At 36.2% G+C, this 144,179-nt stretch overlaps 1 long non-coding RNA gene across 11 annotated transcripts; it reads right to left on the bottom strand.

Annotated features, from left to right (window-relative positions):
* Window positions 1-44,153: 44,153 nt before the first annotated feature.
* On the bottom strand, window positions 44,154-120,263 carry LOC105498387 (uncharacterized). Of its 11 annotated transcripts, XR_011612654.1 has the most exons (10): window positions 120,144-120,263; window positions 119,689-119,890; window positions 112,742-112,826; window positions 110,086-110,258; window positions 98,871-99,072; window positions 54,469-54,703; window positions 52,924-53,092; window positions 45,908-46,052; window positions 44,940-45,035; window positions 44,154-44,290 (listed from the first exon to the last, which is right to left on the bottom strand). It is a non-coding gene; the product is annotated as an uncharacterized lncRNA (long non-coding RNA). The 11 variants fall into 11 exon arrangements; XR_011612651.1 differs by lacking the exon at window positions 110,086-110,258; XR_011612652.1 differs by lacking the exon at window positions 110,086-110,258 and having other exon boundaries at window positions 45,981-46,052.
* Between the last annotated feature and the right edge of the window lie 23,916 nt (window positions 120,264-144,179).

The raw sequence follows: 144,179 nt of genomic DNA, 5'->3' as shown, positions 1-144,179 counted from the left end.
TGGAGAGATCACACAAACTTTTTGGGCCTCAATTTCCTCATTTAACAATGGGAGATAATAAGAGTGCTTACTCCATAGGATTATTGTGAGGATTAAATAGCATAATATGTGTGTGTGCTTAGAAATGCATCTTATACATAGGAAGCATTGAGAATATATTAGTTATTATTAGTTATTACTATACAAGTTTCCTAGGTTCTTTCACAGTACTGTGAAAGACTATATGAGTGTTATGACTTAGGAAGCAGTTTCTGACCCAGGGGGGCTGTTAGGTTGCAATGAAAAGAAGTCAAAGAAACAGTCACTTAGGAGACTTTTGTTTAAGTTTAACAATGGTAATTTGAGTTGCAATTACCAAATTTCCATGGGTTCAACTGCTAGCAAAATAAAACTATTAATTCTTATAAAAGTATTTAGGATCACTGAGCCTCTCCCTCTTCCTGGGTGGTCTTGAGTAAGGGAATACCCAAGCCTCAACATGCTTACATTTAATAGAGAGTTGACATGGTTTGGCTATGTGTCCCCACCCAAATTTCATGTTCAACTGTAACCCCCAGTGTTGGAGGTGGGTCCTGGTTGGAGGTGATTACATCATGGGGGTGGGTTCCTCATAATGGTTTGGCACCATCCCCTTGATACTGTCCTCACAACAGTGAGTTCTCATGAGATCTCATTTTTTAAAAGTGCAGCACCTCTACTCTCTCTTCCTCCTGCTGTGGCCATTTGAAGTGCCAGTTCCTCCTTCACCTTCCGCCATGATTGTAAGTCTCCTGAGGCCTCCTCAGAAGCTGGGCAGGTTCCAGCATTATGCTTCCTATACGCCTGAGGAACTGTGAGCCAATTAAACATATATATATATATTTTTTATAAATTACCCAGTTTTAGGTATTTCTTTATAGCAGTGTGAGAATAGACTAAAAAGGGGATTGGATGAGTTAATTTCTAAATGTCATGTAGCTCTAAAATTACTGAATTTCTAGCACATACAAGCCTGTATCTCATTATTTGTCATATATTGTGGAAACAATTTTTAAAGCCATAGTTTTGAAAATGTTTTAAAGTAAAAAAGATTAGCCTAGATCCTTGCAAATTAAATATTTATATGTATAAACACATGGTAGATGGGAAAAAAATTGGATCCATTTGTTACTATATTATTATCTCAATTTCTATCATGCAGAGGTATTTATTAATTTCACATTTTAGCCTTGTTTATTCTTTTCTATTTTAAATATTTTTCTCTTTTTTATGCTCTTTTTTCAATGTGAACTCCCTTTCACCTTTTTTCCTTCTCTGTACCTAAAGCAGATGCTCTAATATTCATGTATAAAGCTATGTTGCTTGATGAAAGTGGAGAAGACAGGAAGAAAACAGCAGGAAACCTGAGTTGCCTCACTGTGTTATTAGAAAATTTTGAAGCATTATTTGGGTTGCCTCCTAAAAAGATGGTCCAGATCAAGTACTATTAACTTTCTGCTTTTCTTTGTGAAATTAAAATTCAATCAGATTCTTCAAAAAGGACTCTTGGCTTACTATTTCTGTTTTTGTCTTTGAAAGTTTTTCAAAAGTGACACAACGTCCCTGAAAATCTAAATAGGACAGAGTGAAATTACATATTTTAAAGCCCAGTACTACAATTATGCTAATGTAATTGAGCTTCATGAATATAGTATGAAAATCAAATTGTCAAGAACTATACCAAATAGAATTGTTATTAAAGATAGAACAAATTGGTTCTGAAATTCTTACAAGGATCACTATTTCATTAATTCCTAAGCAGAATATCATTGTTCAATGGTAAAAGTGGTTTAAACATATCTTTCATATTTAGATAATTTGCACATTTTCTTCTTGGAAGTGACACATTTTGACATCAAGAGGTGAGAAGTTAAAATGAAATTCTAAGTCTTCCAACCAACTGCATGGCTCCCCTCTTGGCCAATGGGTCCCAGAGTTACCTTGAAAACTGAGTTCTAGGCCATATACAGGATGGGAGAACAGACATGATTCCTTAAACCTCATTCCTTGCTAACCACCACTGGGCCTGCCTTGGCCCAGAAACCTGTCTAGTTGTTTGCTGTGACCCTCTCTTCTGCTGGTTACCTATTTGACTGTCCAGTGTGTAGCCCTTCAGAGAACTACCCAGAACAGAGTCCTGAAGAAAATAAATATGAACAGAAGGACTGAGGTTTTTCATTTGTGGTGTTTTACATTTTAGGATTGTAAAATTAACATTTAATTATTTGAGAAAAATAGAGAAAACTGAAGGAAATGAGGGAAAAAAAACCCAATCCTATAACTCCATCACCAAGAAATCAACTTGGATAACATTTTAGTATTCTGTTCACATTTTTGTTACTTTTAAAATGCAGTGCAGACATTTCTCTTTATAAAACTTTGTATTTCTCTCTTTTTTAACTGAAAATAATGCCACATGTATTTTCCCATGTTATTCAGCATTATTTTTAACATCGGCATACTATTCCACCATATGGGAGTAGTTTGGTTTATGCAAATACTCCCCCAGTGTTGGACAGAGGGTATGAAATTGGTACTGATGAACTACTCATAGGGTTCAAATTTGTATATGGCAAAGACTAAAGAAGGCAAGTGAGAAATCAACTTAAAACTTTTTTTCCTTTTATTCAACAAAGTGGAATATTCTTTGAGACGACTTCATCCAAAAAAATTTAATGTGAAAGTATATTTTAGGCAGAGCAATAATTGTATTATAATAGATAAAATCTGTGCTTTCTAATAATATTGAACAAAATTCTGAATTTCACTTTGAGAAGAAAAATAAAACTCATTATTAACAAAATTATCTTCTCAACCAAAAGTCATGATTGATTTATGGCAGTGGGCAGTGTTTGAATTAGTTACTCTATATTAGCTTAATTAAATAAATGGATGTGCTGGCACAAAGCTTATATTGATACATTTCTGCCAGATAATCATTGGGTTGCATATATTGGCATCTCTTCCACAACCTTCAGTCTCGTAAAATAAAAAATTGTTTTTAGGATGAGCCACACACTAGCTGGGGGTCTGCACCCATTAATAGTTGTCTAACCTTTGTGTAAGGAGATAATGCTTTAAACAGTGATTCCTTTGTGATGTAGCATCTTTTTTTTTTTTTGTTTTTGAGAAGGAGTTTTGCTCTTGTCACCTAGGCTGGAGTGCAGTGGTGCAATCTTGGCTGACTGCAACCTCCACTTCCCGGGTTCAAGTGATTCTCCTGCCTCAGCCTCCCAAGTAGCTGGGATTACAGGTGCCTGCTACCATGCCCAGCTAATTTTTGTATTTTTAGTAGAGAAGGGGTTTCACCATATTGATCAGGCTGGTCTTGAACTCCTAACCTCAGGTGATCCTCTTGCCTCGACTTCCCAAAGTGCTGACATTACAGGCATGAGCCACTGCACCTGGCTGATGTAGCATCTTTTTTATCATGAGTTCCAAGAGGCCTGTCTTCAATGGTTTCTATTAAAACTTTTACTTTAGTTTAGGCAATTTGTGAATGATAATAATAGAAGAGTTTCTTTTTGAAGGGACTAAGTATAATACTGAGAGCCGTAAATGCTATCAGTGTCATTGTTGTCATAGCCTGCAGATGGGAATGTGGGAGGCAAGTAACCTTAGGCAAATTGTATTTCTTCCTTTGTCTGAGATCTCCATCCCTAGGTTTTACTCCTGGTTACCTGTCTTATACAGCTGATATTGTTTGGCCATGTCCCCACCCAAATCTCATCTTGAATTGTAACTCCCACAATTCCTATGTGTTGTGGGAGGAACCCTGTGAGAGGTGACTGAATTATGGAGTGGGTCTTTCCTGAGCTGTTCTCATGATAGTGAATGAGTCTCACGAGATCTGATAGTTTTAAAAATGGGAGTTTTTCTACAGAAGCTCTCTTTGCTGCCATCCATGTAAGATGTGACTTGCTTCTTCTTCCTTCTGCTATTATTGTGAGGCCCCCTCAGCCATGTGGAACTGTGAGCCCAGTTAAACCTCTTTTTTTTGGAAATTGCCCAGTCTCAGGTATGTCTTTATTAGCAGTGTAAAAATGGACTAATACAGTAAATTGGTACCAGTAGAGTGGGGCACTGCTGAAAAGATACTCGAAAATGTGGAAGTGACTTTGGAACCGTGGAACAGGCAGCGTTTGGAACAGTTTGGAGGGCTCAGAAGAAGACAGAAAAATGTGAGAGAGTTTAAAACTTCCTAGAGACTTGTTGAATGACTTTTCCCAAAATGCTGATAGCAATATGAACAATAAAGTCCAGACTGAGGTGGTCTCATATGAAAATGATGAATTTGTTGGGAACTGGAGCAAAGGTGACTCTTGTTATGTTTTAACAAAGAGACTGGTGACGTTTTGCCCCTGCCCTAGAGATCTGTGGAACTTTGAACTTGAGAAAGATGATTTAGACCATCTGGCAGAAGAAATTTCTAAACAGCAAAGTGTTCAACATGTGACTTGGGTGCTGTTAAAGGCATTCAGTTTTATAAGGGAAGCAGAACATAAATGTTTGGAAAATTTGCAGCCTAATAATGTGATAGAAAAGAAAATCCTATTTTTCTGAGGAGAAATTCAAACCACTGCAGAAATTTGCAAAACTGACAAGGAACTGAATGTTAATCCCCAAGACAATGGGGAAAATGTCTCCAGGGCATGTCAGAGGTCTTCAGGGCAACCCCTCCCATCACAGGCCAGGAGGTTTAGGAGGAAAAAAATGGTTTTGTGGGCTGGGTCCAGAGGCCCTCTGCTGTATCATTCTAGGGACTTGGTGCCCTGCGTTCCAGCCACTCCAGCCATGGGTACAAGCCCCAAGCCTTGGCAGTTTCCTTGTAGCGTTGAACCCGTGGGTGCACAGAAGTCAAGAATTGAGGTTTGGGAACCCTCACCTAGTTTTCAGAAGATGTATGAAAATGCCTGTATGCCCAGGCAGAAGTTTGCTGCAGGGGTGGGGCCCTCATGGAGAACCTCTGCTGGGGATGTGGGGAAGGGAAATGTGGGGTTGGAGCCCCCACACAGAGTCCCTAGTGGGGCACCACTTAGTGGAGCTGTCAGAAGAGGATCACTGTCCTTCAGACTCCCGAATGGTAGATCCACTGACAGCTTGCACCATAAGCCTGGAAAAGCTGCAGACACTTAATGCCAGCCTGTGAAAGCAGCCAGGAGGGAGACTGTACTCTGCAAAACCTCAGGGACAGAGCTGCCCAAGACCATGGGAACCCATCTCTTGTTTCACTGTGACCTGGATGTGAGACATGGAGTCAAAGAAGATCATTTTGGAGCTTTAAGATTTGACTGCCCTACTGGATTTCAGACTTACATGGGGCCTGTAGCCCCTTTGTTTTGGTCAATTTCTCCCATTGTGAATGGCTGTCTTTACCCAATGCCTGTATCCACATTATATCTAGGAAGTAACTAACTTGCTTTTGATTTTACAGGCTCATGGGTGGGAGGAACTTGCCTTATCTCAGATGAGACTTTGGACTGTGGACTTTTGAGTTAATGCTGAAATGAATTAAGACTTTGGGGGACTGTTGGGAAGGCATGATTGGTTTTGAAATATGAGGACATGTGATTTGGGAGGGGAGGGGCCAGAGGTGGATTAAAAAGGTTTGGCTGTGTCCTCACCCAAATCTCATCTTGAATTGTAACTCCACAATTCCCATTTGTCATGGGAGGAACCTGGTGGGAGGTGATTGAATAATGGGGGCAGGTCTTTCCTGGGTTGTTCTCATTATAGTGAATGAGTCTCACAAGATCTGATGGTTTTTAAAACGAGAGATTTTCTGCACAAGGTCTCTTCACCTGCTGCCATCCACGTTAGGTGTGACTTGCTCCTTCTTGCCTTCCACCATGATTGTGAGGCCTCCCCAGCCACATGGAACTGTTAGTCCAATTAAACTTCTTTCTTTTGTAAATTGCCCAGTCTTGGCTATGTCTTTATCAGCAGTGTGAAAATGGACTAATACAATAGCCAATTGCCTGCTGCCCATTTACTCTCTGAAACCTAAAAGCCAGCTATCCCAAACTGAAATGTATCATCATTCTCACCTAAGGCACCTCTTGATTGCTTTATTTAAATCTCAGTTTGTGGTCTCACCATCGTGTCAGTCACCTTGGAGAGAAAGTTGGGTGTCACATAGGTTCCTTCTACTCCCTTACTCCTTATACTTAATCAGTTAGAAAATCCTGACATTTCTATCCCCTACGTTTTTCCCAAGTCTGTGCTCTCTGAATGGTCTATTTCAGACTTGTCTCATCACTGGATTGCATAATTTTAGCAGGTTCCATATTTCTTGGCTTTTCCACGTAAAATCAACAGCCCCACAGTGATTTTCTGAAAAGCAAATCTCATTTCTCTGGATAAACCCCTTCCACCCTGCCCACCATTGTGCCATATTTGTCACAGTGTGGTCTTCCAACCACCTGCTTAATAACCTGGGGGCAGAAGGGGATGGTGCAAAAATGCAGAAGGCTGTACCACAGGCCTCAGAATCAGAATCTAGTTGGGGCAGAGTTCAGGATCTGAATCAATAAACAAGATCTCAAGGTGATATTTTACATGAAAATTTTCAGAACCACTGATCCACCTACAGAATAGAATTCAAATATTTACATCTGGTTCTTGTCTACTTATCTGCCCTTGTAAGAGTGTGCTGCTTTCAGCTCTGTCATGATCTTAGTGGCCCACAGGTGCTTGCCTTTGCTCAGCACTTTCTTATTAAAGTAGCCTTTCCCAGCTTCTTTGCCTGACTCCTCACAAGAAAGTCAGGCATGGTGATCTCTGCTCTCTTTGACATTCAGGATGTGGTCCTCAGGCCAGCAGCTTCCATAGTACATGAGGACTTGTTAGAAATATGGGATCTCAGATCCTACCTTAGATGTACAGAATAATAATGTTCGTATTGACAAGATTCTCAGGTGACCTCTATGCACAAATCTGTCTGAGAAGCACTGCTTTGGGAAAACTTACCAGATATCTACAGTTAGACAAAGGTTGGCTCTTTGCAGAGCGCTCTAAGAACACTCTGTACACGTGTTTTTACCACTAAACTGTGGGCTGCTGGAGGGCAAGAAATCTATCTTATCATCTCCAAATTTTCAGCCCCTCCTGTGGTCCCTGGCACATGGAGCGATTCAACAAATGTTTGTTTATTTAAACTGAACTGACCTACAGGTCAGCCTGGAACTGAAATGCTGCATCCCTGGTGAAATATTCTTTTGCACAGATTGGTCGTACTTTCATTTTTGGATGCTTTTGCTTTTGGCTGAGATGATGCTGTTTTTGCCTCTTCTTTCTAAATTCACAGATGGTCTCGAGCATTTACTCATGGAGAGTGGATTGCTGCCCGATGTGGATTGCTATGGGCCAGGCAGCTGGGCTTCCCTATTGGATACCAGCCAAGTCCTGCAGATTGAAGCTTCCTTCAGGGACTACAGTAAATAAGGCTCCTGGAGCAGCCTTATTTGAGGTCAGATGTGAGTGTGGAGGGGAGGGAGCTTCTTGTTTATCTGGAAGTTGTCTGACACCATACATGTCTTAAAGTTGCTTATGCTCTTTCAATTTAAAACTCTTCAGCGTGAAACTTCCACGACTTTGCTCTAAAATGGCTTGCTAGTCATTCTTCATCCTCTCCCTCATGTGCCATTATACTGCAAACTACATAAAAGCAGTGAGTCTATTTATGCTTCACATTATATTTCCTAACCTCTAGCACAGCACCTGGAATATGTGTGGAAGGAATGAATGAATGACATCTCAAATTGTAATGTGGGGTAGAGTTTCAGGTATTTTCTCCCATATAGTCTTTTCATTATTCTGTATTTATTTACTTATCTGTCTATAAAAAGCATAATCTTTTCGAAGCATATTACACTTTAGAAGAGTCTGATTCTAATATTTTAACACCAGCAAATTTTATAATGTTTTTTAATCTAAGAATTGTTTTTCTTAATTTAGATTTCCCCAAATATTAATTAATTCAGTCACTGACTTAACATGGTTTGAAGCCCTAAAGGAAAATTGTAGTATGCAAATGCTGTGATATGAAAAACTGTGGACTGAATTTGGCTCTCATATGCTTTTTTTTTTTGGTCTTACGTAATTTGTATTTGAATGCTTTGAACAGGGCATGTACTCAATAGTTTGCCACAGGATTCAATATTCCTGATTGTCTTACATGCAGCATATTTCACTCAGTATCTTTTTGTGCTCTTAGTATCTTTTGGGCTGTTTGCAGCTCATGAGGTGGAGGAAAACACATTGGCTTTGGAGTCAGAGCATCTGTGCTCCAACCTTAGCCCTGGCATTTACTAGTTTTAAGCTCTGAGGTAAATCATTGATATGTTTTTTTTGTATGTAAGACAGATATAATATCAGTAATTACCTAATAGGATTAAGAAAATAATGAATTTATCTTATTATCAGCCACATACAACACCTTGACATTCCACAAATAGTTTCTGGGCTCCACTTATTCCTCTGATTTTAAAAAAATGGAATGTATCTACATGAAATGTCATTGTTACCTTTTTTATGAGGCCTTCTTATATTCCCAGAGTCAGAATTTATCAATCATATATCTGTCCTCCCAATGCACAGTGTCTACTTCTTGTCTTAGAAATTGTCATGTTCTAACCCTGACTATAGGTAAGTAAATATCCGTCTGTTTTCTCTGTTGTACTTTGAGCAACATGAGGGCAAATCCTGTGCCTTGCCCATCTATTGCCCCTACAACACCCAAAATGCCTTGCACAAAATCATATATAAAATTTGTATATAGAATTGAAAAACATGTTGGTTAAAAGCTGGGGTTTACTACTGGCTCCCTCACTCATTGGCTGTGGAATGTTGGACATCTTAAGTAATATCTCTAAGTTTAGGTTTTCTATTTGTGAAACTGTGAGGTGGGACCATAATAAAATCCTTCTCTGAAAGAGGTGTGAGCATTAAATAAATTACAAGACTACTATATTTTATATATTCATTTTTATATTCATTTTTATCTTCATATTTTCTCCTTATATGGTTACCAGCTGCCAAATAAGCCACAATTGAGAAACTTGGCATTCCTAATCCTCTCTAACCATTCAATTTCAGTAAAACTCGTAACTGATGCTCAAGAAAAAAAGCTGTTGAAGGCAAAGCTTTAACTCAAAAGCCATAAAAACATTTTTTTGATGGGAAGTTTAAGATGCAGGAGGTAGCTTTACCATCATGGTATTTTGGCTGCAGTTCATGACAAATAAACCTGTAATGGGTAATTTATGTTGAGGCTGTTCATGTCACATGGAAGAGGGCTCAATTTGCAAAGCACATACTTCTTTATTACCAGATGATTCATTGAAAATCCCTATTTGTGATGATCTGCCTAGTGGAAGGGTTGTTGGTCGTAAAAACGTCATAGAAGAAAATTCAACGATGAATATTATTTATGCCAAAGACATACATTTGTATTAGCTACGCATATCCCAATGTGTGTGCATTAAAATTATGTCAGCACTGACAATTCAAATAAGACCTGAGGAAGGGTGAACGTCAGCATTTCTGATAAGCTGTACAAGATAGTAGTTTTTGATACAAAAATGAATTCAGCAACTCATAGGCCGAAAGACGCCTTTCTTAATAAGGCCACATATTCTTAGACACTGTTATTAGCAAGGAAGTAAGAGAGGTAAAAGGAAAGGCAAAAAATAAAGAAACGCTTTCTATACCATATGTCTCCAACTTCCTGAATTATTTCCCTGTAGTTTCACACGCATAGGAAGCAAATTAACTCACTCATGTCCCATGAGTACCATCTAGTGCCTTTAAAAGCGATGGTGTTAAAAAGATTATAATGCTTGTTACTAATAGTGTTTACTTTGCAATTAGGTAGCTTTATAAAATGTCCTCTGTAATTACAAATTTTTCTTTTGTAAATTTGAAAAAATATATTTTATTTTAATATGCAGCATTTTCTCCTTGCTCATTTTACTTTTTTATCATAGTTTCAAGTTCTTCATACATTTGAGCAGAATTAGACCCATCATAACTTTTCTTAATGTGCTGAAGTGGATACTAACGTGGTAGAAGATGAGTTTCGTGAGAGACAAATATATCCCAATTTACTCGATATTACGTATATCTTTATTCATTCATCACTTTGTTTCCTGTAGATACAGTATGAAGTTCTGCCAAAACATTGCAGCTTCATAGTGGCTTAATTGTATATGTTGTCATTATATGGCAATTTTCAATAATTTGTGACATATGTGATTATGTGACTATAAAATAACAAAACATAAACTGAATCAACAATTTTTGTTTATAATATTTAGTATTTGTTTCTTACTGATGTGCTAGTTTAAAGCTTGTTGTCATTATCTCATTTAATCCCCAAAAGAATCCCATAAAACAAACTTCCTTTTCTTTTTTCTCTTTTTTTAAAAAAGTTTTATGTTCAGGAGTACAAGTGCAGGTTTGCTATATAGGTAAACTTGTGTCATGGGGGTTATTGTACAGATTATTTCATCACCCAAGTATTAAGCCTCGTACTCATTAATTATTTTTCCTGATCCTTTCCCTTCTCCCACCGTCCACCCTCTGAGACGCCCCAGTGTGTGTTATTTCCCTCTATGTGTCCATGTGTTCTCATCATTTAGCTCCCACTTATACGTGAGAACATGTGATATTTGGGGTTTTCTTCCTGTGTTAGTTTGCTAAAGATAATGGCCTCCAGCAGCATCCATGTCCCTGCAGAGGACATGATCTCATTCTTTTCTATGGCTGCATAGTATTCCATGGTGTATATGTACCACATTTTCTTTATCCAGTCTGTCATTCAAGGGCATTTAGGTTGACTCCATGTCTTTGCTATTGTGAGTAGTGTTGCAATGAACATACACATGCATGTATCTTTCTAATAGCATAATTTATATTCCTTTGGGTGTATACCCAGTAATGGAATTGTTGGGTCAAATGGTATTTCTGTCTTTAAGTCTTGAGGAATCGACACATTGCCTTCCACAATGGCTGATCTAATTTCAACTCCCACCAACAACAGTACATAAGCATTTTTTTCCCCACAACCTCACCAGCATCTTAAAACAGACTTATGTTTTATATAAGTCTGTTGTATAATATATATTTATATTATATATTATATAATACATAATTGCATATAAATATATGATATATTTATATTATATATAATTATATATAAATATATAATTACATATATAATATATATTATATAAATATATATACGCATGTTTTTCTTTTCCCAAGAACACATTGCAAAAAACAAAAATATAGGCCAGGTGCAGTATCTCATCCTTGTAATCCAAGCCCTTTGGGAAACTGAGGTGGGAGGATTGCTTGAGCCCAGGAATTCAAGACCAGCCTGAGCAACATAGTGAGACCTCATCCCTACAAAAAATTTAAAAATTAGCTGAGCATACTGGTGTGTGCCTGTGGTTCCAGCTACTTAAGAGACTGAGGTGGGTGTTTCACTTGAACCCAAGAGGTTGAGGCTGCTGTGAGCCATGATTGTACCACTGCACTCCAGCCTGGATGACAGAGTGAGACCCTGTCTGAAAAGAAGAAAAATACAAAAACATATAAAGTGTGATTACCTCTCCCTTGATTTCTGTTCTATGATATCTCAGATATAACTAAAACTAACACTTTGGTGTATGAGTGCTTCCAAGCCCTTTTGTTAATGCATAGGTATGAGTTTTCAAATATTAAATGTTCTATGATGTGCCTTTTTATTTAGTAGTAAATCATGGACTTTTGTTTTTGTTTTTTTTTTGTTTGTTTTGAGATGGACTCTCGCTCTGTCGCCCAGGCGGAGTTCAGTGGCGCGATCTCTGCTCACTGCAAGCTCCGCCTCCCGGGTTCACGCCGTTCTCCTGCCTCAGCCTCCAGAGTCGCTGGGACTATAGGTGCCTGCCGCCACGCCCGGCTAATTTTTTTTGTAGTTTTAGTAGAGACGTGGTTTCACCCTGTTAGCCAGGATGGTGTCGATCTCCTGACCTTGTGATCCGCCTGCCTCTGCCTCCCAAAGTGCTGGGATTACAGGCGTGAGCCACCGCGCCTGGCCCATGGACATCTTTCTATGCTGGAATACACATATATGTTATATACCTTTAGTATTATTCCAGTCTTACAGATAGAAAACTGATGCTTTAAAAGAATAAGTAAATTTTTCAGTAAATAGTTTAGCTGAAATTTTAGCTTTCACAAGTCTTAGTTTAGAGCCTATAGTTATACTTTAATGAGAAATTTTACTGAATTAAAAAATAAGAAAAGAAATAATAATTTACTGTAAACCTCTTCTGAGCAAATTCTAGACATCCAAAGAGAGGAATAGGTAAGTGTGCACAAAACTATTCAAGATACTGATTTTTTTCCTTTTTTTCATACTTGTAATAATTATACATCTGCTTCTCTAAATATATTGTGAACATTTAATTGCAGATATTCTGAGAACTAAAAAATTATTTTTCAAAATTTTGTGTGATTTCATGTTTCCTGCCCTCTTAAATTCAAGAAAGTTATCTGTGGTTCAAAATATACAACTTCAGTCTAAATTATTTATAGCGCTCTAATGAACTTCTTAAAAAATGACGTTAATGTCCTCAGGACAGAACAAACATGCTTTATCCATCTTAAGAACTGCTTCTCTTTTGGAAAAACTTTTTCATAACAGCTTGTTTTATAATCAAAATTATGGTGCTTATGCAATAGGAACATTCCATTAGGTGAAACAGTTCTAGTCTTTTTTAATACTTTGTCTCAATTGGATGGAGAGGAAGTTGACATAGAAGCCTTTAGAGGATTTTGCTAAGCCTAATGGAATATTCATTCATTCAATGGTATTCATTGAACATTTTCCTGTTTTTTAGGCACTGACCTAGTCTTAAGCAATTAATCTGAGAACAGTAAGGACAGTCCTGGAGCCCACATTCTATTTGACAATTAAATTCTAATGGGAATAGTTGGAGATTGGCTAAAAGTTTTTTCCAGCTCATTCTGAAAAGGGATTGCTATAAAATTACAATTAAATTATGTAAATACAAACTTTGTCTGGCATAAACTATTTTTTTTTCCAAATTTATTTATTTATTTATTTTGCCAGCTACTAAAAGTCTTCAGGGGTATCTTTCTCTAATAGATCAAATACATTTTTAAATACCCTGAACAGTTTCTCTTTCTTTGTGCCAGTGAAGTAACTAAAGCTCTCCACTAACCTGATTCTTAATTTGGTATCACTATCGTTCTAAGAAAGACCAGTCTTTTTGGCTTAATTTCCAAAAGGAACGCCAGCAAAGCTTCATTATTATTCTTGTTCCTTTTAAGGTTCCACTTTGGAAACAAAGTGATTGAGAGGCACATTATAAGAGAAACTCATCAGTGTGAGCTCAGCCTCTTTGATGATGATTTGAAAGTTGATGTTATTTTTTTGGGTCAGATTAAAAGCTGGCATTTTGCTGAGCCAATTCCTCTGTTTAATTATAGAGGTGAGATAACTGCCAGGGGAGTAGTTCAGTTAATAATTATAGAAATCCCAATTTAGCTAGAAAAACAGGATAGAACAAAAGCTGATTTCAGCCAAACTGACTGTAAAAAATGTGGGCATTAAAATTATTTATCTATTGGAATCAAATCGAGTTGCCCAATATTAATGGCAATGCTACTAAGAAAATTCCTCTTTCGATCTTTCCTTTTATATTAAGACTGAGTTTGATTTTTAAAGTAGCTGTAAAAATCTGGACAGGAGCAAAACTATAATGTTTTCTTTATAATAAGTTTTTTTTAATAATAAGGGTGGGCCATTTTTACTGATTAAAAAACCTGAAATAATAATTTAGTATAAATGTCTTCTGAGCAAATTCTAGACACCCGAAGAGAGAAAAAGGAAAGTGTGCACAAATCTATTTAAGATATTGATTTTCTTTTTCCTTTTTTCCATCAAATTAAACAGTTGATTAGTGTACAGGCTTTATTTGAGGAATGCACAGCTTTAGCTAACTTATACTATAATTAGTCAGTAATACCATGAGGATTGTTATTAATATCACCACTATCGCATGCAATTTGTTTTAGAAAAACTTTGTGATTTAAATCAGTTAATTCTTTGTAGAGCTGACCAAATTACTTTTCAGGGTTCATGTTTTTATTTCAATAGTTAATACTCTTAAACTCTTTGCAATTATATTACATGACAGTACATTTGTTAAGCTCCATTAAACCTAAATTCTCTGTCTAGTGCAATGGTTACTAAATGTATAGCTTTAAAAAATAACACAATTGCATTTAAATACAAATATACTCATTTGTACTTACAATATTTTTAAGAAATGTGTTACTGACTGTTCTCTTTAAAAAGTTAAAACTTCTTAAAAAATAAAAAAAAAAAATATGTTTCTCTTATTTTTAGGTACCAATTAATTGTAGCAAGTTTCCCTCCAACTTCCCAATTAGGAAAGACACTATATGGCTTTAAATTTTTGTTACTTTATTTGAATATTTTTGAAAGTTCCAAGTCATATTAAAAGAATTGTATTACATAACTGCCTATGATGCAGACAAAGAAGTATCCATTTTGAAAAGATGTTAAAGCTGAAGCCAGAAGAAGAGATATTTTTTTTCTAAAATATTGTTTGAAATATTGAGGATGGGATATGAAGGAAAGAATGCAGTTTTGCTAATACTTAGTTTGATTTTATGGTAATAATTTTTTCCTCCTATCCTAAAATACAAACCTCTCCCTGCCATTCCTCTTCAAAATTCTCCAAGAGCTACACATTTCCTTAGGATATTGGAAATGCTTATAATATGCCTTAGGACACTTTTATGATGAACCCTATGTGACTTGCCCACAACCACTTCCTAATGTATCATTTTAATGTATGACATTTCAGTTGTTGAATATATCTTGCTTTTTCCCATTTTCAAATGGTCAGATCATCTGGCTGAAATGCCTATTTTTATGGAAAACTAATTTCTACATATTCTTCAGTGGTGTGCATTATTCACTTTGTTGGTACTTTGTATCCTTTTCTGAAATCATATCCTCCTCTTTTCTGCCACTTTGCACAAAGGAATAAAATAGCAATTAAAAATGGATACTATCCAAAGAAACACATTGTTCAACAGCAGAAAAAGAAATAACCCGATTTTTTTAAAATTGGCAAAAGACAGGAATAAATATTTTTCTAATGATGACATAAAAATAGCCAACTGCTATATTAAAAAATGCTCAACATCACTAATCATCAGGATGATACAAATTAACACCACAGTGACATGTGACTTCACACCTGTTAGAATAGCTATTGTCAAAAAACCATGTGATAAGTGTTGGCAGAGCATAGAGAAAAGGAGACCCTTGTATACTGTTGATGAGAATGTAAGATAGTGCAACCATTAGGAAAGTCGTATGGAGGTTCCTCAAAAAATTAAAGGTAGAACTACCATGTGATTCAATAATCACTATGTAGGTTACTTACATACCCAAAGGAAATAAAACCAGCACCTCATAGAGATATCTACACTACCATGTTCATTGTAGTATTATCTATAACAGCTAAAAATATAAAAACAACCTTAGTGTCAAATGACAGATGAATGGATAAAAATTGTGAGATATATAGGTATAGCCATATATACATATATAAGTGTGTGTATATGTATATAGGTATAGCCATATATACATATATAAGTGTGTGTATATGTGTGTATATATATATACACACACACACAAATATAATGGAATATTATTAAGCCTTCAAAAGTGAGATATTGCTATTTATAGCAACATGGATGAACATCATGCTAAATGAAATAGGACAGACAGAAAAATACTGTATGATTTAAGTTATATGCAGAATCTAAAAAACAATGTCAAATAAATAGAAACAGAGTAGAACGGTGGCTGACAGGGATAGGGAGGGTGAGGAAATGGGGAAAAGTAAGTCAAAGCTGGCAAATTTGCAGTTAGATAGGATGAATAAGCCTAGATATCTAATGTAAAGCATAAAGACTATAGCTACTAATATTTTATTGTACATTGAAAATCTTCTAAACAAAGATTTTAGGTGCTCTCAACACCTAAAATAACACACAAAGGTAACGATAGAGGGTGATGGATATGTAAATTTAACTAAAGTGATTATTTCTCATATATATATATATATATCCTGTATACTTTATACAATAAAATAAATTTTTAAAAACTAGTTAGGCAATCTTATTTGGAACTATCATTTCATGCGGTACTTATTAATATAGACTCGTTAAAATTTTCAGTAATTTTTCCTTTAATGACCTACCTTCCTTGGTATAGACAATCATTATAATTTATAATTCTGAAGAGAGTCAATACCTATTTGGCTTTCAGTGTATCTTGAATGCCTTGCACAGTGCCTGACATGTAATGGGTGGTCAAAAATATTTTGTAAATGGTGTTGACTAGGTCTTGTTCATAAATATATAATAATTGGAGGGAATAATGCTTACCTCAAAGACTACTTTGAAGAGTAAAATAAACGATGTCTGTTACACCATCTAACATTCAAAAATGCAATTTTTATAGTTTTTCATTTCTTCATGGAAAAAAATTGTTCAGATATTTCAAGTCCAGAGATCAGTCAGCTAAGTTGGCCAACATAGGTCTCTGACAAATGTCATATGCCTTCTATGAAAAAAATGGAATGTTTAACTTTTGCTTTAAGCATAATTAGAACGTTGGATCTTGGTAGCTAAAAGCAGATGATAGGGCCTTCACAGCAAAAAAAGAGGATGTCTCAGGCAAGTTTTACACATTACTGTGTACTGGAAGCTCTAGCCATGCAATAAGATATGAAAAACATTTTAAAAAGGCATTTCAAATTGGAAGGGATCAAATTAAATTGTCTATTTACAGATGACATCCTATGTAGAAAATCCCCAGGGAATAAAAAAAATAAAAATACCTAAAAGTAGTGAGTCCAGCAAAGGCAAAGGATACAAGATCAAATACAAACAGCAATTGCATAGTCATAAAAGGACAGCACAAGGGATCTTTGTAATATTGTTATTATTTCTTATGTATTGCTTCCTCTGGTTCTCATTATTGTCTCTCTCCTTGCTTTTTTGTGAGTTACTTGAATTTTTTTAATATCGGATCTTGATTTATTTACAGCATGTTTGATTGTATCATGAATTGCTTTGTGTAGGTTTGGTTATGGTGGCTATGGGCATTTATATATATATGACTTTTACAGTCTACCAATATTAACATTTTAAAAATTTGTGTGCAGTGTAGAAAACTAACTTTAATTTACTATTATCTGCCTTCATCACTTGTAAGTACCTTTGTCTTCAGTATTGTACTGCTAAAACTCATGAAGAAACAATAATCAATTGTATGTAGCCACAGTTCTTTCTATTGTTTTATATTTTTCCTGATAATGCAAGATTCTTTATATCATTTTCTTACTTTCTCACAAAATTATTTTAGCCAATTTTTAAGAATAGACCTGCCAGCCACAATTTTGTTAGATTTTCTTTCTCTGAAAATATTTATTTTTTATTGCTTTCTAGAAGATAGTTTTGCCAGATATAAAATTTACAGTTTTTATATGTAAAATTTAACATTTTTTTCCTGTTAGCACTTGCAAATTATTATTTTTATTATTTTGAGATGGGGTCTTACTCTCTCACCCAGGCTGGAGTGCAGTGGCACAATCTCTACTCACCGCAACCACTGCTTTCCAGGCTTAAGCAGTACTCCCACCTCAGTAGTTGGAACCACAGACACAAGCCACTATGCCTGGCTAACTTTTTGTATTTTTGGTAGCGATGGGTTTTCACCATGTTGCCCAGGCTGTTCTTAAACTCCTGAGCTCAAGTGATCTACCACTTTTGGCCTTTCAAAGTGCTGGGATTATAGGTGTGAGCCACTGCATGTGACCAGCAATTGTAAAACATTTTAACACTTCCTTTGGACCTCCATGATTTCAGATGAGAAATCTATTATTTGGTGTTCCTTAAAGATAATGCACTGTTTCTCTCTGGATGCTTTCCATGTTTTTTCTTATCTTTCTTTTCCAGAAATGTAATTATGATGTGTCTAGTATATGTTTGGGGTGGGGCGGGGGGTTTATCTTGTTTTGAGGTTGATGAGCTTCTTGAATCTGTAGGTTTGTGTCTTTCGTCGGATTTGGAAGTCTATTGCATTAATTTTTTGATTACACTTTCATTCTGTTTTTTCTTCTGTCCTTCTGAGATTATAATAATATGACTGTTGGATCTCTTCTTACTGTCACACAGATATCGGAGACACTGTTACTATCACACAGATAACTAAGGCTCTGATTATTTAATTTCATTTCAATTTTCTTTCCATTATTCAGATTGTATCAATTCTATTTACTTTTCTCAAGTTAACCAATCTGTTCTCTTTCATCTTCACTCTACTGTTGAGTATACCAAGGAATTTTTTATTTCTCTATTTCAATTATCTAATATCTATTTGGTTTTTTAATAACTTCTTTTTTTTTTACTGAAAGTTTCCTCTATTGTCCTTTGTATGGGAATTTATAATTGATTGTTGAAGCATTTCTATGACAGCTTCTCTAAAATCCTTGTCAGATAATTAGAACATCTGGTGCATCTCAGTGTTCATGTCAATCGATTGTCTTTTTATAATGCAAGTTGTGATTTTCTTGGTTCTTTGTATGACAGGTGATTTTCTATTGTATCCTAGATATTTTGTCTATTATGTTAGGAAATTTTGAGATGTATTTACATCTTTTATTTTAGCAAGTGTTTATTCTTTTTGTTTGTTTGTTTTGTTTGTTTGTTTTTTGAGATGGAGCTCTGTAGCTCAGACTGGATTGCAGTGATACAATCTTGGCTCACTGCAAACTCCGCCTCCCAGGTTCAAGCAATTCTCCTGCCTCAGCCTCCCAAGTAGCTGGGACTTCAGGCATATGTCACCACACCCAGCTAATTTTTGTATTTTTAATAGAGACAGGGTTTCACCATGTTGGTAAGGCTGGTCTCAAACTCCTGACCTCACGTGACCCACCCGCCTCAACCTCCCAAATTGCTGAGATTATAGGCATGAGCCACCACGTCCGGCCCACATACTCTATTTAGTTTTAGCAAACAGGTTTTGGCCTACGTCCATAGGCTCTGGTTCCAATGACATTTTAATTTTTTGAGAATTTGTATTATTATTTTGGTCTAGTTGTTTTCTCTGGTGCCACAGGAATTTTCACTGGTCCCTACTGATATAGCCTGAGTGATAAAAGTGATTTCCCCAGGAAGGGCCACAGATTTCTTTCTCAGGAAAGTCTCAGGCCTGTGGGGACATGTAGCTTTCTGGGACTGGCTGCCTGTTGTGGCCGGGTTTCTCCTGATGGTTCGGCCTGCCAGCCTCTGTATCTCTCTGGGAGGGTGGAATGTTTTAGGCTTTGACCATTTATCATTGACTGGGCTCCACATTCATCCCCTTTACGAGTGGTGACAGGCTAGCCTGATGTCAGAGGAGCTTCCATTCCATCCAGGAGAGGAATAAGCCTACCTGGGATGACTTCTCTTGCTGGGTTGGAGGCCAGAGAAGGTTGCTAGATCTGGGTCCCCTTCTTCTGTTGGGTTGGGAACTTAATACACTCTGATGCTGTGTTGTTCTTTTAGCTAGGCTCAAAACAGTTTGGCCTTTTCTTAACACCTCTCATAGTTCTCCTTTGGTTGTCTCTTGCTCTGTTTCCAGGGTTTATAGTTCTCAGAAGGAAGGAGAAAAGATAAATGAGCCTACACTATCTTGTCCTGGCTGCAAGTTTTGCCCTTTATTTTTAATTTTTACTTGCTAAATACAGCAACCCTAACTAGGCCGCAAGTAATTTGTGGCATGAATAGTCAACTGCAGTATGTAATTTTCTTACAGTTTTTTAAACTTGTGCTTCCCGATGAAGAGTTTTAGTGGACTGAAGACAACCAATAGTGCAGGGAAGAAGTAGGAAAACTATGCCCCATTCCCCTTCCCTAATCCCCGACCTGAGCCAAATGTACTTCATAGTCTCTTTTAATATGACCCTCGAGCTAAGAGGGGCTTTACATTTTTAAAGAGCTTAAAGGAAAACAAAGAGTATGTGACAGAAACCATATGCATCCAGCTAGGCCTAAACCATTTACTATCAAACCCTATACAGAAATAGTTAGCTGATCTGTGGTCTAGGGACATGAAAACAAAAAACAAAAACAAAACTAAAAAACCCCACTAAACTTGAGTTTAGAAAAGGAAGCTTTGATTCTTAGCTTTAAAACTTAAAAGCTGTGTGATTTGGGGCAAATCACAAAACTTCTTATGCTATATTTTACTCTTTGTAAAATAAAGCTTTCAATCAAATAATACCTGAAATTTCTCCAGTCTGAAATTCTAGATCAGCCTATCATAAAACTGCAGTAGTTGAATCTCTTTTTAAATGAGGCATATTTCTGACCCCCTGCCACCCCATCAACTTTGTATTTTAAAGAAAAATAGGCTGAGTGCGGTGGCTTATGTCTGTAATCCCAGCACTTTGGGAAGCCAAAGTGGGCGATTCACGATGTCAGGAGATCAAGACCATCCTGGCCAACACGGTGAAACCCCGTCTCTACTAAAATAAAAAAAAAAAATTAGCCGGGCCTGGTGGCACGTGCCTGTAGTCCCTGCTACTCGGGAGGCTGAGGCAGGGGAATCGCTTGAACCCAGGAGGTGAAGGTTGCAGTGAACCAAGATCACGCCACTGCATTCCAGCCTAGTGACAGAGCAAGACACCATCTCAAAAAAAAAAAGGAAAATCTACAGAAAAGTTGAACAAATAGTATAATAAATAAATATCCATGTAGCCTTTACAAATAATCACTGATTGTTAATATTTTGCCACATTTGTTTTATCCTATTTTTGTGTGTATATGTGTGTATCTATTCATATATAATTTTTTTCTGAAACATTTAAAGGTACATCATAGCCATCATAACATTTTGCTCCCAAATACTTCAATATGAATCACCTTACAGCAACTGGAAAGGAGGAGGCATCTTTTGAAGGCTTAGTAGTATAAGGAGAGAAGAAAGCAGGTTTTAACTTATAGTCCTATAGAAATAAAGAGCATCAGAATGCAAAGAATATAAAGCAACATCCAAGGAAATTTTCTAGAATTAAGAATGGAATCTAGATACTGAAATTTACAAAATACCATACATAGAGAAAACTGACATAGAATTGACAACTCCAAGATATATCCTAGCTAAACGATTAGACTTTAAAGGTAAACAAAAAAGCTTCAAGACTTCTATCCAAAAAGACTAAACCCATTACAACATAAAGGAAATTTTAACATTTCAAATTGCTCAACAACCACATACAGAGCCAAACAACAGTGAAGCAACATTTTTTTTTCCTAAGTCAAGGAAAGAATGTGGTTGAAGATTTTATATCCAGTCAAGCTATCTTTCAAGTATCTATTGAGACTATGAAGAAAAAACAGACAAATAATTTTAAACATATACACATTTGGGGTTGGTGTATTATTTATTTACTTCATTATTTTACATTTCTTTGTAGATAAAATTTTAAGGGGCTTTGATAAGAGAGGAAAATGCTAATATTTATTGAGTGTTTTTTATGAGCTAGAGGCACATGACAGTTTTGAATTAGGCCTCATTATCTTTGTTTTACAGTACAGAAAGTGCTGCTCAGAGAAATTGTTTGACCAATGTTACTCAGTATGTATCAAAGTCAGAATTCATATCCTATTTTCTTTCACTCTAAAACTTTGATCTCTCTTCTCTATCATGCTCACTGTGGATTCTCCATATTCATTGCTTGCTCTATAAATGCAACTGTAGTTTTGTGTTGTTGTTTTTAATTAACAGAGATAAATGATGCTCCTTACTACTTTATTTAATACTGTTTTGCTAACTAGTAGGGCTATTTATAATCCTGCTCAGCTGATGAGTCGTTCCACTATTTTTGCGGTAGTTTGAGCTCAGAACATTACAAAAAAACATACTGATTTAATTAAAGGGTTGAAAACAATCAATTTGAAAATACGATGGTTTTGCATGCTCAAATTTCCTCCCTCAAAACCGATCAGATCTGATAGTAAAGATAAGAACCGAAAATCTTAAAACTTAGCTTGCAAGCATTCATTGCGTCTGTTTTTGAATACATGTAAAATAAACAACTCTTTTAATATGAGTACTATCCCCAAGAGGAAATTAGCAGAGCATATTAGATTACAAATTTTAATAAACTGGTATTAGCATTATCACTTTTGAGCAGGGGACAGAGAGATCACTTGGTGTTATTTCTGAGCCTCTATACTGTCTTATCAGCTTCTGGGACAAACTATTCTCTGGTATCTCCTGCCCATGCTAATTAGTTTATAGGCTACCAGCCATGCATCTACACAGAAGACAACAGAGTTATTCAAAAATATTTCTCTTTCTCATAAAAGTCAAATATGTGCAATTCTCATTTAATGTAGTTGCGAATGCAGAGAAACATAATGGTGTCTGGCTTCTAGAAGACAAGGGAAATATATTACCTAATTAAATCCTACACATTGTTTGAAAATATGTATAAATCTTTGTGCCTATCTTCAGAGTTTCCAAAACACAGCCTCATCTTACAAATCAAACAAATGGGGGAAAACAATTTCTGAGTGTAGAATTGAAATGCTTCAAAATGTTTCAGTCAGTTGCAGTTTCTGCACCAGTAACACCATAGCATCACCTAGATTCATCAATATATATTTTAGCTGAACTGCTATTTCCATTACTGGACCAAATTTTTTGAGCAGTTTTTAATTTAGGACATTTTAATTTTCACCATCCTGAAACTTGACAGAAATTGTCAGGCCAAATGTATTTTGAAAAAAACAACAGATCCACTTTGACTCATGGAAGATCTTAAAATACAACGGTTGCTAGGTTTTTTTTTTTTTTTTTTTTTTTGGTTTTGTCTTGTTTACCAAATCTCTACTCCAAAAACAAAGGCAAGGGTTTTATATGATTTAAGTAATATATTTACTTCTTTAATCTGAGTTCCACTATTTATTGTATCACTTTCTTCTTTAATTTTGGCACAACATCAAACTTGCCTTGGTAAAATGAAGTAATTTGAAAAGATTGTGATGCCAACTTCATAGTTTTGTTTTAAAAATAAATTGAGATAACATAGGGCAGGTACCCAGAACAGGGTCTGGCAATTCCTAAGCACTTCATTCATATGAGCTTTTTATTTCTGCCTGTGAAAAATGTAATGCCATTGCCAATTTTTATTTTTTTCTAAGCAAAAGGCAACAAATTAAACTCATATTTCAAAGGAACCCAAATTTAATGTAGTGTCTGGTGAAGGTACTGTCACATTTTAGTTAAACTAGAAAAAATATAGAATAATTTAAAGAGGAGAAAATCCTAATGGAGCAGACAGTAACTTTTAGTTATTCCTTTAATAAAATTACTAATTTTATTTAAATAAATAATAACATTACTAAAATTACTCGGTATGGTTTGCTTCCTGTGAAATAACCAGCCAAAGATAGGGAATAGTTAACAAAAGCAATCACAAAGTAAAAACAAATGTAATAAAAAGGCGCCATAATTTCCTAGGATATAAATATGTCGAGTGCTCTAAGGGATGTGGATTAACTCTTTTGCCTCATTATGGTATAGCTCTACCTGGTATAGTAGCAAAATAATAGATAGTATCCTGCCCAATAATGGTGTATGTACCTTGCAGACATGAGTCTATAAGTAGTAAATAATATAGGCTCTGAGAGATCCTGATCTAATGTTCATAGACAGACAAATGCACAGAATGAAAAGACCCATTTACTAGATATAGAAAGAAAGATACACTATTTATAGTTCTAGCTAGAACAATCAGACAAGAGAAAGAAATAAAAACCATCCAAATTGGAAAGGAATGAGTCAAATTATCCTTGTTTGCAGGTAATATGATCTTATATTTGGTAAAACCTAAAAACTGTACCAAAAAAAAAAAAAAAAAAAAAAACTACTAGAACTGATAAACAAATTCAGTAAACAAAATCAACATACAAAAATCAGTAGTATTTCTATATGCCAACAGTAGATAATCTGAAAAAGAAATAAAAAGTAATCCCATTTATAATCACCACACATAAAATAGCTAGGAAATAATGAAGAAACAAAATATTTTACAATAAAAACTATAAACCATTGATGAAAGAAATGAGGAGGACACCAAGGAATGGAAAGATGTTCCATGTTCATGGATTGAAAGAATCAGTACTGTCGAAACATTCATACTACACAAGGCAGTCTGCAGATCCAGTGCAATCCCTATCAAAAGACCAATGACATTCTTTACAGAAATAGAAAAAATAATCCTAAAATTTATATGAAACCACAAAAGACCCAGAATAGCCAAAGCTGTACTTAGTAAAAAAAAAACAAAACTGAAGCAATCACAATAACTGATTTCAAATTATACTACAGAGCTATAATAACCCAAACAACATGGTACTGGCATAAAAACAGACACATGGACCAATGGACCAGAATAGAGAACCCAGAAACAAATCCACACATCTATAGTGAACTCATCTTTGACAGACGTGCCAAGAAAATACACTGAGGAAAAGACAGTCTTTTCAATAAATAGTGCTAGGATATTTGCAATTACAAAGATATGGTATCAACCTAAGTGTCCATAAATCAATGAGTGAATAAAGAAAATGTGGTATAAACACACCATGGAATACCACTCAGCCATAAAAAGAAATGAAATAATGTCTTTTGCAGCAACTTGGATGGAACTGAAGGCCATTATTCTAAGTGAAGTAACTCAGTAATTGAAAATCAAATATTATATGTTCTCACTTATAAGTGGGATCTAAACTCTGATGATGCAAAGGCACAATAATGACGTAATGGACTTTAGGGACTTGTGGGGGAATAGTGGGAGGAGGATGAGGGATAAAAGACTACATATTGGGTACAGTGTACACTGCTCTTGTGATGGGTATACTAAAATCTCAGAAATCATCACTAAAAATGTATCCGTGTAATCAAAAACCACCTGCACACCAAAAAACTATTAACATAAAAATAAAATAAGATAAATAAATTATGCTGGGAAAACTGGATACCCATTTGCAGTAGACTGAAACAAGACCCCTCTCTCTCAACATATACAAACATAAAATTAAAATGGATTAAAGACTTAAATCTCATACCTCCAACTATGAAACTACCACAAGAAAATGCTGTGGAAACTCTTCAGGATATTAGTCTGAGCAAAAATGTCTTGAGTAATACCGCAGGCAACCAAAGCAAAAATGAACAAATGGGATTACATCAAGTTAAAAATCCTCTGCACAGAAAACAGTAAATAATGTTGAGAGATAACCCACAGAATGAGTGAAAATATTTGTAAACTACCAATCTGACAAAGGATTAATAACCAGAATGTATAAGGAGCTCAAAGAACTCTATAAAAAATAACAATCTGATTTAAAAATGGGAAAAAGATTTGAATAGACATTTCTCAAAAGAATACTTACAAATGGTAAACACGTATATGTAAAGGTGCTCAACATCATTAAAAATCAGAGAAATGCAAATCAAAATTACAATGATATATATCATTCTAATCCCAGTTAAAATGGCTTATATCCAAAGATAAGCATAAGATAAAGATAAATATCCAAAGATAAGATAAATGCTGGTGAGGATGTGGAGGAAAGTGAATACTTGTACACTGTTGGTAGGAATGTAAATTAGTATAACCAGTACAGAGAGCAGTTTGGAGGTTCCTCAAAAAACTAAAAATAGAACTAGCATATGATCCAGCAATCCCACTGCTGGGTATACACCTCAAAGAAAGGAAATCAGTATATTAAAGAGATATCTGCACTCCCATGTTTCTTATAGCACTGTTTACAATAGCTAAGACTTGGAAGTAACCTAAGTGTTCACTAACAGATGAATGGATAAGGAAAATGTGATGCATACACACAATAGGGTTTTATTTAACCATAAAAAAGAATGGTATCCTATTACATGCAGTAACATGGATGGAACTGGAGGGCATTATGCTAAGCTAAATAAGCCAGGCACAGAAAGACAAATACTGCATGTTCTCACTTATTTGTGGGATCTAAAAATCAAAAGGATGGAACTCATGGAGATGGAGAGTAGAAGGATGGTTACCAGAGGATGGGAAGGGTAGTGGGGATGGGGAGGAAGGGAGAGGCATAGATGGTTAATGGACATAAAAAATATTTAGAAAGAATGAATAAGACCTAGTATTTGATAGCACAATAGGGTGACTATGGTCAATAATAATTTAATTTTATTTTATATTTTAAAATAACTGAAAGGGTGTAATTGGATTATCATATATATATATATATATATATATATATATATATATATATATATATATATAAAGATAAATGCTTGAAGGAATGAATATCCCATTTTTCATGATGTGATTATTACACATTGCATGCCTGTATCAAAATACCTCAGGTGCCTCATAAATATACAAACCTACTATATACCCACAAAAATTAAAAATTTTTTAAAAAGAGGGAATAGGAGAGAATCAGGAGAGGCAGCGATAAGAAGAGGTTTTAAAAATTCGAATATTACTAATAAAGGGAATATTTAACCATGGATATCATTTCTGTTTACTTTTATGGCCTTTGAAATGCTGTGATTTTATTAGCCAAATTTCAAGAGTTTGGAGGGGAAAGGGTTGGAAGTGTTTTGAGACACAGAGAGGGCAGAACAGCTAGAGAGAGTCTAAGGACAGGATCAAATTGATTTTTTCTTCACCCCTACCATTTCACTACCATTTCACTAACACAGGGTTGCAAATCTAGTCACATTGTAGCAAATGGAGGCTTGGGTATGCATTAGAGTGGCAGGTCTGAATAAAGTTTTCCATAGCTGTAAAAACAACAAAAAAAAGACAACAACAATAAAATAGATATTGGTACAGATGCGGTGAAAAGGGAATGGTAATATACCGCTGATGGGAATGTAAATTAGTCCAACCTTTATGAAAAACAGTGTGGTAATTTCTCAAAGAACTGAAAGCAGGTATACCATTTGATCCAGCAATCCCAATACTGGCTATCTACCCAAAAGAAAAGAAACCATATAAAAAGATTCATGCAGGTGTATATCTATTGCAGCACAATTTATAATTGTAAATATATGGAAATAACCTACCTGTCCATCAACCAGAAAGTGGATAAAGAAAATGTGGTATATGTTTGTGTGTATATATATATATACACACACACAACGGAATATTACTCAGCTGTAAAATAGGAAAAATAATGTTTTTATTTATTTATTTTTTTGCAGCAACTTTGACGGAACCAAAAGCCATTATTCTAAGTAAATCAGGACACAAACCACAAATTAACATATTCTTATTTATAAGTGGAAGCTAAGTTATGGGTACGTGATATGGTTTGGCTCTGTGTTTCCACTCAAGTCTCATGTCAAATTGTAATTCCAGTGTTGGAGGATGGGCCTGGTGGGAGATGATCAATTCAAGGAGTAAGACTTCCTCTTGCTGTTCTCATGTCAGAGTTCTCATGATAGCTGGTTCTTTGAAAGTGAGTAGCACTTCCTCCTTCATTCTTTCTCTCTCTTTTGCTGGCCAAGTGAAGATGTGCCTGCTTCCCCTTTGCCTTCCACCATGGTTGTGAGTTTCCTAAAGCATCTCCAGCCATGCTTCCCATATAGCCTGCAGAACTGTGAGTTAATTAAATCTATTTTCTTCATAAATTACCCAGTCTCAGGTATGTCTTCAGGGCAGTGGGAGAACAAAGTAATACAGAAAATTGCTACCAGAGAAGTAGGCATTGCTATAAAGATAACTGAAAAAGTGGAAGCAACTTTAGAACTGGGTAATGGGCAGAGGTTAGAACACTTTGGAGGGCTCAGAAGAAGAAAGGAAGATGTAGGAAAGTTTGGAACTTCATAGAGAATTCTTAAATGGTTTTACCCAAAATGCACATAGTGATATGGAAAATGAAGTCCAGGCTGAGGTGGACTCAGATGGAGATGAATAACTTATTGGGAACTAGAGTAAAGATCACTCTTTCTGTGCTTTAGTAAAGAGACTGGCAGCATTGTTCCCCTGCTCTAGGGATCTGTAGAACTTTGAACTTAACAGAGATGATTTAGGGTATCTGGCAGAAGAAATTTCTAAACATCAAAGTGTTCAAGAATGGCCTGGCTGCTTCTAACAGCATACACTTATATTCATGAGCAAGGAGATTATCTGAAACTGGAACTTATATTTAAATAGGAAACAGAGCATCAAAGTTTGAAACATTTTCAGGTTAGCCATGAGGTAGAAAAAAAATTGTAGCTTGGCCATGTTGTAGAAAAGAAAATTACAAATTTTCTGGGGTGGAATTCAAGCTAGCTGCAGAAATTTGCAAAAGATGATCCGAATATTAATAGCCAAGACAATGGGGAAAATGCCCCTAAGGCATTTCAGAGACCTTTAAGCAACCCCATCACAGGTGTGGAGGTTGAGGAGGGAAAAATGGCTTCCTGAGCAAGACTCAGGGCCCTGCTGCTCTGTGCTGCCTCAGGACATGGTGCCCTGCATTGCAGCCACTCCAGCTCTAGCCATGGCTGAAAGAGGCCAAGGTACAGTTCAGGCTGTTGCTTCAGAGGGTGTAAACTCAAAGTCTTGGTGGCTTCCATGTGTGGTATTAAGCCTGTGGATGTACATAGGGCAAGAGTAGAGGCTCGGGAGCCTCTGCCTAGGTTTCAGAGGATGTATGGAAATGCCTGAATGTCCAGACAGAAGTCTGTCGCAGGGGCAGAGACTTCATGGAGAACCTCTACTAGGGCAACTGGAGAGGAAATGTGGGGTTGGAGCCCCCACACAGTTTCCACTGGGACACTACCTAGTGGAGCTGTGAGAAGAGGGCCACTCTTCTTCAGATCCCAGAATGGTAATTCTACCAACAGCTTGCACCATGTGCCTGGAAAAGCCACAGGCACTCAATATCAGCCTGTGACAGAAGCCACAGGGGCTGTGCTCTACAGATCCACAGAGGCAGAGATGTCCAAGTGCTTTACAGCCCACCTCTTGCATCAGTTTGGCCTGGATATGAGACATGGAGACAAAGATGGTTTTTCTGGAATTTTAAGATATAATGACTGCCCTGCTAGGTTTCAGACTTGCATGGGGCCAGTAGCCCCTTTATTTTGGCTGTTTTCTTCCTCTTGGAGTGGGTCTATTTACCCAATGCCTGTAATTCTATTTTATCTTGGAAGTAACTAACTTGTTTTAGAGTTTACATGATCATAGGCAGAAGGAACTTGCCTTATCTCAGATGACACTTTGAACTTGGACTTTTAAGTTAATGCTGGAATGAGTTAAGACTTTGGGAGACTACTGGGAAGGCATGATTGTGTTTTGAAATATCAGAAGGCTATGAGATTTTGGAGGGGCTATATGCAGAATGATATGGTTTGGTTCTGTATCTGCACCCAAATCTCATGTCAAATTGTAATTCCCAGTGTTGGAGAAGTGCCTGGTGCGAGATGACTAAATCATAGTGGTGGACTTCCTCCTTACTATTCTTGTGATAGAGTTCTCATGATATCTGGTTATTAGAAATTGTGTAATACTTCCTCCTTCACTCTCCTGCCATCCATGTAAAAATATGCCTGCTTCCCCTTCGCCTCCTGCCATAATTGTCAGTTTCCTCAAGCCTCCCCAGCCATGCTTCCTGTATAGCCTGAGTCAATTAAACCTCTTTTCTTCACAAAACACCCAGTCTCAGGTATGTCTTTATAGCAGCGTGAGAACAGACTAATACAAAGGCATACAGAGTGGACTAATGAACAGTGGAGACTCAGAAAGGAGAGTTTGAGGTGAGTGAACTATTACCTCTTGAGTACAATGTACCCTAATGCGGAATGAGTACATTGAAAGCCCAGATTTCACCGCTACACAATTCATGCATGTAACCAAAAATCACTTGTACCACTAAAGCTACTGGAATTAAAAATAAATATATAAACAAAAAGAAAAAAAAATAAAAATAAATAAATCAGATTCTGAAAAGTATAAAAAAGGAAAGGATATATTATTTTTCTGGCGACTCTCAGCAGAAGAAAAGTGAGAAAAATATGACCCTATTAAATTTGGCTGCTACAGCCTAAAGTCAGCCCCATCTTGGCAGAAGGCAAATTTATTTTTTGTGGAAAATCAAGAATTGTACTAATCTTCAATTATCAATGCAGAATTAACCAGAGTTGACTCCATTTTCAGACCTCAAATAGAGCCCAACGTGAAAAAATATCATTTTCTGTGATTGTGCCTGTCATTGTACATAGTACAGTGAAAAACTGAAATGAGTCATGGAATATAAACTCAATACCTTTTTTTGGCCTCAGTTTGTCTATTTTAAATCAAAAGATTAAAGTGTAAAAATCTCATGGATATTAGTGATTCTTCCCTTCTAATTAGATGGAATTTTATATTGAGTAGGGAGAAGAATTGGAATGTAACAGGGACTGCCCTAATTCTGTGTAGTCAAGAAGATACTAATAAAAGCCCCTAAAAAGAGTAAAAAGATCATCCGGGTATGCTGGCTTATGCCTGTAATCCCAGCACTTTGGGAGGCTGAGGTGGGTGGATCCCAAGGTCAGGAGATTGAGACCAACCTGGCTAACATGGTAAAACCCCGTCTCTACTAAAAACACAGCTACTAGGGAGGCTGAGGCAGGAGAATCGCTTGAACTCGGGAGGCAGAGGTTGCAGTGAGCCGAGATCATGCTACTGCACTCCATCCTGGCAACAGAGTGAGACTCCGTCTCAGAAGAAAAAAAAAAAAAAAAAGTAAAAAGATCAATGCATTGGGTATTCTGTCTATATACTTCTAAGCAAGTGATAATGATTGATGATTTAACTGCAGGTCAAGTAGTAATGTTTTTAGCCTATAGCTATAGCCATAGACAAATGGTGTGAATCTTGTAGAGATCAGAAAAGTGAACTGGAAACCCTTCCAAGGATTCTATGAATCAGATCAATCTTTTCCCAATTATGAAAGAAGGATTACAAAAAGGTGGGAATATATCAAAATTAGAGTATGGTTGCTTTAGGAAACAGAAAAAGGAGTTTCATAAATACGCTTACTTTTAAAAATGCATTTAATATCCTCTTAAAACCACCATGCTATATATTAGTATTTTTAAAAATCCTTGAGACTGTCTTTATTCATTTGCAGCTTTCTGTAAAGACTACCTCCATGTGACATAAAATGAAATTTTTTAAAAGACAGAGCTTCATATTTACAGAAATCCAACAAATACAGTTCATGAAATTATAGTGATGGTGGAATTTTATCATTTCCTTTTAAGAAATTTAGATGAGCTGTAAGAAGTTCTAAAAAGAGCATCGAGGAGACATTTAGATATTAAATAACTTATTCTGAATCCGGTCTCCACTTCAGCACACAGACCAACCCTGACAGTTCAGAAGGTGAAGCATTTAATTTTCCTGGCCTTCTGTTTGCTTATTTTTCTTTGTTTGGTATGTGAATATTTTAGTGAGGATTTACCTTAAAAGCAATCATGGTCCTTGTTGTTGCTTTGCAATGTTTGAGAAAATGACTAGAGGAGCTTTAATGCTGTCTTGTTCATCAGTGTGAATCAGATAAAAGATTAAAAACGATACCTGGAGCGTAGTTCTCAACTTGGATTTCTGTCTGCTGAATTTTAATTCCATGGTAAGATTCTTGTTCAGACAGAAGGCAAATAAATAAGTTCATAAATTCTACTGATTTCAGCAGGCTATGTCACTGGGGATGCTTTATTTTTAAGCCAAAATATCATCAGTGTTTTACATGATTATGTTAGAGACTCCAGCCCCCATTATTCCTCTTCCAAGATCAGCACCACCTGTTTACCAAACAAAGGCTTTGAACATGAATAAGAGAAGTAAACGGGAAAGTCATTGAGCAACCACTATAGATAATAGCTAAGAGTATGACATGGCCAGGTTTGCTGTCTCAGGCCTTGCAGACATTTTGCTTGGTACCACTGATTTCCACCTCCTCCTCTTCTATTTTGTTGTCTACTTTGGGAAACAAAACAATGAATGTTAAGATTAAAATGTAGGTCACAGAATGTGAAAACTTATGCAGTCTTTGGTCAATAAGTGCCAACATTTTTGCCTCTAAAGTGTGGAGAAATGTGTGAAGTGACTGCAGTTACTCCTCACCTGGATGTGGAGGAAAAGAGTATAGCACTAACATGTGTCCAGAAAGTCACAGGTGCAAGCAATTATTGGGGTAGGGGGACATTAAGGAGAAACAAGTATTCACATTTTCATTCTAATATAATAATATCCCCAGGTTTCTGGATCCTTGCCAGTTCAATTGCCCGAGTTGGAAAAACTGAGGCACGTGAATTTTAAGAGTAAAGGCACTCTTGTTTCAAGCTTGTTGACTTGCTCAATGCAAAAGGAACACACAGTAAAGAATATAACTTCCTTAGAGGCATATTTCATAAGTTTTACTGCAAAAGCTTAATTTTTAAATGGCAACTATTAACATTTACAGCCTTTAGTTTGTGCTGTCAAAATTTTATTCATATATTCAAGATTTATTTATTCAGTTTACAAAGATACACTGAATGTCTCTTCTCAGTGTCACAGATTCAGCTGTGAATAAAAGGAACGTGACTCCTCTCATGGAGCTTACAGTCTGGAAAGGACTGAATCTATACACCAATGTTACGTGTGAGATAACAGCCATGAAGATGTCATTGGATTAGGCAATTTCAGACATAATTTTGGTTTTAGGGAAAAGTATCAGGAAAATATCTCCTAAAGAAATGGCTTTTCAAAATGAAGACAGGGCAGGTATGCTGGTTCATATCTATAATCTCAGTGCTTTTTCGGGAAGCAGAGGCAAGAGGATAGCTGGAGACCAGGAGGTTGAGACCAGCCTGGATAACATAACAGGATCTCATCTCTATAAAAAACAAACAAAAAACACAGTGAAAATTAAAGCAGAGGCTGGGCGTGGTGGCTCACACCTCTAATCCCTTTAGGAGGCTGAGGCGGGTGGATCATGAGGTCAGGAGATGGAGACCATCCTGGCTAACATGGTTAAACCCCGTCTCTACTAAAAATGCAAAAAATTAGCTGGGCGTGAGGGTGCGTGCCTGTAGTCCCAGCTACTCAGGAGGCTGAGGCAGGAGAGTGGCATGAAGCCGGGAGGCAGAACTTGCAGTGAGCCGAGATGGCGCCACTGCACTCCAGCCTGGGCGATAGAGTGAGACTCAGTCTCAAACAAAAAAAAAAAAAGAAAAAGAAAATTAAAGCCAAGTGAGGTGATATGCACCTGGAGTCCAGCTACTTGAGAGACTGAGGCAGGAGGATCAGTTGAGTCAAGAGTTCAAGGTAAGCCTGAGCAGCATAGCAAGAACCCATCTTTTAAAAAAAATGGGTTGGCCAGGATGTTGATATTATTGATATTGACATTATTGATAAAGGATATTAAGGCTTAGGCAATAGCATATACAAATGACCCCAGATAAGTAGAAACTTGTCACCTAGGAAAAAATAAAGGAAGGTAAATTAGAAATAAAACAAAATAAAGGATAGGGAGGTTGGATGAACAGGAAGCTAGAGATGAGGAGCTGGGCTCCGCACCTCTGGAAGGACAAGGGAGCAAAGATGATAAGAAGCTGGGTTTGATTCTAAGGCAATGGCTAACTGCTCAGAGTTTTAAGCATATAAGTTTTAAAAATAATTTGATGCATTATCAAAACTGAGTGCATACTAGTACCAGTCATTATGCTTGTGATTGGAATATGAGGCACATGTGAAATGCTTTCTATCCTTCGAGGAGCTCACTACCTTAAAAGGGAAACACATAAGAAGATCTCATATGTACAGTAAAAGGATTAAAGCATCTAGGTTTAAACAGAGGCATGGACCAAGTGTTATGAAAGTTAAGAGAAGCAGCCCAGAAAAGGGTCTTTAACTCAGTCTTTGAGTGGATTTCAAGGGTATGTCTAAGGGGAGGTAGTACTGAAGTCAAGTCTGGAAGAACTTGCAGAAGCTGACCCAATGGTCCGATGTTCAGGAAAACCTTCCAGATAATCCAAAAACATGCCCAGAGACATATTTGTCACATTGTGAGGATTGTCTGCAGATTAGAATAGCTAGAGAAAAGGGTATGAGTATGAGAGAGGCAGGAAATGTGGCTGGAAAGATTTATGTACCATACCTTTGTCCTGTTAAGGAATGAGGAATATTAAAGGGTTTGTGTGTTATATCACCTTCTACCTGTTAGTGAATATTCACCAAAGCAAATTCAAAACTTTGCCTTTGTGGAGAAAAAGAGCTATGGAATTGGCCAGTTCTCAGTAATGCAAGTTACTGTCTTAACCATCTCTGTCACTTTTCAAAAGTCCACAAGAATTTACACCTATTCAACAAAATGTTAATTTATGCTTCAGGAAAAAGAACAGAGGAATATATATCTTAAGGTGCTCTTTTTCATTTTGGATTTGAGTTTGCATCAACCTAAAAAATGGAATAAATTTTCAAAAAAGACATCAAATACTCAGCAAAGAGGAAGAAAAAGGTCCCTATTTATCATGTTCCTGCAATAGTGGCTGAGTGATATATTGTGATAACAACTTTTCTTTTAATTGGCAGGTTTCTGGGAGGCTATGGGAATTGGTGACAAGATGATGGATCAGTTTCTCCATATTGGCTGGTTGATCCAACAAACCTAAAGCAGATATTGGCATTTGTCATTCAGCATTGGAGCCTTACAGACTCCTCTGCTGATTAGTCAAACACTTCACCTCCCTTTAATTAATGTTTTAAGAGCAGAGCTTCACAGAGATGCTCAAGGGAGCAAAGTTTTACAATATAATGGAAAAGAAGAGTTATATAGTACTGGTTGAATAAGAAGTGAGCATAGGGGAAATGAAAGAAATCAATAACAATGTTTGAACAGCTTAACCCTGATGGCCCATGTATGTTAATAGATTATTTATGCATCACTTTGCCAGTGAGAAGAAATTAGTATGATTAACATTTTTTGTTTATTGACTGCTCATCACAAATTGGGAATACATGTATTTTTGTTTATTACCTTGAAAAATCCTTGACAAGAAAGGGCAAGACAGGAATTCATCCTCTCATATAAACTCAAAGAATTGTATCTTAAAAATATATAAATGTCTCACTGTTTTGTGAAGAAAAGGGAAACTATTTTATTTCTAGAGAAAAGCTTTTTAAAATAGGTGGTTAGAAAGGAGCTTTGAAGTTTGACATGAGTCTAATCTTGTTCTTTAGCTAATAGCCAAGGATTTTCAAAGAGTTCTTATGATGTTGGCAGAAATTGTTCACCCCTTCTGTGTTTCCCCTGGCCCTGATCATTTCCAAGTTTTCTTCACTATACAACTTCAATTATGCCGTGTTTTGGAAGAGAGCTGCAAGCTAATCCTATAATATAGAATGTGAAACAGAGATGCTTAAGGAAGCATCCAAAAATTGTTTAGATTTCTACTTTAGGTACTCTAAAAATGTACAGATATAGGTTATGTATTAAAATAAATGTTAGGGTCTAAATCTTATGAATAATGGATTCACAAAGATCCATGATATATTTAGCAACTATAGGAGCAGGGACCAAATGCAAGGTCCCAGACCTGGGATGGATTTCGAATTGTCCTTAGTTTTGGCTAGCTGATGAAAATGTAGACTTTGGAGAAAGATATTTCAATTCGAATCTCAGGTCCCTTAATTTCCAGTAAGAAACCTTGGGCACAGCTTAGACAATTAAAGCATCCTAAGATGTTGTAAGTTTTCATTAAAAACGAACACACACACAGAAAAACCTCTCTCTCTCTCTCTCTCTCTCTCTCTCTCTCTCTGTCTTTCACTCTCTCTCTCTCCCTATCTGAACAAATAGTAGTAGCCCTTCCCTTCCCCTTCGTATCCCCTAGTCCTTCTACCTGCCTATTGATTGTTTTAATGAAACTGACAGAAGAGAGGATTATAATACTTCCTATTGTTGCTAATTAAGGCTCTAACTTTTGAGGAATATAATTAAGTTCTTTATTCTTATTGAAACAACCACTGGATTCAATAAAAGATTATGGATTTGGAAGTCACATTGCTGAACAATCAGTGTTTAGGAATCACATGACTTGAATAAAGGCATCATTACCTATAAGGAAAATACGCAGGAAAAGTTCTTGTGATATAAAATTGCATTTGCTTCCTAGGATAAGAACAAAAACCTGTATTTTCTACTTCTAGTATGCTCTTCTGAAATCTAGTTTTGCTCATCAGTAGGAATTCAAACGTTTGACATCTATGGTTCCTGAGCTTAGAGAGGAAAGAGCAAAAACAAAAATTATGCTGCTAAGCCAATTTGGAAAGAAAAGTCAACATGAGCAAAGGTTTACACACAGACCTCATAATTTTAAACATCCTGAAAAGAGCTCTAAAACCAATTATATTTGGTTTATGTAAATTAAATTTTCATTTTATCAAAGAAATATACACTTTATTTTCTTTACTTGTTTTTTTTTTTTTTTTTTTTTTTTTTCCGCGGGGGCAGAGTACAGGGTCTCAGTGACATAACCTTGGCCCACTGTAACCTCCGCCTCTCACGCTGAAGCAATTCTCCCACATCAGCTTCTCAAGAAGCTGGGACTGCAGGTAGGTGTGTGCCACCATGCCTGGCTCAATTTTTGTATTTTTTTGTAGAGATGGGGTTTTGCCGTGTTGCCCAGGTTGGTCCTAAACTCCTGAGCTCAAGCAATTCACCCATCTTGGCCTCCCAAAGTGCTGGGATTATAGGCATGAGCCACTGTGTCCGGCTCACCTATATTTTTAAGTCAGATAATACTACAAAGTTTATATTAAAAATAATTAAAACTAATGCCATTTTCAAAGGCATCTGCTTTCAACTTTAAAAAAATTTTCCCCCATATTGCTAAATAACATCATGATAGTGCTATTTCTTTACATTTATTTTTTAATTTCTATAGTAAATTTAGGGAGTACCAGTATAGGATTGTTACATGGAATTTTGCATAATAGTGAAGTCTAGGTGTTTAGCATACCCATCACCCAAACAGTGTACATTGTACCAAATAGATAATTATTTTATTCCTTACCTTTCCACATTTTAGAATCTAAAATATCCATTATTCTACCCTGTATGTCCATGTGTACTCATTGTTTATCTCCCACTGATAAATGAAAACATATGGTATTTGGCTTTCTGTTTGTTGGTTATTTCACTTAAGATAATAGTCTCCAGTTCCATCTATGTTGCTGAATAATAGTGCTATTTCTAGATTTTCAATTTCAGCCATTATTTTTTGGTTTTCTACTATGGAGGATCATAATTTAGATTTTTCACTGCACCTATACACATGTACATGCATCCCCTTTGCCAGTTCTACCAAAACAAGTGTATCACAATTTATAGTTCAATCAGTATTCAGTATTTGCCTCATTATAACTATGGAAATCTTATATACAGATGACACAATATTATGATTGTATATATAATTTTGTACCACATTTTGTCTTCCTTGAAGTTAACTATTGTCTACACACATACACACATATACAAAAACACACTTAGTTTTCTATATAGTTGCCACTGATCTGGCAACTCTCTTACCTGACTTTCAAGAGCCGTCTAAAATAGAGTAACTAGTTTTTTCTTCATACAGGACCTGGCAGGTGTTGATTAATAAAAACCAAAAGACTCATGCTAGTTTAAACACTATCTGGAAATATATTCTTATATTTAATATTATGTTTCTCAGTGATGGCAGCAAATAGAGTCTTGAGGTCATGTGAGAGCTGTCTTAGACCATTTCCTCATGCTATAAGAGAATGCTTGAGACTGGGTAATTTATAAATAAAAGAGGTTTATTTTGAATCACAATTGTGAAGACTGGGAAGTCCAAGATTGCACAACAGTATCTGACTGGCTTCTGGTGAGAGCCTCATGGTGTGCCATAACATGATGGAGAAGCAGAAGGGAAAGCAGGCAGGTGTCAAAGAAAGAGAACTTGAAGGGTGACCCCACTTTATAACAAGCTGCTGTCACAGTAACTAATCCAGTCTAGCAAGTGTGAAAACCCACTCACTCTTGAGAGACTGCATTAATCCTTTTATGAAGGTGGATTCTTCATGACTCAAATGCTTCTTGAAAGTACCACCACCTTTCAACACCATTACATTGGGGACCAAGCTTCAATATGAGTTTTGGTGGGGACCATCCACATTCAAGCCATAACAAGAGCTTCTTCCAATCTTGACCAATTCCTTGCCTGTTCCTTGACATAGAAAACTTATAATGTTCTTCCTTTTAGTATCAATGTAGAAATCTATGGAATGTACTTATCAACACTGTCCTTCATTGATCCACATCCTCAAAACAGATGGTTATTCTTAAGTTCTGACTATAAAGAAACTCCAAAACTCCCACTGATACTTCATGGTTTGAATGCAGCCTATTTCTTTTTGCTATCTTTCTAGCTCTTGAGACTTGTGTATTTCACAGTAATTTTCTGTGGCAACGTAAAGATAGAAAAAAAAAAAAGAGAGAGAAAGATCCATTTGCTTTTTGTTAGTCTTTTGATTAAAAAGATTGTTATTTATTTACAAAGCCACACAGAATAACATTTAAAATTAAATGAACATCCTGCAAATGTAAGTGCAGAGTAATAATGTACACTCTCCAATGCGTGTTTCTCAGGTTCGGTCAATGTTGCTTTTATAATTGTAATTACAGAGACTTAACTTACCAAATAATGATAACTTTATGTTTTATGTTCTATGCACCAAGGGAGGGTCAAAAGATTTTGGTTACAGCTTAGTTTCATTAATAAACCAAGTTTCTCATTGAATTTAACAGTCATGTTCCTGGAATACTGCATATATAAATTTTATAAAAAATACTTTTAAGCTTATGTCCCAGTCTTATTCAATAAAATTACTTGTGTTGTTATTATTGTTGTGATTGTTGTTGAGAATTACAGAAGGCTGGGAGGTGGCATGCAGGCTTTGAAATAACTAGCCAATTTTCTCTTTACTACAGTTGGAAAGATACCGGAAAATGAAAGTCCACTACAAGGTTAATTAACTGATTAGTCTTATGAAAGAATAGGACATATTTACTGAACATGTATTACCAACAAGATACTCTAATTATGTTACTTTATTTAATCCCCTTGACAATGTTATGAAATGAATATTTCCACCCCTGTTTTCTAGAAGTGAAATGAATACTTAGAAGTTAAGCAACTTGCCCCATATTATGGTTGACAAGCCCTAGAGCCCAGGATTCAAATTCAGAACTGCAAAAGCCCAGAATTTTAAAATGAGATGATATACTTTTCATGATTTTTTTCCATTCACATCTCACACCGCCATCTCATATCTGTACGATTTTCTAAGGACACATGAGCCTATGATACAAACTAGGCTGAAACTGATGATGCTAGGAAGATTGTACAGATGTCAGATCATGGCTCTTCTCTTCATTTCACAGTATAAATAAGCAGATAGGGCAAGAGTTTGTCCTATACATGATAGTAAATATTTTAGACTTTATGGTACATATGGTCTCTGTGCAATTAATTAACTCTGTCATTGTGCTATGAATGCAGGCATAGACCATACATGTGTGCATGTGTGTGCGTTTGTGTGTGTGCATGTGCATACACAACTACGTTCCAATATGTTTCAACAGAACATTATTTACAAAAAGAGAAAGCAGCCTGGATTTGGCTCATCCACTCCAATTTGTGGACCTCTCACATAGGGGATTTACAGTGACTTTGGGGTATGCCTACTTTGTTTTTCTCCTATAATTTCAAGTTTGGTTCAACATACAGTTCAGTCCAATCGTCAATTATCTAACACCAATTTTGTTCCTTGCTGAACTAAAATATGTGTGAAAAAATATAATACCTGCTCTCAAGAAGCTCAAATTTATTTCTTTTTCATATTCCTTCCAGAGTATACTTTCTCTGCATTCTTTTCCTTTGCAATTTTGATGCGAGGCTGTATTTAGCTGCATTGTTTTGTCTTTTATTAATAGTTATATACTAATAGCTTTTATTTTTACATATAGTATCTTTTGTACACACTCTTTAAATATTACATATCATTAAATAAAAATATGTATTAAAGAAAATAGCATGTTTTAATGAAGACAAAGTAACTGCAGAGATTACTTCCCTTTGCTCTAGTTTTAATTGTGCCTTGTGAATTATGATAAAATGAACTGAACTGAATTATTTCTATACATGAATTCATCTACAATTCAACCTGGTGGTTTGCTATTATCAAAGTCTTCTTTAAAAGTCTTAGTTAATACGTATGTATGATCTCTCCAAGGACAATTCTATTTGATTAATCCTGCAACCAACTCCTCTTCCATATGTAACTTCAATAAGCTTCAGAGGATATTGAAGTGGTGTGGTCCACTGGGCAGAGCAATTACTGAGCTTCATGAACTTGCTAATTCTTTCAGAAGTTCCAGGAAAATTCTCCCCGGGTCTATGGGTATGGATGACAGTGTTGTGCCATCCTCTAGTATTCAGTAAATTGGAACTCCATGGTGATTCCCTAGTATGTAGCCAGGGCCTGGCTCAAAGCCTTTGCAGAATTCTGGAGGTGGTCTACCTGCAAAGCCCTTTAAAGATTTTTGCTTTTAATGTGTCCCTCAAACTATTTCTAAAAGCAAAGACAAATAATAAAGGTATCCATTTCCATTTTGTATTTCTGCTCCTTTGCTTCTTGTTAGTCTTTTGATTAAAACATATGAATCAAAAACCACAAAGCTTTTTTTATTTTTTCTGGAGTTTTATTTTTTATAGGATTCACAACAATAAATACCACCAAGTGGTATCCGTAGTCTCATAAATGATAAGGCTTTGGTCATGCAATAAGGAGTTTGCACCACAAACCAATGTAAAGTTGAATAATCTGCTATCACTTTTGTTCATCCATGTAAGTGAGACTTTCTTTAATGTGTGGGAATTGATAAAATGGTGCTGCATTTGGCTAATTAAAAATGTGATTTTTGAACTGTTTAAGAAAGATGGACATTTTTAAGAAGTGGTTGAAGAAAGACAAATGAGAGATAGCTGAATATGTTTTAAAGACATGCATATCTGGTTCAGAGTAAGTGTTACATTAGCATAACCTGCTATCAATAGATATTGATTTTTAATTATATCACTAATAAAAGTCCTAAAAATTTATTCATTATTTAACGTTTGCTAATGAAGTTATTAGTATTACTAAAATCTGTGCTGCAGCTGTTTTGCTATAGCAATAATGTAAGTAAATTTTCTGCCACGTAGAATTTTAAATTTTAGTGAGGGAGACAGACATATAAATATGATACGAAATACCTGCAAAAATGTTCGATACAGGAGTTGCACAGGGTTTTCAAGTAAGGGCATGGGGAGAATGTTTAATCTAGATGTGGGTAGGAGTTAAAAGAAGCTTGCAGGAAGTGGTCACATCTAAATTGAGAACAGAAGTATGGCTAGAAAGTAACGTGATGAGGTAAGGGAAGAAATAACTTCTAGGCAAAAGGAACTGCATATGTTGGGGGAATTTTGCTCATTCTAGCAAAGCAAATATTTCATCTTGACCAGATGAAGAGTGGGAGGAGGGGGCTGATTCTAGCTGTATCCAGAGGGGAACACAGAAAAACATCAAGGTTCTTGATGCCGAACTGAGAAGTGTATATTATCTTGAGAGCAGTGGAAGTTTCAACCAAGGGAACTCTGTACTGTAAGGTATACCCATTTTTACAGGTGAGAAAACCAAAGTTCAGAGATGATAGATAATATTATAAAGTTAACAGAGGATTTTATTCTATCATTTGTGTCATGATTCTACCTGAAAGCCTGTTTTCTGCATCTATGGTAATTTAGAAAGGGCAGAATATAGGCAAGCTAGAGTTGTACTGTTTATTTGATAAGAACACAGTCCAGAAGAATAAGTGACCTTAAGATAATTATGGCAGATGGTTTCTCCTATGTGAATCTTTTTCCAAATTATCGTTTCTTTTCTAGACCAGAAATAGTCCATGCAAAATCAAAGTCTCAAACAACCTTGCATACAATTCACTTACCTTAGCTCGTCACCAGTTTATCTGCTATGGAAGGCAGTATAAAAAATGTTTGCACACTATCTTTTCCACATTGTTAGGATGTATTTTGGGGATTTTTGTTTGTCTTTCACTCTAGGGGAAGATAAAAAATGTAGAAATGTCTAAGATTTCATGCAAGTTTCTAGTGAATGCAAAAAGAACCTGATCAACAAAACTCTACATTCTACAATGGCTTTTCCTGGCTTTATTTACAGTAAAGAAAAAACATCATTCATGGAAGAAGCTGGTCGAATGCTTACAATGTTTCTGGTTACATGTCGGTGTTTTATGTATTGTAGTTATCTCATTTAAACCTACCATTAATGTTGCTCTTTAAGAGATATTCAGAAAAAAATAAATGATAAAGCAAACACTTATAGGAGTACATCTTTTTGCGGCCTAGTGGTGTCCCAGCCTTCTGATAGGTAAATTAAAAAAGCAAAAGTGATGGGGATTTGCTGGCACATAGATTACTAGCCATGAGGAACAGTGAAATTGTTTTTTAATCCCACATCGTAGTAACTGGATGACTCCAAATGATCTCGTTTCTTTCGCATCTACATCAAAGACAATTCAAGAGAGAATGGCTCTGGTACTTAGGCAGGCACCCAGCCCTGAGTTCTCATCCATAAATAAGGGATATTACCAATGGCAGTATGGCCATTTTCACAATATTGATTCTTCCTATCCATAAGCATGGAATGTTTTTCCGTTTGTTTGTGTCCTCTCTTATTTCCGTGAGCAGTGGTTTGTAGTTCTCCTTGAAGAGGTCCTTCACTTCCCTTATAAGTTGTATTCCTAGTTATTTTATTCTCTTTGTAGCAAATGTGAATGGGTGTTCACTCATCCATCATTCTCAGCAAACTAACCCAGGAACAGAAAACCAAACACTGAATGTTCTTACTCATAAGTGGGAGTTGAACAATGAAAACACAGGGACATAGGGAGGGGAATCACACACTGGGGCCTGTCGGGTGGGGGGCTAGGGGAGTGATAGCATTAGGAAAAATACATAATGTAGATGATGGGTTGATGGATGCACCAAACCACCATGGTACATGTATACCTATGTATACAAACCTACACATACTGCACATGTATCCCAGAACTTAAAGTATAATAAAAAAATTACAAAAACCTTTTGATGTTAACTTGGAAAATTTTTATTGTTCTTATATCAAGAAACTTCTCCTTGGAGGAAAACAAATGTAATTTTATTGAGCTCACCTCAAAAGAGCACCGTGGATCTACATGTACACAGATTACAGAAATTTACCTTCTATTATTGTTGAGGTATCATTTTACGGTCTGTCTTTTCTCTTTGGTGAATAGACAGAGTCTGTCTATTCTCTTTGGTGAATTTTAAAATCTCTTTATCTTTGGTGATCTACAGGTTCAAGTCTGCATGTATTTATTTGTATTTATCCCATTTGAAATTTGCAAGGCCGGGTACTGTGGCTCATGCCTGTAATGCCAGCACTTTTAAGGGTCGAGGCAGGAAAACTGCTTGAGCTCAAGAGTTTGAGACCAGCCTAGGCAACATAATGGGCCTTAGTCTCTACTCTACTAAAATTAAAAAAGAAATAGTAGCTGGGCATGGTAGCATGCTCCTATAGTCCCAGCTCTTTTGGGGGTGGGAGAGGGGCCTGAGGTGAGAGGATTGCTTGAGCCTGGGAGGTCAAGGCTGCACTGAGCACTAATCATGCCACTATACTTCAGCCTGGGCAACAGAGCAAGACCTTGTCGTAAAAAAGAAAACCCAACAAAAACAATAACAAAATACAAATTTTTCTATGTGAGCTGGGTCTGAAGATTAATATATGTTTCATTAATTATGGAAAATTATCACCTGCTATATTTTCTAATATTGTCTCTCCCTGTGCATTCTTCTTTAATTCCAATTAGGTATGTGTTAGATCTTGTTATTCTTCCTTAATGCCTCTTTAATTGTTTTCATCTTATTATATCACAGAGGTACATAGTTTGTGAATTTCTTCTGACCTGTATTGGAGTCCGGTACTTAGCTTTTCAGTTCTATCTGTGAATCCAAAAAAATGAGGCAGGTCTCAGTTAATTTAGAAGGTTTATTTTGTCAAGATTGAGGACACGTGACACAACACAGCCTCAGGAGGTCCTGAAAACATGTGCTCAAGGTGGTCAGAACACAGTTTTGTTTAATGTATTTTAGGGAGATATGAGACATCAATCAACATATGTAAGATGAACATTGGTTTAGTCTGGAAAGGTGAGACAACTGAAAGCAGGGAAAGGGCTTCCAGGTCATAGGTAGATAAGAGACAAATGATTGCATTCTTTTGAGTTTCTGATTACCCTCCAAAGGAGGCAGTCAGATATGCATTTATCTCAGTGAGCAGAGGGGTGACTGAGTAGAATGGGAGGCAGATTTGCCCTAAGCAGTTCCCAGCTTGACTTTTCCTTTAGCTTAGTGATTTGGGGGGCCCAAGATTTTTTTTCCACATTTCCCCCTTTTACTTTCTTAAAATCTTTGGGAGAAAGCATTTTAGAAGAACATGAGCCTCTGGTCTCAGGTTTCATCTGATCTCTCATGGCTAAGGGGAGGAAGGGAGAAAAACAAAAACAAACAAAAGAACAATCCTGGAAAAATCAACATAGCCCACATTACTCTGAGGTCCATGTATCACTAGGCAGGTATGAAACTGACTTACTTGTGTAAATAAGTTGCTGTTATTTTCTTCTGAAGTTTAAGTTGTCTAGCTTCATTTGGCAGGCCATCCAAAAGCATAGCTTAGCTTTCAGTGACTCTAAATTAGGAGAGTTAGGGAAAAAATGAAAACATTATTTTGAAGACTTGTAGCCAAAAAAAATTAGAATCTGGTTCACACTGTAGAAAATAATAAAAATTGAAAAACATTAGGCAAGAGTAGAATCTAACAACAGGTATACTATAATTTTTGAAACATAATTTTTCTCTTTCCAGTTTCCCATTTTTACTAAAGACAAATCATGGTACGACTGGTTTGCTTTATGATACTTGGCCTCATTAGTTGTATATAGTGCAGAAAGAATAATTATTTTTTACATAGGCTTTTAAATTGGCTTTGATGGAACTTTGTTCAGGAATCTCAGATAAGACTTTTTTAAAGCTGAGCCCAGCCATGTATTTGTACCATCAAATACCTATGAGTTGGGTTAATTGTTCTCTTGAGATTCCAAGATAAACTTGGGGCTCCTGGGCCTGTCAGAAAGTGTTACTCTTTATTTACCACAGGTCAGGAACACAGTACAGGGACTGTGTAGAAAAAAGTATGAAGCCAGTTTTTTTCAAGGGGCTTTTATTGGCTCCATATGTCAAGTTTCATTCCTTAAAGGAAAACACACCATTCCAATCAAAGCCTTGGTAAAATAACCAGTTTCTCCAGTTGTATACTGCTACAAATGAAAACAAATTCTTACTGTACTTATGCAAATAACTGTATTGTCATAAGTTAAGAATACTCATAATTTCCAAATTTTGTAGATATCAGGTAGAAACAAATATGCACCAAATTTTATTCATAGGAGTAATATAATCACTTGTTAAAAGATGTAAATAGATTAAAAGAAAAGTTTTCTTGACTCTGAAAAATGAAACAAAGGATCAGCAACATTTTAAGCAAAAAGTTAAAAAGATTACTTCAGACTTCTATTAGTTTAGTCCATGCAGTTAATTCCTGTTCTGTTTGTTATTCATGAACATTTCAGCTCACATTTCAGTTCTCCAGGAGCCCTGAAAGTTTTTCCTCTATTCTGATGTCACAATCTCCACAGTTATCAGAAACCTGCATTCAAGAGCACCTGTTAGAGTATATAGCTGATTATAAAACCACCTTCTAAAGAGGATTAAAACAAGACAACAATTGTCCGTGAATGACAAAATGTTTTGGGGTAGGCATAGTCAAAGACATGATTAACAAGCAAATTTGTTACCTCTATGACACACAATAATTTAATATAACAATTATTACTAATAACGCATATTGTTATATCAGAATTATAGGAGTTTCTCATAATTTTGGAACACATACCAATAACATATTTATACAAATATAGCTCAAAGAAAACCAAACACCATTTTATATTTGACAATGCTTCCTGTATAATTTTTATACCAAATAAGTCAAATATGTCATTTTTGGACTTTAAGGGGCTTATTAATAATATATTAAAGGATTAATTAGGTCCAAAAAAGACATAATTTGATTTTGAAATGTTTGTCAAATATTAAAGGTTTAGAACACTTGATTTTACAAAATTGGATCACAAGTAATTGTAAAATAAGTCATTCATTTAACCAAAGTGATAACTCAAATATTTAAAAAAGGAAAGATTTAATTTTTCAAACAATAAGCCCTAATAACAACAACATGCAGACAAAAAAAAGTTTTCCAAAATTTTATAAAGCATCTATAAAATTTTCATCTTGATCATAAGATATAACTTCCACAAGCCTTTATAACCATTATAATCTTTATTAAGGAGTCAGTTAATGCTTCAAGAAAACCATGTTCATCTGAAACAGGGGCCCATATGCTGGTCTTGCATCAGTGTGGCTTTGACATTAATGATTAATTTATAGAGAAACTGAATTTATTTTATCTCTCAAAATCAGCTCTTACAATTGCACATGCTTATCTCTTCTGTGATAGTCCCTGGGCCTTGAGGTGTTGAGTGGCTTTAATTTCTGGCCCTGTGTCTCAGGAATGCAGTTTATTTTGATGGCATTTTCTACTGGGCCTGGAGATGAGGCTATAATTGCTGTCTATGTTTAAGATTTAGCAGCACTTAGCATTCTTTTTAGACCCAGAGGTCAAAGGACCTGTAACTTAATGTCAGAAGGACTTTAAAAAGCACATAGAGGAAAGGAGAATACAACACTGTAATAACTTCAATTAAAAGAAATAATCTCAGTTTTTCCTAAAGAAACCAAACTTAATAATAATGGCATAGGAATTATTTTGATAAAATGTAAAATCTGTTAGGCCAGTTACCAAAATGCAAAAGAAAAGACCTGCAGTACCCAGAATATTATGTTGGAAGAAATCATTTCCTTTAGACCTTTAAGAAAACATTGTTAGCATCAGTTGACAAAAAACAGAGCCTGAGAAGAAAAAAAAAAACTTACATGAGCTGAAAATGAGTTGAAAGAGAATGTTACTATTTTGTACCTTTTTAAAGGAGAGAGAAAACTGAAACTGGTGAGATGCAATAAAAGTTGAAGTTTGATTAAAATAAAAAAATTTAAATCTTTTATAGTTTATTAAAAGTAAATCAACCTCATAAGAAAATTTAATTCTTCTAATCTATTCTTTACTGTATAAGTGTTTTATTTTTAATATCAAACCCAATCTCTAAAACGACCATTATAATTTCCTTTAATCATTTCCCTTTAATGATGGACAACTTGGTCATATGAAAATGTTTTTTTCTAAATAGATCTGCTTTTTTGACTTACACAGACCATTCATGGCATGCTTGTACTTTCTGGTTTGGCTTGAACATCTTTCTTTTTTAAATAACCAATCATTTTACTCTAGGACTACCTTTATCATACAAAATTCTTTCTCATATGAAATTATTTATATTTAAGATTTCTTACCAAAAAAAAAAAAAAAATCCCCAAAAACTCTTTATTCTTACAACTTTCTTTATATCTCTTTGTTTCCTGGTTCCTTTTACCTTGTTATACATGACCTTTAAACAAGCTTTGACTTAGAATACTGTTCACCTTTTTTAAAAGGATACTTTTTGTTAGGTAGAATGTTTTCCTACAAATATATTTTTATTAAAAAATACCCAAATTATGAAATATCTATTATTTAATATAACTTTAGATTCTAAATTGTAATGGGTTTGTCTATAATTATTTATTCTATTATATTTACTTATTTATTTTATGTTAATCATTTACCCATATTATTTTAAAAACTGTGATTGTCATTATTTAAAGTTATGGAACCACCATTACAAAATCATAATGAAGACAATGAGAAAGATTTGACCTAACTGACTCTATCATGCTTCTAACCTTCAAGCTCTCCTTGTTCTTTTTTGGCATTGGATGAAGAAACTTTGGGAGGAACTTAGTTTATAGTTTAGCTTTGAAACAAAGATGATAACCATCCTTTCCCAAAACAAAATTTACTGCCTGTAGAGTAGACTGCTTGAAGTCACAAGATTAGAAGTTATGGTAATCTTCCTAAATTCAAGATGTAGCTATTTTTATTAAACCAATATCAATGTCTTCTTTATTAATAATTACATAGGTAAAGATTATTCTATCTTGGGCTGGGTTTGTAGTTTGCAACACCTATGCCAAGTTTTGACACCTTAAAGTATTTAGCAGGGATACATATGAAATTGCTTGATTAATAAATGCAAATCAAAATGTATGCTGGCAATTCTTAAAACACTTCTGGTATTACTTTACAAGTAATTGTAAAGCTAGCTTAAGTATAAAATATTTTACTTAAGTTATGTAAACTTGAAAAAGCATTTGCCTAGTCTTTTCTGTTTTCCTGATGAAGTATTTGATCCAAATGCCTTTATTTTCTTAAGCTAATTAATTAGAATTCTTTATATATGTTCAGTAATGAATCATTGTGTACATAACACATGTATAGATAGACGTATTAGGCATGCCAATAGAAGTACATCTTGTAGATTTATAAAAACATTTTTTTTGCTATCTTAGACTTTCAGATTCTTGATAACCAGTTTTACAACCCTAGGCAGTTGTCAGCTAAATAGCCTTAAATTTGCATATTAACATAGTTGTTTCCTAACAACTGCAGTGAAAATCAAATAGCAAAATTTACATCATAAGGTACAGAGAGAAAAGTCTGGTGGTTCCAAAAGGAGATTAAAGATGGAATGGATTTGAAATCAAACATAAAATTATGTAAATCTTTCATAGGATTGTATAAGGAGACCAATCTTATTTAGATAGGGACTGCCTATCTTTTAAACTGGATCTCGGAGCTCTGGGCGGAGCCCACAATGAATCCTAAATCTCCAAAAATGGAGGATTATTGTGATGTTAGACCATATGATGCTTTTACAGTGCACTTAAAAAATTTTTGTTAAATAAAGACATTTTGAAGTGTCTAAAGCAACTGTTCCTTAAAAACCCAAGAGTATCTTCTGTTGCAATAACTATTTTAGTCAGTTTTTTAAAAAAGAAAAACAGACAATGCAATACAAAAGTAAGCTGTTTAAGAGCTGAGACAAACTTGTCTGTTTACAATTTTGGGGTTCCATAAGGAAAAACAGATTTCTCCCTCAATGGGAGGCTGGCACCTTCTCCATTTTCTTTAAGAAACCCTAGGCTATTAGAAACTATTTTAGGTCCCCTGTGCAGCAGAGAGCACAAGAGAAAGGAGAGACAGAAGAAGTAAATGAAGAGAACAGAATTCAGTCAACTGAGAAGAAAAAAACTTTTCCTCAAAAAAAGACAAGATCCTAGGAGAAAAACAAAAACAAAAACATGAAGGCCTTTTAAATACAAAAACATACATATGCACACATAGACACACACATCTTGGATGTTAGCTTTTAATTAAGGGGACTTTTAACCATTGAGCTCCTTTAAAAAATCTTTTTAAATCTTATTATCATATTTTAGCTAGGATAAATTGCTGCTATTTCAGAAGTACAGCCGTTGCTCTTTCAGTTTGGCCTGGCTAGCAAAAAGGTGGCCTTGTTATGTAAATAACGACCCTTAGTAGTGAAAGTCAAAAATGTTTTCTCTTTTTTTTCCCCCTTTTGCTGGCTTTTTCCCCACACACCACCTCCTTTTTTGTGTGGGGGGCAGAATTTAGCCACTTCAGAGGCCTGTTCCTCATGATTTGGGACTTCTTTTGGATTTGATCAAATCAGATAGAATTGATCACACCTAATGGGAAAAAGACTGAAACAACAACAAAAACAGAAACAAACAACAACAACAACAAAAAAAACAGTTAAGCAAAACAAATGATTGCACAACTTACATGATTACTGAATTCTCTAATGGTAAGGAGAAATTAAGACCAGCTGGTTGTAAATCTTAACTTTAGCCGAGAGAAACCCCAATTCAATTATTTACCTAGGGATGGATCTCAGTCCGAAGACTGCTCTCTACCATCTTAGAAACGGGGAAAAAAAACCAAAAACACTAAAACAAAAAATCATTATCTTTCCTGTTAGAAGCGAGCTCAGACTCCATAAAGGAGTCACCTGCTTTCCATCATTATGGAAGCAGGAAAAACTTGCCCTCCTTATGTTGGAAGCAGGTGAAACTCCAAAAAAAAAAAAAAAAAAAAGAAGTTGTACAGCAAAATAACCTTTAGATCTCAAACAAATGTGGAGAGATCAGGGATTCTCTGGATGGGTTGCTTCCAGGCCTCAGCAAATTGTCCTTTTGGTTTCAGCCATAAAGATAACTCAAGTTGGTACCAAGCATCGAGAGGAGATTCGTCAAAGGTCAGGGGCACCTTTGGCATTTCTGTCAAAGGTAAGAATCCCTCCGTGGTTACCATAATGTGAACCAAAATATCTGAGGCAGGTCTCAGTTACTTTAGAAAGTTTATTTTGCCAAGGTTGAGGACGTGAGCCTATGACACAGCCTCAGGAAGTCCTGATGACATGGACCCAAGGTGGTCAGAGCACAGTATGGTTGTGTACATTTTAGGGCGACATGAGATATCAATCAACATATGTAAGATGAATATTGGTTTGGTCTGGAAAGGCAGGACAGCTGAAAGCAGGGAGGGGGCTTCTAGATCATAGGTAAAAAATGGTTGCATTTTTTGAGTTTCTGACTAGCCTTTCCAAAGAAGGCAATCTTTGAGATATGCATTTATTGCAGTGAGCAGAAGGGTGACTTTGAATAGAATGGAAGGCACTTTTGCCCTAAGCAGTTCCCAGCTTGACTTTTTCCTTTACCTTAGTGATTTTGAGGGCCCCAAATATTTTCTTTTCTCGCATCTAATATATCCAGTAGAATTTTATTTTATGTGTCATATTTTACTCCTACAATTTCAATTTGATTTTCTCCATATTTACATTGTTTTATTTTCAATATTTTATTCCTCTTTCAAGTTTTGATCACTTATTATATTTACCCAAACATTTAAAATATGTGTAGTTTGTAGGCTATAGCTGATTATTTTTTATCTGGATTTCCATAACATGTGATTATAATCTTTATTTTTCTCCTTATCCTACTTGAGGTAGCTTGGTTCTTTTTGTGTTTGTTTGCTTGTTTATTTTGGCGTATTGAAAGTTCATCCATGGTGTAGATTTATCTGTGGGAACCAAGAAAGGTCTAAAATTAGGGTGGGCTCTTTAAAGATAATTTTCATTAGTTTCTTCCAGATACCCTCAAGATACTGCCTACCAATAATTAACCTGTGTTACTTTTCAGTGTCGAGGTTTCCAGGTATATTTAAGCCAGACTTGCATCTGAAAAGTTCTCTAATACTGAATTCTTTTATTTTTCTTAGCAGATTGCAAGCTAGGGTAGATAAGTTTTCTTGTCAACTATTTCCTTTTCTTATGGATGGTTTTCAGTCTACCTTTCAATGAGGGCATAGTGCTTCTCAGTTCCGGCCCTTGTTAAGTAGGCTCTATTCTCCCGCATTATCTTGCTTGGGCTCAAGGTCATGTCTAAGGTTCTAGGCACGGCCACTGAAACCTAAACTTCTTGGATGCGGAAATTGAGACACTCCCCTAGGGCATCCATAGCTTTAGCATCAGCCTGCCATTCTGATTTCTATTACTCTTTTGAATTCTGGCCTCTGGAGACTATCCTTACTTCCTAGTGAGTTTCATTATGCATTAAAAAATATTTGTTATATTTTGCTAACATTTCTTGGTGTTTTGCATTGAGAAGTTTTTAAGAATCTGGTTTAAAACGTTGCCAAAAATAAACTTAGAAAGCAAGAATTGTAGGGTTTTGTTGACCTCTGTTCTGGAATTTGTGGCATTCATAATAAGCAGTACTTCTAGATATTTGCCAACCAGCTCAGATTTGGGGAGCTAGAACTGGTATAGCTCTTTTTAATGTCTCAGTTCATATAAATCTCACAGATCAGAGGGACCACAGGAGGAATAGTGGTCACTGGCAATATTTAATTTATCACAATTACCTAGTTAACCAAAGTCAACCAAAGTAGTAAAATAACTCTAGAGGCAGAACGTGAAGCAATCAACATTTTTTAGCCTTAAGGTAATTATTTCCTTAGAGAAAATGGGGAAGAATTCTAAAGTGTTTCTGCTTGCCCGCATATTTTATCATATTAGATTTTAATATTTTTATAGATTAATATTTATTAATGGTGGGAATATTGATGAGGAAGTTTGCATACTGGGAGAGAAGGGGAAGAGGAAGATGTGAAGAAATGACAGGGCTTCACGTAGTGAAAGTGGTGGTGTTCTCTTGTCTTATTCTCCTCCAATTAGTAATCACAGGCTGTAGTGTGAATATGGCAGAGTCAACATATTTTTACTCCATCAATTAGTATAGTGAACACTATTTTTGTTAATAAGATAATATTAACAAATACAAATGCCTTAAATATTATTACATGTACAATAATTAGTAGCTTATAAAAGTAAGAATGTAAGTGCGGGTTCGTTTGTAAAATAATAATATCTTCACAGAGAACTTACCCAGACTGACAAGCACTGACTATCCAACCAGATTGGACAGTTCTTTGGAATGTTCCCTTCATGACAGCAAAACAAGTTTAATTATGTTGTTTGATTTCACTAAGTGTCTTCTCTATTTCAATATAAGTCATCTGGCCCAAATCAGGCTTCCTCTTTTCTTGGTTAACTTCTGCTAAACCAGAGTATCAGATAGGCAAATAGTAAATTAGGCTGAATCAAAATATGTTAATTCCTATTTAGGTGATTATAGAATACTCAATGTTTTCTCTTTTTACATCTAGATTATAACCAATATGATTAGCTTCTCAAATCAGCATTTGGCTGACATGTTGCACAAACCAATGTGGATTATTCTTATTTGCAAAACCTGTGCAACTGTGTAGTATATGGTGTTCCTGTGTGAGAAAATGGTAAGGTTATGGTTATTACTCACACTTTTTCCATTACAGGAAAACCTCAGAATTCTTCCTTTCATCATTACCCTGAAGAGCTTGCCTGTATTCCTTCCTCCCTCCCTTCCTTTCTTCTCTTCCTTCCTTTTTTCTTTCTTTTTTTTTTTTTTTTTTTTTTGGCCACAATAGACCTAGACAGAGTACTTGTCCATCTGTTGTCAAATTCAAGCTTGTACACTGTGGAATCAGAGATTCAGCCACTACCATCTGAAAGCTGATCACACACTAACAAGATAGAGTGTTGCTGCTGAAGCTTAAGATAGGTACAGCCTGGAATATCAGAGAGCATGCTGGGCCCTCTGAGGCTATTGCAGCTACTACCCTCTCAACTACCACTGCTGGTTCTCCACAGCCTGGTCATGCTCAAGGCAAATCCTCATTGTTCCATGTGGCTTGTTCTGGGTCTCATGTACATCTTCTGGATGCAGAGACCCTCCAGACCCTGCTGAAGCTTAAGGCAGATACAGCCTGGAGTATCAGAGGGCATGCCTGACCCTCTGACGCTGTTGCAGCTACTACCCTCTCAAGTACCACTGCTGGTTCTCCACAGCCTGATCATGCTCATGGCAAATCCTCATTGTTCCACGTGGCTTGTTCTGGGTCTCAAGTACATCTTCTGGGTGCAGAGACCCTCCTGTCACTCTAAGCTGGGAGTTTTTCAGTGTCTGACATATGCAAAGGACCATCCTTAGCCAATGCCTTATGGAGGGAGACTGGCACTACTGCTGCTGCTGTGGCTAATTTAAGGTTTGCTCAACTTTATGCTGCCACTTTTTTTCCTGCAGAAATTATCAAGGAACATTAACATTGCTGCTCAATATTTAAAGTACTTACAAGAATGATAAGTAAATGAATGAATGAGTGAGTGAATGAAAACTCTGACACTATCTTTAGGCTACTGGTACTTCCGAGTGGCTAGAAATCAGGGTTCCTGCAACCTCCTCCTTGGGTTTGACTAATTTGCTAGGACAGCTCACAGAACTCAGGCAAACACATTGCCAGTTTATTATAAAAGATATCATAGGCCGGACGTGGTGGCTCAGGCCTGTAATCAAAGAGCCCTCTCTCCCAGTGTTATTTTAGATACATTCACCTCTTACTTCCATTAGAGTAGGAATCCATGAATGCAAATTTTTCTTTTACTTTTATGTGCTTAGTCACTATTTTCAAAATATGCATAGTGCTAGAGCACTTGGGTTTGAAGTAAAGTCTTGTCTCTGCTGCATATTAAATTAAAGGTGTATGTCCTCACTCTTCTTATGATGAGTACCTTCTTGGAGATACCAGCTTCCCATAGAAATTGTCTCATTTCATCAGAGATATTCATACTACAAAAGAAAAAAAAAATGGACCTTTTTTCCTTTTTCTTCAAGATAATGAGTACAAACTTGACTAATACATTTCAAAGCACTAAAAGAGGAGTTAAGAAACAGTTTGTTTCCAATACTTTTTTACTCACAGCATTGGATATCTACGTGCACTACAGTGTCATAGATTCACTCAGATCAATTTCCACACACACAAAAGAAAGAAAATCTGCTCTAAAGTAATTTATACACAGGACTGCTTGGCATAGATATGGCTGGCAACTTTTGTATAGCACTTTATCTGTGAAAGAAAAAGAGACAGACGACGAAAACAGAAAAAAAGGAATTCTGCCTTACTAAATACCTTGTGGGAGGACAGTATTATAGAAGCTGACCTACTTACTAATTCTGTTTACCAGAGAGATGCTTTCAGGAGAAAGAACACAGGTGATTGGGTCTAATCCCGTTGTCATGTGTACCTCTGAGTAAATAAACTAATACTATTTGCTACAAGAAGGACTCTTATCTATAGAAGGGCCTAGTGGGTGTATATGGTTAAATAGTAACTTATAGTAAATAAACACATATTCTATGACACATGGCTCGCTTGAGAATGTCACTTAAGCTAATAATTCTCTGGGTATGAAATTGAGGGTTTTTTTTTAACTTTTAATTGACAGGTAATAATTGCACATATTTATGGAAATATAGAATGATATTTTGATACACATTCAAGGTATAATAATAAAATTATGGTAATTAGTATATTCATCACTTCAACTATTTACCTCTTTTTTGTATTGGGAACATACAAAATCCTCTCTTCTAGTCTTTTGAAAATATACAATAAATTATTGTTCACTGTATTCACCCCATAATGCTTCAGAACACCAGAACTTATACCTCCTGTCTAGCTATAAGTTTGTATCCATAACCAACCTCTTCTTATCCTTCCTTCCCGCAACCCTTTCTAGTCTCTAATAACTGCAATTCTCTTCTCTAATTTATGAGCTCAACACTTTTTAGCTCCCATATATGAGTGAGAACATGTAGTATTTGCCGTTCTGTGCCTGACTTATTTTGCTTAACAATGTCCTCCAGGTTCATCCATGTTGCCAAGAATGGCAGGATTAAATGGAGATTTTTCATAACTTAAGTGTTCTCTATTGTGGAAGAAACCTCAGAAAACCTCACTAGGAGAACTCAGCCATTATTGTGTGCCCAAGAGTGAGAAAGAAAGGCCCTGGGGAACCACCCTGGATGTCCCCAGACCTCTGCCTGCTTTGTCTGTTCCTCTTGATTACCTGTATCCTTGAGTTTATTACTGAAGTTTATATTTAGTAAAGTCACTGATTGATTTAGCCTGACTTGACAATCTGAATGTTCCTCTATACTCATTAGCTTACTTAGGAACATAAAGAATCAATGAAAACAAAAGAAATTCATGTATAGATAGATAAAGAGACTGTTTTTAGTAGAAGTATGTTATGATCATAAAAGCATTATTCAAATGGCAATGTTTATTTTATACATTTATATATTCTGCTTTATTACTTCTTTATTACAAATTTATATGTACACCAAATAATCTAGAATTCCAGGATAATTTGGCTAGCACAAAATAAATCAAACTTTGGAATGCTAATTAAAATTGGCTTTCAGCTATATGACATTATTTTTAAAGACTCAAAATAAGTATAACATTAATTTTGATTTATAAAATGAAAGAATGTCATATACATGTTTGAAGCAAATATTTTTACTTAATTTGAAATGCTGTTCCAGTAGAACCTAGGTTCCATAAAAGTAAATGATGGTACATACCCATACTATACGGTAGCTTAAAATATTATTTTGACACTTTGATTTGATTAAGTTTGATGTGATGATTCTGAGAAATCACTTAGGTAAGGGTGAAAAAGCTAGATAGATTAAAATAATCTTCCACACTTCATGACCTTTACTGAGTGACCTGAAAAAGATCTCTTTGAATTTCATTCCAGGCATGAGTTCAACACCTGTGTAAATTTGGTAGAAAAGAGAAAATGAATAGTACTTAAAAAACAGTGACTTTGGAGATGGACATTCTTAGTTAAATTCTCAACTCTGGATCTTACTAGCTGGGTACCATTAAAAAAAAAAAAAACACTTTTCTTCACAGTATTTTTTCAGTAAAATTTGGAGATAATAATCTTTCAAAAAGGAATAGAGTGAGATAATATATGCATATAGCTATTTCAGTTGACCTCTAAATTAGTTTAAAAATTAAAGGTAAGAGAAGATGTTAGGTTTTAATCCACTGAACATTCTTCACAGTAATTGGACATTTTAAAATACAATATAATAACAAAAGCCTGTTGATGGGTTGGATACAATCAGCCATCTTCCCAGTAACCACCTCCAAGTCTCTCCTAGTATCTCTTCCAGTCTCAGCACTTTCTCAAGATAGAAAAGCTTTGTCATAGGTATAATGTTACTGACCCCCCTGTGGAATGGAGATGCTGGCAGTGTTATGGAGTACCCCTGTGCATATGCGGGGTACTCAACTCTAGATTAGTGTGATGGTGCTCCCCTAGAGTTATGCACTGCATAATCTGTAGAACATTACATGATGGACCTTGTTGCTAGTTCCCCAACAAACCCATTTGTTTCAAGGAGAGCCAAGACAATAAGTCACATCTCAAGACTTTTTCTGAACATGTAGGACTTCAGTTCTACAGTGCCACCCTCTGATGACAGCTCGGCCTTCCAGCATTTTTCTCTCTGTTCCTATCTCTAGACACTAGACCTATTTCTAACTGGTCTACTTCCATTAAGACTGAGGTACCAGAAGCTGGCATTTAGTGTAATTGATATTTATTTTTCCCTAAGGTCCACTCAGTAGTTGTAGGAGCTTACTTTTATTGACTTTAAGAATTGGGAGTGCAAAGTATAGTCACACTATAAAGAAAACAGTCTTGCTTTCAATGTCTATTTACCAGAATTAGGTAGCTACTTTTGTTTTATTATTATAATCTTAGTGTGAGTGAATGAACTTGGTATTTGTTATTGTCTACTTGTATCTCAGGGTGGAATAATCACAAAGTTTTTTGAAATCCTATAATGCCTGACACATAACATATACTATTATTATATTATTACTATCATGAATAGTCACTGATATAAAAAAGAAACTAGATTCACTAAGATAAAGCTAAAGGATTTGAGTAAAAATGGGTCTAGAGATGTTCTTGAGGAAATTGTTTTTCTAGGAGTTGACTGGGAGTTTGTGGGGGCTTGGGATGGTGGGGATGTAAGCCCTCTGAAATAGGTTTGGATATCAGTACACAGTGGACATTTTCCTCATCCTGAGGCTTGAAGGAAGTCCTATGGCACCTTTTGGAAATATTTAAAAGAAAAATAATTCTAAAATCTCTGAAGATAAAGTTGAGTGAAATAAATATACTTGGAGACCCCCTTTGCCACATCAACTGCTTTAATAGCTTGTGAGTTATAAGTGTAGTGGGACATGAAAATTGTTCTGATGCAATAAATTAATTATAAAAGTATATGATTGATATGAATGGAAACCATCCTAATTAGATGATGATGAGAATTGCATGAAGGATATTGCATAACAAGTATACCATTATGAGGTTGTATTTCTGTTAAGGGAATTAAGTAATTCATGATTGTTATTTATAAGATATTAAAAAGCCCCAAGGTAAAATACAGCTGTATATTCATGCATTTCTCGTGAATTATCTTGTATAACATATTTTGTAGAATTTTTAAGATGGATAACATGTGTTATGTTGAACTCCAATATTTGCCTGGATGAGATAATTACATTAGTTAGTTAGCTGTCAGAAGTGCTCTTTTCAAAATGAGGTAAAATATAGGTTATATAGATAAATAGAGAGATGGTGGATAAATGGCCATGTGATCTATTATTACAGAGCACCTTGATTTCACTGAAATCATTGAATAAAATAACTTTAAATTTCAGAAAATCTAGGGGTCTGAATTTAACTGTTTTATGTTTTATAGGGTTTTAACTTACAGCATATCTTGAAGTTACTAAAATCTTTATTTTATATTTATGATGCTATCACAAATTGGCTATGATCGGGCGATGTCTCCTAGGTAAGATCCACTCATTTCAAGAAAAGTTTATTTTTTACTTCATAAAATAGAACAGTTTTTCTAGCGAGGAATGGCAGCTCAAATCATGAACTCCACACACAATGCATTCAGTAACGGAGTGAATTATAGCAAGATTTCAAGATTAACCCAAAGATGTTGTCTGAATAGTATGACCAGAGACCAGAAAACTTGCATCCTAATCTTCCCTGTGATATTGCTGAAGGAAGGGATCAAGGTAAAAGTTAGCAGCCTGATTTGTAAACCTGACACTAGGTGGTCAAATGCATGGAAACCCATGGAGGGAAACTTCCTCAAGGGTTGGCATTGGGATAGAATACTCAGATTCTGTCTTCTGATCATTAAAATGACACAGAGATTTTCTTCTTGATGAATAAAAACCACCTTGTTCACTAAATTATATTACTAGTCATTGATGGGATAGGACTAGAAAAAAATTGTTCATGCTAAGGTCAAGAATAGAATAAGGCATTACAGCAACAATATATGCGCCAAGGTAGATTGCTGGAGTGGCCCCTACAGGATATTTGTCTCCCTAAAAGACATCCTTAGATGCTGTGACCTCCCAAGGTCTCTTACAAGTCTATTACTCTAAGCATTTTATTTTTCCTTCCACATTAATACTGCCCTAGGTCTGCTTTCCTTCCTAGTTTATTTTCTTCTGCTTTTTTCATTTTCTTAAATGCATCTTGATTTCTATCTTCACTTTCTTTGGGAAATCAATAGCTTGTTAAAGAAGATAGTGGCACCTGAAAGGGCAGACCTAATGGTCCTACTCAAGAAATCATTGTGCTAACTGGGCTTATAAACCGTGTCCAGGCTCAAGTCTCCCTTTCTGAGGTGGCCAAGGATCACAATGAATGATATAAAGAAAAATGCTTTGGTTGGTGGAGGGGGGGGCAGGAGAGGAAAGAAGAAAATACAGCAGTTTAAGAAATACTGGAAGATATTTTTTAGGCAATTTAAAAGTTGATTGTTATTTTTTGGTTTTATTTTTAAGATAGGGAATGGAAACATTATAATATAGTATTATTTAATTAAAAAACACAGCCTTCTAAAATAAGGAACACTGATTGGGATAAAGTTGCTCATGAAGACTTTGAAAATGCCTCCTTTGGAGGCAACTGTATTTCTGAGGAGATGTTGCTTTCAGAACTAGGGGTATAACATTATATGACATGAAAATAACAGTATTATATTTTTTGTTTGATTATTAATCAAGGTAACGGTAGAAAACTAAGGAAAATAATCAGATCAACAGAAGCATCTTTTTTTCTGAGACAACTATTGGAATATTATTTTCCCCTGGCTGAATAACTAACCAGGTAAATAGAAAGATGACAGATATTTTGATCAACTACTTGTATTTCTTTGTAAATTTTTATTTTTTCACTTAATAAATCATGAGTGCTTTCCATATCTTAAATATGATTCCACAAAATGTTTGTAAATTGCTGCATTTTACCTGTGCTGCACTAACATTTATGTGCCCACTTTATTAATTGCAGAAAGAGGGAAATAAAGGTAGGGAAGGAGTGTAGGAGCCAGAATGAATGAAAAAGAGAGTAAGAAGAAGATGAGACCCGTAGATAGTAGAGTGCAAAAGCGGAGAGAATAATGAGACAGTAAGCTCTATGGACTTGGGGTTTGGGTCTCAGTTTAGCTCTCCTGATGCAAACCACCTCCTATTTGTTATCTGATTTCAAATTGTTCATCGTCTACTTGAATCTCTCAATGTACAGATTAAGACCCTAGCAAATTAGAAAATTGTCAGACCTTGAAACCAAAGAGATTGGTATGCAATTTCTCAGTAGTTTTCTGTCTTGGACCACTTTGATCTTTGGCTTTCTCTTAGCAGACTGGAGAAACAAATTTATCTTGTGAGGTGCTTGTAAGTTTTCATTTAATTAGGTAGTGTCTGTAAAGTCTTTAGGACACATGTGTCCTGGGTAAGCACTAGCAAATATTAAATTAAACCATATGACATAGTCATTTTTATAGATCACAAAATGTCATGTATTGGCAATTTTATGTAGTTCAATCAAACTTTAATATTTTCCTTTTCTTTTAATCTGCTGAAGAACCAGAGACTAGCACCCCCAGACACCTGTGCTCGCATACTGCTCTTATTCTATTGCACATGAACAATACCTAGCATTGGACTTCCTCTCCACAATGTGAATTATTGCCTGCTAATTACTGTGGCTGGAGGCCTAAAGGACTTCACCTATATATGTTTCCTTCCAAGATGATGAGGCGTCTCATTGAGCTCTGGGTTTTGGGCAACCTTCATTGAACCCACTATACCATTAATGGAGCTAAGGCTATAAGTTTCCACTTGATGGTTGAATAAATTTCATTTTACTCAAACTTTATTTAAACTGTCATGGGTTAGGAGAATTGTGCTCTCAGGAAACAAATAGTCTAACTCTCACTTTTTTTTTTCTGGTAATAAGCGTAAAATGACCATCGTTTAACTGGAGCTTGTACTTATATCATAGCAAAGATCTTATAGTTCTTTAACTGAGCATGCTGTTTCTAGGCTTTTGCATATGCCCATTCCTGTGCTGACATCTTTTATTTTTTGTTTCCTAGACACTTGCAAACTCCTACTTCTCCTGCAAGAGACAATTCTTATATCCTTTGTCATAAAGCTTTCTCTGACTCCCCTAGTAAGACAAACCTACACTGTCCCCAGGCTTCCACTGCACCCTCTATACACAGGCTATTATCATCCTGTATTTGGACCTATCTGTTCCCCCATTAAATTGTGAACTGCTTGAAACCAGGAACAGTATCTTTACACTGAAGTATTCTCAACATTTTGCATAATAACTGAAACACAGTAGACACCCCCAAATAGTTCCTGAACCAATTAGCAAATGTATGAATCAACCTCCTTTAAGGGCTCAACAACAGATTATCTGCTTTTTTGGTGGGGGAGTGGGTATTAGCTATCTATTTTTATATTCCGTTCCTTCCTCTCTCCTTCAATCCTGTAATTCCTTTCTTTTCAATTGAAGATTTAAAAAATTCTAATTTACCTCCCTGTTTAGAAGTGTATGGGAATTTTGAAGATGCTGATTTGCGTAGGTATGTAGAATGAACAAGTAATCACACATATAAATGAATGCATTCCTTGGCATCTTTCAACTGATTACTATATTATCTCCCTTAATAAGATGCCTTAGAGTCTGCACATTTTCCTGATAAGAATAACTGCTGTCATATTTTTTGTTTTAATTTGAACATTTTAAAGGCATTTGCTATTAGCACTAATTAGATGTGTAAGAGCCTTCCTGAGCAAAGAAGATAGTCACAGCTAATTCATAAAGAATTAATGGTAGTAGCTAAATTGCCTTATAGATGTGCACTTTGGGTAAGGTTAAATTACCAAATAATGTGAAAACAGTTTAAAATTAATTTAATATTTAATATAAGTCGTAGTTTCATTAAATTTGTAATAATTTTGAAATTTGTTCAATACTGCTCCAAATGAGCATCTATATAAAATCACTTTAAAGTAAATAAGCTAATAATATAACACCAGTAGAGGGAATAGTAACCTTAGTCATTTACAGAATACTTTTTATTATTATTGTTATTACTATTATTATTATATTTTTGGTTTTCTGCCATTTGTCTAGGTGTTATATACACAGTTTAAACCAGGTTCCTTACATGCAGATGTTAGACATTTGAGACAATTTAACTTGAGTCATTAGATTTCCTAGTAGCCTTAAGGTGGTTTGCATATGTAAGTATGTATGTATCTGTGTTTCTCAAAAGTTACAGTTTCCCCTTAAAGAAGTTTATACGCTGAGATAATTCTTAATTATGTTGTTAACTCTTGTTAGATAGAAGTTACGTTACTGTCTAATTAGTTTAAAAGAAACATCTGAGAGGTGGTTTTAAAGCAAGAGTGACATCTAGTCAAGCTGCCTACTGAAACAGAACTCAAAGAGAAAGAACAACATTTTAGAAGCTCCTTTGCAAATTCTCAATCTGCACTACAAATGATTTCCTGATTTAAAGAATTCAAACATTGTAGGAAAAAAAAACACACCTAAGTGTATTTTTGCACACTGAGTCTACTTTTCTGCAGATATGTAAAACCAGGGAACAGAATAGAATGGAAGTGAATTCACGTACTTTGTCGACCTACTGTAAGCTAAATTTTGCGCCAGTACTTTATGCATGTTATTGTTCATATCTCAAAATTAGGTACCTATTGAGGGGGTCAAGGGGATATCTAAGAGTACTCTTATTTCCTTCTTTGATTTGTACAATTTTAATAACAAAAGCTCTTTATTCTAGTTGGTTGAATTTTTTTTTTAACCTGCCTTTGGGCCCAGAATATCCCATAGACAGAAGGAAATAAAAAAAAAAATTGCTGCATGGCAATCCACCTGGTCTGAGGATCAGTTTGTGTCTTGTACTCACTGTGTTGAGGCACACAACAGAACCTGGAACACAATTCGTGCTTACCTGTGGTTTGTTGAGTGAAAGAATAAATGAATGTTACCCCATAGAGATTCACTTTCTATGGTTCACCCCAAAAGTCTGATTTCCTTTTTAGCTTGCTGCATTAAATGCTGGTACCTTGCCCTCCTTTGGTACCTCCTCTCATAAATTGGCCTTCTAATCATCAGCAAAGCAGCTTTCCAGACTTGTTTCCTATATACATTGGGTTTTGTTCTAGAAAACTGATTCTCAGTCCAGCTAGCTGTAGTCCTGGCCTCCTGGCTTTTACGTCACTAGTGTTACTCTTTGAGACCAGAAACATTTCATTTAAATGTCAACTGTGTCAACCCAAAATGTTGTTCTGTACCTATTCTCTTCGCATCTTCCAAGAGACTCATTTGTAGATGTTGCTAGGCATGAGCAATAATCTGTGTTGCAATAATTTGAGGTTTGTTTTGTTTCAGTTTTCAGCATTCCCAGATTATATTCTATTAGGAATAATGAATATTGGTTTCTTTGGCTTGAATATGTGGTAATGGGTGGGAGTAAGGAAAATGATGAGGGCAGACATTTAGAGGGCATCTATTTAAATAACATTTAAAGAATGCAAGGAAAAAACTGTCCTTGCTACTAATCTACAATCTCAGGCCATGCCTCCTTATGTCACATAATTACCCATACCTATTGTTCTTAGCACAGTATCTTTTTTCTTCTCTTTCCTTCAAAAACTTGGTAAATATTAACTCTTGCTTTAATTATATGAGCCCCTTCAATAGAAAATAGAAGTTTCTAATAAAAAATAAGCTATTTCTATTTGTTTTTACATTTCAGTAACAATTTGAAATTATTAATAAATTTGGAAAAATTTCCAAATCTATTTCAACTTCATAGATTTATTTAGGCAAATTTTTATGGCGAGAAGAAACTGCCTTGAATAGCCATGTACAAACAGACAAGCATTGAATTAACTGGAAAAGAAGTGGAGTGCTTTTTGTTTTCATTTTTAGGACACCCAATATTCTTATAAAGTAAATCCTGGAAGCTTTGCTAGGGTTGGGAGAAAAGAAGGAGTGAGAATGACTTGCAGGAGGAGAATCTAGCACTATAATTGACTTAGCAAAGGTAGTTTTATCTACTTGGTTAACAACAGGTAGCGACTATATAATTGCTTTATTAAGACACCTGCACACTAGAATGTGAGAGAGAAACAGCTTGAAAAATCAAAGACTGACACTTTAGTAAGTTTCTAGTAGTCTATTGAACAGAGGCTTGTCAATGTCATCTCAAAAATTAAAAAAAAAAAAAATTCTTTCTTTTTATATCATCTACCACCAACATAAAGGCACAAAACCTAGCAGGTCTTTCTGTATTTCGAAGGCAATATATGCTATATTTGGGTTTCTTCCTTCAACCATTTTATAAAATAACTCATAATTCTGTAGTTTTAACTGAAGTCGGTTTTGAGTGGGTCTCAGAACAGAACAAGGCTTTGCAACAAGTCTAATTTGTTATTAAAATTTCCCATTTGGGCAGTATCATCCAATAGATTAAATAGTGCTTGAAGTTCCCTATCCCTGGTACTTGCTTATAAATGCTGATTGGAACTTCTGGTTAGTCCTAATGCAATCACAGCACAGTGCAGTTTCCTAGAGTTTGGGAGAAAAGTTATGTTCTCTTATGCGGAAAAATACTCTCCTTTAGAGAAGCATTTCCTGGCCTGCTACTGAACCCTACTGTGTACTGAATTTCTAAAAATGTGATACATGTGACCCAGTGTGCTTATAATTTAGCAGGTGAATCTAAGCCATAAATTCAGGAATGCAAAGTAGCAATCATCAATTGAAAGTTATATATATGTATGTGTGTGTGTATGTGTATAATATTTATAACTTTATATTGTATATAAAATTTTATAGTTACATATATGGAGAGAGGTGACCCCTGGACAACACAGGTTTGTATTGCATGGGTCAACTTATATGTGAATATTTCTCAACAAATATACTTAAAACTTGTTGGAGGTTTGAGACAATTTCATAAAACTTGCAGATTAACTGCATAGCTGAGAAATACATAAGATTTAGACATGTCACATGTGCATGAAATGTATGTAGTTACTAGTAAATTTGGTAATTTACTACCATGAAATATACATATATCTATTGTAAAAAGTCAAAATTTATCAAAGCTTATAAACACACTTATAGACCATACACGATGCCACTCACAGTCCAGAAAAATACAAACATGAGTATGTCAAACTAAATTATAACTACATAAAATTAACTGTAGTACATATGGTACTACTGTAATAATTTTGTAGCCACATCATGTTGCTATTGTGGTGACCTCAAGTGTTGCAAATATCTGCTTAAAATGCTGTCTGACATTAATCATGCCTGTGTGGAACAGATCCTCTCTCTAGAAAATTGCACATCGCACATTGAAGTAAAAACTAAGATCTCATGGCTATCACATGTTTTTCACTGTGTTTGGTGCAAAATCATAAACCCTGAATAACAATGTGAGACCCTTACAAAAGGCCATTAGTGATGCTAGAAGTGTTCCCAGGAAGCAAAGTCATGGCAGTATTTAAAAATATTGAATTGCGGCCAGGCGCAGTGGCTCACTCCTGTAATCCCAGCACTTTGGGAGGCCAAGGCGGGAGGATCACGAGGTCAGGAGATCGCGACCATCCTGGCTAACATGATGAAACCCCGTCTCTACTAAAAATACAAAAAATTAGCTGGGTGTGGTGGCGGGTGCCTGTAGTCCCAACTACTCGGGAGGCTGAGGCAGGAGAATGCCGTGAACCTGGGAGGTGGAGCTTGCAGTGAGCTGAGATCACGCCACTGCACTCCAGCCTGGGAGACACAGCAAGACTCCATTTCAAAAAAAATAAAAAAATAAAAAATTTAAAATGTTGAATTGCTTAATATGTATTGTAGATTGAAGTTTGCAGCAGGAGTGGCCCACCATTTTAAGATAAATAAATCCAGCCTAAGGACCATTAAAAAGAAAAAAAGAGCATTTATGAATTCATAGCTGTAACTATACCAGCAAGTGCAGAAACCTTGTATATTGTGATTACCCTTTTTATTTTGCATTGGAAATACAACCTTTACGTTGGGGAAAAATTACTATAGGAAAGGCATATCTATAGAATGTTTGAAATGTTTTGAAAAATGTGAAGTCATTATATGACAATTTAAAGCAAAAAGAAAGTAAAGAATCTAAGCTGAAGAATTTAACAACAGCAAAGGATAGTTTGATAATTTTAGAAAGAAATTTAGATTAAAAAAATGTCAAAATAACAGAGAAGCAGTTTCTGCTGACCAAGGGGCAACAGATAACTTCCCAAATGAAAAAAAGTCACTGAAGAGAAAGGAGATCTGCATGGATGGATTTTTAATAAGATGAAAATGTCCTGTTTTGGAAAACAATACCACAAAGGACATTTATTAGTAAGTAAGAGATATAAGCACCAGAATTTAAGGCAGGAAAGGATAGACCAATTCTACTGTTTTGTGCAAATGCAGTTAGGTTTATGACCAGGACTGCCCTTATCTAACACCAGCTACCAATATTTTTATTGTAAAACAAGAAGGCCTGGAAAATAAGACCAATCTATTTCCTGGATTAGTTCTATTGATGCTTTGTCCTTGAAGTCTGGAAGGACCTTACTAGTGAGGGTCTGCATTCTTAAGTTCTTTTCATGTTGAAGAATGCCCCTGACCACCCAGGACTCCGTAAGTTCAGCACTGAAGGTATTAAAGTAATCTACTTTACCCCTTATGTGACATCTTTAATTCAGCCTCCAGATGAGGGATCCATAAGGACCTTTAAGACTCATTACACATGGTACTCTATGGAAAGGATCATCAATGCTCTGGAAGAGATATCTGAGAGAACATCATAAAAGTCTAGAAGGATTGCACCATTGAATTGCCATTCTGGTTAGAGAAAAAGCTGTGAAAATCAGCAAGCCTGACACAATAAATTTCTGCTGAAGGACACTGTGTCCAGATGTTGTGCATGACTTTCCAGGATTTACAACAAAGCAAGTCGAGGAAATCATGAAAGAAATTGTGAAAATGACAACAACAAAAAGAGGGTGGTGAAGAGTTTTAAGACATGAGCCTTGGAGAAAATTCAAGAGCTAATAAAATCCACACCAGAGAAATTAATAGAGGATGACTTGATAGAGATGAGTGCCTCTGAACGAGTGCCAAATGGTGAGGAAGATGTAGAAAAAGGAGTGACAGAAAACAAATTGACATTAGACAATTTGGAAGAAGTATTTTGATTAGTCAAGATTGCTTTAGACTTCTTTTATGGCATGGACCCTTCTATGATACAGGCACTGAAATGAAAGCAAACAGTAGATGAAAGGTTGGTACCATATAGAAACATTTTTACAGAAATGGAAAGGCAAAAGGAAAGAAAAAGCCAGACAGAAATTGTAATGTCTTTCTGTAAAGTTACATCAAGTGTGCCTGTCTTTCCTGCCTCCCCTTCTACCTCCTTCACCTTTTCTACTGTTGTCAGCCCCGGAAAGCAAGAACAACCCCTCCTTTTCCTCCTCCTCTGCAGCCTGCTCAACATGAAGATAAGGATGAAGGCTTTTAAAATGATCCACTTCCACTTAATGAAGTAAATAAATTTTCTCTTTCTTAACAGTTTCTTTTATCTAGCTTACTTTATTGTGAGAACATAGTATATAATGCATGTAACATACAAAATATTTGTTGACTTTGTGTTATTGGTAAAGCTTCCAGTCAACAGTTGGTTATTGGTAAATGTGGGGGGTGTTAAAAGTTACACAGGGATTTTTCAATTGTGTTGGGAGGGTCAGTACCCCTAAACTCCTATTTGTTCAAGGGCCAAGTGTGATGTGTGTGTGTGTAAATGTGGTTCAAGTTGTACATAAGCACATAAGTTTTAAAACACATAGCTTAATCTTCAGTAGCACATACTACTGCATTAACATGTCTCCATCAACCCCCACATTATGGCCTCACCTCCATATCACTATCTGATTGTGAAAGAGAACAAAATGGCCTGGTTGACAGATAGGCGTGAATGATATGCTGAGACAGCATTAAATTAGATAATTGCAGTATAAAAGCTTCACTCAGGTATGCAAAGAACAATGAAATAAAAATTCATTCCTTATATAATCCAACAAATGGCCAAAAATGTTGTCCAAAATCAATTTGTGGCTAAAAAAAGGAAGAAAGCTGGGTGCAGTGGCTCATGCCTTTAAATTGCAGAAATTTGGGAGGCTGAGGAGGGTGAGTCACTTGAGGTCAGGAGTTTGCAGCCAGCCGGGCCAACATGGTTAAACCCCATGTCTACTAAAAACACAAAAGATTAGCTGGGTGTGATGGTGGGTGCCTGTAATCCCAGTGACTCAGGAGGTTGAGGCAGGATAATTGCTTGAACCCATGTAGTGAAGGTCACAGTGAGCTGAGATTGCACCATTGGATCCAACTTGTGTGACAGAATGAGACTCCATCTCAAAAAAAAAAAAAAAAAAAAAAAAAAAGGAAATGAAACAAGTAAATGAAAATATATTCTATGTTCATGGATTGTAAAAATTAATATTGTTAAAATGTTCATACTACCCAAAGTGACCTACATATTTAATGCAATTCCTATGAAATTTTCAGTAACATTTTTCACATAAATAGAAAAATCAATTCAAAAATCTATATAAAACTGTAAAAAACCCCAGATAGCCAAAGAAAGCTGAGCCAAAATAAACCTGGAAGCACCAAACTACTTAATTTTAAAATATAATACAAAGCTGTAATAATAAAAACAGCATGGTATTGGCATAAAAACAGACACATGGACTAACGGAACAGAATGGAAAGCCTGGAAATAAACCTACACATGTACTATTAATTTCACTTTGACAAAGGTGCCAAGAACACACAATGGAAAGGGAACAGTCTTTTCAATAAGTCATGCTGGGGAAGAACAAAATTGGACCATATCTCATACAACATACAAAAATCAACTCAAAATGGTTTAAAGACTTAAATATAAGACCTAAAAGTATAAAACTACTAAAAGAAGACACAAGAAATTGCTTTAATACGTGAGTCTGGGTAAGGGATTTGGGGATATTACTCTAAAAGCACAGTCAAAAAAAAAAATAGGCAATGGGATTGCATCAAACTGAAAAACTTCTACACAGCAAAGGACACAATCAACAGAGGGAAGAGACTACCTACAGGATGAGAGAAAATATTTTCAAAATGTACATCTGATATGGAGGTAATATCCAACATACATAAGAAGCTCAAACAATAGCAAAACAAAAGCCAATTTAAAAAATGGGCATAGGATCTGAATAGAATTTGCTCAAAAGAAGACATTCAAATGGCTAAAAAGTATATTAAAACTGTTCAACATTATTAATCATTAGGAAATGTAAACTAAAACCACAGTGATACATCACCTCACACATGCTAAAATGGCTATTATCAGTAAGACAAAAGATAAGTGTTGGCAAGGATGTGAAGAAAGAGAAACTCTCGTATACTGTTGTTGGAAATGTAAAGGGGTGCTGTCATTATGGAAAACAGGACAGAGGTTCCTCAAAGAATAAAAAATGGGACTACCATATGATTCAAGAAACCCATTTACAGATATATATCCAAAATAAATGAAGTCAGTTTTTCAAAGAGATGTTTGCACTCCCAGGTTTATTGCAGTATTTTTCACAGTAGCCAAGACATGGAATCAACTTAAGTGTCCACTGATGGACACATGGATAAAGAAAATGTGGTTTTATATACATTGAAGGTTTTAAACACAATGGAGGGGTGGAGCAAGCTAGGAGAATAGAAACCTTCACCATTGTATACACCCCTGCACCCCACTGTAGTAACACCAAATTTTAACATCTGTGCACACAGAAAAGCACCATCACAAGAACAAAAAATCAGGCAAGCAATCACAGTACCTCATTTTTTACTTCATATCACTAAAAGAAGCATTGAAGAGGAATGGAAAGACAATCTTGAATCTCCAACACCACCTCTCCCTTATCAGCAGCTGCCATTTGGCATGGAGAGAGAATCTGTACACTTTGGGGAGGGAGAGACCAGTGATTTGGGTACTTTACATTGAACTCAGTGCTGCTCTGTCACAGCAGAGAATAAAGCTGTGCAGAGGTCAGCCAGCACCCATGAACAGAGAAAGCATTTGGACCAGCCCTAGCCACAAGGGAATCGCTCATCCCAATGGTTGGAACTTGAGTTTCTCAGTAAGCCTTGCTACTGTGGATTGAAGTGATCTGGGTTCCTAGGTAAACTTGAAAGGAAGCCTAGGACACATGGATTGCAATTTCTAGGCAATTCCTCATGCTAGACTGGTCTTAGAGCCAGTGGACTAGAGTGACACATGACCTAGTGAGACAGAAGCTGGTAAGGCTTAAGGGAGTATGGGGCCATCACTCTCCCAACCCCAGGCAGTACAGCTTGTAGCAATGAAAGTGACTCCTTACTTCTGCTTAAGGAGAGGGGAGTGAAGAGTAAAGAAGACCTTGACTTGCATCTTGAATACCAGCTCAGCCACAGTGGGATAGGGCACTGGGCTGAGCTGTGAGGCCTCTATTCCAGGCACTAACTCCTATATGACATTTCTAGACACACTCTGGGGAAAAAAAAAAAAAAAATCCACTGCCTTGAAGGGAAGAACCCAGTCCTGGCAGGATTCATCACCTGCTGACTTAAGAGCCCTTGGGCCCTGAATAATTAGCAGCAATTCCCAAGATGTATGCTGTAGGCCTTGGGCTCTGAGACATGCTGGCTTCATGGGTGATCCAGCACATTCCCAGCTGTGGGGGCTATGGTGAAAAACTCTTGCTTAAGAAAAGTGGAGAGAAAAGTAAAGGGAACTTTGTCTTGCACCTTAAGAACCAGCTTAGCCACAGTAAGGTAGAACAATAGTCATGATCTTGGAGTACCCACATTCAGGCTTAGGATCTTGAACATGAATTCTGAACCTTACCTGGGCCAGAGGGGATCCCACTACCTTACAGGTGAGTTCCAGGCCTGGCAGCATTGACCACAGACTGACAGAAGAGCCCTTGGGCTGTAAGCGAACATCATGGTGACCTGGCAAAACCCCCATGGACCAGTGGTGGTGGTGGCCATGGGGAGAGGCATCTCTGCCTGTGGAGAGGAGAGAGAAGAGTAGGAAGGACTTTGTATTGTGGTGTGGGTGCCAGCTTAGCTGCAGTAGAATACAACATCATGTAAACTGCTAAGGTTTTGGGCTCTGTGTCTTTGCTCCCAGACAGCGTCTCTGGACATGCCAAAGGGCCTGGAAGAACTTGCCATCCTGAAGGCGAGGGCCTTGGGCAAGACCCAGTGCTCTTTTGGCTTCAAGTCTGACCCAGCACAGTCCCAGTGGTGGTAACCACAGGAGTGCTTGCATCATAACACTCCCAGCTCTATGTGGATGAGCACAGAGAGAGAGACATCATTTGTTTGGGAAAAAGTAAGGAAAAACCAAAAAATGTAAGGGAAAAAGAAAACGGTAATCTCTGGATTACCAGGATTATCAGGAAGGTAATCCAGAGATTACCATTTTATTTTTCCCTTACATTTTTGGTGTCTGGGCATTGAAGAGTTATATGAAGTGTTACATGAAGGTAATCCAGAGATTATTCTGGATCTTATCTAAGACCACCAAGAGGATACCTCCTTGAGTCTGCAAAAACCACCACATCATTAATGGGCTTGAGGCCCAAGTCTCTTTGAATACCTGCAAAGCCTTCCCAAGAAAGACAGGTACAAATAAGCCCAGACTGTGAAGACTGTAATAAATATATAACTCTTCCAGCCCAGACACCAACAAACATCTACAAGCATCGACACCACCCAGAAAAATATGGCCTCATCAAATGAACTATATAAGACAATAGGGAGTAATCCTGGAGAAAGAGATATATGTCCTTTCAGACGGAGAATTCAAAATAGCCATGTTGAGGGAACTCAAGGAAATTCAAGATAACACAAAGAATTCAGAATTCGATCTGATAGATTTAACAAAAAGACTCAGAAACAAGCAGAAATCCTAGAGTTAGACAATGCAGTGGACATATTGAAGAAAGGGTCAGAGTCTCCTAATAGCAGAATCAATCAAACAGAAGAAGAAATTAGTGAGCTCAAAAACAGGGTATTTAAAAATACACAGTCAGAGGATATAAAAGAAAACAAAATACAATGAATACACTTATAAGAAAAAACCTCAAAAGGGCAAACTAAGAGGAGGTAGATAATGAGGTAGGGGTAGAACTTTTTGTTTTGTTTGTTTGAGTCTTGCTCTGTCACACAGGCTAGAGTGTAATGACACAATCTCGGCTCACTGCAACCTCTGCCTCCTGGGTTCAATTCTACTGCCTCAGCCTCCTGAGTAACTGGGATTACAGGCGCCCACCACTATGCCCAGCTAATGTTTGTATTTTTAGTAGAAACAGGGTTTCACCATGTTGACCAGGCTGGTCTCGAACTCCTGACCTCAGGTGATCCACCCGCCTCAACGTCCCAAAGTGCTGAGATTACAGGTGTGAGCCAGTGTACCTGGCAGAAGTTTTTTTAAAGGAATAATATCAAAGGGCTGCTCAAACCTGTAAAGAAACATCATTATTCAAGAACAAAAGAGTTGTGGAACACCAAGCAAATTTAACCCAAAGTAGACTACCTCAAGACATTTAATAATCAAACTTCCAAAGGCTAGGGACAAAGAAAGGATCCTAAAAGCATCAAGTGAAAATGTAAGAAATAACATACAATGGATCTCCAATACATCTGGCAGCACACTTTTCAGTGGAAATCTTACAGGCCAGGAGAGAGTGACATGACATATTTAAAGTGCTAAAGGGGGAAAAAAAAACTTGAATAGTATATGTAGTAAAAATATGTTCCATTTGTGAAGGAGAAATAAATCTGGACAAACAAAAGCTAAGGGATTTCATCAATACCAGACTTGTCCTACAAGAAATGCTAAAAAGTCTGAAATAAAAAGAGGTTAATGAACAAGAAGAAACCATCTGAAGGTTGAAAACTCACTGATAATAGTAAACATAGAAAAACACAGAATAGTGTAACACTGCAATGATGGTGTGTAAACTACTCTTTTCTTAAGTAGAAAGACTAAATGATGAACCATTCATAAACAATAACTACAATGACTTTTCAAGGCATAGACAATTAGACATAAAGATAAACAGTAAAATGTTAAAAAGCAGGAGATGAAGTTAAAGTTTAGAGTTTTTATTAGTTTTCTTTTTGTGTGTCTGCTTCCTTGTTTCTATATGCAATTGGAGTTAAGTTTTGTCATCACTTTAAAATTACGAGTTTAACATAGTATTTGCAAACCTCTTGGTAACCTCAAATCAAAAAGCATGCAACAGATACACAAAAAAATAAAAATCAAGAAGCTAAAATATTTGAATCAAGAAAATCACCCTCACCCTCACTAAAAGATAGATAGGAAGGAAGAAAGAAGGAAAGAGAAGACTGCAAAACAACCAGAAAGCAAATATCAAAATGGCAGGAGTAAGCCCCTACTTACGAATTTTAACAACATTGAATGTAAGTGGACTAAACTCCCCAATCAAAAGATGTAGAGTAACTGAAGGGATGAAAAACCAAGACCCAGCGATCTGTTACCTACAAGAAACACACATCACCTATAAAGATACATATAGACTAAAAATAAAGGGATGAAAAATATATTTCATGACAACGTCAGCAAAGAAGAGCAAGAGTAGCTACACTTACATCAGACAAAATAGATTTTAAGACAAAAACTGCCAGAAGAGACAAAGAAGGTCATTATAAAATGATATAGGGGTCAACGCAGCAAGAGAATATAATGATTATAAACATATATCACTGAACACTAGAGCACCCAGATAAATAAAGCAAATATTATTAGAGGTAAAGGGAGATATAGACCTCAATACAATTATAGCCAGAGCCTTCAACACCCAACTTTAATCGTTGGACAGATCTCTCAGACAGAAAATCAACAAACGTCAGATTTAATCTACACTACAGATGAAATGGACGTAATCAATATTTACAGAACATTTCATCCAACAGCTGCAGAATACACATTCTTCTCAGCATATGGATCATTCTTAAGGATAGACCATATGTTAGGTCACGAAACACACCCTAAACCTTCAAAAAATTAAAATAATATCAAACATCATCTCTGTAACAATAAAATAAAACTAGAATTCAATAACAAAAGGAATTTTGGAAACCATTAAAAAAATGGAAATTAAACAATGTGCTTCTGAATGACCAGTGGGTCAGCGAAGAAATTAAGAAGAAAATTGAGAAATTTCTTTGCTATTGTGAATAATGCTGCAGTGAACATAGTGTGAATGTGTCTTTATAATAGAATGATTTATATTTCTTTGGGTATATACCTAGTAATGGGATTGCTGGGTTTTAGACACACATATGCATATTTTCACTGCGGCACCATGCACAATAGCAAAGACATAGAATCAGCCTAAATTCTCATCAATGATAGACTGGATAAAGAAAATGTGGTACATATACACCATGGAATACTATGCAGCCATAAAGAAGAACAAGATTATATCCTTCGCAAAGACATGGATGGAGCTGAAGGCCAATATCCTTAGCAAACGAACCCAGGAACAGAAAACCAAATGCCACATATTCTCACCTGTAAGTGGAAGCTAAAAGATCCACATAGAGGGACCAACACACATTGGGGCCTTTTGAAGGACAAAAGATGGGAAGGGGGAGATCATTAAGAAAAATAAGTAATGAGTATTAGGCTTAATACCTGGGTGATGAAATAATCTGTGTAACAAACCTCTATGACACAGGTTTACCTATGTAACAAACCTGCACTTGTACCCCTGAACTTAAAAGTTAAAGAAAGAAATAAATACAATATTTCTTATCTACAAAAGGAAAATTTCTTGAAATAAATGAAACTGGAAACACAACATACCAAAACCTATGAGATACAGTGAAAGCAGCACTAAGAAAAGTTTATAGCTGTAAGTACCCTTGTTGAAAAAAAGAAAATCTTCAAATAAATGATGTGATGCATATCAAAGAACTAGAAAAGAAAGAGCAAACCAAACTTAGAAGAAGAATATAAGTAAGAATCAGAGAAGAGATAAATGAAATTGAAATTAAAAATACAAATTCACATACACCTACAGTGAACTCATTTTCAACAAAAATGCCAAGAACATACAGTGAGGAGAAAACAGTATCTTCAATAAATGGTTCTGGGAAAACTGGATATCCCATATGCAGAGGAATGAAACTAGACTCTTGTCTCTCACCGTACACACACACAAAAACAAAAACGAATTAAAGACTTAAATCTTATACCTCCCACTATGAAATGACTACAGGAAAACAGTGTGGAAACTCTCCAGGACATTGATCTGAGGGAAAAAAAAGTCTTAATACCCCACAAGCACAAGCAACCAAAGCAAAAACTGAGAAATAAGATCACATTCAGTTAAAAAGCTTCTGCACAGCAAAAGAAACAATTATCATTGAAGAGAAAACACACACAATGGGAGAAAAATATTTGCAAACTTCTCATTTGACAAGGGGTTAATAACTAAAATATATAAGGAGCTCAAACAACTCTATAGAAGAAAACTAATAATCTGATTTTTAAAATAGGCAAAATACTTGAATAGATGTTTCTCTAAAGAAGACAGGCAGACAGGCATATGATAAGGTGCTCAACATCACTGAAACTCAGAGAAATGCAAATCAAAACTACAATGAGGTATCATCTCACCCCAGTTAAAATGTTTTATATCCAAAAAGCAGGCAATAACAAATGCTGACAAGGATGTGGAGAAAAGGAAACTATTGTACACTATAACCACTATAGAGAACAGTTTGAAGGTTCCTCAAAAACCTAAAAATAGAGCTACCATATGATCCAGCAATCCCACTGCTTGGTATATACTGATGAAAAAAGGAAATCAGTATTTCAAAGAGATATCTGCATTCCCATGTTTGTTGCAGCACTATTTGTAATAACCAAGATTTGGAAGCAATCTAAATGTTCATGAACAGATAGATGAATGGATATAGAAAATGTGTATATACACAATGGAATACTAGTCAGCCGTAAAAAAGAATGAAATTGTCTCATTTGCAACAACATGGATGGAACTGGAGGTCATTATGTTAAGTGAAATAAGCCATGCACAGAAAGACATAACATTACATGTTCTCACTTATTTGTGGTATCTGAAGAGCAAAATAATTGAACTCATGGAGACAGGGAATGAAAGGATAGTTAACAGAGCTGGGAAGGGTAGTAGAAGGGTTGAGGAGGGGGAGGTGGGGATGGTTATTTGGTATTAAAAAAATGAATAGCACCTAGTATTTGACAGTACAATAGGGAGACTGTAGTCATTAATAGTTTAATTGTACATTTTAAAATGCTAAAAAAAAAGTATAATTGGCTTGCTTGTAACACAAAAAATAAATGAGGGGATGAATACCCAATTACTATGATGTGATTATTATGCATTGAATGTCTATACCAAATTATCTCATGTACCCCATAAATATATATACTGTGTACCCACAAAAATTAAAAATTAAAAAAACACAATGGGATACCATTAAGCCTTAAAAAAAGATAGAAATCCTGTCATCTAGGACAACATGAATAAACCTGGAGGACATTATGCTAAGATATGCACAGAAAGATCAATACCATATGATCTCACTATACGTGGAATTTTTAAAAATTGACCTTATATAAACCAAGAGTCTAATGGTGGTTACAAGGGTATTGGGGAGATGTTGGCCAAAAGATAAAAAGTTTCAATTAAAAGCAGTAAGTTCTGGAGAGCTATTGTACACATGATGACTATAGTTTCTACATTCTTGAAATTATCAAGAGAGTAGACCTTAAATGTTCTCACTACAACAAAATTATAAGTATTAGATGATAGATACATTACTTTTTTCTTTATCATTTCATTTCACAATGTATACTTATATCAAAACATCACACTGTGCACTATAAATATATGCAATTTTTATTTATTAAATGTACCTTAATAAAGCTGGGAAAGAAAATTGATTTTTAAAAACAATAAGGAAGAAGAAAGACCAACCTAAAGTCACAAAAATAAACTTCATTTATTTTTTTATTTATGGGCAATAGTATGCATTTTAAAGAAACATAATTTGAATACTGGTGAAGACAGAAGTCAATGTACCTGTCAGAGGAAGCGAGAATAAAGATACCTGTATCCTATGTGAATTTTTTCCACAAGACATCCTCTGTCAATGTTGAAAAAAACGTCCAGCTTGTGTATGTTTAATGCATTCATGAACAAAGTAACTGTGGTAGCAGGGATGGAGATTTTTTTTTCATAACAAACTTACTTTGACACGAATTTTCTAGCTACCACTACAGTTGCATTGCCCACCTGCCAATAGCAGAAACCGAGGCTAGACTCCTGATATAGAATTAATCCCCATGGCGGTTAAGGACCGACCACATGAGAACAAGTCAATTGCATTGGACCTCTTCAATCACGGACATAGCAGCAGTTCATCCTTACTGGAATGGATTCTTATTCTGTATGTAGATTTGCCTTCTCTGTCTCAAATGCCACTACCAGCATTTACTGAATGCTTTGTTAAAATCAAGGTATTCCGCAAAACACTGCTTTTGAACAATGTACTCATTTAACAACAAAAGAAATAAGATAATGCACTTACACTCCTGGAATTCATTCACTGACTTTATCACATCTAAAGCAGTGGCCTAGTAAAAGCAGGCAAGACAGTGTATTGAAGGTTTAGTTATGGCAATACTTGAGTAACCACATGAGATGAAATGTTCTGCTACAAGATGAGGCATACTTTCTCAACTTCTAATGTTTAGATGGTGACATTTTTCCCACTTTCAGAATACAGAGGATCTGGAACAAAGGTGTAAAACTGGAAGTGGCTTCTCTCTTTATTTCCCCTAATAACCCAGCCACAATATTTTCACTTCTTGTCCCCAAAACTTCAGTTTCTGCCTGTATAAAGTACTTAATAACAATGATGCTTTCATCTGGAGACACAACTATTGTTCCACTGAATTGGAAGCCGAGAATTCCACCCGGTCACTGAATTTTTTCTGCCACCAAACTCATAGGCAAAGTAGTGGATTACTATTCTGACTTGAATAATTGATTCTAATTATCTACAAAACAGAGGCATGGAGGAGATGGTCTGGAGGTCAGAGGTTTCCTCAAGACACTTCATGGTATTGTTATGTGCAGTAATAACATTTAATAGAACATTAAATACAAAAACCCACTTTAGGCAAGAACACTAACACAATCGTGTATTGTTTAACAACAGGGATGCATTCTGAGAAATTCATTATTAGATGTTTTTGTCATTGTGTCAACATCATAGAATGTACTTACACAAACCTAGATGGTATAGCCTACTGTACACCTAGGCTATATGGTATAGCCTATTGCTCTTGGGCTACAAACCTATACAGCATACTGCTGTACTTAATACTGTAGGCAATTGTCATGCAATAGTAGCAATGGTTTGTATTTATGTATCTAATCATAGAAAAGGTACATTAAAATGCAGTATTATAATTTTATGGGACAACCCTCACACATGTGGTCCGTCATTGACAGAAATATCATTATACAGTGCATGACTGTACTTCAGATCTTTCTTGAATGATGATTCAGGTCAACATATAAAGAACCCCAATACACTGAGGTACTAGCTCAGGGCAAAGGGAACATGGAGTGGGCAGTAGAGGAAGAAATTATGACATGTTACCACTTGAAAAATAGGGATTGTGGTGGGAAATAACAGGGTATTTTTCTTGCTTATTTGATTATGTGGATATTTTTACATCAACCATTTTCCCACTTTCTCTTTCCCATACTGTCTATTACAAGGTGTGTTAAAGATGTTAATGGCAATTAATACTGTAAATTTAATCTTCAAGTTACAGGATATCAAAGGGAAATTATGACTGAGATTAAAAAACAGAACATTATCCAAATATGAATACATAATAGGCATCATTGAGAAAAAGGTAGGCATGTTTTTGGTTGATTAAAGCATAATCACACCATGCTGGATAGAATCAGAGTATTGTTTTCATCACTGCAATCCGGAAGCCTACAAACAGCTACAAAGGTAAATATAAATGCCAAGTGGAAAAGGTGCATTGAAGAAGAGAAGTTGAGAACTATATTTCCCAGAATCTACTTTCCTGTGAAATGCAGATTCTGGTCTGTTAAAGAGGGGTATCAGAATCAGATTTAGAAGGAAGAAGAGCAACATCTCCAGGAAGGCGAGATGGATGTTTGGGTAGACCTTGAATGGGTGTGAGGTTCAAAGCAGCTGTATTATACCCAGAATACATAAAATGACTTCTGTTTTCCTGACTGAAGCTTGACTGATTCAGTGAGAAAATAAAAATGTCCTCCTCCCAATTAAGAATAAAATGCTTATTCTTCATCAACTTTCCTCCAGTCTTAACTCTGAAGGCATTTTAGTTTGTGATGCTGGAAAGCAGAGTAGTTTCACGGTGGATGATAAAAATAGCTCTAAACAATTACTTTGCCCTTAAGCAGCTTTGAAAACAGAACATATACATTAAGAGAAAATAAAAATATAAAGTACCATGACCTAAAAGTCAAATGAGGGTATGAAGGAACTCTGTTCAGAATTTCAGAGAATAGCACAGATCTGTCTCTTGCTACGGGACTCTTGCATGCACCTTCTCCACTGCCTGGAAATGTCTCCATGCGGCCAGTTCTTTTGCATTCTTCAGATCTCAGCTTAAATGTTAATTCTTTATAGATTGAGCCTACAATCTAAATTTTAAGTTTAGATTTTTAATTATTTTTCAGAGCACCCAATTTCTTTGTCTTCACTGCATTAATTGCTATTTGAAGTTATTTGTCTCCATATATATGTACTTAGCATCTATCTCCTCTATTATACTGTAAACTCTAAGAGGGCTAAGCCCATGTCTTTCTTTGTAAACTGCTTAATAGGCAGTGCCTAGCAAAGAGTATGGGTTTAATAAATAGCTGTTGAATGAAAAATTAATGAAAAAGTGATTAGTGAAAGCAGAGATAGTAAGAGATGGGTAGAAACATGTTTTTTAAAGAAAGACATTGGTACTGATCCAGAGATATTTCAATAATGTGAACTCATGATAAGAGTTTGGTTCCTTTGTTTGCTGAGTTGCAAAAAAGCAGAATGGTGGCATTCTAAGAGTCACTAAAAGACAGAAGGTGGGAGATGGAGAAGAAAAATGTCTTAACTTCCCATAAATCCTTAGATTTCTATTAAGTTTCAGTTCCAACTGATTGTGTTCACAGTCCTTCATTTTTATATCATAACCATAAAATTAATGTATTTTATATGGCATTTATAAAACAAAAGTTCTTAGATACCATTAAAATAAATATATCTCATGTAGCTACACATGGAATTATTTAGCAACAATTACTGTTCTGCAGAAGATTTTTCAATAGAAATTTTTGCTTGATGAATTTATAAACCACAGTAAAATGGACGTTTTGATAATTTTGAGACATATTATAAACACTATGAAAAGGCCTGCCTCCTTGTTTGAAGCTACACTGATCAATGCATTGACCTCTGTCTGAAACTGCATTAACCTTTTTCTACAGTGAAGAAATTTGAGAGCTCTGCTGTTTTTCTTCTTTAGAAACTTAAACTGAGACACAAAACATTTTTTTTTTTTTTTTGGCAGTTTGCTTTATTTCCAGGCTTGTGCTGAGAAGAGTCATGTCTACATCTGCATGTAATATATAAAGCTACAGTTTGTGTAACCCAAAATATAATGTGAAAGAAGGACCATTTAAAATACTTAGACCCAAAGCAAATTTCCATGATTTTCACAAATAAGGCTTGTGAATTAATAAGGTGTATCATTTCATTGTTGTAGCAAACTGGATACATTTAATATTTAAAGAGGGAAACTTATACTTGCTTTTTATCCCCCAAATGGACTCTCTCAAGAAAATGCATAAATATTTTGATAGAATCAAATTGAAGAATATGAATATGTAAGTTTTGAAGCCCTCTATAATTACTGAATTCCAGTGGTCTTTTCTGTTTAAATCTAGACATTTCTCTTTAAAATAGTGTGATAGTATTTCTATTACCCAAAAAACTGAAGCAATAATAAAGATCAGTTAAATTAGCTATTACATATTTGGTTAACAACATTAAATCTATAGTTTTAAAATTATTTTTATTTACTTTTGTATATTGAATTAAGTTACCTTTCTATTACTGTCATTTAAAGAGCTTAAAGTTTCCATAATTTGGGAGGTGGGTGGATCACCTGAGGTCAGGAGTTCGAGACCAGCCTAGCCAACATGGTGAAACTCTTGTCTCTACTAAAAACACAAAAATTAGCTGGACATGGTGGTGGGTGCCTGTAATCCTAGCTACTCAGGAGGTTGAAGCAGGAGAATTGCTTGAACCCAGGAGGTGGAGATTGCGGTGAGTCACGATGGTACCACTGTACTCCAGCCTGGGCGACAGAGTGACACTCTGTCTCAAAAATAAATAAATAAATAAAATAAAGTTTACATAATTTGAACAGAGAGCAAAACTGGCAATATTATACCAGGAAGAAAATAAGGTCATTTGGATCACTACCATACCACTTCTAATTAATTCCTTCCAAAATGCTGCCTCTATTGTATCTGTCAACTATCGCCAGAAATTTTATGTAACAAGCAAGCAAAATGTTAGAGTCATTTAACAACAAGAATTCATTTCTCTCACTTGTAAGTGTGCTGGGTCTGCTCATGTAGGCTGGATTTGCCTGGGCAGCTAGACTATGGCTGTGGGGCTGACTGGGCTTGCTGAGGCAGCTCTTCTCTGTGTGTGCTCAGTCTGGGGGCCATGATGCAGGCAGAGGAAGTTGTTTTCATGGCAGTGACAGGAGCGCAAGAAGCAGATTGGAAGCAGGTGAGGCCTCTCAAGAGCTAAACTTGGAGGAACTGGCACACTGTCCCTATGCCCACATGCCTTTGACTGAAGCAAGTGTGTGGCTGAGATCAAAGGTCAAGGATGTACAAATTGTATTTTTGTGAGAGGACCACAAAGTTGCATGGAAAAGAAAATGAGAAGGGACAATAATAGCTAGCAGCCACAGTGTCCAAGGCAATTTTCCATTACAATCATGGCTATCCAAGGCTCTTTGGTTACAATGGCAGGAGCAGCAGCAGTGACAAGATGATATAAGGTTTGTTGTATGAAAATAGTTCAAATGTTAAAATTAATAATGGCTTAACTAAAAATTTAGAAATCAGTTAGCAATATGCCTAAGATAGTGTTAAGTATTGTTTGTCAATGGGTGTTTTTCTATTAAATGGAGACCACTGGGCCCAGAAGAAATAAAGCTTACTTTTATTCCCTTGGTCAGCCTGAAATGTCTAGTAACCAGCAAAGTCCTGCAAGAGAAATGCTTCATGCTGGACACTAAAATGTATTCAATTGCACATCAATCTCTAAATCGCGAGTATGGTTTTTATTGTTTTATTTAAAGGTATTTCTAAGTTAATTTCACCTGTTTACAGCTTGTTTATCCTTTCACAGCTATATAATCAGACATAAAATGTTTTTAAGGATATTTTTAATAGTAAGTTAGATCTAATAAAGGTTTTTTAGGATATTATTAATGATGTAGGACTTTCTATTTGCATTATTTAATGAAATACACTGACACAGATTCTCATACTTTTTGCCCCACTAATGGACTCCCCCAAGAAATGGTGTTCATTTGCCTGAGAGTATAGTTTAGTTTCAAAAACTTTTCTCAGTGCATATCACTGCAGACCTTTGGAATATTCTCTCCTTCTTTTTCCTCTTCCCATGTAATTTTCAACTATCTCAAATGCAGCATTATTGCACTACTTGCTTATCAAAAAAGATCATGACAAAGTGACCTGACTTTTGTTGAACTAGCAAAGTAGTATATATTTATTCTCAAAATGTGAAACTCATTTTAAAAGGCCAAATTCTGTTTATTTTAAAAAAATTCTTCAGTGAATATTATCTTTAGAAATACATGTGACATTATCTTTAAAAACACATGCAACATAGGGCAGGGTGGGGTGGCTCCTGCCCGTAATCCCAGCACTTTGGGAGGTCAAGGCAGAAGAATCCCTTAAGCCCAGGAGTTCGAAACCAGCCTAGGCAACATGGTGAAACCCTGTCTCTACGAAAAATCCAAAAATTCTCCTGGTATGCTGGCATATGCCTGTAGTCTCAGCTAATCAGGAGGCTGAGGCAGAGGGATCACTTGAGCCAGTAGGTCGAGGCTGCAGTGAGTCGTGATTGCACTACTGCACTCCAGCCTGGGTGACAGAGTGAGACCCTGTCTCAAAAATAAATAAATAAAAATAAAAATACATGCAACATAAGAAACTAACAATGAAGGCAACTTATTTATAAGTTTCTAGTATCCAATACAGAATTTTTCATCTCTGAGGAATCTGAGGTTATGTAGCTAAAACCACTAGCTGTCTTTTCAGCTGTGTTATATTCTTAGTACTAATATGACCAGTTTCTGTGTGAGAAACTAAATATATATTCCCACACAATGCACAAATTCTTCCACATTTTTTTTCTGATAGGAATTCTGAAGCAAAATGGTTGTTCATAAGGTCAGAAGTCTGTCTTGCTATGATTCATTTGTTCAGGCAGTCAGTGCTTACATTCAGCCATCCTGCACTGATAAGACCACACCCCCTATTAAAATAGAAAAAGACTGTCCTGAGCCCTTGAGAATCCTGCTTTCCTCTCCATGGTTCCCTCAGGACCCTTCAGTTCTGAGACTGAATGTCACCCTGTGGCATTTCAGTGTGTTCTGGCACCTTTTCCCATACTAAGATATAAGGGATCTATGCTGATTTTTCAACGCTTATGCCACACCAATTCTATTTATTTATTTATTTAGAAACGGAGTCTCGCTCTGTCGCCCAGGCTGGAGTGCAGTGGCATGATCTCGGCTCACCGCAAGCTCTGCCTTCTGGGTTCACACCATTCTCCTGCCTCAGCCTCCCGAGTAGCTGGGATTACAGGTGCCTGCCACCACGCCTGGCTAATTTTTTGTCTTTTTAGTAGAGACAGAGTTTCACCCATGCCACACTAATTCTTAAATGTCTTTAATAGCATCTTTGCAGACATAGGGAGAAAATGTTTAGAAATCAATTGGGTCTTAAAAGGAAATAGGAAGAGATAGATTCAATTTCAGGAAGAAGCAAAGTGGTAGTGAGAAAAAACACAGTGAATATGAGAACTCCCATTGAAGTCAGTGTTCAGTTCACATAAGGCTCTGTCACTGGGTAGTTGTGTGGTTTTGGTAAGAATTTAACCACACACTGAGCCTCAATTTTCTCATCTTTGAAACCAGAATGAGAATACCCATTTTGCATAGGGTAATATTTAAAACAGGAGGTAATATTTAACTGTGTCTGGCCCTATCTTAAGCATTTAAGAAATAATACCATCTATAATCATGGCTGTGCTCAATATAATGGAGCAAGTCGAATTAGCATCTCCAGACTTTGTTCACTTATTTTTAGTTAGTACTCTGAATACAGCTGCTGTAATAAGCACTGATAGCATAGGGGGCTCTGGTTCAGTGCTGAAGAACTTAGCATCCAAGGTTGAACATAAAGAATATCCTATTTATTTCTTCTAACTTGCTACAGGGTGTTGGCACTCTAGTTGTCTGTGGATAAACTTAATATCTTGATTAGTTCTCCTGAGAATGCCTCTGGAAACTGTTATGTGAAGTGGAAGGTGGAAGGCTGGCTAATACCTATGGTGGCTTCGAAATAGTCTGCTGAGGTCTCGTAGCTTGGAATTGTCAGACATTTGTTACCTTGACAACCACAGACAGCACAAGCCTGGGTTTTGAGTGACTTTAGATTCCTTTGCAGTTCCTTCTGGGGATGAATGATTTGTATGTCTAATCAATGAATGGCAAAAACATGTTATTTAATAAGATTAATGAAGCTCACATAAAGCATTCTGTACACTAAGTCCAATGGCATGGCTTCCTAAGAAACGTAGTTAACATTCTTTAGAAATGCAGTTAACATTTCTGGAATGTAGGCCTCAGGGAGAACCAGAGCCTCCTTTAATACGAGGTGAAGCTCTAGGCAGGGGTTACAATGCCACTTTCAGTTGACTCTGCTATATAGTCTCAGAATATGTCCTGAGCCTTATGAGGAAGAACTTTTTCCTCCATTTTCCTTTTATTCTCTTAATTGTTGATGATCTGGATAACACTGGGATGATTTCTAGACCTAAAACTTCCTTTAAATAAATCAATCCTGACCGTATATTTTTACAAGAGGCTAGGAAACAATGAAAACAGGTATTTGTTTGTTTGTTTTTGGTATTTTTGTTCTGCTTAAAGAAATTCTGGAATATAATTTTTCTTTCTAGAATGTTTTTCATGTTGTTCTCTGTTCCTGTCACAGTCTGGCCTCATCCTCCAACCTCAGGTTCACCTTCATTCCTTTCGATCGGACTCTAACAAACCTCAGTCTATAAACAGAGATCTACTCTCCATGTTTATTTATCATAGTAATTTATTTCTTGGATGTTGTATTGGCAATTTATTGCTATCTAACACACTATCCCAAAACTTAGCAGCTTAAAACAACTGGGGGTGATTATTTCACACAACTTCTGAGAGTCTGGAATCTGGAGTGTCTTATTGGGTGGTCTGGTTCAGTGTCTCTTATGAAGTTGCAGTCACTATCAGTTGGAGCCACAGGCTATAAGACTTGACCAGGACTAGAAGAACCACTTCTAGTTTCACTCATGAGGTTGTTGGCAGAAGTCAGTTCTTTGTTCCATGGCCCTTTCCATAGGACTGTTTTCTCAATATGGCAGCTGGCTTCCCCTAGAATGAGCTGTGGGAGAGACAGCAAGAAGCTTTCTTTTATAATCTGACCTTAGAAATGACTATTACTAATGCTTTCTTCTGTTCACACAGACCAATCCTGATACAATGTGAGAGGGGACTACATAGGAGTGTAAATACGAAAGATAGGTCATGGAGAGGACACATATATTTTCCCTTCTCAGTTTGCCAAAGTGTGGAAACATAATTACAATGAATGTAAGGTTTTCCTCAACACTTATTCCTGGAGCTGTGTGTGAATCCTTATGTAGTACCAAGTCTAGGTTTGGTTTTTGTTTTCTTGTTTTGTTTTGGAAGAGAGAGGATGTTTAAAAGGGCAGGTATATCTGATTTTTGGCATTATTATATAGCCAACTTGAAAACTGATGATAAGTTATCATGGACATTGTTAGTACATCTCTCACTTAATGTTCAGCAGGAATGCCATCTTTCATTCCCCCAAAGTATTAGGATACTCATAAGCTCCCTATATTCCAAATGGAGAGTGGGATGGATCCAGGTCTTCACTGTCCAGTATGATAGCTACTAGCCTTACATGGCTATTGAGTACTGGAAATGCAGTAGTCAGAATTGACATGCGCTGTGTAATACACATCTATTTTAAAGGCTTTGCCAGAACACAAAGTAAAATATCTGTATTGATTACATACTGAAACAGTGTTTTAGTTATGTTGGCTTAAATAAAATGCAGTATTAAGTTAGTTTAATGTTAGCTGTTTTGTATTTATTTTTTTTTTTAAAAATCTATTGGAAAAAAATTACTTAAATAACTTGCATTGTGGCTTACATTTCTATTGGACAATGTATCTTGGATGGAAGGTAGCAATATAGAGGAAAAGCCTCCCTATCCAATAGAGGAGCATGAAGGGCCCTTCACAATTAGATTGTTCTAATAGCAAGAGTATCTCCAACCCAGGAGGACAGAGGATAAGGGACCTGGATATTATCATCTCAAAGAATAGCCTTTAACTGAAACAAGAGAGGACACAAACAAATGGAAAAACATTTTGTGCTCACGGGTAGGAAAAATCAATATCATGAAAATGGCCATACAGCCCAAAGTAATTCATAGGTTCAATGCTAGTCCCATCAAGCTGCCATTGACTTTCTTCACAGAATTAGAAAAAACTACTTTAAATTTCATATGGAACCAAAAAAGAGCCCATATAGCCAAGACAATCTTAAGAAAAAAAGAACAAAGCTGGAGGCATCACACTACCTGACTTCAAACTGAACTACAAGGCTACAGTAGCCAAAACAGCATGGTACTGGTACCAAACAGATAAATAGACCAGCGAAACAGAGCAGAGGCCTCAGAAATAGCACCACACATCTACAACCATCTGATCTTTGACAAACTTGACAAAAACAAGCAATGGGGAAAGGATACCCTATTTAATAAATGGTATTGGGAAAGCTGGCTAGCCATACGCAGAAAACTGAAACTGGGACCCTTCCTTACACCTTATACAAAAGTCAACTCAAGGATCAGGTGCAGTGGCTCATGCCTGTAATCCCAGCACTTTGGGAGGCCGAGGCAGGCAGATCACAAGGTCAGGAGATCAAGACCATCCTGGCTAACACGGTGAAACCCTGTCTGTACTAAAAATACAAAAAATTAGTTGGGCCTGGTGGTGGGTGCCTGTAGTCCCAGCTACTTGGGAGGCTGAGGCAGGAGAATGGCGTGAACCCTGGATGGGGAGCTTGCAGTGAGCGGAGATATGCATCAAGCCTGGGTGACAGAGCGAGACTCCATCTAAAAAAAAAAAAAATCAACTCAAGATGATTTACAGATTTAAATATAAGACCTAAAACCATAAAAATCCTAGAAGAAAACCTAGGCAATACCATTCAGGACATAGGCATGGGCAAAGACTTCATTACTAAAACACCAAAAGCAATTTCAACAAAAGCCAAAATTGACAAATGGGATCTAATTAAACTAAAGAGCTTCTGCACAGCAAAAGAAACTATCACTAGAGTGAACAAGCAGCCTACAGAATGGGAGAAAATTTTTGCAATCTAACCATCTGAAAAACAGCTAATATCCAGAATCTGTAAGGAACTTAAAAAGATTTAAAAGAAAAAAACAACCCCATTAAAAAGTGGGAGAAGGATATGAACTGACACTTTTCAAAAGAAAGACATTTATGTGGCCAACAAACATATGAACAAAAGCTCATCATCACTGGTCATTAGAGAAATGCAAATCTAAACCACAATGAGATATCATCTCACCCCAGTTAGAATGGTGATTATTAAAAAGTCAGTAAACAACATGCTAGAGAGGATGTGGAGAAATAGGAACGGTTTTACACTGTTGATGGGAGTGTAAATTAGTTCAACCATTGTGGAAGACAGTGTGGTGATTCCTCAAGGATCTAGAACTAGAAATACCATTTGACCCAGCAATCCCATTACTTGATATATACCCAAAGGATTATAAGTCATTCTGTTATAAAGACCCATGCACACGTATGTTTATTGCAGCACTATTCACAATAGCAAAGACTTGGAACCAAGCCAAATGCCCGTCAATGTTAGACTGGATAAAGAAAATGTGGCAAATATACACCATGGAATATTATGCAGCCATAAAAATGAATGACATCATGTCTTTGCAGGGACATGGATGAAGCTGGAAACCATCATTCTCAGCAAACTAACACAGGAACAGAAAACCAAACACTGCATATTCTCTCTCATAAGTGGGAATTGAACAATGAGAACATATGGACACAGGGAGGGGAACATCACACACCAGGGCTTGCTTGGGGGTTGGGGGGCAAGGGGAGGGATAGCATTAGGAGAAATACCTAATGTAGATGATGAGTTGATGTGTGTAGCAAACCACCATGGCACATATATCCCTATGTAACAAATCTTCATGTTCTGCACATGTATCCCAGAACTTAAAGTATAATAAACATGAAAAAGAAAAAAAGAATAGCCTTTAACCAAAGATGAACAGAAATTGCCCCTCATGTGCGATTATATATATGTTTTGCACTTTTGTCCAGAAGTGTGCAAGATATGGAGTCGCTGCCAAAATACAGAGTCCCAGTTGCCTGCAGCAGTGACCAGCTGACAAACATATCTTGATTAGATTTTCTTTTCTTCCTACTCCACTATTGGTAATTTCTAGGACGACTTTCCAGACAAACTTCTTTTACATGATCCTACTTACAGGGCCTCCTTCTAGAGAAATCTAATTTAGGACAGAATGTATGAGTGCATGTGTCTGTAAGCAGGAGTGTGGATGCACAAAGACAGAGAAGTAGCCTTATGTATTTCCAGTTAGCATAAGTATTCATGGGTTAACTTGACATAGTGATTTGACAACCATAATTGTTTTTCTTGTATATCTGCTTTCTTGTCCTCTGGTCCTGCATTTGTGTATCACCATTCTATCCTGGTAATATCTTACCTCCTTCCCTCTAAACAGCATCCTCTGGATGGCTGTGTTCACAAAGTCTTACAGTAGCCAAGTTGGGCCAGGTTCTAGAAATATGGGCCATACGTGACAGCCTAAAAGTTTTCCTTTTGACATTTGTTGAAAGGAAAATCAGTTTTCTTCCTCTGAGGATAGCATGAGAATAGCACTTTACTTTCCAGCCTCCTCCTATTGTGACAGGTTGATAAGCACTCTATTTTCATCCTCCTGTTTTCTTCATCATAAATAGGTCTCAATTTATAACCCACATGTGCAGTTTCATTGAGAAGCAGGGCAGAAGGCGCACTGCCCTATTTTAGCTCAGCAGGGCAAGAGCATTAAGAACAATGAAAGGTCAGAGTTACCTATCACAAATATATCTGAATGATAGCATCAACAAAATCAGAATGAGCTTTTCCAGGAAACAGTGACCTTGTGACATAAAAACTATGCTACCTCAATGTCTAGGTTGCATTAAAACAAGCACAGTAATAATAACAATAGCCCCACTTCTCATAAGTAAAGTGCTTTCTGATTTGTAAAACACTTTCATAGATATCTTCTCCTTTGATTCTTTCAACAACATTATAAGAGAAGCAACAGTTGTTGCGGATATGCTGGCAAATTATTTAGCAATGCAATCCTACCCATCTCTTGCACTAGCTAATTTGTATAATCTAGTTTCATGGCATTAAGGACACATCCAGGCCTAGGGGAATTAATAAAACTGTGTACAAAACTTGTTTGATGCATGAACACTCAGTCTTTGCAACATTAATTTCAAATGGACAGTTGGCCAACTCACATGTATTTATTGTCTCAGCTCACTACACCCCAATCTCTATTTTCTTTATCTTCCTCCCATCCACAAATCATCCATATATGACCCACTTGCTTAATTTCTCCATCGATACATTATTCCTTCCTACTAGCCTGGAGCTTGATTTTAACAGCACTCTTGGTAATGGGCCCATTTGGTTTGGTCCCAGGACTGCCTCCTGGGTATTGTCAATAGTTGGCATCCTTCATAGATTTTTAGTGTAAGCCAAGAACTGATATGCAAATTTCTTTTGTCCCTGTGTTGTTTTACCCATTTCTTTGGAAACAGCATTGATAAAGATGCATTGGGACGGCAGCACTGTCAGAAGATTAAATTTTATGACAGAAAGTGCTAAATAAATGGTCTGTTAAAGATTGAGTAATTAAAAAAATGTAGACACATTGATATGTCAAGCAAGGTAGAAATTAGTATATCATAAAATGATGTCATGCTACCAAGCAGGATGAGCTCATGAATCTTACCAGAGAATCCAGGCATTGGTCAGCATTTCTAGTGGAAGTGTTTGGTTTATGTTTATGGCAGAGAATTATCCTATAATGTAAGCTTCATAAGAGCATGGCTTTGTCCTTGTATCCCACTATGTCACCAGCTCCTAATACAGTGTCTGGTACAAAGAGAGCATACACGCAGTTTTTTAATAAATGGATATCACAATGATTAAATAAATTTGTCTTCTAGTTTATAATAATCTCCTTCCTATTCTAAAGCCGCTGGTATCATAGGGTGTCCTAGAAATAGGCATATTTTAAGGAAGAAATTTGAACAGTCCCTTTAAATTTTCTCAAGCTTCCTTTAATGAAGCAAAGAAAAATTCAGTTGCATTTTGTATTTCTCAGTTAGGAATGGTCTGGCCACAGGGTACAATGATATTTTTAAATACGGGGAAAATAATCCACCAGTTTAATCTGCACAATGTTTAACACAAATATCTTCTCCATTAACAATATGGTGCGAGAGAGAGTCTAGGGGTCATTAGAGGACCTGAAAACACCCTGCAATGTGTTTGTACAAGATTAGCCCTTCATTGAAAAGATGTATTCATTCTCGATATGGCCTTATGTCAGGGTTGCTGGCCTTAATGTGTGGAACTTTTCCAGTTCATCAAGGCAAACGTGCCCAGAGCTATTTTCTGGGTTTGAAATAAAAGAGCAAGCTGTGGTAAGCTTGAAACCTTTGTTACTATTTGTATTCCTCTCTTCTATTTCCTGCTCTCTCTTTTTTTTAATCCACCTGCTTTTTCCTTTGCTTGGTAAACAGAGTTGCCCATCTGACAAATTGTGAAAATATCCCCTCAACCCCTCAGTCACACATTTGGCCTTGGTTTTAATACCAAAGAGTTTAACATACCAAAACATAGGCAGCCATTCTTCTTGGCTTATTATAGGCTCAACTCAGCTATTTCTTCAACAAGCTGAAGGAACCTTTCCTGTCCTGTCCTCTCTCTTCCTGGTCTGGAATTTATTTTCCTATCAATCTAAATCTCTGCCTTTTGTGATAAAAATCTGTGTTTAAATTGAACATTGTTACAGATTTTTGGTTTAGATTTGATGCTGTGTATTTTATAAATGAGTTTGAAGAGAAAGGCAAGGAAATCCTGTACATCCAAGGTATCTAGTCAGTATGGGATATGTTATGCTACAAAGGCAAGTCACACAGACATCTAAAAACATAAGGTTTAGCTCATGCTACATGCCCATTGCTGGTTGGCAGGGAGTCCTGCCTACAAAAGTCACTCAGAGTTCCAGGCCAAGAAATCAGCTACCACCTCAAATATTGCTGGCCATACTACAAGGGAAAGCTAGAACTCTAGGGAAAGGCTTCTCACATTTTAACTTGCATGAGTTCACCTGGGGATCTTATGAAAATGTTGATTCTGAGTCAGTACATCTGGGCAGACCCTGAAAAATCTACATTTCTAAGAAGAGTTCAAGTGATGGTGCTGCTGCTACACTGCCTAGTGTATTTTCAGTAGCGCAGGCCTAACTAAACTAGCAATTAAGTGTTCTGCCCCAGAAGTACAATTTCATCAGACACACTGCTCCTCCCAACAACAAGACAGCTGGGAAGTACAATCCAATCAGATACCCAGAAGACAGAACTGAAAATATTTGGTGAACATCCAGAAACATTAGCATGGCTATTTATGTAGCACAGAAGCAAAATAAATACTTCTTAAATCATTTTTAAGCTAAACTGATCAATGTGTTAAAATGTTAATAAAAACAAATTGGGTAGAGATTCTCAATCCCAGGCTATATATCAGAATCAGCAATGGGGATGTTTTTAATCACAGACACCTGACAATGTAGAGTGGCTCCATGGCAGGGTTTGAGTATATTTTTCTTTTTTTTTTTTTTTTAACTACTTAGGCAATATGTTAGCCAAGATTTAAAAAGCACTGACGTAGGAATTCCTAAGCATTTTATTGAAGGTGTAAAAGTACAATTTAAAGAATACACTTGCAAGAGTAAAAGAAAATACTCTTCTAACCCACTGAAAGTTAAACTTCTGGAATAACAGATGAAGAGGTAAAAAAGCAAACAAATTCATTATGTCAACATGCATGGGCATCCCATAAAATATGAGACTCAAAGACCCAATGACTGAAGATTTTATACCTTTATGCCCTCAAATGACTGAAGTTTTATACCAAAGAGAAAGAATAGGGTCTGGGGGCTTTTCTGGGGGAGATGGTGACAAGCCACAGGAGGGTCAGGGGGGAAACTGCACTGGGAACAAAGGCTGTCTTACTATGCAGATGAAGTTTCTCAGAAGCAGCCCTCAGAGGAATTGATGGTAGCTGTGGTTAAAGTCTTTCAGTGGAGGTGTCAGACTTGTAGTCTCTTTTCCTGATTTAATCTTCCCTGATTGACAATTGTATGTCTTCTGGAGGAACATATCTTAGTCAGTTAAGGGTAGACCACAGAAAGCCCTTTCCCTGCCTTTGCTGCTCTTCAGCTGCTCTGTTTGGAGTCCAAAGTGACAAATTTGGAGGTATTCTTTTCTGAACACCCATATATTTGATTATCAATGCCCTCTACCACAAATTTATGAAATGTACTATGAAAGTAATTGTATTTTAATTGAAATTTAATATAAACTTACACCTGTGGCAGAAAATATTTAAATTTTTTCCATTTATAAAATTTTTTTTTCTCTTTTTAAAATTACTGTAAAAGCCCAAGGGAAGGCCTTACATTTAAGAAGTCAAACATATTACATTATTCACATTGCTCAAGTATAAAAGTGCTTAAGTAAATAACTACTAAATGTTGATTTATTCAAGATTGTGAGATAATTGAAAAAAAGGTGGTCAAGGTAAATTGGAAGGCAGAAAATAAAAGGAAGGAAATGAAGAAAGGAAAGAAGCAAAGGAGTGAAGGGGGGAGACTTCCCCTTTGCAGTCTGAAGATTTGCTGAAAATAAACTGACAAAAGTCACATTGATAGGAGAAAAAGGCATACAAATTTATTTTATCATGTGTGGGTAAAAAATAAATCACAGTAGAATGATTATCCAAAACCAAATGAAGTGCACATGCTTATAAACCCTTCTTCACAGGGGAAGGGAGATGAGGAAATGTAGAGTAAATAATGTTAGGGGAAATGAATAGGCCCAATGCTCAGACAATGGTTAGTAACTTTGGCTACTAACCAATGGTTTGGAAACTGAAGGGGTCTAGGGGAATAGACAGTGGCTCCTGATGAAATAAACTTGTCCATGTGTAGTTGCATTCCCCACTCCCTACAATATGGGTTTACCTAATGAAAACTCAGGGAAGGGACAGAAGGTAATTGTTTTCTTTGTGGGTGTGCCCAGTCCCTCTGCAGATAGGGGAAAAGCCTCTCCTAGCACCTGCTGATCTCCAAGGGCCTTCATTTCAAAATACTTAAGCATGCTAGGGTGCCATATTTTGGGGTGATATTCTGTGGTCTCCTTCAGAAAGAAAAGAGGGACGAAGCTGACATATTGCCCAGAACCAGAGCAGTAGAAGGTAGCCCTTGAGCACAGCCACGGGAATGAGCTAATGCAAATTCAATTCCAGATTCAGATTGTAATAACTATGAATATTGCTAAAGTGACTTATCCTTGTGCAAGTTACTTAGCTTCTCTAAAACTCAGGTTTCTCACTTTTAAAATGGAGAACATTGCTCTCTCTCTAGATCCTAGGTCAGCTGATTGAAAAAAGTTATGCAAATCTCTTAGCATGGAGGCTAACATGTTATCCACCAAAAAAGGTAGTTACCATTATTTTATTTGTTGACTTGATAGAAGGGAGCTGCCTACAATATGACTCTGATAACACTGATAGTAAAACATGCCAATTCTCTCTTATTTCCTTGGGAGCCATCCAGTACACATAGAGGATTTATATCCTTCTTAATAACCTCTGTCATTGAACCGTGGTAATGTTTGGGGTTAAGAGTTGTTATTAACATGCACATAATTAATGAAATGTAAACTAGATTTGTTAGACTGCCCCAGTGAATTCATTTGGATAAAGGCAACATAAGGATAAATAAAAAGGGCATAAAAGAAGAAAAGGATGTCACAATTAGGTCTACTTCATCTGTGTAACACAATGGTTAGGAAAACAGACTCTTGAATCTCACAGAGACCTGTCATTTCCAGCTAGGTCATTAGGGTCAAGTTACTTACCTTTTCTAAGTAAGGATTTCTTCTTCTGTAAAGAAGGTGAGAAAATATAACTACCAAAGGAGTGTTATAGTGTTGTTATTTCAAATATGGACTGAGGAAAAAAGACAGACAGAATTTCTATATGGGATCCCACAGGTTTTGTGCTACATTGTGACCAAGAAGGCCTTAATGTTCCCCTCAGCTTGACTAAACATTAAGTAGGTTTCTTCTTGATATTAGGGCCCTGACATCCGTTTTGTCAGAGAATTAACCTTAGACAATTATTTATTTATTTATTTATTTTTGAGATGGAGTCTTGCTCTGTCACCCAGATTGGAATTCAGTGGCTTGGTCTTGGCTAACTGCAACCTACACCTCCAGAGTAGTTGGGATTACAGGCTCCTGCCACCACGCCCAACTAGTTTTGTATTTTTAGTAGAAATGAGGTTTCATCATGTTGGCCAGGCTGGACTAGAACTCCTGACCTCAAGTGATCTACCTGCCACAGCCTCCCAAAGTGCAGGGGTTACAGGAGTGAGCCACTGCACCCAGCCTACCTCAGACAATTTTTTATATTAAATCAGTTCCTGACTTTTTGAAATTTAAATCTTCTGCCAACCTCTTTCCAGTTTTACAATCCAGGCATTTCTTTTTCAAGGACCTGGCAACTATTCCTTTGAAACGTAATCATCAAAGAAGATAGAGCTCCTATCTCCCAGTCTAGGTGGGAGGCTAGGAACTTAACTTCCATAAGCATCAATTAGCAAACACAGTGGACCACATCAGCCTATAGTCCTCTGGTTCTTTTTCATTAGTTCATCCCAGTGCTTAAAAACTCTCCTGCCTTTTGTTTCATTGGGATTAAGTTCAATCTCTCTTCCCTGCTGCAGTTGTCTTGAATAAAGTCTTCTTGTTTAACTCTATCCAGTGCAATTTTTCTTTTACACTTATAGTCTCTTCAAACCAAAGACCCTCAGAACTTTTCTATACTTAATCTTGATTCTTTAGGCCCAGTTGTAAACTAAAGTGAGAGAGTAGATTTAACATTAAGGTTTAGGCTGGGGGCAGTAGCTTACACCTGTAATACCACCAGTTTGGGAGGCAAAGGCAGGCAGATCATTGAGCTCAAGAGTTTGAGGCCAGCCTGGGCAACATAGCAAGACCCTGTCTCTATAAAAAGTTCAAAAATTAGCTGGTTGTGGTGGCATGTGCCTATAGTCCCAACTACTTGAGAGGCTGAAGTGGGAGAATCACTTGAGCCTGGAAGGTGGAGGTTGCAGTCAGCTGAGATCATGCCACTACAATCCGGCCTGGGTGACAGAGCAAGACCCCATCTCAAAAATAAAATAATAAAAATAATAAATAAATTTTAAAAAGAGAAAGAAATTAAGGTTTAGATGCTATCGATTTCTCATGCCTTAAATAGGCATCTGAAAATCATGTTAACTCCATAGTAGCTAGAAGTTACCTGTAGTCCATCATTTATCTGTAAATATTAAACTGTGAGATTTGCCAAATTTAAATTGGAAGAAAACTAGAATAGGAGGCATAACCTTCATGTACTGTCTATCTTCTTATTCTTTGTAGGAGAAATGCCAAGTTCTCAACTCATTTTATTAATATGCATTGAAAATATTAGAAATATCAGGCTAAATAATGAAATATGCATGTCAAAACATTAACCCTTTTTAATTTTTCATTGACTAGCATTTCATATGTTAAATAAAGCTAATCAGGTGCTCTAAAATTAAAGAAATCTTATTTATTACAATTAACCCAACATTAAGAAATTTTAACCTAATATACTTCGTGTCCTTTTGTAAAATTGTAGTAACTAGCAGAAAAGTTTAAGCTTCTCTACGTATTCTTACATTAATTTAACTAATATTTCCAGTTCTCAATTATCACATTGGTAGAAGAAGAAAATGTGAAATATTCTTACATATTCTGTCCCCAGAATTTGTTTCTGCTATAACCTCTGTGACATAACACCCATGCCCCCCTCAAAAAAAAAAAAAATACAACCGTTGATAGGATAGTTTGAACATTGTTATAATTTCCAAGAAAATTTAATACTAGATTCAGCACTTTGATCAAGGTCTCTTTACCAAATAAAAAGGTATTTTTAAATTTGTTTATTCTTGTTTTCAGTCACTAAGTATTTAGATTTAGCTAACATTTATTATATATTAGGTACTAAGTGACATGTCAAAGAGTCATATTTTCACTTCTGGCTCTGATGCAGCAGCTCGTGGCAGACTAATACTTCAGTCAATACATTTAGAAAAGCTGGATAAAATGTTTAAAAATCAAATTGAAAAGACCATATTGCTGCTAAGGCAAATGAGGAAGCAGAAAATCAAAAACAAAGGATAAGACGACATTTTCCCCTCAGGGAATCTGCCAGGTTATGGTCTTGGGAAAGTGGGAATCTGAAAAACAGGACAAAGGACCATAACCAAAACAGATAAGCTGAGCAGGTTTTGGTAATTGAATGGGGCTGGCGAATAATTTTTGTTTAGGACACAACAAGTAAGACTTGGGGACAATGGTCTCAGAGTTTTCAGAGATGGGGAGAAGGGAACACTTTGGATATTTTCTTTTGAGAAATATCCTAATTCCTTAAGGTGAACATGGAAAGAGGCTAAGAAGCAAAACAGAAAGCTGCTGCCAGGGAGAGAAGAGTTTTCAGCATACACAAGTATCTGATCAAACAATAACTGGAGTTAGGTCTCCAGCTAGAGACTCTGCAGAGCTATGTCTTAGGAGTGGAGGTAAATTAAAGAGCATCTGAGCCTTATGACCACAAAAAAACCAACCGTAAATCTGATTGGTCTTGATTGCATTAAGGTAATCTGTTTCATACTCCAGCTGCCTCCTACAGGAAGATGAATCATTGGTGGTAGAAGAGAATATGGCCCTGAGATAACAATTATATATGTATAATTTCTGACATTCAGGCAAAATTTACCGGGTGCAGTAAGATACATGAAAGGGGAGGGAAACAGACAACAGAAACTCCTGTGGACAAAATTGGGACCTCCTGCCAATCCCCCTCCCTGGATTTATATGTTGACAATCTAACCCCTAATATGACTACTTTTTGGAGACAGGGCCTGTAAGTCATAAAAGTGAAGTCTTGATCCTATTAGATTAAGTGCCCTTATAAGAAGAGACATCAGAGAACTTTTTTCTTTCTCCCCCACTCGCACACAAAGTTGAGGTCATATGAGTATACGGTAAAAATATGGCCATCTACAAACCAGGAAGAGAGCCCTTACCAGGAACCAAATCAGTGGGTACCTTGATCTTGGACTTCCCAGTTTCCAAATCTGTGAGTAACCAATTTCTGTTGTTTAAGCCAACAGTCCCCAACTTTTTTGGCACCAGGGACCAGTTTTGTGGAAGACAATTTTTTTCATGAAGGGGACTGTGGAGGATGGTTTTGGGATGAAACTGTTCCACCTCAGATCATCAGGCATTAGATTCTCATAAGGAAAATGCAGCCTAGATCCCTTGCAAGTACAGTTAGCAATAGGGTTTGTGCTCCTGTGAGAATCTAATGCCACTGCTGATCTGACAGGAGGCGTAGCTCAGGCTGTAATGCTCACTTGCCCACCACTCACCTCCTGCTGCGTGGCCTGCCTGATTCCTAACAGGCCACTGACCCATACCGATCCATGGCCGGAGTTTGAGGACTCATGGTTTAGGTCACCCAGCCTGTGACATCTTGTTGTAGAAGCCTGAACAGACTATTACAGAAACAATCCATGTTGGCCCATGGGAAAACTTTCCCTTTTGCCTTCTGAAGGTTTGCTGAAAATCAAACTGAAAAAAAAAAGGAAGATTGATAGGAGAAAAGACATACAAAGTTATTAATGTACCTGGGGGAGAAACACAGAGTGATTACCATGCAATGGGATACAAATGGTTACATGTTCTCCTTCGTAGGGAAAAGTGAAATGGAGAAGTGTGGATAATTTTAGGGGGGTAGTAAATGATTGTTAGGGTAATTCAGTGAGCTTAAAGAACATACAATGGCCCGGAATGAAGTCTTTTGGGCTCACAGAAGAGACAGTGGTTAGTGACAAAAGTGCGCCCAGGTATGTTGCCAGACTTCAGTCTTTCGTCCTGTGGTAAGAGTTCAGTTAATGAAAATTTAGGGAAGTGACCAGAGGTCATTATTTTCTTTTGACAGGTCCAGACTTTAGGTAGATAAGGAGACTTCAGAGAACAACTTCATTCTATGCTTTGGGAGAGACAGAAGCACCATATTTTGGGGTGTTGGCCACATCTACATATAATGCAGCAACATTGTTAATGCACAGCTTAGTATTTGACAGCAGAGTACAGGAGATCATTGCTCACATTTTTGGAGTTCTTTGTGTGGCAGTCTCCTCTCCGATATTACATTCCACAATTTTCAGCTGCTTTAGTCTAACCAAACTCTGCTATCAGGCTCTCACTGAATGTAACCACCTTATTCTCCTTCAGTTCCCCTCCTTGCACTGGAGTCTAGAAATTGCCACCATGAAGAAAGCTGGAAATTCAATAGGGACAATCTAATTTGTTTCCCTTTTATGAGGAATCACAGCCCAACACTACTTGTCTCAATAGCTAAAAACAGTCGTTTCATATATTTTGACCAGCTTTTAATTTGTTTACTGTGGATATACAACTTCTGTATCAGATACTTAGGAATAGAAGGTTAATCCTTCCTATTCATGTTAAAAACTGTTATTAAACCAGAAATCATAGTCTAAAAAAATCTGATAAAGCATATCTGCAAAAATTCTCCAGCAAAAGTCACATTAGCAATAAAATAATGAATGACAGAGATTGAGAAAGAGAGCAGGACAAGGATTCCAGCTATAATTGCTTCAATTTATTATCATTTGGAGTTTTTTGCAAGTTCAATAAGGCAAGTAAAATAAATAAAATGAAAACAATTCTAAGGAAAGAGGTGCAAAACATCAACATGGAAAACTACAAGATAATTATGACAAAAATGTAAGAAGACCTAAATAAATGAAGGGATATACTATTTCCATAAATTAGAAAACTCAGAATTTTAACAATGCCAAATGTTGCTAAGTTAATCTGTAATAAATAGTTCCATGTACTTATAACAATTATATTCTTTTCAATGTATTGACAAGAATGGTAGAGAAAATTAAGAGATAAAAAATGGAAGATTTATCCTATCAGACATTCAGATTTATTATAAAGCTATAGTTACTGAAACAGTGTGATGTTTGGCATAAAAACAGGCAAAGAAAATAATTAAACAGAATGGAGAGTTCCAAAATAGATCCACATATATACAGTCATCTGTGATGCAAGTGGAGAATTTTTTTCTTTTTACTTTGCAAAGCAGAGTATCTGGACTTACATGCACACTATTACCACAAATTCTACACTCAGATATATACTCAGTGGAAATGTATCTAATGTGCTCCGAAAACACTTGCATAAGAATGATTATAGCAACATTATTCATAATAGTGAAAAACTGGAAGCATACCAAATGTTTATCAATAAACATAAAAGTTATGTTTGAATAAAATAAATGTATGGATAAAAATTATGGTACATTCACACAAAATACTATATTCATGAAAGGGAACAAACTCAATGCATATGAACAACATGAATATAGCTCATAAACACAAGAAGCCAAACACAAAAGAATTCATAACAAATGATAATACATACAGTTCAAGAACAGACAATACTAATATATGATGATGGAAATCAAAGGAGTGGTTACCTTTCACAGGGGATGGTCACTGGGAAGAAACATTAGAAAGGATTCTGGATATACTGGTTTTGTTCTATATCTTCATTTAAGTGGGAGTTATATAACAGTGTTCCTGTGCCTAAATATCCATCAAATTCTATATTTGTGATTTTTATAGTTTCTGTATATATATTACAATACATATATTACATTACCTCTGTGTGTTTTACACTGCAACAAAATTCATAAAAGCACAGACAGTATCCAAAATATAGTACAGTAGGAAAGACTTGTACTTAGAAACCTATAATATTCAGCAGCATTCATAAGTTGTTAGGAAATCACAAGTTACTGTTTCATAGTTCAGAGTGGGAGAATATTGTTTCCACTTTGGTGGAGGTAGATTAAATTGAGGAGTGAAGAAAGGTCTTCTGGAAGAGAGAAAATTTGAGATGGAACTGAAAAGAGAAACAAGTGATTGCTAGGCAGAAATGAGGAGTGGTCAGTCATTTCAGCAAAATAATTAGTATCCCCTCCCTGAAGTTGGTTAGCTATGTAAGAAAAAGTGACAGCCATTTGTTTGGATTATAATCAATAACGTGAAATTAGATTGAAAAGAAATATTAAGGGTAGATTTTGAATGACTTCAAATAATGGAGTAACAAATTTGGATTTCTGTGGGCTCTAGGGAGCAGGCTTTAACATACATAAACAAGAAACAAAGGCATGATCAAAATTATGATCTGGAAAAATAAATTGACCTCAAGGTTACAGGAAAGAGAAGGAAATTTATGTAGCAAGAAAACATAAATGAGTATTATGAAAATTTTATTCATTTTCATTTGGCAAATAGTTATAAAAGGTCTACTGACTAGCTGTGGTAAAAATTAGCGAGCAACTAATTTAGATCACTCGAGTGAGAGGGTGACAAGTAACATACATGACATCTTGATTAAAGAACAATTTGAAAAATTATTTATGGAGTACTACTAATGAAAAGGTATGAAAGTGCATAAGTTAAGAACACGTTCAGCTGCCATAAACCAAAACCCCAACTAATACTTTTTGAAATATATGGCAGTTTATCTTTTTCACATAGTAAGAAGACCATAGCAGATATTGCTAGTGCTGGTTCAGCTTCTTAAAGATGACATAACATCAGAATTTTGTTTTCAGCTTTATTGAGGTATAATTGACAAATAAAAATTGCATATATTCAAGGTGTACAACATGATTTTTTCATATACATATTCATTGTGAAATGTTATCCATAATCAAGCTAATTAACATATCTGTCACATCACATAATTTTCTTTTATGCATATGTGATAAGAATACTTAAAATCTACTCTCTTGATAAATTTCGAGTATACAATATATTATTATTAACTATTGTCACCTTACTGTACATTAGATCCCCAGAACTTAACTCCTCTTATAACTGGAAGTTTATAACGTTTGACATCTCCCCATTTCCTCCACCCGCTGACATCTGGGATCTTGAACTTTTCTCCAACATTCTGAGGTTGTTGGCTTCCATCTTCTTGGGTAACGTCTTGCAATAACAAAATATATGTCATATCTTTGACATGGCCTCTTAATCAATGAAGGTAGGGGGAAAGGCAGTGCCTGAAAATTCCATGAACTTTTTATAAGAAGGAAAAAGGTTTTTCAGAAATCGTCTCATCAGATTTTCCCTGTCATCATTGGCAAAAACTGGAGCACATGTCCAACCCCAGCTGAAATGAAGGCTATGAATATAGAGAATGCGAACACGATATACATGATACACTTCCCTGGCCTCTGTGCACTGCCAATCACAAAACCTATGTCACCAAATCATGATCAAGTCTCTTCGTTAACAAAGAGAAAGTGCAAAACTGATGTTGGTCCTAATAGAGTTATTCACCAGTCACACAAAAATATACATACATATATAATGGGTGGTGCTTGCTCTTAAAAGGCATAAGTAATACGCTTGCTCTGTGAATGTCGTAGGCGGCCACTACATTTAATATGGAAATAACTGCACTTCATATGGAATTAAGAAAATAACTACACTTAATATGGAATGGAGAATTTCTATCTAATACATGGAATGTATTTTCAACATGTTTGCACATCTTTAATAAAGTTTGCTATGCTTTGCTTCTTCCAAAAACTGTCTTTGCAAGTTTGAAAACACATACAGTAAAGAAGGTAACCTAAAAATGAACAATATAAAATCACAATAAAAACTAGGATTAGAGAAATAGAGGTGATCTGATGAGATAATTATGTACAGACAGTTCTACATTTTATGTGACTTAAGAAATAGGGTTAGTAAAGGATTTCTTATCATTTGACTTTAAAAGTAAACTGTTGTATTTTGAGAAATAAAGTCACCATCATTGCCAATAAGAAGGAATTATATGAACTGTTCAGTCTTTTTAGAATAAATATTAGTATCAGAAAGATAAAAGATAAATTATGTCCTTAAAAAGAATAGCTTCCGATAGGCTAAGTTTTTTAGGTGTAATGAATTTCCCATTATTTTCTTCAGGCCTCATTACCTATAATTGATTATTTTACAATTTTTTAAATGCTTTTAAGGCTTTAGTATGGCTGTGTCTTTAATTGTAATCTTCCCAAGATTTCTTTAGTATATTTTTACTCGAGATAGGGACTATGTCTGCCTTGTTTCCCATCATATTTCTTTTTTTTTTTTTTTTTTTTTTTTTTTTTTTTTTTGAGACGGAGTCTTGCTCTGTCGCCCAGGCTGGAGTGCAGTGGCCGGATCTCAGCTCACTGCAAGCTCCGCCTCCCAGGTTTACGCCATTCTCCTGCCTCAGCCTCCCGAGTAGCTGGGACTACAGGCGCCCGCCACCTCGCCTGGCTAGTTTTTTGTATTTTTTTTTGTAGAGACGGGGTTTCACCGTGTTAGCCAGGATGGTCTCGATCTCCTGACCTCGTGATCCGCCCGTCTCGGCCTCCCAAAGTGCTGGGATTACAGGCTTGAGCCACCGTGCCCGGCCCCATATTTCTATTATACATGGAAGTCAATCAATAAATATTTATTAAATTAGTCTGTGGGATAAAAATAAGAATAAGAACTATTGCTCTTTTTTCTCAACATCAATTATAAAATACATGTTAATTAATATTAATACTGATTTTTAAAAATACACAAATATTCTACGTATGAAAATTTTTGCTATTAACCCTCTCTAAAAGTTGCAGTCAGAACATGCCATCTTAAATGGTTTGTGTTTCCTTTTCCTCTGATATTCCAAAGTACCCAGAATGGTGTCTCCCACATCCTGCATCATTCAGTGTATAACTGATGTTCTCATGAACAAAGAGATTCCTAAGGACAGTTGAAGCAATATTACTTTGGTACCTTATTTCTGGTTATCTGAATGTCGGGATAGAATTTATTGAACCTAGATAAATAAAAGATTTACATGCCTATTAAGCTATCTTTCTTAAATATTAGATGTTCCAAGCAGTCTTTGAGAAATGCTGCGTCTCGGCTTATTCATAGTTCTATTCTGAAATTAGTGACTGAGTGCTGGATTATTGATTAACAAGAGATTTATATGTTTTAGAAACAAGCTGAACAAGAAGTTGCATTGGACATTTTACTGTCAAAGTTGAAAGGCTGACTTTTTTTCTTGACCAGACAGAGGGCAGTCACCCTTTTTCACAGAGGTAGCCTCCAAGGATATTTGCAACCAGTCCACAGGTTTCTCCACAACAGAGTTTTGAATCTGTTAAAGTGTTTGAAGAGTAAACAAATTGAAACTCCAGATTTCTGTATAGCACTTTATGACAAATATCATTTTGGCATGAAAAACTTTAGTGGTAGGTGGTTACCACTCAACTTCCTAGACCATGGGTGGGTCCAAACCTAGTGCCTGAGTAATGTAACTGCATCATAAGTTTTCTACACTTTTTAGTGTCTTATATTATACTCAAAAATGTAATGTATTCCATCACATTAAAAACAAAATGGAGGCCAGGCACGGTGGCTCATGCCTGTAATCCCAGCACTTTGGGAGGTTGAGGCGGGCAGATCAGCTGAGGTCAGGAGTTTGAGAGCACCCTGGCCAACGTGGTGAAACCCTGTCTCTACTCTGGAGGCTGAGGCAGGAGAATTGCTTGAACCCAGGAGGCAGAGGTTGCAGTGAGCTGAGATCACACCACTGCACTCCAGCCTGGGCAACAGAGCGAGACTCCACCTCAAAAAATAAATTAATTAATTAAATAATAAAATAAATAAAAATTAGTGAAAAAGGAGATGTGGCTAATGAAAGAGAATTAATAGTATAATTGTAATATCTTGAGCCCAAGCATAAGTAGAATGATGCTTTTGACAGAAATAGGAAACTTCAATCCATTTCAGGATTACCTACCTGCATTGAGGTATGAAATTTTTGTTTTGAAATTGCGTGAAACATGAATTAAGCAGACATCTATTTAAGAAGTGAAAGAGAGTGTGCACCAGATCCTAAGTAAAGCATTTCATCAAAACCAGTCATCAAGGTAGAGTTCTGGGAAAGTGAGAGGAGAGATCCAGGTCAGTTCACCTAATCCTGGGCTGGCTCAGCTTGGTCCTACTTAACTCTTCATCTCCCCCCCATTTCCTGTCTTTATTTGCCTTCATATTTTATTTCTAATCTTGAACTTATATCCCGGTACCTGACAGCCAATTTAACATTTCTGGCCTTGTAGACCTTGTCTCAGCACTATGCTCCCCTTATAAGTGTCTGATCCAGCCCATCTAGGGGGAAGTTAGACAGGTAATATCTATCTTTTACTTTTGAGAAAGAAGAAAGTGTAGTATTTAATAATACCTTTACAGGCAGGCCATATTTATTCCAAAATAGCACTTTATTAGGGCTATAAACATGCAATTAATCATGCTCTACTTTCATGGTATGTAAATGCATACTACCTAAATGGAAGAGATTACTTAGAACACTAGCTATGAATCACAGAGCCCCTGTGACACTCCTCAAAATGCACCAAGGGAACGGCCAGTGCTTTTGAAATAATGCAAATTATATTTGCTAGTATTCTTTAAATACTTATCATGTATTAGGCATGTGTTAAGCTCTTATAGGAAATGTTACAGTAGTAAAAGTATCTAGAAAATTGAATTTCTTATTTGTCCATAGTCTCAAAGTAAATATAGGATTAGAAATTGAAAAATTATTACTTCAGTTTACACATTTCAACCGTACAAACATTTATAAAATTGGGATTTTTGAAACATTGTATTTTGACATTGTATTTTCTAGCAAGCTCAGATAACATTTTTAGAAGGAAAAGGATTTTCACTGAATTCCCTGATTAGAAACTGACACTTAGGGGTGCTCAGAGTGCCTCTTTCAAGTAATGAAGATTATATACATTGCTCTAAATAGTGAGGGACTGATTTGAATGCCATTTAGACCCAATGCCTTTTCACAGGTTGCTCCTCTCACATGGAATGTCCTTTCTCTATTCCTCATCTAGAAATGTCTGCTTTCTTTGAGACCTGGCAGCTAAGATGACAGTACAGTAATCCACAAAGTACTCTAGCATTTATTGGCAAGATGGGTGGCTCTCAAACTTGAGTTTATCAGATTTATCCAGAGGGTTTATTTAAAAAGATGGCTGGCCCAATCCTGAAACTTCTGATTCAGTAGGCCTGAGGTGGAGTCACAAATTTGCATTATTAACAAATTTCCAGGTGACAATGCTACAATGCTGCTGATCCAGAGGCCACACTTTGAAAAAATACTAAACCATGGTACAACAATGACATAAAAAGTCAGAGTGTCCTTTTTCTGCCAGGCCTATTGCTTAGGCCTTCAGTTAAATAATACACAGTTATGTGTGTGTTAAATTGCTTGGTTGCATTATTAAGATAATTTATATTCCCATCACTAATCTAGTCTCTGAAACCAGATGCATATATTCAACTACCTATTCTGTAGCTTCATTCATATGTCTAACAAGCACCTAAAGCTTAACACGTCGGAGAATGAACTCTTAATTTCTGTCCCCTCTCTGTTTCTACACAGTATACTGCTCTAGTCCTGTATAGCAAATCTTAAAGGCAAGGTACAAAAGGATGAGGTATTTTACAAGTAACTTAACTGTGTCCCAGAGAATACAAAAACCGAAACAAAAAAATCAATGATATTATAAAAACACAAAAATATCTAGGCACAAAAAAGTAAAATGTATAATGCTTAATAGCCAAGCAAAAATTACCAGGCTTACAAATAAGCAGGAGAATACAGAATATAATTATGAAAATAATCAATTGAAACCATCTCAGAAAGGACATATGCATTAGAATTAATAGTCAAGACTTAAAAATAGTAATTATAATTGTATTACATACATTCAAGAAGTTAGAGACATAGAAGATATTTAAAACCCCATTCAAACTTCTGGAAATGAAACTATGACATGTGAGACAAATACTGGTTGTAATTAACAGATTACACATGGTAGAAGAAAAGAGTAGTTAACTTGAAGATATAGCAGCAGCAATAGTTAGAAATGAAATTCAGAGAGAAAATAGACTAAAAAAAGTTAACAGAGCATCAGTGAGCTGCAGGACCATGTTGCAGTCTGAATATGCATGCAATAAGAATCCCTCAATGAGGGAGAGGTTGGGCACAAAATAATAGCTAATGGGTAGATAGAATTCAAATATGGCCCCAACATTTTTTAGCCCCTGGTGTATTCACCCTATATAATCCCCAGGACAGTGAATACGGTAGATTTTACTCTCTTGATTTGGTTATAAGGCACAAGTATCCTTTAAATGGGGAGATTATTTGTGTGGGCCTCACCTAATCACATGAAGTACATACAATAGAAAACAAGCAAAGAAATAATGTCTAACATATTTTCAAATTTCAGAAAAAAACTATTAACTGAAAGAACCAAGAGACTAAGCAAAACCCAAGTATTAGAAACATGAAGAAAACTATCCTAGTGCATATTTTAAGTTGCTCAAAACTTGTGCTAATGCAAAAAAAAAAAAACAAAACAAAACAAAAAAAAAAACCAAAACCTTAAATGCAGCCACAGAAGACCCACTCACCTACATTAGGGAGTCAAATACAAAATCTTCCTGAATCTTTCAAATAAAATATGAGGTTGCAAATAAATACCAGGATTGATTTAGACTATTTTCTTTACCCATCAGACTGCACCAATTTTATCTTTAGGGTGTACTATAAAAAAAGACTTTAGTAATTACCTCGTTTGAATATCTTATAGATCTATTGAAGGGAAATATAATTACCATTTTGTAAAAAATTTAGAAACTGAGCTCTATTTGAACATATTTACTCATATGTTAAAATAAATAGTACCAAGAAGGGCAATTATACAATATTCCATGTGAAAGAATATGCTTCCTTTTTTTCTTTCTCTTGCCTTTTCTAAATGTGGAATCATGTTTCCTCTGAATTCCAAAAAAAAAATAAATAAATAAAAATTGGTTTTGGATAAAGACACAAAGGATAGAATTGATTATATATATATATAAAATATATAATTCATATTTAATGAAATATGTATTTCAAATTACTGATATACTAAGCTGACTTGGAAACTGCTGGGACTTAACTGGCATAGATAAGTGGATAAAGAGAGAATATTAACATTAGGCAAAGCCAGAGAGATAAGAGGTTGACTACCAAGCTAAGGTTATCAGTGGTATCATGTCTTCCTAAGGAACATCATAAGCACAAGTTTGAATTGGACTGATTTTCTGTAATATTGACTTCAAGTATTGGTTGAAAATAAGAAATAGTTTCCAGCCTTTTGGGGGTAAGGCATTACTAAGAGCATCAGCTAATCACATTGGAGTTGAGAGCACAGCTCCAATGGGTGATAAGAAGCTGAAGATGAAACTCACAGTGAAGGCTGGGAATGTACAGGCAAGCACTGTGGTTCCAGCATACTCTGAGTTCTCATCATCTCACCCATGCTCTAGGTATATTGCAACAAAACAAGTTGTCAGCTCCATTATTGTGGGGTTAAAACTTTCTACTTTGATCTGCATTCACTGAACAACTTAGGCTGAGCCTGGCTCTGTGGATAACGTCGTCATTACAAGAAATGTAATGACCACCATCAGCTGGCAATTGGGAGATGAATAATATAGGAGAAAAGAAGAGATTCTTGCTTTTACTAATCAATTATTTTTTAGTTCCCAAATATTCCTTTCTTAGAGAAAAAGGGGAAAGTTTAGACATGGTAAACACTGAGAAAAGTCAGACTAAATATTTTTAGAATATCCATTTATTTCTTATTATCACAAAATTTTTAGAATATCCATTTATTTCTTATTATCACAATTCAAGGAAATGATGTACCACTTTTTCACTTTTGAGAGAGAAACCGTTAATAAAATTGATCGTTAATGCTGAAGACTGTCATGAATTAGTCACTAGATAGAGGCATGTTTAAATTGCAAATTACTTTGAAAGTCATTAACCACCCCAAACTTAATAAAGTGAAATCTTCACACTATTAAAGAGAGTAACAGATGTTGTTTTTAATGTTTAATGAAAAATATTTATCTGCTGCTATAATCCAGTCCCGTCTCCCTGACCCCCGTCTTTTTTTTTCCTGCTCTCCAGTTAGGTTTGTTATGTTTCATTTGAAAGCTCTTTTGCAAGATGATGAGTGCATTATTTTTTTACAATTGTGAAGGCTCAATCTTAGATAAATGTTATTTATAAAGGAGTTCTGCATACTGCATATTTGAGAGCAAGAGTCAATTTCTAGAAATCTGTGTGAGTAAAATGGAGAGAAGGCATTTTTTTTTTTTTTGTCTCCAGCCAATATGGCAGATGAGGATATGTAACCACAGAAAAGCATTCTAATTGGTGCAGCTTCAAGCCTTGAAAGATACTGCATGGTAACTGTGCTTTCTCTTAGATGATCTTTTTTTCCTTCTTGGATTATTTAAGGGGGACTAATTTTTTGAAACCCTAGGCAACAAGATCACAAGCAGTAAACAAAGTTTGTATCAAGAAAATAATGGTATTTCAATGTTAGGGAAAAACAATATCATAGCCAGGAGGGAAGCAATCAGAACTTACACTGCTGCAATCTGGAAGCTTCTCCTCAGGACCTGTTTACCGCTGGTTCACTGTTCTCCCAAGCAGTATAATGTGCCAAACAAGTGGCAGGTGGGAAGGTTATGTAAAAAACTGTCTCCATGACTTCGTTGACTGCTGACATACAAAAAGAAATTGTAGAGACATTGAGCCTTCTGAAATAAAAAATGAAAATTAGGGTAATCCCCTCAACCAAGAGACGGAACGGGTCTCTATCTAAACAGACCTAAAGTGAATAATATTGTCTAGTGTGGATAGAGCTCCTTCTGATTAAAAAATGTGTCACAGCTTCCTTAATTTTGTGTAATAGTATGAAAAATATATCCTTGATTTCACCTTCTAGACTTGCAACTTTCTCCTAATTCTTTGCGTTCCAGGTTCAAGGAAGAAAAACAGCAATCATGAAGAGAGAGAAAGAGCAGCATAACAGATCATTACATTTATAGTAATGATTTGATTCTCAGAGCCAGGCTTAGCCCAAGTTGTTTAATGAATGCAAATCAAGGTAGAAGGTTTCAGCCCCAGCATGAGTGGAGTTGATAATTCATTTTGTTGCAATATAGTTACAGGATATATATATTAGTCTCCCTGGAACATTCACTCCCATAAGAAAGGAACCATTTTTTCCCATCTATTAGGCAAATCTTGCAGATTGAAATATTAAACAATTAAAGTTTATTGTTACGTTATACTGTGATGAAGTACCACGAGTAATCTTATCCTTGACCATAGATTAAAAGATCCTAGCCTTCTGAGGAACTGCAAAATGACCTCTAAAATTGTGTGGAATATAAAGGCATTGCAGTCTAAAATAACTGTAAGTATCATTCCATTGTACAAATATTTACAGACTATGGTACCTAATATAGGCCAGGAGCTATGCCAAGTACTTTAGAGGGAAACACAAAGACGGCAAGCATAGCCCCTGACTTAAGGAAACTTCATGTTTAAGAGAAAGAGTAGACAAGTATACAAACTGTAATAGGCAGCAAGAAAAAGTTCATTTAGGCCGGGCGCGGTGGCTCATGCCTGTAATCCCAGCACTTTGGGAGGCTGAGGCGGGCAGATCACGAGGTCAGGAGTTTGAGACCAGCCTGGCCAACATGGTGAAACCCCGTCTCTACTAAAAAAATACAAAAATTAGCCGGGCCTGGTGGCGTGTGCCTGTAAACCCAGCTACTCAGGAGGCTGAGGCAGGAGAATTGCTTGAACCTGGGAGGTGGAGGTTGCAGTGAGCCGAGATCATACCACTGCACTTCAGCCTGGGTGACAGAGCAAGACTCCGTCTCAAAAAAAAAAAAAAAAAGTTCATTTAGAGATAATCAAAGATGTAAGGATGTTCAGATCAGGAGCTCTTAAGTTCAGAGAAATATTACATGGGCTTTGTGGATTGAACTTGGTTTCTCCAGGGAAGAGAAAATGTAGATGATCCAAGCTGGGGGAACAAAATGAACCAAAGCATCAAATTTGAAGTATTAGGATATTTGGAGTTGGCAAATTGTTCATTGACCTGTGGAGTATGCTGGTTGGGATGGCAAATATGAGAGCTGTTGACAAGAAAATTGTCCTGCCATGTATTTCTTCTATATATTACATTCATGACCTGTGTGTTTATTTATTTTGAACTCTTTCAAATGAAAGATGACATATGAATAGCCATTCTCTATAACTTGGTAAAATGTCCCCAAAGTGATAAAATCCTAGTAACCAGCATCTAGATCTAAGAATCATAGTACCATCATCCAGAAGCCCCCCAACCTCCATAGCCTCTTTTAGTCACACCTCCCCCATAAAAATCATTATCCATTTTTATATGTACCATTGTATCACAGTAGTTTTTTTGTTTAGAACTTAATATAAATAAAATATTAGATAAACTTGTGTTTGACTTCTTTTACTGAAGATCTGTGTTTAGTGTAACTATAGCTTCTTCTTTTTATTGTTTATTAGTATTCAATTGTATAGAATTGTAAGAATGATCTATTGCTGATGAACATTTGGTTTTTTAATTTGTTTTAATCTTAACTTTTCAATCAAATAAATGTGTTAAAAACAACTCAATTTCAAAATGGTTAAATGAACGCAGTGACTGATTAACTTAAATGTATACATAATCACCTACATACCATATTCAAGTATGAACAATAATCAGCAATTTTCCTTATTAGTGATGAGTCATAACTCCAATTTGAGGACTGGGAAGTAATTGGGTCACTTCTGTGTCCTGTTTATCTCTTCTGTGGTCACCTGACTAGCTCAATTGGTAAAGCCTGAGACTCGTAACCCCTTCTAGTTTGCTTCATACTCTAGTCTGTGTTGACCTCTTTGAATTCTGCACTGTCATTCCTGATTGGAAAGGTCCTCAGATGCATTATAAACATTGTATTCTTGTGTTAGAGGATGTTTTGCCTCAACCGCAAAACATCAGGTATTTCTACTATGTTATGTAAACAAACAACCAAAAAAACTCCTTGCACGCATTTTGTTTTCCAATTCCAGAATAACTCTGTTGAAAATTTACCTCACTCGCTCTGATGAAGGAGAGTGTTATCTTTCTCTTGAGAAAGCTCTGTGTTTTGAGAAGGAACAACTAACTTTCAGATTGCCATCTGGAAGGTTTCTCACTCAGGAAACTTACCCAAATTCCCCCTCTATTGTCCTCAAAAGGATCGTCCATCCATGGCTCTGTGATTCTTGCTGTGTCTTGCACTGTTAATGTTTTTCTGGGGGAAAGTAACATTTCTTAGGATCATAGGCAGCGCTTCCCATCTCAGTTACCAATCATGATCATTTCCTCCGTCAACCCCTGATATCTGCTTTTATAAATTTTGAGGGGAATAGAAAGGAAAGACCAAGAAAATGCAGAAAGTGGAGGGGAGTGCTTTCACCATGCATTGTATGTATCTTCAGAGATTCAGTAAGAGGATGAAAGGCTGCTGGGCAAGTGACTCCATGGGAGCTCCAAACCCTACTTGTACTTGACAAAAATGATTATTTAATTTTTTTTATTTTCAATTTTACAGATTAAAAAAAGGATGGCAGAGTGAGACACTTCCCTTTTTATTCATTCTCGCTACTGTGCAACTATGAGTTTCCGAGAAGTTATAAGGTTGACTTCATATCATCCATCCCAGTTACAATTCCACTGTGCATAAACACACTTAATGGATTATATAACTACTGTATTAAAAGATGTATTAATTCCTTGGGTGGGACTTGCAGTTGTTCTGGAACTTAAATGCACTAATAATATTTCCAATATAATATATGAATATATGTCCTCTGGGTATAGGACAAATATCTTAAGGAGAAACAGTGTTATCATTCTTAATACATACCAGAATTTTTTTAATGGAATTTTACTGTAATAAACAGCTTATTACAGAAAAACACTTTCTCTGAATATAATGTATCTTATTATAATGCTCAGTATAGCATCATGGTTTTTTTAATTATTTCCAAATAACATAGAAGAAGTTGGATTTAATCTAGTAAGAATTACAACACAATTTCTATAGTCAGTAGCTCAGTAATGAATTCATGTGAATTTGAATGTCCATTTCTGAGCTACTTACTTTAATTCTAAAAATGTTTATTGAGTGTTAAGTATATGACATGTGTCAGATCATAAAAGTATAAAGCAAATTAAGTCAATAATCCTATATTTCAAGGAATTTATGGTATAACCTAGTAGACAGTAAAAAACATAAAATCATCATGGTGACATACATTTCATGATGGAGATACATAGCTTCCATGGGAAACCAGAGAGGAAGATTTTTGTTTGATTGTTATTTATATATATATATGTGGGGTGTGTGTGTGTGTGTGTATTTTTACAGATATATGCTTATACAATCAAAGTTTTATGTGCAAAAGCCTGAGATGTATGGCTTTGGAAAACAGGATAAGTTTTAGGAAGTAAACATTGGAGGCGAGAGGCAGTCAAGAGATAAACTTGATCTTATTGATCTTCAGAGAAGTCCTAACTTTTAGACATTATTAACCATATTTCACAGAAGTCATGGTACTGATTCCTGGCCAAATCCGCTGTATACAAAAGCCTATTCAATCTTTTACTCTATACAACTGAGATATTAAATTGGAAGTTACTTATTTTAATAACATAATTTTTCTATATAATGCTTCACAATTCCAAAGCATCTTCACATAAATTGCCTTATTTTAAACTCATAACCACCTTGTGAAGCAGAAGGTAAGCATATTTATTCCCATTTACACATGAGGGAACAAAGGCTTAGTGTAATAAGAACTGGCGCAAGATTATCACACATTTATGGAGTAAAATCTAAGTCATTTTATTCCCAATTTTGCAAACTTTTATTCTCTGTTTCTTAGTGTCATAGTTACTATGATAAAATGGGCAGTCATGACTGCATATTTATTCTCACATACAATTTATAACATCTTATTTTAAGAGTATAATTAATAAAATTTTTTTTAAATTTATTTATTATTATTATACTTTTAAGTTGTAGGGTACATGTGCATAATGTGCAGGTTTGTTACATATGTATACTTGTGCCATGTTGGTGTGCTGCACCCATCAACTCGTCATTTACATCAGGTATAACTCCCAATGCAATCCTTCCCCCCTCCCCCCTCCCCATGATAGGCCCCGGTGTGTGATGTTCCCCTTCCTGAGTCCAAGTGATCTCATTGTTCAGTTCCCACCTATGAGTGAGAACATGCGGTGTTTGGTATTCTGTTCTTGTGATAGTTTGCTAAGAATGATGGTTTCCAGCTGCATCCATGTCCCTACAAAGGACACAAACTCATCCTTTTTTATGGCTGCATAGTATTCCATGGTGTATATGTGCCACATTTTCTTAATCCAATCTGTCACTGATGGACATTTGGGTTGATTCCAAGTCTTTGCTATTGTGAATAGTGCCGCAATAAACATACGTGTGCATGTGTCTTTATAGCAGCATAATTTATAATCCTTTGGGTATATACCCAGTAATGGGATGGCTGGGTCATATGGTACATCTAGTTCTAGATCCTTGAGGAATCGCCATACTGTTTTCCATAATGGTTGAACTAGTTTACAATCCCACCAACAGTGTAAAAGTGTTCCTATTTCTCCACATCCTCTCCAGCACCTGTTGTTCCCTGACTTTTTAATGATCGCCATTTTAACTGGTGTGAGATGGTATCTCATTGTGGTTTTGATTTGCGTTTATCTGATGGCCAGTGATGATGAGCATTTTTTCATGTGTCTGTTGGCTGTATGAATGTCTTCTTTTGAGAAATGTCTGTTCATATCCTTTGCCCACTTTTTGATGGGGTTGTTTGTTTTTTTCTTGTAAATTTGTTTGAGTTCTTTGTAGGTTCTGGATATTAGCCCTTTGTCAGATGAGTAGATTGCAAAAATTTTCTCCCATTCTGTAGGTTGCCTGTTCACTCTGATGGTAGTTTCTTTTGCTGTGCAGAAGCTCTTTAGTTTAATGAGATCCCATTTGTCAATTTTGGCTTTTGCTGCCGTTGCTTTTGGTGTTTTAGACATGAAGTCTTTGCCCATGCCTATGTCCTGAATGGTACTACCTAAGTTTTCCTCTAGGATTTTTATGGTATTAGGTCTAACATTTAAGTCTCTAATCCATCTTGAATTAATTTTCGTATAAGGAGTAAGGAAAGGATCCAGTTTCAGCTTTCTACTTATGGCTAGCCAATTTTCCCAGCACCATTTATTAAATAGGGAATCCTTTCCCCATTTCTTGTTTCTCTCAGGTTTGTCAAAGATCAGATGGCTGTAGATGTGTGGTATTATTTCTGAGGACTCTGTTCTGTTCCACTGGTCTATATCTCTGTTTTGGTACCAGTACCATGCTGTTTTGGTTACTGTAGCCTTGTAGTATAGTTTGAAGTCAGGTAGCGTGATGCCTCCAGCTTTGTTCTTTTGACTTAGGATTGTCTTGGAGATGCGGGCTCTTTTTTGGTTCCATATGAACTTTAAAGCAGTTTTTTCCAATTCTGTGAAGAAACTCATTGGTAGCTTGATGGGGATGGCATTGAATCTATAAATTACCTTGGGCAGTATGGCCATTTTCACGATATTGATTCTTCCTATCCATGAGCATGGTATGTTCTTCCATTTGTTTGTGTCCTCTTTGATTTCACTGAGCAGTGGTTTGTAGTTCTCCTTGAAGAGGTCCTTTACATCCCTTGTAAGTTGGATTCCTAGGTATTTTATTGTCTTTGAAGCAATTGTGAATGGAAGTTCATTCCTGATTTGGCTCTCTGTTTGTCTGTTACTGGTGTATAAGAATGCTTGTGATTTTTGCACATTAATTTTGTATCTTGAGACTTTGCTGAAGTTGCTTATCAGCTTAAGGAGATTTTGGACTGAGACAATGGGGTTTTCTAGATATACAATCATGTCATCTGCAAACAGGGACAGTTTGACTTCTTCTTTTCCTAACTGAATACCCTTGATTTCTTTCTCTTGCCTAATTGCCCTAGCCAGAACTTCCAACACTATGTTGAATAGGAGTGGTGAGAGAGGGCATCCCTGTCTTGTGCCAGTTTTCAAAGGGAATTTTTCCAGTTTTTGCCCATTCAGTATGATATTGGCTGTGGGTTTGTCATAAATAGCTCTTATGATTTTGAGGTACGTTCCATCAATACCGAATTTCTTGAGCATTTTTAGCATGAAGGGCTGTTGAATTTTGTCAAAAGCCTTTTCTGCATCTATTGAGATAATCATGTGGTTCTTGTCTTTGGTTCTGTTTATATGCTGGATTATGTTTATTGATTTGCGAATGTTGAACCAGCCTTGCATCCCAGGGATGAAGCCCACTTGATCATGGTGGATAAGCTTTTTGATGTGTTGCTGAATCCGGTTTGCCAGTATTTTATTGAGGATTTTTGCATCGATGTTCATCAGGGATATTGGTCTAAAATTCTCTTTTTTTGTTGTGTCTCTGCCAGGCTTTGGTATCAGGATGATGTTGGCCTCATAAAATGAGTTAGGGAGGATTCCCTCTTTTTCTATTGATTGGAATAGTTTCAGAAGGAATGGTACCAACTCCTCCTTGTACCTCTGGTAGAATTCAGCTGCTGCCTTGCGGTTAGATTGCAGACTGCTGTGCTAGCAATGAGGGAGGCTCCGTGGGCGTGGGACCCTCCCAGCCAGGTGTGGGATATAATCTCCTGGTGTGCCCGTTTGCTTAAAGCGCAGTATTGGGGTGGGAGTTACCCGATTTTCCAGGTGTTGTGTGTCTCAGTTCCCCTGGCTAGGAAAAGGGATTCCCTTCCCCCTTGCGCTTCCCAGGTGAGGCAATGCCTCACCCTGCTTCAGCTCTCGCTGGTCGGGCTGCAGCAGCTGACCAGCACCGATTGTCCGGCACTCCCCAGTGAGATGAACCCAGTACCTCAGTTGAAAATGCAGAAATCACCGGTCTTCTGTGTGGCTCGCGCTGGGAGTTGGAGACTGGAGCTGTTCCTATTCGGCCTTCTTGCTCTGCCCCTAATTAATAAAACTTTTAAAACCGGGACTTGAACTGGGTGAATTCAGAGGATAGAGGACAAGCTGGCACACATAGTAAAAAATGTAGAATACAAGAAAAGGCCCAAGTGCTCCGAATGGATGGGGATAGCTTAAAGAAATTGTCACACAGAGTTTAGCTTGTAACTGGGAAAGTAACTTTTTCAAATGGCTTCATGAACCATGTCCTATATATAAGCAGAACAGAATATACCAACATGTCTAAACACACATGCCTGTTTGAGTCCTTTGATAACACTATTACTAGTTGTTTCCTCTACAAGGTTAGGTTGGATTTGGCCAGTTAATTGAAACTGAAGAAAACAAAATCTAAACAGATTACACGGGAGCTCAAATTTGAAGGAGGGATTCATTTAGGGAACATGCATTCAACTAGCCAATGTTAACATGCAGGACCACGTTAGACATATGAGAAATAATCCTACACAATTTTCAGTCCTGTCTGCTGTAGCTAAGGAGTTATGGTGAATACTATAAAGTTAGGTCAATCACCTATATATTGGGACTGACAGTTATTAAGGAGAGCTAATGTGTTGATCCAAGTGATATTTAAAAACCACAGTTAGATTAGTTTAGATGAGGTTGTAATTCCCATTTTCATCATGAATTTTATTTTCCTTTGTCAAAGATGTAATAATACTGAATAGACTTTAAATTATTTAAAGCCTCATAATAATTTCACTGTTCATATCTCATTAATTACTTAACATTTTAATGGTGGTCTACCTCATAAATAGAAATATAAAAATAGGCGACAATGATAGAATATAGCCCTTGCTTTTTGCTGTGATAAATTTGAAGAGATCACAATATTGAAGATATTTCAATACTTAACATGCAAAGAAAAGAAAAACTTGCAAAAATTAAATTCAGTCCTTTTTATATGATTAAAAGAATGATAATTTTGCAAAGCATTATAGAATCTTTTTCTCTCAGGTCTACATTTTTTTCTGGCATGTCTTTCAATTGTGCTAAAAGCAAATTCAGTACATCCTATGTTTTGTCATGTAGGGTATCATATTGTCTCCTTCATAGCATTGCTGTAAATACATGAGGAGAAGAAAAATTCAAGTAGCAAATAGGGCGTGTGTGTGTATATGTGTGTGTGTGTGTGTGTGTGTGTGTGTGTGTGTGTGTATTTACCACAAAGTTAATATAAGTTTAAGTACTATAACTACTACAGAACTCTAATTCTCAAACTGGATTTTATATCAGAATAGTCTTAGAAATTGTCAAGATGTGGGTTTTGTGGCCCTACTTTTTTCCTACCAAATCAGAACATCACTGTTGCGGTGCCCATAAATCTATATTTGCAATACTCTCCATGGTGATTCTGATGTGCAGCTGGATTTGAGGACCACTGATAAGATATTCATATCAAATATTAAATGTGTGTACATAATTAGTATTGAAAATACATGTGATGTTTCTTTGAAATTGTAAAATATCTAAAATAATGGTTTTAGAAGTAACTCCATGCCCAACATCACCATGGTAAATGCTGCAAAGTATTAAATACCTAGCATAGTGCCTCTTAACAGCTCATCATGCTGGCTTGGGTCATGGGTGATAGTTAGCAAGAAAATTATCAAACGTGAACTGGATTATCAAATGAAAACTTGATGAACTCTTCTATACTGCAGGAAAAGGGGAAGAGTGACTTCAGGATAAAGAGCAAATGTCATCAGCTCAGCAGTAGCCCAAAGACCCCCTTCAGTGTTTTCCACATCCCTTCATGTAATTATGGTAATTATCATTGATTATGCTCAAAGTTTTTTCTAGATAGTCTTTTAAACATTTGCATAGATTATAATTACATAATTCTCACCAAAAATATTATATGTTATTAAATCCATGTTACAATCTGGAAAACTGAGGGTTTCACAGAGACCTGTATTTTGTAACTACTAAGATAATACAGTAACTACAAAATACAGTTACTACAGATAATATAGTTACTGTAAAAATACAGTAACTCTACAGGTAACAATGATAACAAAAGGTTGTCTTCAAAAACATAGATAACACAACTAACAGCAAAATAGCAGACTTACTTTCCTCATTGCCAGAGTACAAGGACTCCTTCTCCCATACTTCTTCCCATGCCTCTGAAGTGCTTGGTTCAATGAAGGTTAGCCTACTTTACTTTGGGACCACATCGATCAGGTACTGCAGGGCCAGTGGGCAGCAGAGACCTTCTATTAAGTTTTCTTATGAGTCACTGGTGAAGCATAGGAGTTCCCTGCCTCTGGCACTCTATAGGAAAAAAAAAAAAAAAAAAAAGGAACAAAAGAAAACAGGCAGTTTGCCCCTGTCACATAGATTAATCAAGAAAGCCATAACCTTTGTATATTTAGTTTGTCTCTGATAAGGGGAAAAGGGCATTATGATAGATACAGACAGGAATCACTTCAATCATCTTTAAATGTCTTAGGATGTAAGGCAAGGGGCTTAATGCTTTCATTTAACACATGTATTCTTTTTCTCTTGAAGTTTCTGTAATTATTACCTGTGCTCCTTCTATCACGCTGTATTGTGAAAACTTCAGAGAAAAGAAGCGAGTTCTATAGATCAAAGAAAAAATTGACTGGAAAAAAAAAGGATTGTCTTTCTACTAAACACACACACATATTCTGTTGTTATGGCAACATAAGATCTAAGAATGGCACACCAAATAATATGGTACCAAGGCACATTATTATACTGTCATCAAATGTCACAATAAATGTGCTTCAGCTCCTGAATATAACATACAGTATTGTTTTCTGTTCTTCTCAGTACTTTCACTTGAGGTCAAAGCAACTTTTTTGAATGAAGACCAAATATCACCCATTGCCCTTCTTGTTAAATCTTTCTTGCATAAAGATATCCCACTAATTTCACTGAAAATATATTCAATAGATTAAAAATTGGGCTATTTCTTCTGTTTCCTAAGGGAACAACTGTTTATCCTTCAAAACCCATTACACTGTATCTATATAGCAATATGCTTAGCTGAGGAATTCATTTGTGTGTGTGTGTAGTGTATATATATGTGTGTGTGTGTGTGTGTGTATGTATAAATAACTTTTATTGACTAAAAATTGGCTACAAATATGTAGACAAAGTAAATCATACTGATTTAGATAAAACAGATTGGTTTAGTATATCTTCCCACATGCTTTTAATCTTTAAAAATATATTTATGTAAGAGAGCAGTGGTGGAAATTTTACCATTTTTTGGATGGTGCTGCAAATTATAGAGTTGCTTTATTCTTCATATTTTCTCTAATATCCTGATATGCATATGTATGTTAGTGTTCTATTATGGTATTGACTCACAACCGTACCATGTGACTTTGCCAATGGAAAGACAAAAAAATGAGGAAGGGCGGGTTACAAGTCAGCAGCATTTTTCTGCAGAACAATATGGAGAGATTGCAACAACAGTGAAAAGGTGAGTTATCTAGGAGGTTTTAGAAATGATAGGAAAAGATCACACATTTTAAACAAGCATGAAGTACTGAGAACTAACATGGGGAGGGTCTGAAATTGGCATTAGGGACTGTTTCCTCTTTCATGTAGGAGCAGAAGAGGAATAAAAAGGAAAGGCTAGGTTGAAGTAGAAAATGAGGTTTCAAAGATGTGTCCTTGGGTGTATGTCACCCTCATGCCTTACTGCCCTTCCACCCCTGATATTTCACTCTAATTCTGCACCTATATGTTTTTATTTTTAAACCAAGAAGTTGTCACCAAAATATAGAAAAATGCAGATGACCCCCAACTTACTATAATTTGACTCACGATTTTTTTGACTGCAATAGTGTGGAAGCAATATCCATTCATTAGAAACCATACTTGGAGTACCCATAGAACCATTCTGCTTTTCATTTTCAGCTCAATGTCCAATAAATTACAAGAGATATGCAACACTTTATTGTAAAATAGGCCCTGTGTTAGATTACTTTGCCCAACTGTGGGCTACAGTAAATGTTCTGAGCACTTTTAAGGTAGGCTATGCTAAGCTATGATGTTCAATAGGTTAGGGGCATTACATGTATTTTTAACTTAGGATCTTTTCAAGTTATGTTGTGTTTATCAGGACGCACCCTCATCATAAGTCAAGGAGCTTCTGCAGATTTCTGAATTGTACCAGTCCATTTCCAGAGTATTCTACATTTATCGCTAGGAGCTCATTTCAACAGAAAAATAAATCCATAAAATTGCCGTTCAGTTAGTGTCAGCTAATTCTGCTGCTCTGTCCCTATTTATTTGAAAAATGTGCTATCCCACAACACAGTATATTTGTGAGTGAACTAAATTAAGGGTGATAATACTGAACCTACTAATTTAAAATATATTCTGGGGCTCTTAGCTTAGTCAAACATATTTAATGTTTGTCTTCTCAATATTATTCTCTCCAACTACCCATTTCAAGAAATAATTTAACACTGAGTGGAGAGCTGTACACTGATAAAAGAGGTCTATTGTCCCCAAAGCATTTACTATCAGTTTACTCAGACTATCTTAAAATGCCAAAGAAAATGAAATTCCAACTCAGTAATTTAGCCATGTGCTAAATGTATTTTCTGATGAGATTGCTGCATATTACTGAAGTCCAAATTAGAAAGTCGGTGAAAATTGATTGGGAAATCTAAGGACTGCATTAAAAAGACAAAGGCATTAATGGAAATAACATGGACTTCAGTGAATGTTTGAAACACCGTTTCAGAATTTTATTTTTATTTAGAAGTACAGGTTGTTGTGCAGCACCAAGTGTGTTCAAGCTACCTATAGAAATCTGGCAGGGGGACATGAAACCATCTTTGAAAACACCCACAAACATCTTTACAACTGTAGTTTATCTATCACTCTTAAATACTTTGATGCAGGAAAGTTCCCAGGCACCCAGCTAGAGAGCGTGTTAAATTTTGAAGCATATTTATGGAACAGTTATGGGACTTGGGCTTAGCACCAGATGTCAAAATATCCATCAACTTTTGAAAGATTTTTCTCTCCTATGGAAAGACAAAGGAGGAAAAGGCAACACTCTTCTCAATTTTTCATTTTTAGGTTGTACTGGCACAGGTGTGCTGTTGTTCCCTGTGGTTTTACTGTTTAGCAATCATGTAGAACCTTAGATTTGAAAACACTCTCCCTCATTAATCATCAGTTCCTCACACTGTGATGTAGGCTCTACAGTGAGTTCCTCCTAACAGGGCTGAAAGGGAAGGTGAGGAGAGACAGCACCACACACACACACACACACATGCAAAAGTGTGCACAAGCACACACACAATTGATTTTGTAATTTCTAACATTCATTTATTGGCCTGTTCTATATATTCGATAAATGACTAAATACCATCAGAATTGACACTAATATATAATTACATGTAATTGTAAAAGGGGGTGATTACATTTATGGGTAATGTTCTTAGTTTATTTAGTTACATGAATACCGTTGACTTATAGTAGAAGAAGAATTTTAAGAACATTTATTTGCTTCCACAATCATTGCTTGGAAATATTCATCCCATTGATGTTCAGATATCCCCCTGCTGTCTTTTATATTCATCTGCTTTCATTTTTCTTCTCATTCCGTTTTCTTTCCCTCTTTGTTGCTGGAAGTCAGGGACCCTGAACAGAGGGACTGGCTGAAGCCATGGCAGAAGAACATAAATTGTGAAGATTTCATGGACATTTATTAGTTCCCAAAAGTAATACTTTTATAATTTCGTACGCCTGTCTTTACTGCAATCTCTGAACATAAATTGTGAAGATTTCATGTATATTTATCACTTCCCCAATCAATACTCTTGTGATTTCCTATGCCTGTCTTTTCTTTAATCTCTTAATCCCGTCATCGTCGTAAGCTGAGGATGAATGTCACCTCAGGACCCTGTGATGATTGTGGTAACTGCACAAATTGTTTAAACAATATGAAATCTGGGTACCTTGAAAAAAGATCAGTATAACAGCGATGTTCAGGGAACAAGGGAGATAACCATTAGGTCTGGCTGCCTGAGAGCTGGGTGGAACAGAGCCATATTTCTCTTCTTTGAAAAGTAAATAGGAGAAATATTGCTGAATTCTTTTTCTCAGCAAGGAACATCCCTGAGAAAGAGAATGTGTTCCCAAGGGGAGGTCTCTAAAATGGCCTCTTTCGGAACGTCTGTCTTTTACAGTTATAGATAAGGGATGAAATAAGCCCTGGTCCCCTGTAGTGCTCCCAGGCTTATTAGGGCAAGGAAATTCCCGCCTAATAAATTTTGGTTAGACCAGTTGTCTGCTCTCAAACCCTGTCTCCTGATAATATGTTATCAATGACAATGCGTGCCTGAAACTTCATTAGCAATTTTAATTTCGCCCCGGTCCTGTGATCTTGCCCTGCCTCCACTTGCCTTGTGATATTTTATTGCCTTGTGAAACATGTGATCTCTGTGACCCACACCCTATTTGTACACCCCTCCTTTTTGAAAATCACTAATAAAAACTTGCTGGTTTTGCAGCTTGTGGGCATCACGGAAACTGCCGACATGTGATGTCTCCCCCGGACACCCAGCTTTAAAATTTCTCTCTTTTGTACTCTTTCCCTTTATTTCTCAGACCAGCGAACACTTAGGGAAATAGAAAAGAACCTACATGAAATAATGTTGAATTATCGGGGGCTGGTTTCCCCCAAAACCTCTTAAAATGACTTACTGTATACTGGGCCTTCTCACTTTCATTCTTCCTCTTTTAGTCTGTCTCCTCTGTGTGTTTCTCTTGCATTCCAATATTTTCGCTCTTTTCTAACCATCTTTTCTACTTTCTGTACCATTCAGTGACATTACCTCTTGCCTATCACTTTTTTATTGCATTTATATTTATCTTTATCCTCTCATCTTTTTTACTCAGATATTTTTCTCCCTTCTGTGATAAATTTCTGTTTCTCCTATAATGGACATTTTTCCTTTCCTCTTATGTAAATGTTTCCCTTTCTTTTTTTCCCCATGATTAATATTTTCATCTCCCACATTTTTCTCAAATGCTAACTTCGCTTTTACTTCCTTTGTTTTCTCGTCCATTTGCCTTACCTTTATTGTTCTTTTTCTCTATTCTTATGAGAAAATATCCTCTTTATCATCATTTCTTGCATTTTCATTCATTGACTCTACACTATAGTCCCCTTCATAGATATTGCAGGTGGCACTACTAATTTCTCAGTCCTTAAAAGGTCGTTTTCCTTAAGTGTCCTAGGGTTGATTTTATATGTCATCTTAAGTCCTGCCTTATTGGTCTGCTCTATTTGTTGAATAAATTATTAAAGCTAGTGAGAATTAACACTAATAAGTAATTACCTGTAATTATAAAAGGGTGATAATCATTTTGAGAGTTCGGATCCTTGGTTTATTTGATTGCATAAATACCTATTAACTCCAGTAGAATAAAATCATTGATATTGATTTAAAGGTAACCAAAGGTATTACCCTACCTTTGAGACTCTACAGTAGATTGAAATGACTAAATACTTATATATTTTCTTATCTTTAAATAGAGGTTAATTAAATTTGATCACAATTTTTTCTTTACCACACTGCCTTTATTTCGCCAACAAAAAAATAACGTGCAATAATTCAGAAATAAACTTGGCAATACAATAAATGCAGAAACATGCACAGGTACACACATTTAAACATCTCTTTTACTTCATCTTTTGTTGACTATTTTCACTACATAATGAAGGGTCTCTGTTACAGGCTACCTGTGCTATTCATTAACTGATACTTTACCAAACCTATAAACTAACTTAGGAATAATTAACATCTATATACTATTTTATCTCATCATTTATAAATATTCATTAACAATTTTTGAGGACTAACCTCTACAGAAGTCCTGAAGAAAAACACTGAGCCAAAAGAGAGATTTTCATGTCATCTGTTGGAGAAAATAATAATAAAAGAACAAGCAAAATAAAGATATAATTTTAATACCATAATTAATAAAACAAGAGAGGTATGTGAAGCACCAAGAGCATACAGAGATTGACCTCAATCTAATAAAATTTAGGGAAGGCATCTCTGATGAAATGAAGCTTGAGAGGTTGTAGGAAGAGTATGTGGTACTGAAAGAGGAAATGCCACATGCATTTAAACATATGGACCCATTGTATTTTTTATTAGCTTGTTTTAGGTTTTTAGAATTATTTTATTACTACTAAAAAATGAGTCAATTTTTGAGCTTATTATTTTATACCTGTGTATATATGTATATATAGATTAACTTATATTAGTTCAAATAATCTTCACTTGATTACCACAGAATTTTTCTTAAATATGCTTTCTTTTGTGTAATATCACAATGGTGATATTTTGCAGTCTGTTTCAGTTTTCTGTTTCTGCATAACAAATTACCACAGAATAGCAACTTAAAACAACAGGCAATTATTATCTCATGGTTTCAATAGGTCATAAATCCTATTGCTCAGACTCGCCAGGTTAATACTTCACCCCTTTTTATTAACCCAAGGTCAACTGATAGTAAACTAGTAATGAGAGTGATATTTCGTCATTTTCATAAATTAGATCTGTACTCAATGGGAGGGAATTATACAAGAGATTTTGTGTGTGTGTGTGTATGTGTACTGGGTGTAGCGGGGGCATGAAACTTGAAGGCCATTGTAGAATTCGGACTGCCGTGGATACTCATTGTAATTTTAATAAGAAAGTAACAGTAAGTTTATAATATAAATTCTTGGCTTAAATTTAATATCTTTTATTATGTTGGGAAAATCCATGTTTATATTCATCTATTTTCTGAAGGATTTTGTTAAACAAAACATTGTTAGTATTTTATTAAGTTCATTTGGGGAGCTTTTGAGATGACAGCTTTGTTTTTTCTCATTTGACCTTTTAATTTTATGTATTGTATTAATAGATTTTTTAAATAAGTGAACTTTTTTGACCATGTGGCCAAAAGGAAACCATGTGGTCACATGCAGTGTTACTTTGGGAAGCCATATAAGTTTACATGGCAAAGAGATAGGATATGGGCTGGATTAAAAATTTTGATGCCATGAATGCCATTTATCTTTTACAGTATACAAATTTTATGATAATAATAGAAGCTCAGCCTCAGACATTATAAGAACAGCTAAACTGGATACTAACTTTTATTTAGTCACTGAATATTTACTAGCCTGCCTAGTTTTTATTAGAACTGTAGTGAACTCAGATAAAAGGAATTCGAATTCCTTTTGAGCTTTTACTGCCCTACTCAAAATCCTCATTAGTTTTTCATGTCACTTATAGTAAAACCAAAGTCCTTTTAATGGCCCCTGAGAAGTTTTTTACACTTTGTTTCCCTATAATCTATCTTACTTAACTTCTCCTTTTCCCTACTCACATCCTACTTAGGTCAAACTTCTCTTCTTTTAATTCTACAAAACCTGTAGCACTTTATGGCTTTTGCACTTGCTGTTGACTCTTTTGGGAATACTCTTCCCTCACTATCAAGTTTGGGTTTTACTCAAATGCCAACTTTTCAGGAACATTTTCCACCTCTCCTGCTTTAGTTTTCTCCATAAGTTTTATAACAATTCAATATGCTATATATTTGACTGATTTTTTTCATTGTGCCTTTACCACTGTTGAGGCAGGATAGGCAATCAAGGAAGTGACCATGTCGTTGGGACATGGCAGCCGTGAGACCTTACAATCAACACAATTAAGCCTCAGCATTCTCATTGGAGTTAGGTGCATTCAAGCAAAGCTGTCTTCCATAGGGAATTTCCTCTGTAGAGAGCATGCACGCTTTGATTTTACCTGTCCTCAGACTGACCCTTTTCTCATCATGATGTTAAAAAACACACCCCTGGGTGGAGATTTTAAGATGCTAATGAGACATGCAATGTATAAAGAAGCATGCACAGCTACTGCGCATGTGCACCCAGATGACTATCCAGAACATGCTTACTAGTAACACCTCTTCCCACCTCCTTATGATTAATCATGTAAGACTTCCACAACAGCAGTCTCCCCAGTGCCAGTCTTTGCTGTCTCATCCTTACGAGTAGCCCACCCTGAACTCTCTCTCTCGGGGTGTACTGTCTACTCTGCACTTAACTTTCAAAGTATTCTTTTTCTTTCACGATAAGTTATGCTGCATCGCCTTTGCCACGTGTCTCTTATTTAAGTTCTCTTAAACTTAGAAGACAAGAACCGAGGTCTCACTACAGCTGTCAGCACCGTTACTATACAAGCTCCACTAGAAAAGGGATGTTCTCACTGTTTTGTTCATCGCCACAACTAAAGCATGCATGTGTGCCAGAAACATAGGTGTTCTATATATATATATTTTTTTTTTAAATGAACATATATGTCTACAACAAATAAATCTAAGTTCTTGTAACTTTGTTTGAAGTTTATAAAATTCTATACTTCTCTTATATGAGTGATCTTACCTCAAATCCTGGCAATAATTATTAAACAAAGAATAATGTTGAGCATTTTTAGGAATATAAAATGTTTTGCAAATGAAAGACTCATGTAAATATTATCATATTTCCCTGAACATGGGATCCTTTAGCAAATACAGCCTATGCTGTGTTTTCATATACTGTCTAAATAACTCTGCAGATGCCAGATTCTTATTGCACAAATTTTCTGAATTAAAATTACTAAATTGGTATTGTGAACCTCAATTATGTTAAATCATGAAGGCATTAAGGCCTTCAAGCAACAGCAATTGAATTACATTCCAAGCACTCTGCTTGGAAGTAGAAATTTAAAAATGAACAAAATATATTTTCCACCCTTGGGTCTAAATCTTATTACAGGTTTTTTAACAAAATATAACTTCATCTCGTATTTAAAATCAAATAGATAAGAGCTCATTAAAATTATTATTAGGACATTATTTTACTGATTTTATTTTATTTTTATCTTCCATATTAATTATGGCCTGTTGGTTATTTACATTTTTTATGCCCATTTCATTATGTTAAGGAATTTTCTCCTTTTTCTCAGTTTATATTTATTCTTTTCCCTCTTCGTTGTTCATTGTCATCATCCTCAAGTTTCGTTTGTCTCAGGGTTGACTTGAACATTGTTCTAGTACATTTTTACCTTTTCTTCCAACGTGTTTCAAAACTCTTCAACAATGCTACTCCCTTTTATACTCTTTAAACCTTTACACTTTGACTTTAAATCACATGTGCTTATCTCTACTTCCTCTCAAATGGCCACTAAATTGACACTAAAGAGTATAAAATGGTAAAACCCACTTGGACAAAGATTATGGAAGTGGAGACAATGGGAAATCAGTTGGAAACAAAATGGAAAAGTTCTAACAAATCCAACTGGCTGGAAAGAACTGAAACCTTAAGTGCATGGTGAGGAGAATACTGATAATGAGTCAAACCATTTAACGGCAGGGAACTTTTAAAAAGTTCAGAAATTTGAGATACTCTTCCCCGTTAGGAAGAGTAGTGAGGGCAAAACCAAAAATGGGGTAATTATTTGTGCATCTATATATAAAAGATTTAAATCCAGATTGTTCCATAAAGCCACCTAACCAGATGAATGCTCCCAGGCAGAACAAAGGTTTACTCTCTGAGGAAATTTAACAGAAGAAGCTGGAAACTATAGACTCATGTATGTTGAAAAACAGGAACAAGATGTGTAACTAAAATAAGATATTTGATTGAAGACCTGCTCACTTAGTCCTCTTTGCTTCTGGAACAGCTATGGCCAGGCAAAATTACATGAAGCAGGAGTCTAAGGATTCCTTTCTAAAGAAACTGGATAACCATAGGGGGAAAATGCCCTATGTACTAACTTGTGCATTCTCCACTGTTAAATACGTGACTCCTCATTCAATGACTACACAGTGAAGCTAGCCTGTCAGCTCTAAGATGTGCCTGCAAAGCCAACGATTACTCAAATATGAACAGCCACCGAGTGTAGTACATTTTATTATTGGCAAAATGTTCACTGGCCCTCCCCACCAGACATAAACCCTGATTATGTGATTTGCTTTGACTAATGAAATATGAACAGAAAGGATGGATATATTCCCCATTTGAGCACAAGTTTTAAGAGTTCTTATTGGTTTTATCATTCCTATTTGCCATCTGTAATTACATTAATGATGTCTTGCACAGAGGATTGAGAAAACAGGGGAGAAAAGGTAGCATAAGGAAATTTTAAGTGCATAAAATGCTATATTGAAAATGACCCTCCAATACTGAAGACAGTGAATAAAAGTAAACTCAACACAGAGACACATTATCATGACATTTCAGAAAAACATGAGTTAAAAGATATTCCTGTTAGATTCTAGATAAAAACAAATTATCACCACCACCATCACAGGCAGTTATAGCATTGGAAAGCAGGCCAGAGTGAAATCTTTCCGCAGCAATAGCTCGTGTCCGAAGACTATGGTAAACTGCCTTCAAATTTATAAACTTGTCTTAGTCAGGGTTATCCAGAGAAACAGAAATAATAGAATATAGATCTGTGTGTATAGATATAAATAGAGAGGGAGGAAGAGAGAGAGATTTATTATAAAATATTGGCAGCTAGGTTATTCAATGTGTTGGCATAAAATTCCTCATAGTAGTCTTTTATGATCCTTTGCATTTCTGTGGTATTATTTGTAACGTCTCCACTTTCATTTGTACTTTACCTGAGACATAGCTTTTTTCTTTAGCTAATATTTTATCCATTTTTAGCTTTCCAGAAAGCAAACTCTTAGTTATGTTTATCTTTTTTATTCTCTATTTCATTTATTTCTGTTCTAATATTTATTTATTTTTTTTCCTTTCAAAAAGAAGTTTGGGCTAACTTTGGGCTTAGTTTGTTTGGGTTTAGTTTGTTCTTCTTCTAGTTTCTAGAGGTATAAACCTCCCTCTTAGAACTGCTTTTGCTGCATCTCACACATTTTGTTATATTGCATTTCCATTTTCATTTAACTCAATATACTTTTTCATCTCCTGTTTGATGTTTTCTTTTGTCTGTTGCTTGTGCAGGAGTGTATTTAAGTTTCACATATTTGTAAACTTTCCTCTTGTTATTAATTTCTACTTTCAAAGCTTAGTGGATGGAAAAGATGTTTGATATAATTTTCATCTTACTACATTTGTTATGACTTGTTTAGCGGCCTAAAGTATGACCTATCCTAGAGTATTTCATGTATGCTTGAGAAGAATATGCATTTGGCTGCTGTTAGAAGAAATGTTTGATATTTGTCTATTAGGTCCATCTGATTTAAATTACAGTTCAAATCTGATGTTTCTTTTCTGACTTTTTGTCTGGATGATGTAACCACTTTTGAAAGTGGAGTATTGAAGTCCCCTACTATTATCATGTTACTATATCTCTCTTCCACTTTGTATATTTAGGCACTCTATTTTGGGGTACATATATATTTATAATTATTATGTCTTCTTGATAGATTGACCCATTTATCCTTATGGAGTAATCTTCTTTTTCTCTTGATACACTTTCTGACTGACTTCTATTTTGTCTGACATAAGTTTATATACCCCCTTCTATCTTTTGTGTTCTACTTGTTTGGAATGTATATTTCTATCCTTTCACTTTCAGCCTATTACTATTTTTGAAGCTAAGGTAAATCCTTTATAGGCAGCATATAGTGGGCTTTTTCTTTTTTTTTTTTTTTTTTTTTTTACTTTAAGTTCCGGAATAGCATTGAATCTATATGTGTGCAGAAAGTACAAGTTTGTTACATAGGTATACGTGTGCCTTGGTGGTTTGCTGTGCCTATCAACCCGTCACCTAGGTTTTAAGTACCACATGCATTAGCTATTTGTCCTGATGTTCTCCCTCCCCTCGTTCCTGCCCACCGACAGGCCCCGGTGTGTGTTGTTCCCATCCCTGTGTCCATGTGTTCTCATTGTTCAACTCCCACTTATGAGTGAAAACATGTGGTGTTTGGTTTTCCTGTTCCTGTGTTAGTTTGCTGAGGATGATGGTTTCCAGCTATGTCTCTGCAAAGGACATGCTCTCACTCCTTTTTATGGCTGCACAGAATTCCATGGTGTATATGTACCACATTTTCTTTGTCCAGTCTATCATCGATGGACATTTGGGTTGATTCCATGTCTTTGCTATTGTGAATAGTGCTGCAATAAATATACGTGTGCATGTATCCTTATAATAGAATTATTTATATTCCTTTGGTTATCCCAAGGAATCCCAGTGATTGGGACTGCTGGGTCAAATGGTATTTCTGGTTCTAAATCCTTGAGGAATAGCCACACTGTCTTCCACAACGGTTGAACTAATTTACTTTCCCACCAACAGTGTAAAAGTGTTCCTATTTCTCCACAGACTCACCAGCATCTATTGTTTCTTGACTTTTTAATAATCGACATTCTGACTGGCATGAGATGGTATCTCATTGCAGTTTCGATTTGCATTTCTCTAATGATCAGTGATGTTGAGCTTTTTTTCATGTTTGTTAGCTGCATAAATGTCTCCTTTTAAGGAGTGTCTGTTCATATCCTTTGCCCACTTTTTGATGGGGTTGTTTGCTTTTTTGTACATTTCTTTAAGTTCCTTGTAAATTCCAGATATTAGACTTTTGTCAGATGGGTAGATTGCAAAAATTTTCTACTATTCTGTAGGTTGCCTGTTCACTTTGATGATGGTTTCTTTTGCTGTGCAGAAACTCTTTAGTTTAATTAGATTTCATTTGTCAATTTTAGCTTTTGTTGTAATCGCTTTTGGCAATTTCATCATAAAATCTTTGCCATGCCTATGTCCTGAATGGTATTGTCTAAGTTTTTTTATAGGGTTTTTATAGTTTTGAGTTTTACATTTAAGTCTTTAATCCATCTTGAGTTAATTCTTGTATAAGGTATAAAGATGGGTCCAGTTTCAGTTTTCTCCATGTGGCCAGCCAGTTTTCCCAGCAACACTTATTAAAAAAGGAATCCTTTCCCCATTGCTTGCTTTTGTCAGGATTTTCAAAGATCAGATAGTTGTAAGTGTGTGGTCTTACGTCTGAGGTCTCTATTCTGTTCCATTGTTCCATATGTCTGTTTTGGTACCAGTATCATGCTGTTTTGGTTACTGTAGCCTTGTAGTATAGTTTGAAGTCAGATCACGTGATGCCTCCAGCTTTGTTCTTTTTCCTTAGGATTGTCTTGGCTATGCAGGCTCTTTTTTGGTTCAATATAAACTTTAAAGTAGTTTTCTCTCATTCTTTGAAGAATGCCTATGGTAGTTTTATGAGAATAGCATTTAATCTATAAATTACTTTGGGCAGTATGGCCATTTTCATGATATTGATTCTTTGTATCCATGAGGATGGGATGTTTTTCCGTTTCTCTGTATTGTCTCTTATTTCCTAGAGCAGTGGTTTGTAGCTCTCCTTGAAAAGTTCCTTCATGTCCCTTGTTAGCTGTATCCCTAGGTATTTTATTCTCTTTGTAATAATTGTGAATGGGAGTTCATTCATGATTTGGCTCTCTGCTTGTCTATTGTTGGTGTATAGAAATGCTTGTGAATTTTGCACATTTATTTTGTATCCTGAGACTTTGCTAAAGTTGCTCATCAGCTTAAGGAGTTTTTGGGCTGAGACAATGGAGCTTTCTAAATATAGTATCATGTCATCTGCAGACAAAGACAGTTTGATTTCCTTTCTTCTTATTTGCATACCCTTTCTTTCTCTTCTCTGATTGCCCTGTCCAGGATTTCCAACACTCTGTTGAATAGGAGTGGTGAAAGAGGGCCTCCTTGTTTTGTGCCCATTTTCAAAGGGAATGCTTCCAGCTTTTGCTCATTCAGTATGGTATTTACTGTGGGTTTATCATAAATAGCTCTTATTATTTTCAGATATGTTCCATCAATACCTAGTTTATTGAGAGTTTTTAACATGAAGTGATGTTGAATTTTACCAAAGGCCTTTGCTGCATATATTGAGATAATCGTATGGTTTTAGTCATTGGTTCTCTTTATGTGATGTATCACGTTTATTGATTTGCGTATGTTGAACCAACCTTACATCCCAGGGATGAAGCTGACTTGATCATGGTGGATGAGCTTTTTGATGTGCTGCTGGATTCAGTTTGCCAGTATTTTATTGAGGACTTTTGCATCAATGTTCATCAGGGATATTGAACTGAAGTTTCCTTATTTTTTTGTTGTGTCACTGTCAGGTTTTGGTATCAGGATAATGCTGGCATCATAAAATGAGTTAAGGAGGAGTTCCTCCTTTTCAATTATTTGAAATAGTTGTGAAGGAATGGTACCAGCTCCTCTTTGTACCTCTGGTAGAATTTGGCTGCGGATCTGTCTGTCCTGAGCCTTTTTAGGTTGGTAGGCTATTTATTACTGCCTCAATTTCAGAATTTGTTATTGGGCTACTCAAGGATTTGACTTTCTTCTGGTTCAGTCTTGGGAGGGTGCATGTGTCCAGGAATTTATCCATTTCTTCCTGATAGTCTAGTTTATTTGCATCAAGGTGTTTATAGTCTTCTCTGATGGTAGTTGTATTTCTGTGGGATCAGTGGTGATATCCTCTTTATCGTTTTTTATTGTGTCTATTTGATTCTGCTCTTTTTTCTTCCTTTTTTAGTCTGGCTAATGGTCTATCTGTTTTATTAATTTTTTCAAAAAACCAGCTCCTAGATTCATTGATTTTTTGAAGGGTTTTGTGTGTCTCTATCTCCTTGAGTTATGCTCTGATCTTAGTTATTTCTTGTCTTCTGCTAGCTTTTGGATTTGTTTGCTCTTGCTTCTCTAGCTCTTTTAATTGTGATGTTAAGGTCTCAATTTGAGATCTTTCTAGTTTTCTGATGTGGGCATTTAGTGCTATAAATTTCCCCCTTAACACTGCTTTAGCTGAATCCCAGAGAGTCTGCTACATTGTTTCTTTGTTCTCATTGGTTTCAAGTAACTTTTTGATTTCTGCCTTAATTTCATTATTTACCTAGGAATCATTCAGGACCAGGTTGTTCAATTTCCATATAGTTGTGTGGTTTTGTGTGAGTTTCTTAATCTGGATTCTAATTTGTTCACACTGTGGTCTGAGAGACTGGTTTTTTTTAATGATTTCAGTTCTTTTGCATTTGCTAAGGAATGTTTTACTTCTAATCATGTGGTCCATGTTAAAGTAAGTGTCATGTGGCACTGAGAAAAGCGTATATTCTGTTGTTTTGGGGTGGCGAGTTCTGTAGATATCTATTAAGTCTACTTGATCCAGAGCTGAGTTCAAGTCCTCAATATCCTTGTTAATTTGCTGTCTTGTTGATCTGTCTAGTGTTAACAGCAGAGTGTTAAAGTCTCCCATTATTACTGCATGCAAGTCTAAGTTTCTTTGTAAGTCTCTAAAACTTGTTTTATGAACCTGGGTGCTCCTGTATTGGGTGCTTACATATTTAGGATAGTTAGATCTTCTTGTTGAATTGATCCTTTTACCATTATGTAATGCCCTTTTTTGTCTTTTTTGATCTTTGTTTGTTTAAAGGCTCTTTTTTCAGAGTCTAGGATTGCAACCTTTGCCCTTTGCATTTTTTTCTTTTCTTTTCTTTTCTTTTTTTTTTTTTTGCTTCCATTTGCTTGATAAATTTTTCTCCATCCCTTTATTTTGAGCCTATGTGTGTCTGTACACATGAGATGGATGTCTTGAATACAGCACACCAATGGGTCTTAACTCTTTATCCAATTTGCCAGTCTGTCTCTTTTAATTGGGACATTTAGCCTATTTACATTTAAGGATACGATTATGTATGAATTTGACCCTGTCAACATGATGTTATATCATTATTTTGCACACCAGTTGATGCCGTTTCTTCATAGTATCATTGGTCTTTATATTTTTGTGTATTTTACTGTGGTGATACCAGTTTTCCCTTTCCATATTTAGTGCTGCCTTTAGTAGCTCTTGCAAGGCAGGCCTGGTAGTGATGAATTCCCTCAGCATTTGTTTGTCTGAAAAGAATTTTATTTCTCCTTTTCTTATGGGGTTTAGTTTGGCCGGATATGAAATTCTGGGTTGAAAATTCTTTTATTTAAGAATGTTGAATATTGGCCTCCACTGTCTTCTGGCGTGTTGGGTTTCTGCTGAGAGATTCACTCTTAGTCTGATGGGCTTCCCTTTGTAGGTGACCTGGCCTTTCTCTCTGGCTGCCTTTAATATTTTTTTTTTCCTTCATTTTGACCCTGGTGAACTGATGATCATGTGTCTTTGGGTTGATCTTCTCATGGAGATCTTAGTGGGGTTCTCTGTATTTCCTGAATTTGAATGTTGGCCTGTCTTCCTATGTTGGGGAAGTTCTCCTGGATAATATCCTAAAGTGTGTTTTCCAATTTGGTTCCATTCTCCCCATCTCTTTCGGGTACTCCAATCAGTTGTAGGCTCAGTCTTTTTACATAGTCACATATTTCTTGGAGGTTTTGTTCATTCGTTATCATTCTGTTTTCTCTAATCTTGTCTGTCTGCCTTATTTCAGTAAGACAGTCTTCCATCTCTGATATTCTTTCTTCTGCCTGATTGATTCAGCTATTGATGCTTGTGTATGCTTCATGAAGTTCTCTGATTCAGTTATTGATACTTGTGTATGCTTCATAAAGTTCTCATGCTGCCTTGTTCAGCTTCATCTGGTCATATATGTTCCTCTCTAAACTCTTATTCTAGTTAGCAGCTCCTCTAACCTTTAATCAAGGTGCTTAGGTTTTTTGCATTAGGTTAGAACATGTTCCTTTACCTCAGCGAAGTTTGTTATCACCCACCTTCTGAAGACTAAGTCTGTCAGTTCATCCATCTCATCCTCCATCTAGTTCTGCCCTTGTTGGAGAGGTGTTGCAAACATTTGGAGGAGAAGAGGCACTCTGGCCTTTTGGGTTTTCAGTGTTTTTCGTTGACTCTCATCTTCATGAATTTGTCTAGTTTTGATCTTTGAGGCTGCTGACTTTTGGATGAGGTTTTTGTGGGGACATTTTTCGTTGATGCTGTTGCTGTTGCTTTTTGTTTGTTTGTTTTTATTTCAATAGTCAAGTCCCTCTTTGGGGCTGCTGCAGTTTGCGGGGGGTTCACTTCAGGCCCTATTCATCTGGTTCACTCCCACGCCTGGAGATGTCACTCAAGGAGGTTGGAGAATAGCAAAGATGGGTGCCTGCTCCTTCCTTTCAAATCTCTGACCTCAAGGGGCACTGACCTGATGCCAGTAGGGATACTCCTATATAGGATGTCTGATAACCCTTGTTGAGGGGTCTCACCCAGTTGGGTGGCATGGGAAGACGGATCCATTTAATGAAGCACTTTGACTGCCCCTTGGTGGAGGTGCTGTGCTGTACTGAGAGGAAACCCACTCATCTGGGCTGCCCAGATTCCTCAGAGCTACCAGGAGGAAAGATTAAGTCTGCTGGTCCATGGAGACGATGGACACCCCTCCCTGTAGTGGCTCAGGCCCAGGGAGATCAGAGTTCTGTCCCTGAACCCTTGGCTGGAGTTACAGAGTTACTGCAACCTCAGTGTTGGCTGCTGCACCTCCCTCAAGGAGCTCAGAAGGCTTAGATAGCAGGCAGCCACAGCAGTGGTGATGGCCACCCCTCCCACTGGGAACTCAACTGGCTTAGGCCAATTCTAGCCTAAGAGAATCATAGGGCTTCGTGGTTGGGACTTAAGGCCCTTGTGGCGTGGGCTTATGAGTGGGATCTTCCCATCTTGGATTGCACAGTTCTGTGGAAAAAGCATGGTTTCCCAGGCTGGGTAGCATGCTCACTCACTGCCTCCCTTGTCTGGGGTTGGGGACTCCTCTGACCTGTATGGCTCTCAGGTGGGCTGCCACACGACACTGCTCTTCCTTCTTCTCCCTGGGTCATGCCAGCTGCCTACTCAGTCCTAATGAGAGAACCTGTATACCTCGGTTTCTGGTGCAGGATTCACACACTGTTTTGGATCTTTTCCATGGGAGCCTCAGATCACGTCTGCTTCTAGTTGGCCATCTTGGCCTTGCTGCCCCAGTTGACTCCTTAAAAAGAAAAAAATTCATTCTGCCTCTGTATGTATTTTGGTTGGAGAATTTAATTAATTAACTTAAATTTTATTATTAATTGCTATTTTGTTAATTTTTTCTGACTTTTTAATAGTTCTTTTGCTCCCTTCTTTTCCTCTTGTTGTCTTCCCTTTTGATGATGTTTTGTAATGGTATGTTTTAATTCTTTACTTTCATCTTTTCTATATAAACTATAGGGTTTTACTTTGTAGTAACCTTAAAGGCTTAAATAAAATATGTTACAGTTGTATTATTCTACTTTAAGTTGATAACATCTTAAATTTAATCACATACAAAGTTCTACACTTTTACTCATACCCTTCCACACATTTAATATTGTTGATGTCACAGTTTAAATATTTTCATATTGTATATCCATTAAGAAAATATTGTAGCTATGGCTCTTTTGTCTTTTAACCTTAATATGAGAGTTAACAGTGGATTACAGACTACTATTACAATATTAGAGTACTCTGTATTTGAGTATATATGCACCTTTACCAGTGAAATTAGTGCTTTCAGATAACATGATTTTATGTTACTAATTAACACCCTTTCATTTTGACTTGAATAACTAACTCCCTTTAGCATTTTCTGTAAGCAGGTCTAGTGGTGATGACCTCCTTCAGCTTTTATTTGTCTGAAAAAATCTTTATCTTTCCTTCATTTCTGAAGGACAACTTTTCCAGATAAAGTATTCTTGCTTAGTAGGTTTTTCTTTCAACTCTTTCAATGTATTATCTCAGTCTGTCCTGGTCTGTAAGGTTTCTGCTGATAAATTTGCTGATAGCCTTACGTAGGTTACCTTGCATGTGACATGTCAATTTTTGTTTACTGTTTACAAAATTCTCTTTTTCTTTGATTTTTGAAAATTTAATTGTCATGTGTCTTAGTGAAGCCCTCTTTAGAGTGAATCTGTTTTGGAATTTTAAGCTTCATGGATGTGGACATTTATATCTTTCCCCAGATTTGGGAACTCTACAGCCATTATTTATTTAAATAAGCTTTCTGTTCCTTTCTCTATATTTTCTTCTGGATTTCAGTAATACTTGTATTGATTCACTTAATGGTATCCCATAACTTCTATAAACTTTCTTCATTCATTTTTCAAAATTGATTTTCTCTTCTGACTGGATAATTTCAAAATATTTGTCTTAAAGTTTCACAGATTCTTTCTTCTGCCTGATTGAGTCATCCACTGAAGTTCTCCATTGAATATTCATTTCATTTATTGTGCACTGCAACTCCAGAATTTCTATTTGGTTCTTTCTTTTTATGATTCATATTTCTTTATTGAACTTTTCATTTCATTCATATAGTGCTTTCCTGAGTTCCTTGAGTTGGTTATTAGTGTTCTCTTGTATCTCACTGAGATAGTTTTAAATGATTATTTTAAATTGGGGAGGGGGGTAACTCTTCAATCTTTACATTCTTTAGGTCAGTTTTTGGAAAATTGTTGTGTTTCTTTGGTGCGATCATGTTTTCTTCTGCTTTTGTGTTTCTTATAGCCTTGCATTGATGTCTGTGCATTTGAGGGAGCAGTCACTTCTTCCAGCCTATCAAAGGGGAAAGACTTCACCTGCGGGCAGTTGCCAGGGCATTACCTGGTTGGGGTGCTGCATTTCCAATTCTAAAAGAGCACAACAGTGTGGTCTCTGTGAAACTCTGTCAGCTAAGGTCAACATTGGTAAAGACTGTAGGAATCTTCAGAATCTAAGGCTATGAGTGTCTGTGGAAGTGGTGGCTACTAGGGCTGCTGGTATCCTTGGTAGTAAAGTTTACTGTGGTCCTTGCACTGGCCAGGGATAACTCTCTTTGTATCACATCTATTATACTGTCCTCCATGCAGTGGGAATGCACAGGATCCAAGACATAGGTACTCCTGTGGCTCTTTCTATTGAGAGAGCACTCCAGCATGGATTTTGGGTAGCTCTCTCAGCTGGCCTTAGCATTGGGAAAGACTGCAGAGGTCCACGGTGGCTAAAGCTGCAGATGACTGTGGCAGTGAGAAAGATTGCTGGGGTTCACCTGTTCTCTTTTATTTTTCCTCAGGGAAAACCCCTTTGGGGAAATCTCTCTCAGTTTTGAGCTGCTCTGGAATGAAGCATGGGATGATGCAACAGATGCTTTCACTGTTTTCTGTGTGGCCATCCTCAGTTCTTGTACTCCACAAGATTTCTGAACTTCTTGGTTGTAATGTGAAGATTTCCCAGAGCTGTTTTTGTCTGTATGTAGTTGTTCACTGTCTTTTGGTGAAAAAGCTGCGAGTTGGTACCTCCTAGTCTGTTATCTTACTGATGCCACTGTCCCTACGGTTGCATTGAATTAGTATTAATTTTTCTTTGAGAGTTTGGTATAACTCTCTAGTAAGACCATTTGGTGTGAAGTTTTCTTTTTTGGCATGTTTTAAATTATGAATTTTATTTCTTTAATAATTATAGGACTATTCAAATAGCATTTTATTTGGGGTAAGTTATAGTAGTGTGTGTGTGTGTGTGTGTGTGTGTGTGTGTGTGTGTTTGTGTGTGTTTATATCTGTGTGTATTTAAAAAATTAGGCCAGAAACAGTGACTTACACCTGTAGTCCCGGCACTTTAGGAGGCCAAGGCAGGCTGATGGTTTGAGCCCAGAAGCTCAAAACCAGCTTTGGTAACATATAACATAGCGAGTCCTCATCTCTACGAAAAATAAAAATTAGCCAGGCTTGGTGGCATGTAGTCCCAGCTACCCAGAAGGCTTGAGGTGGCAGGATCACTTGAGCCCTGGAGACAGGGGTTTCAGTGAGCTGAGATCCTGCAACTCCATTCTAGCCCAGATGAGAGAGTGAGACCCTGTCTCTAAGAAAAAATTTAAGAAGTTCATTTTATCCAAGATTCAAATTTCTGTGTACAAAGTATTTTCTTATAATTTTGCTGTCTGTAAGTTCTATAAAGATAATCCTTATTTTGTTCCTAATATTGGTAATTTGTGTGTTTTCTTTCTTTTATTTTTGTCAAATCTCGTGATGTATTTTTTAATTTTATTGATCTTTTCAAAGAAATAATTTTTTATTATATTGATTTTTCTGTTTTCAGTTTTATTAATTTGTACTCTGATAATTGTTCTTTCTTCTCTAGGTTAGTGTTTATTTTTTATTTTTTTCTGGATTCTTAGGGTAAGACATTAGATTGTTGACATGAGATTTCCTCTTTTCTAATGTAATCATTGAATGACATAATTTTTTTCTCAGCACTGCTTTAGCTGTGTCATAATTTTCTTGCTATGTTGTATTGTACTTTTTATTCAGTTCACTGTGTGAACTGTAGACAGAGAGAGAGAGAGAGAGAGAGAGAGAGGGACAAGACTACCCTTCTCCTGGTCCTTTAGCTATAGAAAGTAAGCTTTTGTTCAGTCATTTTTGTCTGCACCCACTGGCATTCCTAGGTTGTCACCTTTCTCATATTGAGTCTTTCACCCTACGATCCCTAGCCACTCTGCCTTCCTTTCTCCACCTTTCAGACTGTGTTAGTCAGCCATAACAAAATACCACTGACTATCTTAAAGGACAGAAATTTATTTCTCATAATTCTGGAGATTGAATGTCCTAGATCAATGTGTCAAAAGGTCTGGTTTCTCTGTTTCTCCTTTGCTTGCAGGGTGCCACCTTCTCCCTGCATTCTCTCGTGGCCTTTTCTCCAAGTGTGTTTATCCCTAGTATTTCTTCCTTTTCTTATAAGGATACCAGTCATATTGGCTTAGGATCCCAACCTTATAACATCATTTAATATTAATTTTATCTTTAAAGGCCCTATCTTCAAACATAGTCACATTGGGGGTTAGGGTTTCAAGGTAGGAATTTGTGACAGAAACAGGTCAGTTCATACCACTTTACCTTCTGGACCCCCAAAATAATTCATATCCTTTTCACATTCAAATACATTAATCACCATTCCAACAGCCCCCAAAATCTTAACCCATTTCAAATACCACAGAAGAAGTCTGGTTCCCATTCCCACCAGTAAAGACAGGTGGGCATATAGCCTTCCGCTTTCAACGGACTGTAACACAACTGAGTATGAAGACAGGACATTCTTTTCTAGCTATAATAAATCATCTCTAGTCCTCCCTAGTAGGGGGATATCAGAGAAGGCCAAGTGGACAGTTAGGCCACTAACCACCACCTAATGGTAGCAAGGCCACACCACAATGATATCAATGGATGTCACGTGAGGAGCAATTCCAAGGAACCGACTACCCTTTTCCAGCATAAACTCTTAGTCCAAAGTTTCATCTAAAGATTATTGAAATCAGGTAGAAGTGAGACTTGAGGTATGATTTATCTTGTTTGAAACCAAACAAGCATGTGCTTCCAAAATACAGTGATGGCGCAGGCATAAGATAAACATTCCCATCTAAAAGGAGAAATTAGAAAGAAGAAAGAGGTCACAGGTTCCTAGCGAGTTCAAACCTAGCAAGGCAAATTTTATTACATTTTAAAGCTAAATAATGTAATTCTCTTTGGCTCTATGCTCTTTCCTCTGGGCCCGGTGGGATAGCAGCACAGCTTTCTGTATCCCTTGTGATTAAATACAAATGGGTGTTTAATAAAAATATATTAGATGGATGTTGTTCCTGTTGTTTGGAACACCCCACATTCTCCCAAGGTAAGGCCATGGAGAAACTTGAAGATGTAGAGAGGATGTGACATCTTTATGAATAAAAAAAAAAAGGGTGAAAAAAGGAAAGACAAGAGGGGAAAGAAAGAAAAAGAAAGCAAGGAAAGAAGACAAAGAAAGAAAAGAAAAGAAGGAAGGAAAGGAAGGAAGGAAAGGAAGGAATGAAGGAAGGAAGGAAGGAGGGAGGGAGGGAAGGAAGGAAGGAAGAAAGAGAGAGAGAGAGAGAAAGCAAGCTATTATAATTGTTGGTGTCTCTTTTTCTGGCATAAAGGAAAACCAGTAGGAACCAAACTATAACCTTGGTTCATGCTGCAGACAGCCTTAGCAAAATTTTATAATCCTGCACATCAACATTTGGATCTGTCCTGTATTTCTGGGTGAAAATCTGTTCATGTTTAAAGAATAAAGAAAGAGACTTGTAGTTTAAATCTTAGTCATTTTTCTTCTGCACAGCTAGTCCAAGAACATGCTTTGGAAATGTGTTGTTTTCTTTCTTAAGAAAGTGTTTAGAAAGCTCAAAATTTCGATATGTTGCAGCATTTCTAAATCCTATTTTTTTAAGTGTAAGGAATTAAATACGCCTGAGTTATAGATTTTACAGTGTATATAAATGAAGGATTTTCGCTCTAAGTGAGTGCTAGTTACACAACTTAATTCAGCTTCCTAAAATTATGTTTGCATACTATCCCCTGTGACTCTTCACTTTTTCATACAACGACTTATCTCCATGGCCCTGCTGGCATGCTTTCTCCTCATTTCCAATAGTGTGTTTCCTTCCACAACTTAAAATCTGATATGTCTTATAAAAGGACGTAAGTGAAGCCTTCTGGTATGAAATCAAGAACTCACTCATACACAATATGACATCTTACCTACTGTGTCAGATGTGACTCACTTCCTGTTTGTTTCAAAATCTATTAATATTGATTCCAAGAAAATATGACCTCAGAACCTTGATGCCACTACACTCTTCTGAACATACTTTCATACCTCATTTTTTAGACTTACATGACTTCTGAGGTTGCTACTATAGAGATAACTGATTTTTAGAGAAATTGACACTGATGGAGCTCTCTAATTAATTAGTGCTATGCCTGGGTCAGCCTTTCCTATTGTAGCCTAAATAGGCAATGCATGGCTTGGAGTTGTACCTTTCAATGGAAGAGTAGGAGAGGGAAAAAGTGTAAAATTCTGCTGAATTTTGAATTTGCTTAGTAGCCATCACATATACAACTGTACACCTGGGGGTTTATCTCTTGACTTGTTATTTTGGTAAAATCATGATACTTTTAGTTCAATATGAGAACTCTGAAGAGGGTAGAAACTCACTTTCATCAATGTTATTGTTTTGTTTATCATTATGGAGAATTGTAATTCCTGGGGCTATTCCTATCCCTAATATCTCTATTTTATTCATTTTTCTACTCTTGAAAAGACCAAATGTGATTGTACTTTGGAAATGTTAAATATGATTTATATATGCATACCTGCTATAATTATACCCCATAAACCCATTAGAGATTTAAGCTGTTGCTCAGTTCTGATTCCCTCCTCTTGTAACCCAATCTAACTTTCAGCAAGGCAGGCAGACAGTGCTACTTATGTTAATAGCTGGGGTTCATCAGCATAAATTATTTTTGGGTGCTCCTCCATGTGTTTCATGCTGTATTTGATGTTATGATTTGCAGCAAACAACAGAGGCACTCAATGATTTAGCTGCCTGTGCTTGGTTATTGCCACAAGGGAGCTGAGGGGCTTTTAAATAAACTATGTATGATTTCCTCACATGAGATGCTGTTTAAGTGCTACACATGACAGGCAAGTGCATTTAAGGAAAGCTCAAATGCATCAGTTGAGATTTCCAGAGCCAACTTTAAAATCAGCTCCATGGCTTGAC

The sequence above is a fragment of the Macaca nemestrina genome, chromosome 14 (genome assembly GCF_043159975.1).
Source record: "Macaca nemestrina isolate mMacNem1 chromosome 14, mMacNem.hap1, whole genome shotgun sequence".
Lineage (NCBI taxonomy): Eukaryota > Metazoa > Chordata > Mammalia > Primates > Cercopithecidae > Macaca > Macaca nemestrina.
Note: the sequence above shows the minus strand (reverse complement) of the source record. Positions and strands in the feature narration are given on the sequence as shown.